The sequence below is a fragment of the Acipenser ruthenus genome, chromosome 35 (genome assembly GCF_902713425.1).
Source record: "Acipenser ruthenus chromosome 35, fAciRut3.2 maternal haplotype, whole genome shotgun sequence".
Lineage (NCBI taxonomy): Eukaryota > Metazoa > Chordata > Actinopteri > Acipenseriformes > Acipenseridae > Acipenser > Acipenser ruthenus.
The window spans coordinates 5,014,472-5,158,650 of NC_081223.1; the positions used below are offsets into that span (position 1 = coordinate 5,014,472).

At 41.3% G+C, this 144,179-nt stretch overlaps 6 protein-coding genes, 2 long non-coding RNA genes, 9 other non-coding genes and 1 gene segment (V, D, J or C); 13 read left to right on the forward strand and 5 right to left on the reverse strand.

Moving 5' to 3' along the window:
* The first annotated feature begins 8,887 nt into the window (after window positions 1–8,887).
* On the forward strand, window positions 8,888–11,308 carry LOC131705311 (apolipoprotein L5-like). The gene has a single exon (XM_059007735.1). It carries the CDS (start codon window positions 9,297–9,299, stop codon window positions 10,218–10,220), a length of 924 nt encoding a protein of 307 aa, XP_058863718.1. The 5' UTR covers window positions 8,888–9,296; the 3' UTR covers window positions 10,221–11,308.
* A 20,962-nt stretch (window positions 11,309–32,270) lies between these two features.
* LOC131705586 (small nucleolar RNA U3) lies at window positions 32,271–32,483 on the reverse strand. Its single transcript, XR_009310533.1, has one exon. It is a non-coding gene; the product is annotated as a small nucleolar RNA U3 (small nucleolar RNA).
* A 3,460-nt stretch (window positions 32,484–35,943) lies between these two features.
* On the forward strand, window positions 35,944–38,454 carry LOC131705149 (Ig kappa chain V region K29-213-like). The segment is given in 3 exon segments: window positions 35,944–36,019; window positions 36,172–36,520; window positions 38,400–38,454. Coding segments are annotated over 3 exon segments (477 nt in total).
* Window positions 38,455–40,771: 2,317 nt separating this feature from the next.
* trnal-caa (transfer RNA leucine (anticodon CAA)) lies at window positions 40,772–40,882 on the forward strand. The gene is made up of 2 exons: window positions 40,772–40,809; window positions 40,837–40,882. It is a non-coding gene; the product is annotated as a tRNA-Leu (tRNA).
* Window positions 40,883–42,916: 2,034 nt separating this feature from the next.
* trnaf-gaa (transfer RNA phenylalanine (anticodon GAA)) lies at window positions 42,917–42,989 on the forward strand. Its single transcript has one exon. It is a non-coding gene; the product is annotated as a tRNA-Phe (tRNA).
* Window positions 42,990–43,613: 624 nt separating this feature from the next.
* Window positions 43,614–43,686, forward strand: trnak-cuu (transfer RNA lysine (anticodon CUU)). Its single transcript has one exon. It is a non-coding gene; the product is annotated as a tRNA-Lys (tRNA).
* A 344-nt stretch (window positions 43,687–44,030) lies between these two features.
* Window positions 44,031–44,141, forward strand: trnal-caa (transfer RNA leucine (anticodon CAA)). The gene is made up of 2 exons: window positions 44,031–44,068; window positions 44,096–44,141. It is a non-coding gene; the product is annotated as a tRNA-Leu (tRNA).
* A 7,224-nt stretch (window positions 44,142–51,365) lies between these two features.
* LOC131705337 (uncharacterized) lies at window positions 51,366–51,735 on the forward strand. Its single transcript, XR_009310309.1, has 3 exons — window positions 51,366–51,456; window positions 51,539–51,597; window positions 51,689–51,735. It is a non-coding gene; the product is annotated as an uncharacterized LOC131705337 (long non-coding RNA).
* On the forward strand, window positions 51,731–55,148 carry LOC117395198 (uncharacterized). Its single transcript, XR_009310305.1, has 11 exons — window positions 51,731–51,791; window positions 52,221–52,348; window positions 52,426–52,572; window positions 52,688–52,768; window positions 53,435–53,605; window positions 53,710–53,806; window positions 53,900–54,121; window positions 54,194–54,342; window positions 54,437–54,645; window positions 54,763–54,880; window positions 54,962–55,148. It is a non-coding gene; the product is annotated as an uncharacterized LOC117395198 (long non-coding RNA).
* Window positions 55,149–56,329: 1,181 nt separating this feature from the next.
* LOC117395355 (zona pellucida sperm-binding protein 2-like) lies at window positions 56,330–57,802 on the forward strand. Its single transcript, XM_059007397.1, has 6 exons — window positions 56,330–56,354; window positions 56,646–56,826; window positions 56,915–57,056; window positions 57,301–57,387; window positions 57,474–57,578; window positions 57,669–57,802. The coding sequence occupies exons 1-5, from the start codon at window positions 56,330–56,332 to the stop codon at window positions 57,507–57,509; spliced, it is 471 nt and encodes a 156-aa protein (XP_058863380.1). The 3' UTR covers window positions 57,510–57,578; window positions 57,669–57,802.
* Window positions 57,803–71,624: 13,822 nt separating this feature from the next.
* Window positions 71,625–79,310, reverse strand: LOC131705314 (histone H2B 3-like). 3 transcript variants are annotated; one of them, XR_009310302.1, is made up of 3 exons: window positions 75,641–76,388; window positions 73,068–73,987; window positions 71,625–72,579 (listed from the first exon to the last, which is right to left on the reverse strand). XR_009310302.1 is itself a non-coding variant. In XM_059007742.1 (3 exons), exon 1 carries the CDS (start codon window positions 79,271–79,273, stop codon window positions 78,896–78,898), a length of 378 nt encoding a protein of 125 aa, XP_058863725.1. In that variant the 5' UTR covers window positions 79,274–79,310; the 3' UTR covers window positions 71,625–72,579; window positions 73,667–73,987; window positions 78,773–78,895. The 3 variants fall into 3 exon arrangements, 2 of the variants coding, with proteins under 2 accessions (XP_058863725.1, XP_058863724.1); XM_059007742.1 differs by lacking the exon at window positions 75,641–76,388 and adding an exon at window positions 78,773–79,310 and having other exon boundaries at window positions 73,667–73,987; XM_059007741.1 differs by lacking the exon at window positions 75,641–76,388 and adding an exon at window positions 78,773–78,903 and having other exon boundaries at window positions 73,667–73,987.
* On the forward strand, window positions 77,565–77,636 carry trnam-cau (transfer RNA methionine (anticodon CAU)). The gene has a single exon. It is a non-coding gene; the product is annotated as a tRNA-Met (tRNA).
* A 2,366-nt stretch (window positions 79,311–81,676) lies between the features above and the next one.
* Window positions 81,677–82,384, forward strand: LOC131705323 (histone H1-like). The gene has a single exon (XM_059007754.1). The coding sequence runs from the start codon at window positions 81,740–81,742 to the stop codon at window positions 82,355–82,357; it is 618 nt and encodes a 205-aa protein (XP_058863737.1). The 5' UTR covers window positions 81,677–81,739; the 3' UTR covers window positions 82,358–82,384.
* Window positions 82,385–83,421: 1,037 nt separating this feature from the next.
* LOC131705325 (histone H3-like) lies at window positions 83,422–83,913 on the reverse strand. Its single transcript, XM_059007756.1, has one exon. The coding sequence runs from the start codon at window positions 83,883–83,885 to the stop codon at window positions 83,475–83,477; it is 411 nt and encodes a 136-aa protein (XP_058863739.1). The 5' UTR covers window positions 83,886–83,913; the 3' UTR covers window positions 83,422–83,474.
* A 10,419-nt stretch (window positions 83,914–94,332) lies between these two features.
* On the reverse strand, window positions 94,333–94,451 carry LOC117395681 (5S ribosomal RNA). Its single transcript, XR_004543613.2, has one exon. It is a non-coding gene; the product is annotated as a 5S ribosomal RNA (ribosomal RNA).
* A 992-nt stretch (window positions 94,452–95,443) lies between these two features.
* LOC131705304 (zinc finger protein ZFP2-like) lies at window positions 95,444–111,070 on the forward strand. 4 transcript variants are annotated; one of them, XM_059007718.1, is made up of 4 exons: window positions 95,444–95,541; window positions 96,354–96,617; window positions 98,112–98,613; window positions 108,560–111,070. In XM_059007718.1, the coding sequence occupies exons 2-4, from the start codon at window positions 96,396–96,398 to the stop codon at window positions 109,759–109,761; spliced, it is 1,926 nt and encodes a 641-aa protein (XP_058863701.1). In that variant the 5' UTR covers window positions 95,444–95,541; window positions 96,354–96,395; the 3' UTR covers window positions 109,762–111,070. The 4 variants fall into 4 exon arrangements, with proteins under 4 accessions (XP_058863701.1, XP_058863699.1, XP_058863700.1 ...); XM_059007716.1 differs by lacking the exon at window positions 95,444–95,541 and adding an exon at window positions 95,642–95,830; XM_059007717.1 differs by lacking the exon at window positions 95,444–95,541 and adding an exon at window positions 95,642–95,802.
* Window positions 111,071–119,241: 8,171 nt separating this feature from the next.
* trnae-uuc (transfer RNA glutamic acid (anticodon UUC)) lies at window positions 119,242–119,313 on the forward strand. Its single transcript has one exon. It is a non-coding gene; the product is annotated as a tRNA-Glu (tRNA).
* A 13,020-nt stretch (window positions 119,314–132,333) lies between these two features.
* Window positions 132,334–132,405, reverse strand: trnae-uuc (transfer RNA glutamic acid (anticodon UUC)). Its single transcript has one exon. It is a non-coding gene; the product is annotated as a tRNA-Glu (tRNA).
* Between the last annotated feature and the right edge of the window lie 11,774 nt (window positions 132,406–144,179).

Here is a 144,179-nt window from a genome sequence, read left to right on the forward strand (position 1 = left end):
AGATAAGTTCTTCACTGTGCGACGCAACTCTTGGCCACTGAATCCGACGTCTCTGAGAAACCGGGTTGTAGAATGTGCCACAAATCCTCGACAACCCACTTCCACTGGGTAAACCCGAACTCTCCATCCTCGCTGTTCCGCTTCAGTGGCTAGTTGAGCATACCGCAGTTTCTTCCTCTCATACGCCTCATCTACAGCGTCCTCCCATGGCACTGTTAACTCTACCAGGTGAACAAGGCGTGCTGATCCAGACCACAAGACAATATCTGGTCGAAGGTTAGTGGTGGCAATCTCAGGTGGAAAAATAAGCCGTTGACCAACATCTGCCAGCATATTCCAGTCTCTAGCAGCTTCCAGTTGTCCTGGGCGAGGATTGGTTTTAACACCTTTTCTTGGTGGTTGCTCTCCTGGGCGGAGGAATGTTGTCTTTTGTGTGTAATGTTTTGATGGAACAGGTGGCAACTTATTGGTCATGTTACGCTTGTCTTCCAATGCTAAGGCCAAACATCGCAGCACCTGGTCATGGCGCCAAGTAAACCGTCCTTGGCTAAGAGCCACCTTACATCCTGTCAAAATGTGCCTTAATGTTGCAGGTGATGAACACAAAGGACATGAGGGATCCTCTCCTACCCATAGTTTTAGGTTCTGTGGTGATGGGAGAACATCATATGTTGACCTGATGAGGAAACTGATCCTGCTCTGTTCCATTGACCATAGGTCTTGCCAGCCAATCTTGCGTTGTTCCACATTCTCCCATCTCATCCATTCTCCCTGTTTGGCCTGGGAAATGGCCTTTATACACCTCATCCTCTCCTCCTGCTTTTGCACCTCGTTGACTACCAGCTTCCTTCTTTGAGCTGGGGCCGCCTTGTGCCATGTAGGAGGAGTTGAACTGAAACCAAGACCCCCTCTTCCATGCTGAACTTGCCCCATGATATCACCAATTCGAAGGGCAGCCTTTGCATCTTCCACAGCTTTCTTTGCCGCCCACTTTCTTCCAGTTTTCAACACAGGTGCTGCCTCCCTTACGCATTTATCGCGTGACTCTACTAATGTCATTTCCAGTCTGACCTTGGCGCACTTAAACTCCTCGGTTAGAGCAGAGACTGGTAGCTGCAGTATTCCTTTACCATAAAGTCCCACTCTGCTGAGGCAGCGTGGAACTCCCAACCATTTCCTGATGTATGAACTGATTAAAGCTTCCAGCTTCTCTACTGTTGTCAAAGAAACCTCGTACACAGTCAGTGGCCACAGCAACCTCGGCAGTAGACCAAACTGAAAGCACCAGAGTTTAAGTTTTAGGTAAACTTAGCATTGTGTAACTTTGTAACAGTCCCATCTGGTTTGATTTCCCAAAGCATAAGTTGGACTGCAAGTATTGTTCTTGCTGATTGAATAAATTGATGTTTCATGATTGGAGAAGTGTTGCATTGATTACATTTGCTACCAGGAATGGTTGCCCATTTAACATTTCTATATGACATGGGTCTTTCTCATCATTGGGAATGGATGATAGAACAGTGCTATTATATGTGGCTTCCCAAAAGTAGGCCTCAGTGTGAGGTGTGTGTTGACTTGGGCCAGATATCATCTCTGCTTGTTGGGAGACATTGTCCTGTGTGAGAATTTGTTTAAGAAAGACACATGTGCTGCTATGTAGTGCAGTAAACAGACATTGTAGGTTGTTCTGCATTTTCAGAGACCTTGATGGAAAGGTCAACAAGATATGTTGCTGTCATGAGGTTTGAAGCATGACTCCCTCCTTTTAAGTTTTTCACTTAAAACAAGTCTTGTGATATTGTTTTTGGTGTTGGTGTCTTAAAATGTTTTTCTTTTTGTATGTGTTTACTAATTGTTTCACTTTGTAGCAAATGTTGTAGTTGCGTCTTCTTTGAGCTCTTACAAGGATATATTTGTCAGAATAATATGGTTTGTACACAGTGTTTTTTTTTATTTGGGTTCTGATGGTATTGTCTTTTCTTTGCAGTTGTTTGTAAAGCAGGATTTGCAGCATGCTTTGTCTTTTCACTGTTTCTTTTTGGTTCTGCGTGGTGTTTGTAGGTTTCACGATCCAGAAGTCGCTTTGCCGCTGCGTTTTGTTGGTAACGTTCACGCTGTTGAAGTCTCTTTGCCTCTAAGTTTTTATGGTATTTTTCGCGCTCCCAAAGTCTCTTTGACTCTGGGTTTTTAAGGTAGCTTTCACACTCCTGAAGTCTCTTTGCCTCTGATAGAAGCTGTTCTTGTTGCCTTTGTGTTTGGATATGTTGGTCCTGATGGTTGGGATGTAATTGTTTTCGTTGTTTTGGTACTTATCCAGAGTGACTTACAATTGTTACAAGATATCACAATATTTTTACATACAATTACCCATTTATACGGTAGGATTTTTACTGAAGCAATCTAGGTAAATTACTTTGCTCAAGGGTACAGCAGCAGCGTCCCCCCACCTGGGATTGAACCCACAAACCTCCAGTCAAAGGTCGAGAGCCCTAACCACTACTCCACACTGCTACAAATACAAATATGTCACAAATGCTAAATGCATTTCAAATACTTTGGCATACAACATTTGTTAATTGAGCAATTTATTATCATGAATTTGGCACAGGCCTTTACCAAGGTGACATAGAATGAGTAGTTTTATATAATGGCAACATAAACACAGTAGTCACATACTTAATAATAATTTCCAGGTATGTACCAATATCAGAAGCATGTTACATAAAACAGTGTTTCTCAATCTTGGTCCTGGGATCCCACTGTCTGCTTGTTTTTGATTACTTCATTGAAGCCTCAATTGAACTAATTGTCTAATCAGAGCTTTTAAATGATTTTTAGCTTTTATATAGCTAATTACACAAGCCCCAATTAACACTAATCTTGAACTACCTAATGTTAACTCAGGTAAGGTAGTACAAGTAACTAATGAAGTAACTAATCATTAGTTCAATTGGGGGATGAATGTAATAATTGAGATCTCAGTTTGAACACAGTGGCTTCACACGACCAGGTTTGTGGAAAAGTGACATAAGTAAATATAATGTGTGTGTGTGCATTACACAGTATTATTTTTACTTATTTTGATTGTAATGTTTAATAATAAACATGAAGTTGTGTAAAGTGGAGTCCTTTAGTTTGGATTGTTTTTCTCATTTTTATGCACAATATTATAGAAAAGTATTTAAATGCATTTGAAATTGAAATTGTTTGAAGCTTTTCCATGATTTTAAATACAAATGAAAATACTTGTATTTCAGAATATACAAATACCAAGTCAAATGCAAGTACTGCACATTATAAAGAAAAAACGACTTGAAAGAATCCAAGAAAACAGAAATATTGTTGAAACACAGAAAGTACAGTAGATAAGAGTGTTAGGAAGCAATCAGTAAAAGCAGGTGTGTGGCCTTCCTGCATTTGGGTAAAATGTTGTGTACGTGAAATAATAGAACCGAAAATAGGGGGAAAAAACAACATTAAACTATAAACTATAGCAAATATGTCACGCTACTTACTTAGGACACTCAGAACCCCCAAAATATATAGTCGCCGACTACGCCACTTGGTGGTAAGCGCCAGGACTAACTAAAAATAAGTTTAAACCTATAATTAACAAAATCAATAACCCACAATAAAACACAAGTTCGTTAGTGATAGGATATGGACCAGTAGCAACATCACAGAGAGACAGACAAGACTTAACTCAGTTAAAACAATATTTATTAAATATTTAAATAAATATTACATAAAAAATTCAATTAAACAAGAAAAAGCAAACACCCACTGGATGGCTAGGGTGTGAAAGTATCAACACAATAGGCACCCACTAATTAGCTAGGGTGTAAAGTATAAAAAAAAACAGAAAAGGAAAGAAAAAAAAAGATTCCCCCCCACAATGTTGCCAGCACCAACAACCTCTTCAAAAGGAGGGAAGGAAGAGCGGAGGAGAAGCACACGATGGTCAGTAGCAGCACCCCAATCACCAAGCAGGTAGGTCGGGAATTCTAAATAAATATAAAAACAAAAAGAGAGACAGCAGCAAAACCCCAAAACATAAAAACCTTGCCTTCTTCACGGTAACTAATATACAATAATTAAAACAGAGTAAAATACTGGGTTATTTGCTCTAGAATAACTTATGACACGCCTACAGAAACACCAAAGAACTCCAACCACAATCCAGCAGCAATAATCAACAAATAGCTATATTGCTATAGTACAGTACCAAACTAAAACATTCAGTGGTTCACTTTAAAATAACATATTCCACACCCACAGAACGCCAGAGGACTCCAACCACAATCCAGCAGCAATAATAAAATAAAGCAAACAGCAGCTATATCGCTACGGTACAATATTTCCTTTTCTCTTTCTTCCCCACCAGTCACTGTTTCACAAGTTTCAGGCAGGCTCCGATAATACCACAATGCGTTTATAGCACAGCCTACTAATAAAACAAGAAAAACTTCTTGCCACTATACCCGAAACCAATTGAAGAGAAAGAACAATAGCGGCTGAAAGCGAAACCAACTCCAGCAAACACCGTCAGCTTCGCAACAAAATATCTCCGATCACGGTAACACGTCCAACTCTGCGTCTACCAAACGTCCCTGCTTCATCTATCCCAAGCAAAACTGAGCTACGCTCCAGATCTCTGGATACGCTTGCCTTTTATAGTATGTGGTCCTTAACCCAATAAACCACCACTTAAAGAGGTTAATGGCCCTACGCTAAACTACAACACATTGAAATTATTAGTCGCAGGTTGACAACGTCACTGCACCTTCAGCATCACAGCTACAACAGCAATGTGAGAAAATAAACAAACAAATATTAAATTCTCAATAACAAAACAATCCATCGTGAAAATATAAATCAAATAAATCAAATAAATCCTACAATGTGACTGTGTATACTACAACTCAAATATAAAAATGAACAAAAAAGATTCTAAAAAAACGTGCACATTTACTTTATGATCCCGTAGCCGAATCAGCTGTTGGCTCGCAGCACGTAAAGAAGATAAAACACAGGTATGTCCATTTCTTTCGTTACCAAATTACGATATAATAGTGGGGTTAATAGATAAATATAAACTACAAAGACAGTGTTGAAACATTCTTTTCTTTAAAACTAATATATGGCAGCTGACAGGGTACTTATTCCTTTGTATTCCTGCCTCGTGCAACAAATAAACTAACAAATATGGCACAGATTAAACCCATAACGTTTAAAAATTCTGTAGAATTCCAAATGCCTAAACACCAGTGTTCTGCCTAATGACGTATCAACACTGCTGTTTAGGAATAGAACACTTTTATTTTACTATATACACGTACCTAGATATTAAACGTGTCACAAATGATTTTGTTTTACAGACTAAATGTATGAAAAGAAGACAGATAAAAGTGAGCGATATGTGCGGCATTTTGCCACTCCCTGCTAGTGGTGCCGTTACGCTCATGTGTGTCCGAGGCTTTAACCAGGACCAAGTGATGCTAGGTTAATGGAGAGGCAGACTTGAACTAAAGGGACTACAGTTGTTTTTCTACAGAAGACAGAGTTCCTGGACAAAACTAAAAACCTGAAGATAGCCTAAGTTTTACCAGCACAGTGAGTTATTGTCAGAAAGAAGCTTTGTGATAAAAAGTGAAAGTAAAGAAAAAACGCATTTGAACGCAATAATATTTATTTTTGTAGCACACTAAATCTCATTAATTTTGAACTGAAACTGCAGCTTTTGAAATAAATAGTTGTTAATGCACTGTATTTGAATTTAAATCCAGAATCGGAACTGAGTTTTGTTAGCAGAAATAAAGCTTATATTCTGGATAAAAGAAATGCTTTTGGCCTGAACTAGCAGTATACACTGTGAGTCAAATACAGCTAGCAAATATTTCTATGAGAGAGAGTGTGATTCTGTGCCTGTCAAGAGTGGAGGTGGACTGAAGTGATCAGCCTTCGCCTGGCAAGTGTTGTGCTCCACTTTCAAACATTCAGGACAGCCACCCGGGTTTTCAATGTGAGGGAGAAGAGCATTATTAGAGGAGCTGCAGTAAATCACCTTGATTCGCCTTTTACCATGCCAACTCAGTGACATCACCTCAGACGTTCCTGGATTCTCAACACTTGATGTGAAGTCTGCAAAAGCATAACCATACTGAACTTTTATTGATATATGTGGATTTAGCAATGTAAAAGATTCACTTTGTGTTTTAAGTGAATTGAAACAGTATTAAGACTGGTGTGTAGTCATAAGTAATTGTTTTGTCTTCTTGGAAATACAAAATAATTATTTGATTATTATTTTCTTTCTGGAAACTGAAGTGGTGAATTTAATTAATACTGGGGACGTATTCACAAAGAGAACTGATGTTTAAGACTGGTCATAAGTCATCAATTTGGACTTAAAACAGAAGCAATGCAATTCCAGCTTTGTTGCATGTGATTATTATTATTATTATTATTATTATTACAGTATTGAATATGTTATTGCAATGTAGATCATACCATTAACTTTATAAAAGTGCTTGCATCCACTCATTAAAATCCAAGAAGGTCATTATATACAGTATATATATATATATATATATATATATATATATATATATATATATATATATATATATATATATATATATATATATATATATTGTAACACAGCAGGGAGGGGGTTAATCCTCCCTGCATGGAAAAAAAAAACATGTGTGAATGCACATTTGTTTAGTTTAATTGTTTTGCTTTATTGTTTAATTTAGTTTGTTAATTGTTTTATTATTAATTATCCCCTGCACCTGGTAGCTACTGTTAAATTAAAACCAGGTGCAGGGTATTAAAGGAGGGCAGTCATTTTGCTAGAAGCTGCTGAGGAGAAGGAGACAGAAGAGGTGCTCTGTCTCCGAGTAGCCAAAGTGAATAAAAAGTAAGTGTGGTATTAAACCTGTGTTTTGTGTAAGGACGGGGAAACAGCTTAGCTGTCCCGTGTTAGACAGGGTGTTCCTGGAAGTTTTAGTTAGCGCTCCAAAAGAGCTAGGTGTTTATTTTGTGTTGTTTTGTTTTGTGTTTATTAAAAATTAGGGCAACCGTGCTGTAAAAATCCATTTCTGTGTGCCGGGTCTGTTTTTAAAGGGGCAACGGACGACAATAAGTGACGGCCCGTTTACATATGGTGTCAGAAAGTGTGGGCGCCCCTACGACCCAGAAAATGGATTTTAAAGAATTGATCGCAATGATCAATCGTAACACCGCTGCTCAGAAAGAGCAGACAAAGAAGTGGAGACAGGAGTGGGGGATACCGGATCCGGAGCCGACAGAGCTAGACCTGCTGCTCCAAAAGTGGGAGCAAGCAAGAGGTGCCCTGCTGACTCCAGCTCCAGAGCCCAGAGGGGAAGAGCTGCCACTGCCAGAGCCCAGCGGGGAGGAGCCGCCACTTCCAGAGCCCAGAGGGGAGGAGCCGCCGCTTATGGAGCCCAGAGGGGAGGAGCCGCTGCTGCAGGAGCTGCAGCTGTCTGAGGAAGAGGAGCTAAAGTGCCCAGCTCCACCACTGCCCCGACCTCCACCCCTGCAAAGCAGTCCGGCGCTGATGGGTACGGTCCCTTGCCTCGTGCTCGTTGACACAGTTGCTCACCTGGTCCCTTGCTCCGCTCCCCCTGAAACCTCAGACGTCACGACACGGTCGTGTGACGTCACTGGTGTTCCCCCTTCCTCCCGCTGTGTTCCCCCTGGAGGCTCAGGTGTCGCTGCACCGGTCCCGTGGCTCACACCTCTGCCTGTTGTTGCACCGTCCAGGTTACTGGCCTATGTGTCGGTCGCCCCTGGCAAGCCGTTTGGGTCCCTCCTCGCCGGATCGCGGTCCCTTCCTCTGGGCACCGGACTTCAAAGGGGGGGAAGTGTAACACAGCAGGGAGGGGGTTAATCCTCCCTGCATGGGAAAAAAACATGTGCGAATGCACATTTGTTTAGTTTAATTGTTTTGCTTTATTGTTTAATTTAGTTTGTTAATTGTTTTATTATTGATTATCCCCTGCACCTGGTAGCTATTGTTAAATTAAAACCAGGTGCAGGGTATTAAAGGGGGCAGTCAATTTGCTAGAAGCTGCTGAGGAGAAGAAGGCAGAAGAGGTGCTCTGTCTCCGAGTAGCCAAAGTGAATAAAAAGTAAGTGTGGTATTAAACCTGTGTTTTGTTTAAGGATGGGGAAACAGCTTAGCTGTCTCAATGTACTCTGAAATTAAAGCATAGAACAAATAAACAATTGGAGATAAAAAAGAAATCATGGAATCGTTTTGTTTAACAAAATTTAACCTAAATTTTTTACTTAAATTAGCCACCTTTTGCAGATATAACAGCCGAGCACACTTGTGGCATTCTTTCTACAATGGAAATCAAATATTGTTCAGAAAGATCTTCCCAACACTGTTGCAGAAGTTCCCACAAATGTGTTGCACTTGTAGGTTGCTTTGCTTTCACCCTTCTGTCCAGTTCATCCCGAACCAGCTTGATGGGGTTTAAGTCTGGAGACTGTGCTGGCCATTCCATGATTTGAAGCCTACCGTCTTGTTCTTTTCTTCTAAGGTAGTTCTGACATAGCCTGGAGGTATGTTTTGGGTCATTATCTTGCTGTAGGATGAACCCCTGACCAACTAGGCGTATACCAGAGGGTATTGCATGGTGCTGCAAAATGCTGTGGTAGCAGTTTTGGTTCAGGGTGCCACTACTCGTGCAAGTCGCCGACTCTGGATCCAGCAAAAGAGCCCCAGACCATCACGCTTCCTCCTCCATGTTTGACAGTTGGTGTCACACACCGAGGAACCATCCTTTCGCCTAATTTAAGACTCGGTCATAACAAACTCAGCAAAAGTGACTTAAGCCCATCTTTTGGTCTTAGACTAAAGTCAGTTTTGTGAATATGGACCCTGGTATATATTAAATCTATTAGTGCTCTCACAGAGACCTCTAGTGGCCGGGATAGTAACTGCAGCTTCTATCACCACCAGTGAAGTCATCAATGACATCATCATCACAGATACAGTAAAAGCACAGCTGTTCCTTGAGCTCTTGTAGATACATATTCATCTCTGATACACACTATCTATGTAGAGCTCTAACAGAGACCTCTAGTGGCCAGGATAGAAACTGCAGCTCCTATCACCACTGAGTTTTTAAAATGAGTCATTTCTGGCAAATACCAACATTTGATTTCTGTGTACAGATACATCAATTGTTTGAATAATAACTGGATGTTTGTCTCAGCAGCACTACAGTAAAGTAACATGATTCTGAACCTGTCTTTGCAGTATGGACCCTGAAGAGGCCTGCGTAAGAATTGAGTTACTGAAGGGCTTTGTACAGATGTATGAAAAGGAGAAGCAGGAAATTGAAGAACTCCTCAGAGAACTCAATGGGATTGCTGATGGGCTGGACAAGGTGGACAGGGACTGTACCATCGCTAAGACTGCAGGGAGCTCTGCTGGTGTAGTTGGGGGGGTCCTGACCATTGTGGGGATAGGCCTGGCTCCTGTTACTTTTGGAGCCTCCCTTGGACTGTCCATTGCAGGGGCTGTGACTGCTGTAGCTGGTGGAGCCACCAATGTTGGCACACAAATAGTAAAGTGTGTAAGTGATGGCAAAGATAACAATAGAGTAAATGAAATAGTGAAAATAATTCAAACTTATCTCAGAGTACTTGGTGAATTGTGCAACATTGCACTCCCAGAATGTAATTGGAATAAAGAGGACGCTGCTTTAACAGGCATTGTTAAAACACGTCTTTCTGCTGTTGCTGCTGCTGCAGGCCTGGTTGATGCTGCTGTTGTTGCTGCTGCAGGTGCTGTTATTGATGTTGCTGTAAGTCCTGATGCTGTTGCTGATGTTATTGCTGGTGTTGCTGATGGTGTAAACCTGAGTGGTGTTCCTGCTGCTGGTGCTTCTGCTGCTGGTGCTTCTGCTGTTGGTGCTTCTGCTGGCCGTGTTGCTGCAGGCCTGGTTGATGATGTTGCTCCTGCGGTACTCAAAGGTGCAGGCAGAGTAGTCGGAGGTGTTGCTGCTGGAGTCTTTGTCGTTGTGGATGCCGTGCAGATTGGTTTAAATGCCAAAAAACTTTATGATGGGAGTCCAACTGAAAGAGCACAAGAGATTCGCAAGCTGGTGGAAACTGTAGAATTACAACTAGCAAAACTGGAGGAGGTCAGTTCTGACATAAACAACATTTTGAACCCATGAGTCAGCACAGGGCTATGGAGGAAGGTGCAGCAGGAGGGATTTTCCTGTCAGATCTGCTACTGCTGCTGTATCAACAGTGCAAAGAGCTAAGCCAATAAAAATAAATACAAGTAATGAAATAATACATCTCTTCTGAAATCACGAACCTCCATGTCTTTTTTCTCCAGTTCTGGGTATAAACTGAATGTATACTTTATATTTGACTCATAGTAAATATAATATAGCTGTGATTTAAAAGAAATCATTATAATGGAATGTATCAAACATGGGGCTCATGTAATTGGGGACACCCTTGTCTGTCTGTCTCTGTCTGTCTAGCTCAGTGTTTCTCACTCTAAATGTTGTTTAATTAACATAAATTATTAATTACATTTAATTCCACTAGTTCCGAGAATTACAGAAAAATAATTCATAAAACAAAAATAATTAAACCCCAGTCACTGGTATAATCACCATGTAGATACATACATAAAATGCTTACTATTATGGAATATTGCCGACATATCTTCTTTGCTTGGATAGCAATAGAGACATGCGAAGTGGTTCCTTTGAAATCGGTACCCAGTTCCTGCTTTGGAACCGACAAACTGGATACAAATATCAGCGATCTGGTTGTAGTGAGTACTATTATGTTTTTAGTAAAACTATTTATTAAAACATTCATTTCTGTCAAATACATTTGATAACTACAATTATCAATAGAAAAAAGGTCTGCAAAAATATTTATTACAGCAAACAGGGGTTTTAATGTTGTTGTTTTTTTTTTTTAATTATATGTATTTCCCTGGAGAATAATTCAGTCTCACTTTTACATGAAGTGATGAGAACGCTTTGGGTAAAGTGAATCTTCTGCACCTCGATGGAATCATTCGCAAGACAACCCGAAGCCGAACATGACACAATTTCGGCAATCTAAAAAATTAATTTAACCCCAAGCTGATGGGGTCGTATTTTGGCTTGGGATCCTAACATACACTCACCTGTTTGCATAAACCATGTAGTTACATTTTATTAAATTGTAAGCTGTGTGAAATTTGCAATTAACAATGTTCATAAACAAGCACACAATGGCTTTCACTGTTGTAATAAAACTCTTTCTTTGCAAATTGGAGATTATTGATAATTTTGTTAACTTTAATTATACACTGCAATTTCATAGGTTGCACAATATTGTCTGAACTTCTGCTCACACATTGACAAGTTGGCCAAAATCCTTATGGGCATCTGGCTCCTAGCTTTTAAAATTTATTCACCTTAAAAAAAAAAATATATATATATATATATATATATATATATATAGGCCATGTAAAATACTATATAGTGACATCACTGTTTGACACCCCCCTTGGTCAATATGCGTGCCTTAATCCACTGTAAAGCCAGCCCGAATATATTCTTGTTTAATCACTGTTACAAATCAAACTGCCTGAAGAAACATAGTATGAATTTGCTTGTGTACTTTATCTTTTTCTGCTATGTGAAAGTAAATCTCTGTTCTTGTACACATCCTATAAACGCTGTCAATGTGGTATATGAAAAAAAAAACAATCTAAGTGTTTGCAATCAGTGGCAATAGCAGCTACTCTATCCCTGCTACTAAGCTGATCCCTGGAGCCAGCATTACACTTCAGCCATCAACACCAGGTAGAAGGATATCTACATCATCAGATGGAAGGAAACGCAAATGTATGGAGACACGGATCACATTACTTTACTGTAAAGCTACGTCTTAGTTGGTGCTTATCTTGGCAAGAGCCGAGTTCAAATCAGCATGAAGTTTTAACATCTACTCTCATGTAATGGAAATCATGAAGATCTGAATACATCCATTGATTGCTGTGAATAGTGCAGCTGGCAACAAGGGAAAGACCTTGTGACAGCCTGGAGAGACAGGAGGAAAGAGACCCCATTGGGGCTGGCAAGGATTAGCTACCCTTGTAGGCAGTATCCAGCTCTGTGTTTACAGGATGCTGGAGACACCCGCCCAAGGCTTCTAAGAAATTAGAGAAAAATACCTCTAGAGTCTGCGAGATCGGGGCAGAAGATGACTCAACATTGGACAACATTTGTTAACGACTTAGGAACGGAAACGGATATGAGTATGGAGAGTACTTCACAAAAGAATAGTTCAAGATCTGCAGTTAACAAAGACATGGAACTCCAGGTTTGTGTCTGCAGCTGGAGCAAGGCGACAACAGTCAGGGGGTTGAAGATTCATCAAGAGAGAATGAAGTGCTTGAGGGAAAAGGGACAAGGGCCTCGCATTGAACAGTACTTCTTACCAAGTCAGTCAAGCCAGTCAAATGAAATCCAGCAACAGGATGCAAACCACAGTTTGCAGGATAGCAGCACCCCTGTCATAGATGTGAGGAGGACTTGCATGGATACAGTTAGTGATGAACCTAATGATCCTTGTGAACCCAGTCAGACAAACCAGCATAAGAGAGAAAAGAACCTCAACGGGCACAAGCCTGGTGTTAAATGGCCAAGAGTTTGTGGAAAACTGCGTGGGACACAGTAAACACTGATCTCTGCTTTGTGTTGGAAAGATTAAGTGGAAGAGTTGAAAAGAAGCTGGAAAAATTTGGGGACATCATCTACGCATATGGAAGTGAGAGGTTTGGAGTTGAAAAAATGAAGGAAAAAGTACAAACTATTCTTGGAAAGTCTAGACGACAGAAGGAGATAATATGCTTAGAGAAAGGAGATGGAGATCTCCTTTCTCTAGGAGATCTGTTACAAAGGGTCATAAAAGACAAGCTTGCAACATTGCGCAGAACTGAGCGCCTACGGAAACGCTACAAAAAGAAGGAGCGTGCGAGAACTAACTTTTATAAAGATCCATTCAATTTGTAAAGAAGTTATTCACCAGTGAGAAGAATAGCACTTTAAAAGCATCTGAGTTTGAGCTGGAGAGATATTTGGTGGAAACACATACAGATTCAAAAAGGCAGGAGCCTATGTCAATTTCTTCAGACATCCCACCTATCAATCCACAAGAATACCAAATGGAGGACTGTGCACCTAAGTGGAAAGAAGTATAGCAAGCTGAGAAAAAAGCAAGGGCTTCATCATCTCCAGGGCCTAATGGAGTTCCGTACAGAGTTTTCAAGAGTGCTTCAGGAGTTCTACGAATCCTCTGGAAATTGATGAAAGTGGCATTGGAAAAACAGTTTGTACCAAGAGCATGGTGCCGAGTAGGTGGAGTCTTTATACCTAAAGAAAAAGATTCTACAAGCATCAGTCAGTTTTGCACTATTTCCCTATTAAACGTAGAAGGCAAGATTTTCTTCAGCATTATTGCTCAGAGATTGTCAGCTTACCTATTAAAGAACTGTTTCATTGACATTTCAGCACAAAATGTGGGAATTCCAGGTTTCTCAGGATGCTTAGAACACATCAATGTCATCTGGCAACAAATTCAATCAGCTAAAATTGAGAGAAAGGAGCTCCATGTGGCATTCCTGGATTTGGCTAATGCATGTGGTTCAGTGCCACATTAACCTCTTTGGGCAGTATTTGATTTTTTCAGTGTACCGATGACAATAACAAATTTAGTGAAAGCCTACTTTGGAGATTTGCAATTTAGTTTTTCGACTTCAGAAATCAGCACTACAAGAATTTGGAATAATGGCAGGATGCACCATTTCTCCACTGGCTTTTATCTTGGCAATAATCATTAGGGCATCAAAATGGGTAGTGGGAGGAGTGCGCTTCTGGAACGAGATAACCAATAACATTGAATGGGCATGAATGAAATTCAAGCCCACTAAATCAAGGAGCATCTCTATAATTAAAGGTAAAGTTTTAGACAAAATGTTCTACATTAATGGTGAGGCAATACCATCAGTGTCTGAGATGCCAGTGAAAAGTCTTGGGCGATGGTATGACAGGGATCTAAAGGACACAGTTTGTGTGGGAGAAGTTAGACAACAAGCAGTGGAAGGGTTGAAGAGCATAGACAGCAGCGCTCTACCAGGCAAACTAAAACTCTGGTGCTTTCAGTTTGGTCTACTGCCGAGGCTGCTGTGGCCACTGACTGTGTACGAGGTTTCTTTGACAACAGTAGAGAAGCTGGAAGCTTTAATCAGTTCATGCATCAGGAAATGGTTGGGAGTTCCATGCTGCCTCAGCAGAGCGGGACTTTATGGTAAAGAAATACTACAGCTACCAGTCTCTGCTCTAACCGAGGAGTTTAAGTGCACCAAGGTCAGACTGGAAATTACCTTAGTAGAGTCATGCGACAAATGTGTAAGGGAGGCAGCACCTGTGTTCAAAACTGGAAGAAAGTGGGTGGCAAAGAAAGCTGTGGAGGATGCAAAGGCTGCTCTTCGAATCGGTGAAATCATGGGGCAAGTTCACCATGAAAGAGGGGGTCTCAGTTCAGCTCATCCTACATGCAACAAGGTAGCTCCAGCTCAGCAGAGGAAGCTGGCAGTCAGTGAGGTGCAAAAGCAGGAGGAGAGGATGAGGTGCATAAAGGCCGTTTCCCAGACCATGCAGGGAGAATGGATGAGATGGGAGAGAGTGGAACAACGCAAGATCAGTTGGCAAGACCTATGGACAATGGAACAGAGCAGGATCAGTTTCCTCATCAGGTCAATATTTGATGTTCTCCCATCACCACAGAACCTAAACCTCTGGGTAGGAGAGGATCCCTCATGTCCTTTGTGTTCATCACCTGCAACATTAAGGCACATTTTGTCAGGATGTAAGGTGGGTCTTAATCAAGGATGGTTTACTTAGCGCCATGACCAGGTGCTGTGATGTTTGGCCTTAGCATTGGAAGATAAGCTTAACATGACCAATAAGTTTCCATCAAAACATTACACACAAAAGACAACATTCCTCCGCCCAGGAGAGCAACCGCCAAGAAAAGGTGTTAAAACCAAGCCTCGCCTAGGACAACTAGAAGCTGCTAGAGACTGGAAAATACTGGCAGATGTTAGTCAACAGCTTATTTTTCTACCTGAGATTGCCACAACTAACCTTCAACCAGATATTGTTTTCTGGTTTGGAGCAGTACGCCTTGTTCACCTGGTAGAGTTAACAATGCAATGGGAGGATGCTGTAGATGAGGCGTATGAGAGGAAGTAACTGTATTCTCAACTAGCCGCTGAAGCGGAACAATGAGGATGGAGAGTCTGGGTTTACCCAGTGGAAGTGGTTTGTCGAGGATTTGTGGCACACTCTACAACCCGGTTTCTCAGAGACGTCAGATTCAGTGGCTAAGAGTTGCGCCACACAGTGAAGAACTTATCTGAAGCAGCAGAGAGGAGCAGCAACTAGCTGTGGTTGAGACAGAAAGATTGTGGTTGGGCATCTCAAGTACAATAGAAATAAAGTAACGCTGAAGTACGGGTAAGTAAGCTGGGCTGAGTTGAGTGGGGGACGGAGGGAGGTGATGCTGGGACGCCAGAATCACAGTCGAGCCCTCTTGAGGTGTTGTGAAGATCACAGAGCTGTACCCTACTTAGCTCAATCCAGACGGTTGTCATGCTGATGCGCTGAGGAGACCGCACTGTGGTTGATCCCCGGAGCCAGCACCGCAGGCGTTGTGTGTGCTGATGCACCAGGGAGGCAATATAAGCTGATCCCTGGAGCCAGCATTACACTTCAGCCATCAACACCAGACAGAAGAATATGGAAGGAAACACAAATGGATGGAGACACAGATGGATCACATTAGTTTACTATAAAGCTATGTCTTAGTTGGTGCTTATCTTGGCAAGAGCAAAGTTCAAATCAGCATAAAGTTTTAACATCTACTCTCATGTAATGGAAACCACAAGATGTGAGGGTGAGATACAAGGGGCCCAAGTCAAGGGGAGGGCATTAATGAGGGCCAAGGTCAGTTATCTAGTGTAAGAGCACACTGCACATGATAGGAATGCTGTTCATAAATACAATAATTATGTCAGTAAACATGAGAACATAAGAAAAGTTGAGAAGGAGAAAAGGCCATTGGGCCCATCAAGGCTGGTCCCTTGTTCGCACAGCAATCTCCTCTACTGGGGGCTCCAATCTAAAAGCACAGCATCTCGTCTTGTTTGAAATGTTCACAGTGTTTTGAATCCTTCTACTTCATCTGGTAGCCTATTTCACATGTTTACAACTCTCTGTGTAAAAAAGTTCTTCCTAGTTTCTGTTCTAAATATGCTTTTCCTCAGCTTCCATTCATGCCCAATTGTTCTGCTCTTTGTGTTCAATTTGAAGCATTGTCTTGGGTTCACTTTGTCCAGACCAGGTAGGATTTTATAGACTTCAATCCAGTCCCCTTGTTCTCTTCTTTTTTCAAGTCTGAAGAGATTTCATTGTTTTAACCTGTCCTCATAGCGCATTCCTCTGCACCTTCTCCAGTGCAATAATATCTGTTCTGTAGTGAGGTGACCAAAGCTGCACACAGTATTCTAGATGTGAACTAACTGGGGCATTGTACAATCACAGCAAATAACACATTATATTTAGGATTTTACCCTTGTTTTTTTTTTTCTTCAATTCCTTAATGATTAAAATATGGCTTATGCTCTTTATAACTGATGTATTCTCAGAGGAAAAGTAGCCCAATGATCTTGATGATAAAAGCAGCATTTTATTGACAAAGTGTAATTTGGAAACAGGAGCTGGTCTGTGTTCCGTGAATAATGTGCAGAGAGACACAGTGCAGTTATTAACACTGACCACACGAGGGAGCCAGAGCACCACTGCTGCCCCGTAATGTAATAACACAGTAATAAGACTACATTTTAATAAGACATTGTGATTTGGGGAGGGGGTGTGACAGTAAATATCCAGAGTGCTCTGAGGTTTAAACACAAAACACACATCTGATAGGAAAGAGGAAACACTCTCTGAGCCTCCAGCTCAATACAGCAAATCATGGAATAAAGAGATTCAGTGACAGCTAACACAGGAGCTGCTCTGTGTTCAAGTGAATAAAGTGCACTCATTAATGTGACCTCTGAGAACACAGTGCCGATATTAATACTGACCACAAGAGGGAGCCAGAGTACCACTGCTGTCCATACTGTAGTAATTATACAGTAATAAGACAATTGAAATAGGCAGCAGTTCCCTCCCCAGTCAGCCCAGTTCTCCCATTGTTAACACAAGGCTCCTCACACCCAGTCATCTAATCACTACAGTGTGGTCTGTGTATGTCACAGTGATGTATGCTGGGAAACACTGACTCTAATATCTCCACACTTGGGATTAATTTCCCCTTGATTCCACCCCTGGCAGTGAGTGATAGAAACAGATCCTCAACTTAACATAAAACTAAGTAAATCAAATCAAACCATCAGACACCATCCTGCTTGACACACAACACAGACTGTAAATATTTACACTGACCAAAAGAGAAAGCCAGAACAGCCCTCCTTTTTATAATGTAATAACACAGTAATAAGACAGGTTATTACAGCAGAACTGCGTAGGCCTACTGAAGGCCTTTCTTAAGTTAAAGTGAGTACCAATCATGGGATTATGAAATAGAGCTGTTGTTAAACAAAGCAAGGACCACACCAACTAGTGTTGAATAGTTATCCACAACATAGAAATGTTTGGAAATAAGTACACTCGTAAATGCAGCATGGTGGAAAATAAAGCTACCTCTTTTTGGCTAGCTCATTTCAAACAAGAAAACATGACATTGTTATCAGCTCATTCGTATGCACACACATTTACACAGACACAGCACAAGCACAAACATGAGGCTTCCAAATTAAAACACACACATAACGAAACACCAACAGTGCTCTGCTTTGACAACAAACCTGCACTCATCAAATGTTTGTACCATCATACAGAATTAATAAGGTATGACATTTTACAGCTCTGAGATTCTGACAAACTTCCAACATGTGATGTTTTTTGGTACCAAAAGTGGAAATGTTGACGGTTGTGTGCAATGAGACATGGTTAAGGCTGGGCGCTCGAAGGGTCATCAGGAGAGACATTTGATACCTTGGAGTAGGGGAAGTGACACACCCTTCACCATCGGTTCCATGGTGTACAGGTTAGCACTCTGAATCCAGTGATCCGAGTACAAATCTTGGTGGGACCTGAGGTTTAAAAAAATCAAGCGAATTTGCCATTAATGTTTGTGGAACTGAAGCGTGCGATCGAACAAGTGAAATGAATGCAGATTTCCATGTCTGAGGTGGGAAATGCATGTTTTGTTTCATTTGCAGAAATGTCCCTTAGTTCATTTTGGAGTGGTGCATGGTATGGGAAATACATTACCATGCTGAAAGCCTCTGCCGCAGGTTTGAAGTGACGCGGGGCACCGTGGCTTAGATGGGCAAAGTGTAACTGCTGTTACTTAGAGAAGAAAATGTATGTTTCTTGATCTCAAACAGTACTACCTAAAGTGAGATTGGCCAAACTACTGTAGTTTTATCCATGGATAATCCTAGCATGCATATACTCAAGTAAATATGAAATTAGAAATAATCAGTAAATCATTTTATTAAAACACAGACATTTTATTTGGTAACTGACGTATCATAAAATTGACATTAAGAAAATAAGACTTCTGAAATAAAGAGACAATTATACATGTTGAACTGCACAAACTAATGAACAGTGTCTGGTCCTCAAATGTAAGGAAACAATTGACACCACTCCTGTTCTACCCTCTACTACACATATTTGAAACTCAATGCCCGGACGCATCTGAATCCGGCCCGCGAGAATATTTCTATCAGTCCATTCATTTTGGTCCGCGGCCAGTCCGCTATAGAGAGCCGAAGTGCAGGTTCCACAAGAGAATGTTCCCCATGTATTTCTCCATAGAGGTTCGCAATATCAGCGATTACTGATCATTGAAACCTTGAACCGGTGTAACGTTTACCTTTCATTTTTAGATACATCATATACTATGTAATAGGCTGAAACATCTCGCAAATTATCGCAATTACTGAAGAAATCGATAAAGGTACAACTCTGTGTACGTTATATTCCACAAACAAACTTCATTATCCATGCAGAAAACCGCTAACTCAGTGCTCAGAGTGTTCCAACATTTTGAGTGGGGTATTAGCTTGCCAGCTTTCGCATCATAGTTAAATAACTAGTTAGTTAGGAATACGTTTACCTTGGATCAACCATGCTAGTGGGCTAGGTCGTTTTTATTACAGTTTTAATTCACCAACACTTCATAAATTTAGTCTCACACGCAAACTCAGCTCAACACAAATCACCCCCTCTGCGTGTAAACTGGCCTCGTCCTCACGGAGCTCCGTCACTCCTCAGGAACTTCATCTTGTTTTAGGATGGGAAATGCAGTTCTTTAAGCGAAGACAACGTATTTGGCATGAAATTAATCCAGTTTCCACTACAATTTCTGAATGATTGTGACACATAACTGTATTATATATATATATATATATATATATATATATATATATATATATATATATATATATATATATATATAGTGCCTTGCAAAAGTATTCAGACCCCTGACCAATTCTCTCATATTACTGAATTACAAATGGTACATTGAAATTTCGTTCTGTTTGAAATTTTATTTTAAAACACTGAAACTCAAAATCAATTATTGTAAGGTGACATTAGTTTTATGTTGGGAAATATTTTTAAGAAAAATAAAAAACTGAAATATCTTGCTTGCATAAGTATTCAACCCCTGTGCTGTGGAAGCTCCCACTTTACACCGATGAAAGAAATTGCCCTAATGAGGACACAATTACCTTACCTTTGGCCTCCATCTGTGAACCATTAAAGTTGCTGTCACATTTTCTGGATAAAAACCCCACTGTTGAAGGATCATTGGTCAGGCTGTGAATCTGAAGGAAAATGAAGACCAAAGAGCATTCTACAGAAGTTAGAGATAAAGTAATACAAATGCATAGATTAGGGAAAGGGTACAAAATAATATCCAAGTGTTTGGATATCCCAGTGAGCACAGTTGGATCAATAATCAGGAAGTGGAAGCTGAATCACACCACACAGGTACTGCCAAGAAAAGGCCGTCCCTCAAACCTCAGCGTTCAAACAAGAAGGAAACTTGTGAGAGAAGCCACAGAGAGGCCAACAATCACTTTGAAGGAGCTACAGAGTTCAGTGTCTGGGAGTGGAGTAATGGTGCACCAGTCAACCATATCAAGAGCTCTGCATAACACTGGCCTGCATGGGAGGTTGGCAATAAAAAATCTGTTACTCAAAAAGTACCATCTGAAAGCACGTCTGGAGTTTGCCAGAAAGCATGAGAGTGACCCAGCTGTGATGTGGGAAAAGGTTTTGTGGTCAGATGAGACCAAGATAGAGCTTTTAGGCCAAAACTCAAAGCGCTATGTGTGGCGCAAACCTAACACTGCCCATGCCTCAAGACACACCATCCCTACAGTGAAGTATGGTGGTGGCAGCATCATGCTGTGGGGATGCTTCTCATCAGCAGGGACTGGGTATCTTGTTAAAATTGAAGGAAGAATGGATGGAGCAAAATACAGGGAAATACTGCAAGAGAACCTGCTTCAGTCTGCTAAAAAACTGAAGTTTGGGAGGAAATTCACCTTTCAGCAGGACAATGATCCCAAGCACAAGGTCAAAGCAACATTGGAGTGGCTCAAGAACAAAATGGTGACTGTCCTACAGTGGTCCAGTCAAAGTCCTGATCTCAATCCCATTGAGAATCTGTAGCACTATTTGAAAATTGCTGTCCACAAGCGTCGTCCAACCAACCTGAACAACCTGGAGCAAATCTGCCAAGAAGAATGGGCCAAAATCACTCTGTGCAAAGCTAGTACATACTTACCCCAAAAGACTTAAAGCTGTTATTGCAGCGAAAGGTGGCTCTACCAAATATTAATGTGTGGGGGTTGATCTTGCTTATGCAAGCAAGATATTTCAGTTTTTGTATTTTTCTTAATATTATTTCCCAACATAAAACCAATGTCACCTTACAATAATTGATTTTGAGTTTCATTGTTTTAATAAAATATCAAACAGAACGAAATTTCAATGTACCATTTGTAATTCAGTAATATGAGAGAATTGGTCAGGGGTCTGAATACTTTTGCAAGGCACTGTATATATATATATATATATCTGGCAGTGTGGCGTAGTGGTTAGGGCTCTGGACTCTTGACCGGAGGGTTGTGGGTTCAATCCCTGGTATGGGACACTGCTGCTGTACCCTTGAGCAAGGTACTTTACCTAAATTGCTCCAGTAAATACCCAACTGTATAAATGGGTAATTGTATGTAAAAATAATGTGATATCTTGTAACAATTGTAAGTCACCCTGGATAAGGGCGTCTGCTAAGAAATATATATATATATATATATATATATATATATATTAATAATCGTAGGTTTTTAAAAAAAAAACCTATGGAGAAATCAATAGGACAATTTCACTTCTGGAACCCGTGGGACAGGAAGTGACATAATACTTCAGCTTTCTATTCACTACAAGTCCGAACATGCACTGCACGCTCTGGCACGAACCACGGCATGTATGCACAGTTCACAGGACTACATTGAGCATTCCGTTACAGTACGCTGTGTCACGCATACACTTGACTTAAAACCTGTCACAACACAATCACTCACTCAACAATAGCAAGCAAGCTAGCCAGCTATCAAAAATGGCTAAAAGGAAAGTGGACAGAGAGGGCAGAACGTTCCAGGACAGCACAGGGAAAAACCTGTTTGTCTAATTTGCAAAGAGAATGTATCAGTATTGAAAGAATTTAACTTACAACGCCACTACGAGACCAAACACAAAAACAAATATGGAGACTTGGATAGAGAGCAAAGGCTACAGAAGGCGGCAGAGTTAAAGAAAAGTCTTGAGCTCCAACAGAATATGTTCACCATGGCAAAATCACAGAGTGATGTGGCTGTAAAGGCAAGTTTCATCGTAGCAGAGGAAATAGCTAAATCAGACAAGCCCTTCTCCGAGGGTGATTTCATAAAGCGGTGCATGTTTAAAGTTAGCGAGGTAGTGTGTCCAGACAAAAGGCAAGCATTTGCAAGCGTTAGTCTCTCGAGAAATACCATAGCCGAGAGAGTGGATGAGTTAGCTACCAATCTGCAAGATCAGCTCAGTGAATATCTCTGCTGCCTTTGACACTGTTGATCACTCTATTCTACTATCATCTCTTGCTGACCTGGGGATCTCTGGCACTGCTCTGGCCTGGTTCTCCTCCTACCTCTCCAACCGCACTTACCAGGTAACCTGGCGTGGAGCAACCTCCACACCTTACCCACTCTTAACTGGAGTCCCCCAAGGGTCAGTCTTGGGTCCTCTCCTGTTCTCTCTCTACACCCGCTCCCTGGGCCCCCTCATCACATCCTATGGTTTCTCATACCATTTCTATGCTGATGATGCTCAGATTTTCCTCTCCTTCCCCACCTCTGACTCCACCATCTCCTCCCGTATCTCTACCTGTCTGTCTGCTATTTCCTCCTGGATGCACTCGCATCACCTCAAACTCAACCTCTCTAAATCTGACCTCCTTTTCTTTCCCTCCTCCTCCCCCTCCTCTGATCTCTCTATCTCTGTTCCTCTGGAGTCTACCACACTCTCTCCCTCTTCCTCTGCTATGAACCTTGGAGTCACCGTGGACCCCTGCCTCTCTTATTCCCAGCACATCTCCACTCTGGCACGCACTTGCCGATTCTTCCTGAGCAACATCCGAAGAATCCGACCCTTCCTCACCAACTATGCTACCCAGCTCCTGGTCCAGGCGCTGGTACTCTCCCGCCTAGACTACTGCAACTCCCTCCTGGCTGGCCTCCCTGCGTCCGCCACCCGTCCGCTCTAGCTCATCCAGAACTCTGCTGCCCGCCTGGTGTTCTCTCTGCCTCGCTTCGCCCACGCTACTCCACTGGCTCCCGATCACCGCTCGCATCCAGTTCAAGACTCTTGTACTAGCCTACAGATGCCTTGACCAGACTGGACCCAGCTACCTCCAGACCCTCATCTCTCCCTACACCCCCACTCGACCTCTCCGCTCCGCCTGCACTAGAAGACTGGCTCTACCTCCGCTATGCTCCCCTGCCTCCCGAGCCCGCTCCTTCTCCACCCTTGCTCCGCAGTGGTGGAACGACCTTCCTACAGATGTCAGGACTGCCCAGTCCCTGACCACATTCCGGCACCTCCTAAGACTCACCTCTTCAAACAGCACCTGTAGAACTCCTCTGTTTGTATCCTGGGACACTATCACCCTTCATTCAAATGTGCTTTATTTTGCTCTTATCTGCCCCCTATTGTACTGCATTTAATCCTGTACTTCAGAATACTGTAATCTGCCAAGTGTTTAACCTGTAGTACTTTGTATTTAATCCTATCCTGATGTAACTATCACTATTTAATCATATCCTGATGTAACTATCACTATTATCTGCTGTATTATTGAATTGTGGTTTGTCACACTTGAACAAAAATTATTGTATGTCTTGCTCTTATTGTATTACTTGTATTGTAACACTTGAATGTATTTGTATTTGCTTGCGATTGTAAGTCGCCCTGGATAAGGGCGTCTGCTAAGAAATAAATAATAATAATAATGTTTAAATCTCAAATCCTATCTGAAGTTAGTTTGGTCTGAGTGATACTGTCACAGCTGTAGATGTATGTTACTAGCTGACTTTCTTGTAGCTTGGTTACGCTACCGTGTCTTGCGCCTGTGTTGTAAAAGGCTTGTTATTATGTTTTTTTTAATGCATTGCCGTTTGTGAATATGTGATTGTGTGCAAGTGAGATTAAAATCGTGAGACAAACATCGAAACACTAGTCTACTTCATCTTACTGAAACACAACAGATACATCATACTAACAATAATAAATGGTTCATAAATGGTCACAGCATTCATATGCACTTTTTTCGGGGGTGGGAGGGCAAGATATTTACATCCGGCCCTCCACTTCAATTTGATTTCTCAAAGTGGCCCGCGGTGGAATTGAGTTTCACACCCCTGCTCTACTAGAACCCCAAACATGACATGCCTGACATAACCAGGTCCGGTAACTGACGTAACCACTGTGAAAAATGCATGGATGTGAACACAGCACAAGCTGAAGCGCTCACACAGTGAAGTGTCTGCAGAGTTTGTAATGTTTTCTTGAAAGGCATATACTCCCAGGATATTCACAGGTACTGGAGCATCAATCCTTTTGAGAACAGATGAAGCAAGGTACCACGTTACATCCTTTTGTGTCGGCCACTTCCAGCCCCCTTTGCATGGATGCAAAACACTGAGGAGCTCCTCTGGCAGGGCCGGTATGGTTTCTTCAGCTATGCCAGGGGAACACTTGCCTTCATACATAACAATGCAGTACTCATTTACTGACAATTCAATGATTTTGAATGGATACTTTGCCATAGCTGTTGCTTGATTCACAATGCCAAACACACTGACCACTTTCCAGTCAGGCTGAATTTCTTCCACAAATGGACCTACTGTGCTGAGCTCAAGTTCAGTGTTGCTAAGCATTCTAGCATAGTGAATGCTGTGCGTGTTTGGGGTTTTCTTTGGACAGTTCTGTTCCCACCTGTTTGCCCATTCATCTTGTGCCTTCTATACCACATGCTTTGTAATATAAATGATGCTCACATTTGGACATGCTTCTTTTGCCACCTTAGCAAATTCTTCTGCTGTGTTGACAACAGCATGCTTTTGCAGAATGCGCCTCCAAACTGCACGCTTTACTTTACATGCAACTCCAGCAACTGGCCCTTTGCCATGTGCTGTGGCAAAAAAGCTCCAATCAGCTTGATGCAGACTACAGTGTACATTGCTCGGCATGGTAAGGGTGGACAAGATGAATCTGTTTTTAAATTGGCTCGCAAGACCATCAGAAAATATGTGCAAGTTAGAGATGTTGGTTGAAGTTGAGGCTTCATCAAGAATAGCCCAATTGTAGCAAACAACTGCAAATGTGTCATGTTGCTGTTCATCACTGAGCACAACATAAGAAGTACTAACAGACTGAGCTGTGAGGACTGCTGGAAACAGAGGCACTCCTTCTGTGATCCAGGGAGCTCATATTATTTCAGCTTGCTTCTTTATAGGGAAATGTTCTGAGAAATCTTCCTGAAGTATAGCTTCACATTCATTTCAATTCATCTTCAGTGTCTTGATTTGGTGAAGTTGCACCTTGGCAATAAAACTGTGGCTCCGCAGAATGGTCCGCTGGGTTTGAGCTCCTCCTTGGCATCGTGTAATGTTGACTCAAGCAGTTCCTTTTTATTGTTAGCCATCTATTGGTAGTAGTGTACAATTGTATCTTCATTATCATTGCCTTGTATTACCTGATAGAACTAGCAAGGTCTTGGTATGTGTCGCACTGGCTAAGGCAGCATTTCATCTGCCAGTTGCAAAGTGACCCAATGACCAGGAGATTTCCATTGGGGATATTTTGGCAAACCTATTTCAAACCATCTAGTAGCATCTCTGTGTTCTCATGGTAACGACAGACAGGCAGGTTGAACCTGCACAGGGCGCAATGCTGCAGACTTTTTTTGATGTTCAGATTTTTACATCAGGATATTCATTCTTGAAGAGGCGGTGAGCTTCAAGATCCGTCATCAGGAGCACTTTTTTATGCATTTTTTTTGTGCATCCTCTCTTCTGATAGTGATGCAGTCTTTTCATCCAGGCAGCTGACGGGACACACAATCAATCTCATAGAATGCACAAACCTGACATTCTGTTTCACTACCTTCAGCTCATTGTGTGGAAGCGTGCTTATCTACCAGAGCCAAACCAAATTGAGTTGCCAGTTTCTTTACCACAACACTTTTCTTCCTGGGGCTCTTTGGAAGTGCCCGGTTTACTCCACTTACTGCCTTCCCTAGTGACTGAGCTGAAAAGAGAACTTTTGACGGTGAGTTTGTCAAATGATTCTCATTAAGTTGTGGTTCTGGTTCATGTCATTTTGAAAGATTTCTCCTATACTTTCTCATTGTTTCTTTGCTCTTTTGTGCTTCCCTTTTCTTCCTACCTATACTCCACTTGCATGCTTTCTGCTGCTCTCTGTTCCTTTATTTCATCCCTACTCTTTTCTATTCTCACATCCTTGCATGATATGCACGCATTCTTTCTGCTGCAGGTATTGGAAGCATTTTCTAACTTTAATCTAGATAAAAGAAAAACAGGGCTGATTCAGCCAATTAAAACACTGAATTCAATACATCTTTTAGAGGAATTTTCATGTTCTTTACTTTTTTTAAATATTCACAGTAAGTTGAGACAGCTTCTGAATGGCTTCTGAACGGCAAAGAAACTGCATCAGCTGAAAATGAGTTCAAACTTAAGAGCACTGCTTGGCAAGAAGTGGCTGCTGTGCCAGGGAAGACAATTTGCATAGAAAAGACACTTTGCATTGGCAGCACATGCTTCAGTGCTCCGGGAGTGTTTATAGCCCTGTGAGTTTAACACTTCATGATTGAGAGCTGCCCTTCATGGCAACAGAATCCAACAACAATGACTTTTATCAGCATCTTCATCTGGGCACTTGTCATCTGCACTCAGGGTAAGAATCATTTAGAAAAAAAAAATATGAAAAAATCTATTTGTTGTACAATATGTGTTAAAAATTAAAATGGGCAAAATGAAAACAAAAATTATTTAAATCCAATGTCTTTTCATAATTTAATTAAATAATTTACTATAATTGTCTATATTATTGTCTATTATTTTCAGAATCCAGTGGACAGTATACTGTGACTCAGACTCCAGCAGTGAAATCTGTTCTCCCAGGAGACACAGTCGCTCTGAGCTGTAAAGTCAGCAGCACAGTGTTCAATAACAACTACCTAGCCTGGTACCAACAGAAACCTGGAGAAGCTCCCAAACTTCTGATCTATACTACAAGTACCCTTCAGTCTGGGATCCCAACTCGCTTCAGTGGCAGTGGCACTTATATTTTAAAACAATTGAACTGTATGCATATTGAGATTGATTTATTTATGATCCACTGGACAACATATTAAAAAAGATGTCCAGCAAACAGTCCTTCATTCCTTATGTGTGCAGCAGCTCCCTGGCACACATGTCTCAACACTTATGGGCCAGTTCATTCTGAACAGGCAGATTTCTAATGCCCCTCCTAGAGAGCAGGAAAGCACTGAGAGGCTAAACATAAAACCACAGGAAGGATAATCTAACTGTACTGTGAGTCACCCAACCTTATCAAGTCCCACCTGTGTTCACAGCTCAGATCTCATAGAACTGTCTGTGACACTTATTGAAACAGAAGTGCAGCACTTAGAACACATATACAAATAGGACTAATCCACTCTTCTATTAAACTGTGAACTTAGTGTTTGATTGAATCCATCTCTGTGTATAGCCTGGAAACAGGCATCAGTGTCCTGCCAAGCTGCACACACTGCCATCATTCACACTGACCACAAGAGGGAGCCAGAGCACCACTGCTGTCCAGAATGTAAAACACAGTAATAAGACAATTGAAATAGGCAGCAGTTACCTCCCAGTCAGCCCAGTTCTCCCATTGTTAACACAAGGCTCCTCACACCAGTCATCAAACACTACAGTGTGACTAGACCCCTAAATAAATATATAGTGACATAAAGAAATACATTCACAGGCACGTAGTTATTCATTCATTTATTTTTATTTTGATGTAGAATGTCCTCCATACAAAGGGAGTAGCCATACAATATTAAGTTCTCAATGTACCACTGTGACAGGATGGGCGTAGTGTGGTGTAAAATAATAGACCCCAGTCCTCTATTCAATTAAGCTCCTTGGTTTTTTTTCTTTTCAATTAGAATACCAAAACGGACTCAAAACCATAGGGAAAATAAACAATAAGGAAGCCGGGGTACACAACAATGTGTAACCCGACAAAATAAAGAGAGACAGGGTTGCAGTCCCAAAATAAACAAACAACAAAAACAATCCGTCTTCCCTTTTGTAATCCGGGAATGGGAAAAACAAAGGGGTGGTCCCGGAGTGTCCCGTTAGTGCTCTAAAAAATACAAGAAGTAGAAGGGTTAGCAAGTAAATCCACAATCGCAAAAACGACCCGTCTTCCAATTCCCGTCTCTCTCTCTCTCTCTCTCTCTCTCTCTCTCTCTCTCTCTCTCTCTCTCTCTCTCTCTCTCTCTCTCTCTCTCTCTCTCTCTCTCTCTCTCTCTCTCTCTCTCTCTCTCTCTCTCTCTCTCTCTCTCTCTCTCTCTCTCTCTCTCTCTCTCTCTCTCTCTCTCTCTCTCTCTCTCTCTCTCTCTCTCTCTCTCTCTCTCACGGTACCTTGCCAGAAGGAACAGAACCCCGGGCCACGCCCCCTTTTGTACGCCCCGTCCCGTCCCCATTGGTCAACGAGGGCAACCGTGGTCAGCCAATGCGTGATTGCCACCACGCTTCCCGACCGGGTCTGTGACGTTGCGCACCGCGGCTCCGCCTGCTCCTCCTCCCCAGCGTCCTCACCGGTCGGGAGGGAAACCTAAAACAAGAATTCACTCTCTCTTTGTCAAGACCACATACACCGCTGTTATTCCACAGGTCGAGACAGAATGCACCACTGCATTTAAAAACAAAGTACAATTAAATCAAATATACTATATATTAAAAAGAAATAACACACAACAGGAAATGTACCACACTGTGCAGACTGCGCCTTTACCGCCCCCTGCTGGCCTTGTTAACGATGACTGCTGATGATGAGGGTGACGCTGCCATTGTTTTACCTCACGCTGTACAGAGGACGTGTCGTCCATTACCGTGGCAGCTGATTGAACTGCTTTTGACTCCAAGAGAAAGTCTCACAGCAAGGAGCTCTAGAATCTCACATGGAGTGTCTTCCTTATGTGGAGACAGTGGACACATGGTGTAAGCACAGCTGGGCGACTTTCAAATGAGAAATACAATTGCAGCGATCCGTCACACCAGAACCGTGTATATAATAACTAATTTATGAATGTATTAATTACAAAATGTATTCATTAATGTATGTATGTATTTATTTATAATTTTCACATGGAACATCCTTGCTCATAATTGTCTAACACCCCCTGTTCTGTGTGTGTTAAGCTGGGTCCACACCTGAACCATCAGTTGCACAACGTATTTTCATTCAGCTGAGTGGCTTATGCCTCGTTTCCACTGTCGGCCGCATGTTTCCACTGCAGGCCACAGAGGCCCTGGCTGGCCGTGGCCTGCCTTCCTGCCTCCCTTTGCTTTGTTGTACCTGACTTGGCCAGACAGCAGACACAGGAAGTTCGTCATCACAGAGCTGGGAGCGTGCGTTTGTAGCCATGGAAACAGAACCATTTAACCCTTTCCAATGGCTGCCGTTTGCAGTGTGTGGGAAAACAAAGAAACTACATTTTTGTTTTCAGAGTGGGCTGACTCAGAAATTCAAAAACAGTTAATGGGTGCTGTTCGAAATATTCAAGTTTTTATAAAAAAAATAACGGGTTCTCATGAACTCCACAACAATGCCGGGACAAAATTAAATAAATAAAAAACTGCATGCTGTGTACAGGAACATTAAAGACAGCAATAATCGGAGCGGGAACAGTCCTCAAACATTTCCGTTCTGTGAAGAAATGGACAGTGTTTTGTGGTGCCGGCCAGTGAATGAGCTGAATGGTGTTGTCAATAGCATAGTAGCTTTCTGGAGATGGCACGATGCAGCAGCATTGCAGTACAATGTGTACAGGTATATATTACTCGAGCTACATTCCTTTCGCTTGTCCTGCGAAACAATTGTAACTATTCCCCCACAGTCTGATAATGCGTTTTTCAAATGTTGATACAGTAGCGCTTGTTAAGCACCTACACCAGGGCTCAGCAACCTTTTAGTGCAAAAGAGCCAAACGGAATGAAATCTTTGAGCAAACGGTCCGCAAAGAGCCAATCGTACAATTAAAAAAAAAACACATAAACGTAAATTCTGTTGACTGGGCCGGCCAGCAGTGTAAACGAGGTATTACATGTGGATGTCCGTGCAGACAGCTGCTTGAAGTTGAGCCGGGCTCTGCTTTCCAAGCAACCTACTGAGCGACTTCTGTAGACATACAGATCACGTGGCAATTCAAGAACTCTGATTGGTTCTTATAATGCTGACTGCATGGCTTGCATAACCAATCATAAAGAAGCGCTCATTTAAAACATAGCGGTAATATTAAAAGATTTCATTCAGCTTTAGGGAATATATGGAATTTAAAATAACAACAGTTTAGCAAGGCGAGGGTTGTGTGCGTCTTTCCATGTATATATAGACTATTGCTTATTCTGTTATTCTCACAGATCGGTATACCGATATCAGTTACTATGAAAGACACTAAACCTTGAGCACGCCTGATCTCAGAAGGGCAGACCTGTTTAATACTTGGATAGAAGACTGCCTGGGAACACAAGGTGCTGTAAGTTTTTCTTTCGGCAGGGGGCGCTATTTCTCCACATATTTCTAATACTGAAATATCCTGGTAGCTCCTGGTAGCTCATCAATTTTGCTTTTATTTTAAACTCGGATCACTGGATTCAGAGTCCAGAGTGCTAACCATTACACCATGGAACCACCCATACAGGTCCCCCATTGCTGGGACTCTCGTCAATTTTGCTTTTATTTGAAACGGTTTCAATGTATTATGTCTGCAGCTATCCTATGGAACAGGTGCTGAAACCACATCCATTCATCTTCCAGGGACAGGTTTCCTGTGAAACTGCAAGCAAATGTGCATAATCAGGCTCTTAAGAACAGGTTAGAGGCTTCTATACCTGTCCTGTTCTGTGAAAAACAAGGAGTGTTCCACACTCTGGAGTCTACTGGAAAAGGAGTGCATGTATTAAAACAATCTGGAAGCAAATGGTTTAACCTGTTGGGGTGACTAAACTTTTATTAGGTCATTGAATCACACAAAGTGGCTCAAAGGACACTATAAATCAATAAGAGTCTCTAAACCAATTAAAACGCTGAATTCATAAAGATGCCAATACATCTTTTAGGGGAATTTTTCTGATCTTTACTCTTTGAAAATATTCACGGTAAGTTGAGTCAGTCAAGCCTGTCTCTCATGGCATGAGAATATCTCTCTACAACCTTAAAATGAGAAAAAAACAAGTAAATACAAAGTATTTACATAAATCTTGCAACCAAAATTCCCCAGATATTTCCTTTATGATATCTTGGAGAGGGCTATAAAAAGAGAAAGGATCAAAACTCACCCTCTTTTCATGCACATCTCTGGTCCCCGGAGAGATCTTAATAAATTCCAGTTGCTCAATATACCAAGATCACTGGATAAAAGTAAGTTTTTAGTCGATTTATGATATATATATATATATATATATATATATATATATATATATATATATATATATATATAATCCATGTGATTTCCACAATGTGATGGTTTATCTTATTTTGCCTAGAATAATGTTAAATATAAAATATTATAAAGATAAAGTGGTATACAGTTTGAACACATTAGAAGATGTTCAAGGACGCACATTTTAATGACTAGTCAACCAGCTAAAAACATTATTTGATTTTCCTGTCTTTATTTTTAACAAAGACAATAACGTTTGCAGACAGCATGTTAGTGTTCTGTTCAGCGAGAAGTACTGAATAACTGTTTGCACTGTTCCATGTTTGTTTTCAGCTCATTGAAAGATGATATTCTACAATGACATTTATCCATTTTACCCTCAACAAAGGTGGCTGAGGCTGCTTCTTCAGCCTCAGCCAGCTCATAATCATGCTGGTGTTTTTAATCCTTGCTTGCAGTTTCCTTGTTATACTAACAGTCATTTCTAATATGAAAATACTGTTTCCAGCTAAACCGCCACATGCACCAAAATGTGAGTGTAACAGATTATTGTGTTCCAGTTTCGGACTGCAAATGTATGTAATGAACTTCTCTTCCACTAGGCGTCGCTTAAAACACAAGAATACACTGTTATTTAATATTAATAACCCTCTTTCCAAACACTACACTAAATAATATATCCTTATCTTTATGAAACTTTCTTTTGTAATACATATCACAATGCTAACAAATACAAAACGCTTTCTTTTCTTTTAGTTGTCATTTATAAAACGTCACGAACCACTCAGACTGTGTTTTCTTCCTCCACACTCAAAAGAGAGCGGAACGGTCATCAATGAACAAGAACAACTACAGTGAAGTAGTATTCAAGACCCGCTTCGCGCTCAGAAGAAAACACTGTAACTCCTCATCATGGTTAGCGAGACCAGACACTTTAGAAACACATTTCACTAGAAACAAACTATAGAAATGATCCCTGAAAGTATAGTCTTAATAAATATGTGGGTAAAACAACTTCCCTACTCCCGGCATGTATCACTGCAGTGACGGTGTATGATTCAGTTTCCTTTCTAGTATAACACTTGTTCATAGTAATGTTAATACTTGCCAATGCGTTTCAAACACAAAATTCACATAATGAAATAACCACTCAATTAAAGTATAATGTAAAAAAGAGAAGTTAAGTAATACCCAGGGTGCACCTATCTATGAATAATTTAAAGAAACAACCAATCACCAATCTCTCTAGCCGGGGGAGGATTCAGTCCCCGCCCACCTGCATAGTATTCAGGAGGAGGAAGGCTCTGGTCATTTCAAGGGTTTTGCTGCAAATGTGTTTCTTACCCTTTAAGTGTCATTGTCCTAATCTGAGGCTACTTTGTCATTTTTGGCGCATTTTTTTAACTGGCATCTTATTTAAATGTTATTTTAACTCTATTGTTATGATAACTTACTCTAATTGTGTTAACCATAACAGTTAAATCTAGATGTAACGTATCAGATTACATAAACACACCTTGTATTCAGTTTTTTTTTTCAAAAAATAAATCTATTGGTCCTCTATGGGTAGAGGCCGATAAGCTGCATACCTGCCGTTTCTACACATTAATATTTATGGAATACACACACTAAATTGAAATGTAATAACACAAAGACTTGCCTTCAGTTAATATTTTAGAAAAATCTACTTTGTTAACAGAAGTACAACAAGCTAGCAGAGAATGGTTTCGATCCATCGACTTCTGGGTTATGGGCCCAGCATACTTCCGCTGCGCCACTCTGCTACAGCTGCCTCAGAACTGAATTACCAAGCAACAGGAAAAAAAAAACTGAACATCGTTTTAACCAGTCACACGGCAGTGGCCGGGCCGAACCATGGAAACGTTACAAATCAAAGATGATCCATTTTCTTTTCTCCCAAATATGTTATGCAAAGTATGCAACTTTTATTTATGTTGCTTTTGTTGGTAAATTAATACAATACATTTTTGCATTCTGCCACGTCATTAGACGAGCAAAGCCCCTTTGTGCCAGAGCGCATTCAGAGGAGACTCGCTGAGAGAATCCGTCTTCTGTGTCAATCAGTACTGCCAGCTTTCCCACGTTGGCGGTATGTTGGTCATCATAGCTGCTTTCCAAGTAATTGATCCGAGACGATTCCCAACCAGTACACCTGTGTTTATGCCCACGTTTCAAATAATTAACATTATAAAAGCAAATCGCATTGTTTTATGTTTTCTAGATGAGAATCAAACACACTTCCGACAACTTCATAGCCCTGCTGGCTACGAACATGTATTGAGTCGGCTGTTTCCTATGACCCTGGTGATACCGAGTGTTTTCCTAGTATCGTCAGCATTAACATTTTTGGGATGCTTGCTGTGCACTCTAGCATTGCATAACAAGCATGTACTATGCTAGGACTTTGTGGCGCAACGGTAGCGCGTCTGACTTCAGATCAAACAGTAGCGAGTTCAAATCACGTCGTGGTCAATATCTGCTTTGTTTCTATTCCACACTACTTCATTTTTTAAAGTGTTTGGATTTGAATGTTTCCGGACATTTATTTATAAAATTTAGCCTACACAACATATTGATTGTATAGCGATCAAACCGAGATTTATTGTGTTGTGATTGTTATGTTTCATTTGATACTGCACAATAAATTAAAGTGACAGAATATCCTGACTCCCTAATTCCCTGGATTTTATGTTTCAAATCCCGGGATTTCTGTATTAGAAAAAGGTCCGGGAATCTGAGACTAGATTCCATAATTATTATGCATAGATGACCTTTGTTTATAGATAAAAACATGATACAGCTAGCTGTTTTTCTTTTAAATATTTTCTCTTACTCTGTTGTTGATCTTATTTATTTGTTGGTTAGTGTTAGATACACATGCTGAAGGGCTTCAATCTTCTCTTTTATCCTTCCTCTCCTCCCTGAGCCTCTCCCAGGGAGTGAGTCAGAGGGTGCTGTCCGGTGCTGAACCTCCAGCAGACCAACAGAAAATGGGCAGAAGCTCTGAGCTTCTCCCAGAGGCCAGGCTGGGAACGTCACTGATCTCCGCCTCACTCTAAACTCATTAAAGAACCAGAGGCACGAAGGGCTGGAGACAGTGCTGTGTATCAACTGAGACAGTGACTTTACTGAAGAATTACACAATTAGATGTAGTTTTCCAGAAAGCTTTTGACAAAGTCTGTCATAAAAGATTAATTCTCAAACTGAACGCAGTAGGGATTCAAGGAAATGCATGCACATGGATTAGGGAGTGGTTAACATATAGAAAACAGAAAGTACTGATTAGAGGATTATCCTCAAAATGGAGCGAGGTAATGTGGAGGTGGAATTTATATCTAACATTTAATGCTTAATCAGCAGGGAGCATTTGCCTTCATAATCTGCTTAGTTACAGTAATTTTGTATCTAAATGACTATGACCCATGATGTTTGTGTATAAATATATGTGTTTTTATTAATTAAGTATTTGCTTATAAGTTTTCATTTTATTATTGCTTCGGCTCAGAACTCGGGGCGCAGTTCCGCTTCAATGTGTCTGTAAGATGTGTTTATACTTCTGCAAAATCATGGCATGCTCCGGCAGCAAAAGGAAAGACAACAGAAACTAGAACAGAGAACAAGGCCTAAACAGCACGAATACGTGCAGGAATGAACATACACTGACAGTACTGGGTAACAACGACAAAAACTATGAAAAACAACTCCTTTTAAGGAAAGTCTCTGTTCATCCTATATGACGTCAATGTACGTATAAATCTCATGAGAATATCTCTCTACAACCTTAAAATGAGAAAACACCAAACAGCACAAACTCACTACACTCTGTGACCACAAGAGGGAGAGAGAGAGTAATAAAATGATGCTCTTTAATCCAGAGCAGTGGTTCTTAACCTGGGGTCCTCAGAGACAGTCTAGGGGGACCACAGGAAAAAACTGGGAACTTTTCACTCAACAGTAGCAATGTGCAAAATCAAAATGTTTGCTGCTTCAATGGATTTGCTTTCCCAAAGTTTATGATGGATCTGTTAACCTGCAGGTCTGATTTTAATATTGTACAATTAATAATTACTTATACTGTGTAAGAAAGCTATATAAATCACAGCTGTGGCTAAGATGAATTGTTTGCGAGAAGGGAGAAGAGAGAGAAAAAGCTTTGTTTGTACAAACTCAACACAAAGACAACTATAAGCTATTTGTTTTTCTTTTGGCCTGCAAGAGAAAACTTTTTTAGTTATTTTTTAGAATGGCAAAGAAACTGCATCAGCTGAAAATGAGTTCAAACTTAAGAGCACTGCTTGGCAAGAAGTGGCTGCTGTGCCAGGGAAGACAATTTGCATAGAAAAGACACTTTGCATTGGCAGCACATGCTTCAGTGCTCTGGGAGTGTTTATAGCCCTGTGAGTTTAACACTTCATGATTGAGAGCTGCCCTTCATGGCAACAGAATCCACAACAACAATGACTTTTATCAGCATCTTCATCTGGGCACTTGTCATCTGCACTCAGGGTAAGAATCATTTAGAAAAACACTTAAAAAAAATCTGTTTGTTGGATAATTTACAAAAGTGTCAAAAAGAAAAGAAAAAGTCTTGCCTTTTAATGTGTTTTCATAATTAATTCAATCATTAATTTAATTTTCTATATTATCTATATTTTCAGAATCCAGTGGACAGTATACTGTGACTCAGACTCTAGCAGTGAAATCTGTTCTCCCAGGAGAAACAGTCGCTCTGAGCTGTAAAGTCAGCAGCGCCGTGTACAGCAATAGTTATGGCAACTACCTAGCTTGGTACCAACAGAAACCTACAGAAGCTCCCAAACTCCTGATCTATGTGGCAAGTACCCTTCAGTCTGGGATCCCAACTCGTTTCAGTGGCAGTGGATCTGGGACTGACTTCACCTTGACCATCAGTGGAGTCCAGGCTGAAGATGCAGGAGATTACTACTGTCAGAGTTTCCACTACCCCAGCAGTAGCTGGGTGTTCACACAGTGCTACACACCCGTACAAAAACCTCCCTCAGCAGGACTGCAGGTGAAATTGTTCATTTTCTGATATTTATATACAAGCTGAAAATAAAGTATAAGTATAAGAAAAAAAAGTAAACCAAACATTTTACTTCTCTTTCAGTAAATGTATATATATATATATATATATATATATATATATATATATATATATATATATATATGAATAAATTGCATATTTAACTTCAAATTGTATTATTTCCTTTTTTTTTCATTTTACTCTTTTAATGATTCCACTTCATCAGCAACACATTCTATATACAAACAGAATGATGTTTATTTTTTTAAAGCAATTGAACTGTATGCATATTGAGATTGATTTATTTATGATCCACTGGACAACATATTAAAAAAGAAGTACAGCAAACAGCAAAGCCCATTATTGCAGTGATGTGTAGTTACACTTTCTGTCTCTGTGGAGTCCAGCTGGATATTTCTCATTGTGTCAATCTGATGTGTTTAAATGTATTTTCAAAACTAATATGAAATAAATGAATAACATTGAACTTTAACATATCTTTTATGAAAATCAAGACACAAATTACTGTTACTTACAATGAACAAACCATGTCTTCTTTTGAAATAGAATTTTACACGTTATTCTTAGTTACTGAAAAAGATATGAATACTCTATTGATATACCTCAGATTATAACTTATTACAATAAAAAAAAACAATGTATCTAAATTGAAATACAAATAAATAAATGAGGTATTAATAAATTCCTAAGTGAATTCTTATTTTTTATTAAGGAGCAGCACATCAGTGTTATTGAAGGCAGTTCATTCTTCATTGTCTTGCCTCCTGTGTCATCCTTGTTACCCACCTGGTCTCCTTCATTCCTTATGTGTGCAGCAGCTCCCTGGCACACATGTCTCAACACTTATGGGCCAGTTCATTCTGAACAGGCAGATTTCTAATGCCCCTCCTAGAGAGCAGGAAAGCACTGAGAGGCTAAACATAAAACTACAGGAAGGATAATCTAACTGTACTGTGAGTCACCCAACCCTATCAAGTCCCACCTGTGTTCACAGCTCAGATCTCATAGAACTGTCTGTGACACTTATTGAAACAGAAGTGCAGCGCTTAACACATATACAAATAGAACTAATCCACTCTTCTATTAAACTGTGAACTTAATGTTTGATTGAATCCCTCTCTGTGTTTGTATAGCCTGGAAACAGGCATCAGTGCCCTGCCAAGCTGCACACACTGCCATCATTCACACTGACCACAAGAGGGAGCCAGAGCACCACTGCTGTCCATAATGTAATAACAGTATAGTAATAAGACAATTGAAATAGGCAGCAGTTATCGTACCATGGTAAAATAAATAGTACCATATAGTACCGTGGTGTAGTGTTGCATTATACTGTAGATACCAGGATACTTCTTAGAAATAAAAAGTACAATCGTATTATCATGGTGGTACTGCATTATAGTACCATAATAGAGCATTGTACATTGATAGTATCGGATACATTGTGTTTTTCTATCATTTGTTTTTAATTATGTATCCATGAACGTTATAGTACTGTATTTAACTTCAGGTTTTTAAGTCTAATTTATTTTCATTGAAAAATGATCTTGTTTTGAAAGCAATACTTAAAAAACGTGAACATGGATACTCCATGCTTTTTAAAAAAAGAATCTCTTTTTTTTCAACAATAAGTCCCTTTTGCCATTGTATAGTAGTGTTTATTTGTTTTCACCCAGTGAACCCCTTTTTGATTTCTTGTTGTTTTGTGTAGAAACCTTTTATTTGGCCATTGTGACTATTTTGTGTTTAGGCTATTTGTTTAATTGAAGTCTTTTGTTTAACTGCAACCTTGCTATTCTGTCACAAATGCTCTTTTTTCAGGTTCAGATGGAACCCTTGTTTAGAAGAAAGGCTGATGGCAGCTCAATCTGACTGATACAAAGTAATCCATAAACTGGTATCGCCCCAGAAGGTTCAACCATGTAAGTTCGAATTTGAATCAATGCTTATAAAAATAATAATCTTCACATTATGACTACTTTATAGGTCTCCCTTTCAGTGCTAATTTCATTATCTATTACAATGCATTTTTATAACTGATGGTGTGATTTGAACTTGGGTGCTATATAATGAATGTTCTAGTATACACATATCAAATACTGGCATTATTATATTTGGAGGAAAACAGTCAGTTGATATAAATGATATGTGGTCCAGTTACCATACCAGGAACCTATTGCTGTTGTTTTTCAGCTCTGATGACTGGTGCTGAACTGAGCAACCAAGAACACCAGAAAAATCGTACCTTCTTACACTGGACCATGCAAATACACAGGTACAGTGAACTTGATAAAGGATTGTCAGTATTACCATTAAAAATGTAGGAATAAAGCTTCTAAATTATTAGCGCAATTTTCTCTGAAATTCCACACAAGGAGCTGGTAGCAGTGTTTGATTTTTATAATCTTTCATAAATAATTATAACGTAGAGGGATTTCTAAATTACAAATACACAATTTATTTATTTTTTTGCAGGGGAACTAATTGGTGTGGAGTATTTGTACAATCAGTTCTCCATGACGACGGTGCCATGATTGAGAGGTTGGAGGCTGGCTCTGATCTGTCTATTGAATGGGAGGAAGATGAGGGATTTCCTGACACCGAAGGGTTTCAGGATCTAACAGTTCCAACACTAGACAGAGAACCTTCCTGCAGCTGTTTCAGTCCAATTGCTCGTATCAAGCTGCAATGTAGCCTATGAGAATCGCGAGCACAATTCAAGGGGAATTAGCTCAAATGGTAGAGTGCTCACTTAACATGTGAGAAATAGCAGAATCGATTACTTAATTCTCCAAATAATTTTAATATATGTGCGTATTTAGTCCCAACGCATTATGGAGATACATACAGTGTGACAATTCTTTGTAACAGAGACAACCGCCCTACATGTGTATTTTAAAGCACAGTCTCCTAATTTGTAATATCCCGCAGACTGAAAAACTGCAGTGCGCCCTCCATCGTATGCCTTCCGAGAAGCACAAAGGGAGATTTTTTTTTTTTTTTTAACAATTGAAGAGTTTTTGTTAAATGAGAATATTTTGAAGAGTTTGTGTTAATTGAAAGTTTGAAGTTTGCTTTCATTTGTAATGTGTTTGTAATGAAATATCAATTTTTGTGTTTTTACCAATCATTGTACTGTATACTAGCTACTGTTGCATGTCCATGATTTTGCTACTTAGCTTCCCATATGGTCTAGCGGTTAGGATTCCTGGTTTTCACCCAGGCGGCCCGGTATGGGAACGTCTTTGTTATTGTTATTTTGTTACAGAACTGTGGTCATACACATATATACACACACACACACACACACACACACACACATATATATATATATATATATATATATATATATATATATATATATATATATATATATATATATATATATATATTATACAAAAATATATTTACAGAATGATGCAAATGTATTTGACTCTATTCACATCCCCTCACATTTTTAAAATCCTCCACAGGTTGGATTGGATACTGTATAAATGCAGAACCAATCGTTCCAGATGGAAGAGACCATTCATTTTTAAATATATGTAATTCGATTTTTCATTTGATATTATTTGTATTGAGGCAGGGAGGCTGCAGTTGTTTCTAAGCGACAATGAATCTTGAATAACATTCTTAGGGTTCGTGTCATATGACTTTGTCTCATCCAACCTGTTTCTGGTGACGTCCAGTGGATTATATTTGGAATCTTTTGTCGTTCAGTATTTTCTCAGACGACAAATTAATAGCTCAATTGGTTAGAGTGAAAGAAACTTCCTCCAGTCAGCCCTGCTAGTTCAGTTGGTCAAGCATGAGACTCTTAATCTCAAGGGCGTGGGTTCGAGCCTCACGTTGGGCGTCCATTTTAAATACAAATTGAAGATGTTTCTTTGAGACAACGGAGCAATGTCTGATTCACATTGTATACAATATTGCAACAAAATTACTTATTGGTCATTGTCAAATAGCAATTGCTATTGTAAAAAGCATGCATCGTTTATAGCTATAACGATATTGAAATAAAGAATCTTACTTTTCTGGGTTTGCTTCAATCCGTTTCTTTTTTACAATTGTCATTACATCATTCATGGAGCATCAGTTGGTATGTGCGTAATAAACCCAATCGGGCCTTGATACGACCCCCAAGAGTGTGCTGAAATAAATAATGTGGTTTTCTACATTCACAAACGCAGCTTGTCAGAATGGCCGAGTGGTCTAAGGCGCCAGACTCAAGGACTCTGTCTTTCTAAAGAATTGTGTGTTCTGGTCTCTGAATGGAGGCGTGGGTTCAAATCCTACTTCTGACAGTTGACTTTTACTTATTTTTAAAAATAATAAATTTCAGCACTCAATACCATTTTAATTTCCATTTTAAATCGGACTAAAATAGTGTTCCTAAAACAGATTGCATTTTTGTTGTAAAAAGACTACTTGTTAAAGTCACTGAAAAATATTTTGTGTCCAAACATGTTATTTAACTTGATTGTTTTAAAATTCCAAATAACATATTACTTTGAAAAACATCTCCGTCGACCACTGGATCGTGGTCTCAGGCTGGGATGTGGACCATTGAGAACAGTATAAACCATCTATTACTAGACGCAGCTTACAGGAGAAATGCCCTCTTTTAACATGCTAGGATGATCGACTTCGGCATTCTCCAACTGCTGTTTACATTTTCTAACACGTTATGAGGAAGAACAATATTTTGGTGTCCAAACATGTGTTATTTAATTTGATTGTTTTAATATTCCAAATAACATATTACTTTGAAAAACATAATATATGTTTAATACAGTCCTATTTGAGTATTTAAAATATGGTTATATTCAGATGCCAGCAACGGTGTGTTAATTTAACGAAGCGCCTAACGCCGCTCGGAACGTTCGCATTTTTAAATCCTAACGGTCTCTGCTCAGCTGAGTGGAATGTTCACGAGCCGGTTGCCTAGCAGCGTCTCCCCCTCCTTCTCTGCCCCGCCCTCTCGCCCTCTCTCGTTGTACCAGCTAGGAGTTCAAATTTAGCTTCGTTATATTAGCGCAATTCTTTACTAACTTTTACAAATTAGCTTATTAGGGGTTCGTGTTTTTAAGATGGTTCAGGTGCACTCCGGGCAGACTGACTGCAGCATCCTTACAGTATACCGCACTGCGCTCAGCTTTGTGTGGCCGCTGATACACAAAATAATGAACGACTGTTTAACTAAATCACATGTATTGCTTTTTAATGCTAAATATGTATCTGGTATTCTAAGTATTATCAACAATTAATAATTCAGCTCTATTCATATTCAGAATGTAATACAGTATTAAAACTATCAAACTGACTGGAAACATGGAACACATAAGTGCTGTTGTGTATAGACAATGTCATAAACGCCGAAATGAACATGGACAGTCTTTATTAAGGGCTGACTCGTTTAGATGTTAGAGAGATCTAGGTGTACTGGACAAATCTACTGGATTTTTTTCCAAATCGTAAGTGTACCGCCTGTGATAATACATTTATTTATACAATTTAGCCTATACAACATATTGATTGTATAGCGATCAAACAGATATTTATTGTATTGCGATTCATTTTTATGTTTCATTTGATACAGCACAATAAACTAAAGTGAATCTGAAATTACTGTTGACCAGTCTTCATTGACACAGTTGGGTAATAAAGTCATATTAACACTTCCTTGCATGAGATAGTGAAAATGTGCGTAACCTTTCAGTAAGTATTTTAAATTCATTTGGGAAGGTTTAAGATTGTGAAGAAGTTTAAATATGCTGCGTATTTGCGCATTGGGAACTTTGCATAATGACGTTTTTATTAATGCCACTTTCTTACGGACAGTAGTCGGGGTGATGATACAAGACCAGAACCAATAAACCTGTTATTTGCTTGTCCTTTCACTACCATATTCTATTGTGCTTGTTCAGAATACGCGTGAATCCTGAAAACATCTCGTTAATATTTAAACAAAGCCAGCATTCACTTTATTGATCACCCTGTGGATTAACCGCTATTGGAATACAGATGATTGTGTTAAAGATGTTAATAGACTTTCTATGTACACGTTTTAGAGCTAAGCGTTTCTTGAGGCAGTTCAAGCGCGGCACTTTCAGGCAACCAGTTCCAGTGTTTGCCTTTTGGACTTACTCTGGAAGGAATACAAAAAAAAAAAAAAACATTTGTTGAGAACCGCATTTGGGAGAAAACTTAACAGTTTCGAAAAGCATTTGTAAAGGCTTCGGATTCTATTATGGTGTTGCCGAGCTGTTGAACGTTTTTCATTACAGGTTTACTGGATTGCCAAAAAGAATGCTATCTCGAAACATCAGTCTAGTCACGCCAAAATAGCTCAGTTGGGAGAGCGTTAGACTGAAGATCTAAAGGTCCCTGGTTCGATCCCGGGTTTCGGCAAACAACAAGACGTTATTGGTTTTGTATTATTTTGAACTAAAAAAAACAGAGCACATTTATTCTTCAGCGTAATTGGATGAAATAACAGCGTATCAGAGTGCCATTTTCTAATGTGATTAAGAAATGCAAAAAACATTGTCCCTGGGTGGGCTTGAACCACCAACCTTTCGGTTAACAGGCGAACGCGCTTACCGATTGCGCCACAGAGAACAACCTGTTAAGCAGCCAAAGCATACGGGAGTGATGAGCAAGGCGAGATTCTGCAGAACGTGATCGAGGGAGCAGAACTCATCAGAACCTGAGATCACATCTAAGAAGAAAGCAACACGGGGCAGGAAATTCTATGTAATCAATTATGGCAGCACAGCATATGCCGTTTTGTTAGATAACACCCTGGGAGACAACAGAGCAGTGTGTGTAAATAGCTACAATGGAAACCATATACTTACGACTTAATTTTGATACAGAACTGTGGTCATGTGTAATCTGTTTTCATTATGATAAGAAAACTACAGTTCAGTGGATTATATTTGGAATCTTTGGTTCTGTCATTCACTATTTTCTCAAATAAGGTGACAAATTAATAGCTCAGTTGGTTACAGTGAAAGAAACCTCGAAAAGTCAGCCCGGCTAGCTCAGTCGGTAGAGCATGAGACTCTTAATCTCAGGGTCGTGGGTTCGAGCCCCACGTTGGGCGTCCTTTTTAAATACAAATTGAAGATGTTTCTTCGAGACAACGGAGCAAAGTCTGATTCAGTTCACATTGTATACAGTATTGCAACAAAATTACTTATTGGTCATTGTCAAATAGCAATTGCTATTGTAAAAAGCATGCATCGTTTATAGCTATAACGATATTGAAATAAATAATCTTACTTTTTTGGGTTGAATTCAATCCGTTTCTTTTTCTTAGAATTGTCTTAACATCATTCATGGAGCATCAGTTGGTATGTGCGTAATAAACCCAATCGGGCCTTGATACGACCCCCAAGAGTGTGCTGAAATAAATAATGCGGTTTTCTACATTCACAAACGCAGCTTGTCAGAATGGCCAAGTGGTCTAAGGCGCCAGTCTCAAGGACTCTGTCTTTCTAAAGAATTGTGTGTTCTGGTCTCTGAATGGAGGCGTGGGTTCAAACCCCACTTCTGACAGTCGACGTTTACTTATTTTTAAAAATAATAAATTTCAGCACTCAATACCATTTTAATTTCCATTTTAAATCGGACTAAAATAGTGTTCCTAACACAGATTGCATTTTTGTTGTAAACAGACAACTTGTTAACGTCACTGAAAAATATTTTGGGTCCAAACATGTTATTTAACTTGATTGTTTTAAAATTCCAAATAACATATTACTTTGAAAAACATCTCCGTCGACCACTGGATCGTGGTCTCAGGCTGGGATGCGAACCATTGAGAACAGTATAAACCATCTATTACTAGACGCAGCTTACAGGAGAAATGCCCTCGTTTAACATGCTAGGATGATCGACTTCGGCATTCTCCAACTGCTGTTTACATTTTCTAACACGTTATGAGGAAGAACAATATTTTGGTGTCCAAACATGTGTTATTTAATTTGATTGTTTTAATATTCCAAATAACATATTACTTTGAAAAACATATATTTTTTAATACAGTCCTATTTGAGAATTTAAAATATGGTTATATTCAAATGCCAGCAACGGTGTGTTCATTTAACGAAGCGCCTAACGCCGCTCGGAACGTTCGCATTTTTAAATCCTAACGGTCTCTCCTCAGCTGAGCGGAATGTTCACGAGCCGGTTGCCTAGCAGCGTCTCCCCCTCCTTCTCTGCCCCGCCCTCTCGTCCTCTCTCGTTGTACCAGCTAGGAGTTCAAATTTAACTTCGTTATATTAGCGCAACTCTTTACTAACTTTTACAAATTAGCTTATTAGTGGCTTCGTGTTTTTAAGATGGTTCAGGTGCAGTCCGGACAGACTGACTGGAGCATCATTACAGTATACCGCACTGCGCTCAGCTTTGTGTGGCCGCTGATACACAAAATAATGAACGACTGTTTAAATAAATCACATGTATTGCTTTTTAATGCTAAATATGTATCTGGTATTCTAAGTATTATCAACAATTAATAATTCAGCTCTATTCATATTCAGAATGTAATACAGTATTAAAACTATCAAACTGACTGGAAACATGGAACACATTAATTGCGATCGATTCGATACCTATAGGATTACATAAGAGCTGTTGTGTATAGACAATGTCATAAACGCCGAAATGAACACGGACGGTCTTTATTAAGGGCTGACTCGTTTAGATGTTCGAGAGATCTAGGTGTACTGGACAAATCTACTGGATTTTTTCCAAATCGTAAGTGTACCGCCTGTGATAATACATTTAAAACTAAGAAAATGTACAAGCCATACAACGAAAAAAAAAGAGTACAGTATCTTACAAGTGATTGTGCTTCAGCTCATGTCATTAATGTGATTTCTTGTCCTAGCCATTTGCAATATGATGGTAAAACTACTAGACAGTTACAATTGCGCATTAATGAGCGAGCATAAAAGTTCAATTAGGAGAAAATATATTCATCCACCACTAGCTAGACATTTTGTAGATGCCAAACATTCCGTTTCAGATCTTAAATTCTGTGGCATACAAACATTTTCAAGATCGCAGTGGTGGTAATGTCACGGGTGACGAATGTGTTGATTATTATTTTATTCAGTGTTATCACTTGTGATTTTTGAATTTTAATTGGATTGGTTTTCCTTTTTTGCACAGTTTGTTTATTTGAATGATTGTTTTATTTTTGAGCATTAGATGCATTTTAATGTGTATTTGTTCACTTAACCATACGTCATCCACTCTCTGGTCCAGACCTCCTCTTAGGGCTCCTGTCCAGACGCCTGTTTGGGCAGCCCTCTCCATAGGGTGCTGCGCTTCAGCTGAAGTCCTCAGGAGAGATCCTGATATCCTGACATAAACCACGAACGCAAAGGTTCTTGTCAGTACCTCTTTTCAAATGTCTTCAATCACCAAATTCCGCAGTCCTCCCAGAGTGAGTCTACGAGAAAAAATAACAAAACGAAACTGACACTGTCCGTGCACAAAAAAACCCCAACCACTCGCTGTCTAATCTCGTCCTCTTTATTTTCGTTTACTTCCCTCAGCTTCTCTCTCTTTCCTATTCCGGTATCTCCTAGTTCCATGCTCCCAGTCTATTAGTTCCTCACCCTTTTTATACCTCAAAGCCCTTCTAATTCCAGGTGTGTACAGGTACCTGCAATTGTTTGGGGCGGGACCTGAGGTCCGTGTGCACAGTGCTTGTGATAAACAAAACAAAAAATACTTTAATTACGAACTCCGTTTCACCCGTGCACCAAACAAAACAGAGAAATAATAATCAACACAGCAAAAACACAGTGCAAAGCAAACGGAAAATTATGAAAAGAAAAAAAAACGATCTAAATAAAATATTCACACAATACTAATTAATATGTGCAGAAAATAAATAAATAAACACAGGCATAGGGTCATTTGTATACACATGTATTTATGTTTCTTTTGGTGGCAAATTAACCCAATACATTATTGCATTCTGCGACGTCATTAGATGATCAAAGCCCCTTTGTGCCAGTGCGCATTCAGAGGAGACGCGCTGAGAGAATCCGTCTTCTGTGTCACTCAGTACTGCCAGCTTTCCCCCGTTGGTGATATATTGGTCAGTTATAGCTGCTTTCCAAGTAATTGACCCGAGACGATTCCCAGCCAGTACAGCTGTGTTTATGCCCACATTTCAAATAATGAACATTATAAAAGCAAATCGTATTGTTTTATGTTTTCTTTACTATTAAAGCTGAGAATCAAACACACTTCCGACAACTTCATAGCCCTGCTGGCTACGAACACGTATTGAGTCGGCTGTTTCCCATGACCCTGGTGATACCGAGTGTTTTCCGAGTATCCATGTTTGGCATGCTTGCTGTGCACTCTAGCATTGCATAACAAGCACTCACTACGCCAAGATTTCGTGGCGCAACGGTAGCGCGTCTGACTCCGGATCAAAAGGCTATGTGTTTAATTCACTCGAGGTCAAAGCCTCGCTGCTTCAATAAAAAAAAAAAAAAAAAAAAAATTATTTCCAAAATATCCTGACTCCCTGATTTTATGTTTCCAATCCAGGGATTTCTGTATCAGAAAAAGATCCAGGAATCCGGGATTGGATTCCCTAATTATTATCCGTAGATTTCCTTTGTTTACAGATGATGTAATTGGCATTGAAAAAGTGATTGTGAATCATAGAGGTGGAGACCTACATACAAAATGAATTCAATGGGAGTCTTTTTGGACACACCCCCTGAATACACTGTCACCAATTGGGATGAGCGAGGAACTGGATTTGGTAGCTTTATCATTTAGAATTTGGCCTCCTTTATAATTTGGTTGTTTTTTCATTAATGTATGTAATATTTTGTTCAGTTATTTATAATCTATTTAATTAACAGTGATGCATTTAGAATTAGTTATTGAAAACCAATGAAAGGTGAATGATGCTTTGTTTAATACAGTATTGATGGCTGTGTTGTTGTATATGTTATGATCCACTAGACAGCATATTAAACAAGAAGAACAGTAAAGCCTGAATCACAATATTGCAGAGATGTGTATTATATACACTTTCAGCCTGATTTTCGCTGTTTGTGTCTGTGTGGAGTCTGGCTTTATATTTTTGACTGTGCAAAGCCACAGGACTTTTGTGAGCGGGGCCTCTGTTTAGAGGAGCAGCGCACGCCGCCTTCACTGGAACTTTGATTTGGAGTTTCTGGATGTTTTGCTTTGCTTTTTGTACACTGGGCTGTATGTCCTCCATGAGTTCCCATAGCTGGTAGCGTCACGTGAGTGTGTGTGTGAATAAATCCTGAGTGCCTGTGTCTCTGTCCCTCCCTCTCTGCCTCTCACCTGCCTGCCTGCCTGTCTCAACCGCTGTGAAACACACACTTCTCACACACTGGATTGAGAGAACTGACTTTTTATCTGCTTGAAATAAAATGAAAGGAACGTACTTCTGATTGTGCAACCATTCTTTAAATTCAATTGTATATATTAACATGGTATGCACCTCAAACAGATGGAAGATTGAGTTTGTGAGGCTTCTTTATCTAACTCAGGTTTTAACTTATTATTATTATTTATTTCTTAGCAGACGCCCTTATCCAGGGCGACTTACAATCGCAAGCAAATACAAATACATTCAAGTGTTACAATATAAGTCATACAATAAGAACAAGAAATACAATAATTCTCAAGTGTGACAAACCACAATTCAATAATACAGCAGATAATAGTGAAAGTTACATCAGGATATGATTAAATAGTGATAGTTACATCAGGATATGATTAAGTACAAAATACTACAGATTAATCACTTGGCAGATTACAATATTCTGAGGTACAGGATTAAATGCAGTAAAATAGGGGGCAGATAAGAGCAAAATAAAGCATATTTAAATGAAGGGTGATAGTGTCCCAGGATACAACAGAGGAGTTCTATAGGTGCTGTTTGAAGAGGTGAGTCTTAAGGAGGCGCCGGAACTTATAATAAATTATAATTAACTTATAATAAAGATAAAGTTATCTCAATTTAAGACACATTTTTTAAATAAGCAATTCATATATTTCTGAGTGAATTCTTATTTTTTATTAAGGAGCAGCACATCAGCGTTATTGAAGGCAATTTATTCTTCATTGTCTTGCCTCCTGTGTCATCCTTGTTACCCACCTGGTCTCCTTCATTCCTTATGTGTGCAGCAGCTCCCTGGCACACATGTCTCAACACTTATGGGCCAGTTCATTGTGAACAGGCAGATTTCTAATGCCCCTCCTAGACAGCAGGAAAGCACTGAGAGGCTAAACATAAAACTACAGGAAGGATAATCTAACTGTACTGTGAGTCACCCAACCCTATCAAGTCCCACCTGTGTTCACAGCTCAGATCTCATAGAACTGTCTTATTGAAACAGATGTGCAGCGCTTAGAACACAGATACAAAGAGAACTTATCCACTCTTCTATTAAACTGTGAACTTAGTGTTTGATTGAATCCCTCTCTGTGTTTGTATAGCCTGGAAACAGGCACCAGTGCCCTGCCAAGCTCACACACTGCCATCATTCACACTGGCCACAAGAGGGAGCCAGAGCACCACTGCTGTCCATAATGTTTACTTGCTCTTATCTACACCCTATTTTACTGCAATTAATTCTGTACTTTTGAGTACTGTAAGATGTCACAAGTGTTATTTAATCTGTAGTATTTTGTATTTAATTATATCCTGATGTAACTATCACTGACACTGTTATCTGCTCCGTTATTGAATGGAATTTTGATATACTTGTACTTGCTAGAACCGAAGTCATTGTATTTTTATCTTGCTCTTATGTATTTACTTGTACTGTGATTCTTGAAATGTATTTTTGTTTACGACTGTAAGTCGCCCTGGATAAGGGCATCTGCTAAGAAATAAATAATAACAATAATACACACACACAGAGACACACACGAATACACACACACACATACACACACACACTGACACACACACATACACACATACACACACACTCACAAACACTCTGACACACACACACACACACGCACGCGTTGGCAGCACGAGAGGGAAGGTAGAGAGAGAGCGCGAGAGGACGAGCAGAGCGAGGGTGCAACACGAGCCGTCATACCGGTGCAGCGTTTGAATTTTTATTGTTGTCAAGTCATTTTCATCAAGTCCCAAATCAAGTCTCAAGTCAATTCTTTCACATCTCAAGTCTCAATTCAATTCGTTGAAGTCTCAATTCAATTCGTTCAAGTCTCAAGTCAATTCGTTCAAGTCTCAAGTCGAGTCCGAGTCCCAGACTCGAGTGCACAGCTCTGTCTAAAGGGACCTCGCAGTAGAATTGAGGTTGTTCAGCACAAGAAAGAATATCAAGGCGACGGAACAAGCCTGCTACAAAAGCGGCGCTATACTAAACATTACCGATGCGTTAGGAATAGACACCATTCATTTATTCATGCTTTTACATATCAGCTAATTGCATTCCGCATTTACAGAAAATACATGAATATCGTGAACATTTGATAAAATCAAAAAATCAAAAAATTCCACTGACTCACACTGCTTTCACTTTTTACCATTTACTTCTCGCCCTTAGCTTGCGTCTCAATGCGTGATGACGTTTGTTTTGTTGACTCGGTTGCCATAGGAACGTTTAAAACTCTGCGACAAACTTTACTCAAATGCACAGCTGCACAGAACACACACCCTCAGACATGTGCTGTCTATTCACGGGAGCAGACTACTGAACCAGTTAGTTCAGATGAGCGCTGGATACACAAGAAACAATCTGACAATTTCACAAATAAATCCGTTTGTGTTCAACCCTATGAGAGGTGGAATGTAACAAAAATGTGAACTGCAAAAGACAGAGCGTCAAACATCAACGACAAAGTTCAACATTTGAATTGAAATAACAGCTGTCAAATAGACAAAGCACAACACTCGAAGATAATGTGCCAAATTGAAAATGCTCAACACGTTAATTGAATTAATTATACATAAAATAATGAATGTAATTAAGCTCAAAAATTGAAATGGGAACTTCAAATCTTAAATAAATTGATTACAATTCAAATTTCCAGCACGCCATCCGATTTGTGTTTAGTCTGTTCTAAATCAATACTGCGCGTTGTATTTCAGGTTAAGCGCTGTGCTTTCCATTTGCCACTAGGTCATTCTATTCCCCGGGACTGCCCCTGTCATGGCAAATCTGACATAGAAGAGATGCTTTGCACTGTTTCTTAAATCGAGTGGCCTCAAATAAAGTGTCTACATTAATGTCTGCCTTGCCTACCTGTCATTCTGGTGAAATTGTAAAAATGTGTAATTGACTTGTGGATGTTAAATGTCAAACTGGCGCAGGCAACACATCTGCCTGGATTCCTGCATGATATAAATGTGTTTCTTCATTTGCGCGGCCTGCTTTTCATTATTCATTGGGGTTTGTTTACTACATGCCTCCATAACGGAGCCTTTAATCAGACAGTCCTTGTCGGTGACAGTCCAGTTTGTTCCGCACGTACTTCTGCCAAACTTAAATTCAAAGTACAATCTTCTAAATGGGTTATTATTATTATTATTATTATTATTATTATTATTATTATTATTATTATTATTATTATTATTTATTTTAATTAACGTACTGATTGAAAATTAGAGGACTAATATGAAAGAGGTGCGCGCATCAATTGCAGCTAATTAGCTCCCATTAGCACCTGAACCTCTTTATAAACCCATTGCGCTCTAAGGAACACTAAACTCAACTACTGACGGTTTTGTTTTTATTATTGTGTCTTTATAACGGTGAAAGAAGTTCACGGTCGGGGCTGCCTTGGATTTAATGATGCCGTGTTGTCTTAGATTTGGGTAATTGTTGATCTTTTCTCTACTTTAGAAACGTTCATTTTATTGTGTGTTTCTCACATGCGTGTTTTTGTTTCCAATGCAGAATAACATTGCTGTTAGCAGTGTTAGTCACTGAAGTTTGGACGCAGAACCCCCCTCTAGGTACGATAACGGTCGCTTCAGCAGAGCTGTTCTTTTAGCTTCCTGTTTATTTGCCGGTTGTGTGTTTTTCAAGTATCGTTGTCTTCTGCAGGCTCGGTGAGGACAGAATGTCAAGGGAGTGTGATGATGATGATGATGATGATGATGTTGGAGAAGTCTTTTGTTGGGAAAGTATTTTCGCATCAATGTGATTGGTGAGTGATCATTTTTCTTGAATGGAAAGCTTTTGATGTACAAAGCCTGTTGACTCGTAATGTAATGACGTGAATTAAGTACAGAGTACTTCTGCACTGTATGGCAGCAACGAGGCTTTGTTTTTGTAAGATGCAGAGTATGAAAGGCTCTTGCGTTAGCTTTAAAAGCATGTTGCTGTTCACACTAAATAGACCTGTGTTGCTACAACCTTAGTCAGATTTGTTGACTGCAAGCGCAGAAATAGGGATCATTTACTTTTAAGCTTACTGTTCTGAATGGGTGTATAATTCTACTTGTATGAATCGTTTTTACAAAATTGCAATAAGTAGATGGCACTGGACGGTGGGGGTGTTCACTTTGTTATATCTCTACCTTGCTTGATCATGTGTACAGTTTCTTGAAAGGCCAACTGGATTTCTTTTCCATAGACAATAAGGGGGTGCTTGTGTCCCTCTCTCCAAGACTGGCTGCACAGTGTGGATATAGCTTAACTGTTGACTTCTTGGGAAATGCCAAGGTCCTTGCTTCTGTGCTGAGCTGCTTTGCTCAGAACACAGTGAGTCATCATTTTATTTCTTGTAAACTTGTTTCTAATGGTGACATGCTGGCACTAACTTTATCCTTTGTTTCCAGAATGATGAGACCTACAAGCTGACAGTACAAATCAGTGTCTTCTCAAACAGTGCTATGACTTCAGCTTCCTCCTATGTTCAGAGCATGACATGCCCCTATTCTCCATGGGCAGAGAGGGAGATTATGTGTGAAAGAAACTACATGGAGGTAAAGGCTGTTGGGATGTGATAATGCTGTTCAGTATAACTTGTTGGGTTGTGTGGGTATTTTTAATTGTCACTACAGAAGTGCTTCACTCGTGATTAATGTGAATTCTCTTTAGGTTTCTGTGAGAAGAGGTATGCCACTTATTGAGCCAAACTTTGTTCAAGATGATCCTGATTGGTCCCTTGCATACCCTGAGGTAGAATCATGTGACTTTGCATTTGCTTCATTCACGTCCCCTTGGTCTTGCCTATTGAGGTCTACTCTACTGTCTCATCTAGAGGAAGCAAAAATCTAATGCCCCCCTAACTTTAACCTGTCTCCCAAGAGGGTGGCCATATTGGAATTGTGTGGCATTTAAGGCATTGGCTTTGCATGTATTCTGATTGCTTTGGTGAAATATGATTGTGGAGAAGTTAACCCTTTCTTGTCAGTGTGTAAGCCTTGTATTTCAACCACTGAGATAGTGGCTTCATATGTGCAGGGTTATAAACCCTTCATGCTAAATGTGTCCTGATTTACTTTTTGAAGTCTGCTGCATAGGTGCAATTTCAGGTATTGTCCTAAAGTTTGGTACACTGATGTATTAAGGTCCAGTACAAATGAATGGCTGTAAACTCTGCCTGTATCGGATACAGTCTACTTGCTTTCACGTAGGCTCTTTCGTACGCAGTTGCATTTGAGGATTTACTCTGTTCCATTAGATGCCCGCTGAACCTAGAACTTTCAGTGATGCGTTCTTAAACTTTCACCTTTTCAGTTTTAGTTCCTGTTTATTAAACAAGACATCTGTTATGACAAATCCTTTAGACTGGGGATGCTTTGTGTTCAAACTCCCTAATCTAATGAGATTTTCTTCTGCTAGGCAACTGCTGCTGACAACAGCATCTGGAAAATTGTGTTCCATCTCCCAGCAAATAGAAAGACAACCATGACTGTTGCTCAGGCCATGACAAATGGCTATGGCATAAACACTACACCAACTCGAATTCTGGTTAGAGCTGCATACAACTCCATAGAAAGCCAGCCTCAGGTGGTAAGTAGTCTAGGCTTCATTGTTGTCTAGTACAGTATATCCAGACTATGAAGGTAGATTTAGTCTTGCTTTTATTTTAGTAAGTTCCCCCTCCCCTCCAACAGATCCAAACTGTACCAATGGCTGTGCTAAGATCAACCACCTTTTATAAGCAAAGATGGATGGTCATGATGGTGGACACTGCAGTTGCATGTCCTACTGGTGAGTAAGCTTTTGGAGGGCAACGGTGATCAAGAACTGTTCTAGGTTTAAGTGAGTTTTCTATACCAAGTCTATGGTGTTCCTTTCTGTCAGATGGAACAGCCTTCACAGAACAGATGATTACATGGAATGTTCCCCGTGTTCTACCTCCCCTTGTTCCGACACCACAAATTACTACCCTTGATGTTCAAATGGGAGGTGATGGCCGCAAGCTTGACCCTGCAACGATTCATAATAGAGATTTATAAACTGGATGTTGGTCCCCAGCTAATCACTGTAAAAATTCCTGTGGGAGCTGATGGTGGATATTACAAGGTATGTAGAAGTTCAACATTTAAGTCATTCTCATTTAAAAGCTTGCTTCCTAAGATGCTTCTGTGCTTTCAGAGCCATGTATTGGACAACACCTATGTGATCTCTTACTCTATTGAACCAATGCTGGAGCATACCTGGCAAGATGGGCCTGAGAAGACCAAGTACACAGTACTTCATCCAATAACCACTCCTTTCATGCCTCGGCCACCAGTTGTCAAACAGTATGTAGAACTTGTCTACATGCAGTAAATCGAAGGGATTTGCTGCAGTGCTCCACTTCATATCCTTCATTTTAACTGCATGCTTTAATTTCAGACACTGTTCCTAAAGCCAGAGTGTTCAATGTGACCCTGGGGACATTCCTGCCTGATGTGGAGCTGGTCAAAATTATAGTTGGACCAGAGACGTTAACTGTGCCAGAAGCCAACCTAAAAGGTTATAATGTCCAGGAGCATGTCTTTCCCAATGGATCCAAGACCTACACTCTCCAGGTGCCATTTGAGGACCCCAATGTGAAGCAAAAGGTAACATCCCACCTGTTCAACCATTCAATTGCCCTTTGAAAACACTTGCTTCCTGTGGACGTGTTGCTTGCTGTCTGACTTTGGGTTTAATCCTACAAACCCTTGCTTTTCTTTCAGGTAACTCCTCCAGACACCAGAACCTACATTCTGCCCCTGACCTACTTGCTAAATATAGTGCCAGAGAATACACCCTTTACTCATCCTGCTGTAGTTGAAGCCATTCTCAAAGACATCAGTAAGTGCCTGACTCTTTGGTCTACAACTTCCCTTTTCTAACCAATCCAGTCAATTGCCACAACTGCTCTTCCTCTTGCAGTTCCACCTACAGTAACTGGCTACTGTGATGGTGCTGCATTCTATACCATGGTAACATATGGCAACATGGGTCGCAACTGGATTCCTTTTGTGGGCTCAAGAGAACTTGGTGGAAGTCTGCTTGCCCTGTACAAGTATAATGCCAACTCTACCAATTTCTGGATGACTGTGCCATACAATTCAGCTGATGCCACATACGAAGTAAGTGATGGAACTTTAAAATGTGGCTTAGCTGTTTTTGGGTTCACCACATTACTGACCTGATGTATTGTCTATGTAGGTGATCAGTTCTTCAGGCATCAGAAGCAGGCTTGACTTGACCTTGAAGGATATTGGGACCATGGTTGTGGTGGCTGACTTCTCTCTGTCCTGCAGTTTCCCTACAAAGATGATTGGTAACTCTCCTGCAGACCAAGCATTCTGTATAATAGCTGCATGAATTGGTATTTAAGCTATAATCTGTTTCCTTAACCTGGATCCAAATGCTGTGTTTCAGATTGCTTCACCAATGGAACTATGGCAGCTCTTGCTGTGAAAGTGGAATCTGTCCCCAGCTTGTCTCCAAGTCAACTAACTTTAAGGGATCCAAGTTGCCGGCCTCTTCAGTCTGATGCTATCAATGCGGTTTTCTACTGCAATGTCAACTCCTGTGGAACAACTAGAAGGGTTAGTATTGACACATCGAAAATCCTATTTGAGGAAGTTCATGTTGACAAGGAGTGGCCACAACACACCTGGATCATTCTGGGGACCCATGGTGACCTGTGTTTTGTATCCGCTGAATTGCTTGCATGAATCGGACACTTGTCATCTGAAGGATGCCACCATTGTATTGATCAAGGTGCTGTGATACAGGACATGATTCTTGGATATGGTATTGGATGTGCTGCCTCTAGACCTTTTGGGTCAGTTGCAGTGAACTGAAAGGAGCATACTAACTGGGGATGATCTTGTGGTTAATACCGAGGACGGGACTAAACTAGTAAATGAGTTAATACCAATTGCAGCTCAAGGGTCGCCAGCTGTGTATTTGCAACAAACCCAAAATAACTGCTGTTGCCCTCCTAGAGGTTACTAAAACAATATTTAGTCTAGCAGTTTCTATAGACAGCCTTGTGGTATTGTTCTAACATGGAACAAATATAGTAAGTCTCATGTTCAATTGTGAAACTGAACTATTTATAACCAAAGCTTTTTTTTATTTTTAAAATTGTGAAATTGGTTAGTACGTGGCTGGGGGTGATCCTGAGTACCATATTAGCTAGTCTGCAACTTGGTATGCAGCTCCATACTAAATCTACAAGTTAATTGCAACCTGAGCCTTTGTGATTTCTCTTCCCGTTTGACAACAACCTCCTGACTTACGAGAATGAAGTACTGTTCACATCTTACCGGTAAGGATTGCAATCAAATTGAGTATCCTTGTGGTTGAGGCTGAAACTCTGCTAACCCCATCTCCTCTTTCCAGGTTGAGAGTTGCCTGTCACTATCTAGTCAATGACACCAAGGTAGTGCAGTTCTTGTACGAGAATAATTCTGCACCTGTAGTCCAGCCTGGCATGGGGGACCTTGCAGTCATCATGCGGCTTGCATTGGGAATGACTTGGCAATTAAAATAATATAGATGCTCTAGTAGCGTGTTTCCACCTATAAAATTCTCCCTTGCATCTCTGCAGATTCAACCTACAATGACTTCTATGGAGCTCGGGATTACCCTGTTGTGAAGTACTTGCGAAGACCCTTGTATTTTGAGGTAGAGCTCCTGTACAGCAGGGATCCACAGGCTGAATTGTTTTTGGACAACTGCTGGGCAACCTATTCTGCTGACAGGAATAGCTCTCCAAAGTGGGATGTTGTTGTGGACAGGTAAGATCCTGGAATATGATATTGCTGCTACAAAACCTAGGAATTGGAGTTGTGGCTGATGTGCTCCTGACCTACTTTCTCTTTCTAGCTGTGAGAACTCTGCAGATGAATACTTGACCATCTTTCACCCAGTGTCCAGCAATGCAAGAGTGCTGTTCCCTTCCCATCTGAAGAGGTTTGAAGTGAAAATGTTTTCCTTCACAAGCGGCTGGGATGCACTGAAAGGACAGGTAAAGTGGAGTGTTGGTATGGGGATCTTGTACCTCAATGTGTGGTTTGGATTGCTTTGCAAGCAGCAAATGGTCACTGTGCTCAAATCTTTAGTGAGTTGGAATGAAATATAACTGCACACTTGCAAGAAACACTTGCTATGATGCAATATATTTGTTTTTCAATTCAGTAATCCTCATTGGATGATGGTCCTGCCTGATCTATTGATGCTTGTTTTGCTTGACAAGGTGTACTGTCTTTCAGATTTACTTCCACTGCAGTGTTGTGATTCAAACCGGCCATCAGACAGCCTCTGTAGCAGACGGTGCATTCCAGGGAAACAGAGGCTTGGTAAGAGCTCTGTCTGTTGGGGGGGGGGGGGGGGGGGAATTTTGCATGCATTTGTTTTGATGGACTCCTCCTAATTCCTCCTGTAGGTCGCAGTGCTGAAGGGATGGACGGTGGTGCAGTAAAGGCATTTGTGTCTTCTGGCCCAATTGAGCTGAAGAGAGATGGATCCCTTCACTTTATGCCTAGAAGCGGTAATATGCATGATGTGAACACAATTGCAGTTAAAGTAAAATATATAACTATCTCTTTATATTCCACTAACTTTCTTTCTTCTCTTGCAGCCCAATTCAATGTGTCGTCCCTTCTGGGAGCTGCAATGGGTGTGTTCAGTGGTTGTCTTCGTAGCTGGAGTTGTATATTTTTGGAAAATGCCCAAAAGTGTGTATTGATAAATAAAAATCTTGCTTGTAAAGACTGGTTTTTGGTGTGTGGGTTTTTTTTAATTTTTTTTTATATATATATATTTTTTATTTATTTGGTGGGTGCTTGACTAATTCTACATAGATTATATATTGGTGTGTGTCAGAATGGCCATGTTAATGGGATTCTCTCCTCTTACTGCATTGAATGCTTTGCTTGTTTCCTGATCAGGCCATTCTCAATATGGTGTGTTACTCAAGGACTCTTCATTAATTCACTGTGTGAACCCGGGTCAAAGACTTTCCTTCTCCATTAAGTTATAACCCTCTTTATGTTCCTTTTTGCTTTGACATGCTGCTTTCAGTATGCAAGTTTAGGGTGAAATTATCAACACTCCTATATATTATACCTTATTCTAGCGTCACAAAAAGTGTGTAGATTTATATGGGCTGATTGCTTGTTTTTTTTGTTATGAATGCAAGTTTGTATTCATTGTGTTCACTGCAGTTTATACGTCTTTTACTGGAAGTGGTCCCTGGTGAGATCTCCAAGTAAGGTATTAGTTTAACTTTTTCAGTTTTGACACTGTACAAATGAGTCTTACATTTTTTTTTTTTTTTGAGTTATTGGTTAAACAAACCACTACTTGGCAACATGTTCTCTTCATGTTTGTTTTGACTGTTTTATATAGTCTGTTACTGGATAAACTCCTTTTACAAAACACGTTCCATAACAAACCGGTACACCCGATGCGGGGAATCTTTAGATCTGCGCACCAGTCCGAACCAGAAGTTCCATTCTTTGAGCTGTTTGGTTAACAGGAGGACTAAAATATATATAAGAGAGAGCTGAGTTATTGGAACTGAGTTCACTACACCCGCTGGCAACCCCTTGTGTAATGTGTTTATACTATATAGAGGACGCTGAGTTTGATGCAAGACTCGAGCAGACACATTCATATTATTAAACCTGCTCGCAGACTCTCCGGCGCCGTCACTCTGAGTGCTCTTTGAAACAGACTGGGTTTGTATTTATATTCATGTTCGGTTAATCAGAGATTATCGGCGGCCCGTCTGTAATACTACCGGAGATTTTAATTGCCCAGTTTGTACCGCTCTGTGCAGCACCGTCCCGTTTGTAACACTGTACGTGAACTGCATTCTGCTAAACAAAACATCACAACAGCAGCAGCAGCGCCATCTACTGGACAAAACCCAGACATACACGTTGAAACTGATCCAGTTCAATATCTACAAAGCCTAAATAAGAAACTATTAGCGAAGCCCCGAAAAAGAAAATATTATTCAAAACGGTTTAAAATCAAATGTTTAATTGTTACTCTCACCATTTTTAGTTACTGTGGAACTACTTCTCTCAGTGGAACACAAATAAAAAATATTAATATTAAAGTCTTCTTTATTTACCAACAACACCACACTCCTAGACCCATTTAATAATAGCAATAATACACTCCAGGGTGTGTGTGTGTTATCATGAGATATATCACCACTTCCTGGGCGGTTGAAGAACTCGACTTCGTCTAGTGCCTCCCAACGCACCCAAGGCATGGTGATATTACCTCATGATAACACACACACACCCTGTCGAGTATTACTGCTTCATTAATGTAGTCATTAGGTTTATATGTCACATTCCTTTGTTGTCACTGTATTGATTTAGATATTCGGGTTGGATACCTCGGAAGCCAGCGGAACTCCAGCGTTTCTCCGACAACCACTGATAACCCCTCCCGTGATGATCGGCGCTGCCATGACAACCCATGACATCACCCGCACAAGTTACAACACGGCGAGTCATTTTTTGTAGCACAATATTAACGTGTTATTGTTTTCACAAAATAACATCAATAAGATTATCAAATCACCTGCTAGTGTGTACTAAACAAAACCTCAAATATCAGTGAATTGATACAGAGACAAGCCGTGACACCAGCAAGGGGTTAAAATTAAATTAATAAATACATTACGACATGAAACAAAAATACATGTGGGTGTATTTTAATCAAAAATCCATGCATCCATAATTCTGATTATAATCTCGCAGCTAATTATTATCAAATGATCAATTTCTATATTTCTCGGAGTGCTAATGTGGTGTTATAGTTTAATATATTAATGGATTTTAGAAATCATCTATGCTAGTCTGCCCCTCAACCAGTTTTAAATATAATTTAGATTTAAATGGCAGGTAGTATATAAATCCATTTCTAAAACAGGTCGCATTTTGTAATTTAAATAGGCCTACGTCTGAGATACCAAAACGTATTTTTGTTTCATGTCGTTATTAATGTATTTACTTATTAATTTGGTTAAACTTGAATCTAGCCTTACATTTTAACTTCTTGAAGTTACCACAGCGTGTCTATGTATGAATTACTGACGAGTAATATTTGTGATTTGATTACTCTAGCAGATGAACTGATAATGTATGGATGTTATTTTGTGAAAACAATACATTGTTAAAAAAAGAAATACTACAACATTTAATAAATAAATAAATTATACACCAAACTGAAGCACATTTGTTTAGTCTTAATATCATAACAAATATACTTATAAGTACGCACTTCCTTTTATTTGTTGGAAAACGGTCTGGAACTGAAGTAAAGTGTTTTTTTTAATACAGTGCTATTTGAGTATTTAAAATATGGTTATCTTCAAAATTAAAATGCCAGCAACGGTGTGTTAATTTAACGAAGCGCCTAACGCCGCTCGGAACGTTCGCATTTTTAAATCCTAACGGTCTCTGCTCAGCTGAGTGGAATGTTCACGAGCCGGTTGCCTAGCAGCGTCTCCCCCTCCTTCTCTGCCCCGCCCTCTCGCCCTCTCTCGTTGCTCCAGCTAGGAGTTCAAATTTAGCTTCGTTATATTAGCACAATTCTTTACTAACTTTTACAAATTAGCTTATTAGGGGCTTCGTGTTTTTAAGCTGATTCAGGTGCAGTCCGGCAGACTGACTGGAGCATCATTACAGTATACCGCACTACTGTCAGCTTCGTGTGGCGGCTCATACACAAAATAATGAACGACTGTTAAATAAATCACATGTATTGCTTTTTAATGCTAAATATGTATCTGGTATTCTAAGTATTATCTACAATTAATAATTCAGCTCTATTCATATTCCCAATGTAATACAGTATTAAGACAGGCTCCAGTATTATAAATAAATAAACACGCTTTAAGAGAAACAGCAGTGATGTTTATTGACCATTCACATACATTCTCTATATGTTTCTACATTGTGGTTGCACAGGGACAAGGGACTCAGTGATGTTAAAAAAAAATTAGAGCCTACAATTAACTAATATAGAAAGGAAGGGGGGAGAAATGTATTGCCTGTGTGCAGTACCTTACACTTTCCTCTATTAAATGTCATTTGCCATGTGTCTGCCCAGTTCTGAATGCTGTCTAGATCATTTTGAATGACCTTTGCTGCTGCTACAGTGTTTGCAACTCCTCCTATTTGGAACTGCAAACACAAGTCAAAAAGGAAGTTAGAAAGGCCAAGAGAGATAGATATGAATGAACATTGCTAAGGGGGCTCAAACCAATTCCAAAATGTTTTTCCAATATTATAACAGCAAGGGAACATTCAAAGAGAAGGTTAAATGTCTAAGAGATGCAAATGGCAAAATCATAGACAAAGAAAACAAAAATAGCAAATATATTAAATGATTACTTTTCACAAGTTTTTACAAAGGAGGATACGGACAACATGCCCCACATGTCGACCTGTTCCTATCCAGTTTTAAATAACTTTAGCATAACAGAGGCAGAAGTGTTAAAGGGACTAGGAGCTGTTTTTTATTTATTTATTTATTTATTTTTTTATAAATTTAGTCGTCGCCAATTATTTTTACCCCAGTTTTCACCCCAATTTAGCATGCCCAATTATTATCTGTATCCCTGGCTCACCGCTCGCAACCCCCCCGCCGACTCAGGAAACGGAGGCTGAAACACGCGTCCTCCGAAACGTGCTCCTTCCAAGCCGTCATTTTTCGCACTGCAGATCCACAGCAATGCTACCAGACCTATAGTGCCGGAGGACAACACAGATCTGGCGGCCCTATCGGCCACAGGGGTCGCTGATGCGCGGCGAGCCGTGGATTCCCCTGCCGACCTAAGCCCTCCCTACCCGGGCAGCGCTCAGCCAATTGTGCGCCGCCCCCTAGGAACTCTCGGTCACGGTCAGCTGTGACATAGCCTGGATTCGGACCTGCGATCTCCAGGCTATAGGGCACATCCTGCGATTTTAACATCCAGCCTTTACTGGATGTGCCACTCGGGAGCCCCAGGAGCTGTTAAAATAAACAAATCCCCTGGGCCAGATAAGATCCTCCCAATAGTACTCAAAGAAATGAAAGAAGTTATTTACAAACCGCTAACCAAGATCATGCAACAGTCTCTGGACACAGGGGTTGTAGCGACAGACTGGAGAATTGCAAATGTAATACCGATCCACAAAAAGGGAGACAAAACCGAACCAGGTAACTACAGACCAATAAGCCTGACTTCTCTTATATGTAAACTTATGGAAACTATAATAAGATCTAAAATGGAAAATGACCTATATGGTAACAATATCCTGGGAGACAGTCAGCATGGTTTTAGGAAAGGGAGATTGTGTCTAACTAACCTGGTTGATTTATTCTCAAACTGAACACAGTAGGGATTCAAGGAAATGCATGCACATGGATTAGGGAGTGGTTAACATGTAGAAAACAGAAAGTACTGATTAGACGAGAAACCTCAAAATGGAGCGAGGTAACCAGTGGTGTACCACAGGGATCAGTATTAGGTCCTCTGCTATTCCTAATCTATATTAATGTGAAATAAACCAGTCCAAAACGAGACATTGATGCTAATAGTTTTATTGCTGAAAAAGCTTTACAGAAAGAGAGAGGCTTTTACCCAGTTTCATGTAACAGCAGATCGTGTTGTTTTGGCAGGACAGCATTTATACTGGTCAACAGTTTGAGCATTTGTTGTCATGAATGCAAATAAAGAGATTTTAAAATAAGTGAGAGATGAAGAAAATCTCTATATAAACACAATGTTTTTGTCAGTCTGTGAACAAGGCCTGTCACGGGACACTTGTGACATCACAGGGTGGCTGTGAGGAGCTGGGAGAAGAAAGGAGTCTACTGGTCAAACCTGACCCGGTGCAGTGATTATGAGCTGGGGCAAATCAATCAAGCACGCTCTCCAAGTAACGCTTTGTATATGTGCCCATGTGCAGCTGTGTTTCTATCCAAACATGTGTGAGCATGTGATCTCACTGAGAATCTGAGACGACATGTTAAATAAGTACACCTTTCCATACAATGTAAAGACCTGCTTCATGAGAGGCAGGGAATCACCCAATAGAAAAACAATGTTTTCTCTATTATATATCCTTGAAGAGATTGACCAAATGCACAACAGGGAGCAGCTGTTTTAAACAAACTGGGAATGGCCTGATAGAAATAAGTATGGGTGCTGTAGCTGTGTGTGGGGAGAGGGACCACAACAGAAAGGTTACAGCCATGCTACAAAATAAGGTTGCTGGTGTGTTTAAGCTTTGCTTGCAGGTCTGCTGTCAGGTAAACTCCAGCACTGTGATCCCTGGGCGCTGCTGCTTCTCAGTAGTGCTGGCATCGCCTGCAGCGGTAGGTACGCCAGTCTGAAACCAATTGAAGACATTATCAGCAACCTGGGCAGAAAAGCTATTGTTCTGATTGATACCCTACAGAGCATTGCACAGCTAGGTAATGAGACTGTGGGGTGGTAATGGTCAGCATTGTCTAATAATATAGATAATCAGTGTCACACTGAGCTGCATAATTGAACTCCCTCCCATGTGTAGATAGCGTCCTCCACACTCTTTGTATTGCACTCATTTGAATTACAAATTTGAAAAAAAGCTTAGTGTAATTCAGCATGCAATTTCACAATCCCAAAGGGTATGGAATCAACTGCTAAACTGTGGAGCCACCACAACCTCTCAATACAATCCTATCAATAAAAGACATGGAAACCCTCTATACTAGTTCAAATGCCAAACACGTTTCTGAGGTTTTATTCAGAGCAATCCTGGATCAAAGCTCATCTGTTTTGACCCCTGATTTTATATTTTATTTCACTAAAATGACAAAAGTTCCACAGGAGATTGAGGTCAGTGGACCCTTCTTCTCAACTCAAAGCCAACCCTGACATAATGACCTCCCACAGAGAACTACTGTACACACACCATAAAACAGCAGCAATCCCATTCATCAGATCTCCTGGGATTATTTGTGGAGTTGGTTACTCCGGCATGAGATCACACACATGTAATAAGTTTAAGTATACATTTCATGACTGAAGGAGACAGGTTAGACTTTCCTCTTTCCAATAAGTTACGAATGAGATCAATCGATCAATAGTTTGAGACAATGCAGTTGAAAGATGAATCATAAACTCGTCTTGATATTTCCAGTTGAAGGATTATGATGGATGGCATCTGTTATAAAACTTATTCCAACAATTCTGTGTCTCTCTTGGAGTTCCATCCATATTTGACCTGGTCGACCTCATGTTCTAAACTGATATGGAATGACACTTGGTTTTCTATTTCAAATTGTTCTAATATATCCCTCAACCAATGTATACAGAAATAATAAGGCATACTCACAGCGAGCGCAGCGGTACCCATGACGGTAGTAGAAATAGTAGTGATAGTGATGAGCTACACAAAAAAGAAAAGATAATTAGGAACAGTCTATTTTTAACACAGAGCTGCTTAAACCCACTGCCTTCCACACTGTAACCCAGAACTCAACCCCCTGAGCTACTCAGGGACAGTGGCCCAGTGGTTAAAGAAAAGGGCTTGATACCAGGAGGTTCACATCACGGCTCAGCCACTCACTCACTGTGTGTGACCCTGAGCAAGTCAAAACGTAAAACTGGGGTCCTATTATAAGTGACTGAAGCAGCTGTTGTTGATGCATAGTACACCCCCTAGTCTCAAAATCACTTTGGAGAAAAGCGACTGCTAAAAGACTAATGAATAAAAAAGTAATACTCAGATCCACAAGCATGCATATTGCCTTCCACTCTGCAGGGCACCACTTTCTCAAACCACTGAGCTAGTCAAACCCACTACCTTCCACACTGCAGCTCTGCACTCTAGTCATTGAACTGCTCAAACCCACTATCTTCCACACTGCAGCTCTGCACTCTAGCCACTGTGTCACTGAAGCCTCTCAGCAAAGCTACACTGATAAACAATTCGTGCCCTGATTGAAAATAATACATAAAACCCACTGATTGCTGCATCAAATAAAGTAGAATCCATTTACTTACCATAGTAGCATCTGTACCTTACTGTGAAAGATAAAAGTGATATATTGAGTTCAGTCCATTTGAAGTCACTGCAGTGGCTGCTTCATACAAGAATGGGGCCTCAGTAGTGTATTAGAGAGCTATATACAGTGCATTGCGAAAGTATTCGGCCCCCTTGAACTTTGCGACCTTTTGCCACATTTCAGGCTTCAAACATAAAGATATGAAACTGTAATTTTTTGTGAAGAATCAACAACAAGTGGAACACAATCATGAAGTGGAACGAAATGTATTGGATATTTCAAACTTTTTTAACAAATAAAAAAACTGAAAAATTGGGCATGCAAAATTATTCAGCCCCTTTACTTTCAGTGCAGCAAACTCTCTCCAGAAGTTCAGTGAGGATCTCTGAATGATCCAATGTTGACCTAAATGACTAATGATGATAAATAGAATCCACCTGTGTGTAATCAAGTCTCCGTATAAATGCACCTGCACTGTGATAGTCTCAGAGGTCCGTTTAAAGCGCAGAGCATCATGAAGAACAAGGAACACACCAGGCAGGTCCGAGATACTGTTGTGGAGAAGTTTAAAGCCGGATTTGGATACAAAAAGATTTCCCAAGCTTTAAACATCCCAAGGAGCACTGTGCAAGCGATAATATTGAAATGGAAGGAGTATCAGACCACTGCAAATCTACCAAGACCTGGCCGTCCCTCTAAACTTTCAGCTCATACAAGGAGAAGACTGATCAGAGATGCAGCCAAGAGGCCCATGATCACTCTGGATGAACTGCAGAGATCTACAGCTGAGGTGGGAGACTCTGTCCATAGGACAACAATCAGTCGTATACTGCACAAATCTGGCCTTTATGGAAGAGTGGCAAGAAGAAAGCCATTTCTTAAAGATATCCATAAAAAGTGTCGTTTACAGTTTGCCACAAGCCACCTGGGAGACACACCAAACATGTGGAAGAAGGTGCTCTGGTCAGATGAAACCAAAATCGAACTTTTTGGCAACAATGCAAAACGTTATGTTTGGCGTAAAAGCAACACAGCTCATCACCCTGAACACACCATCCCCACTGTCAAACATGGTGGTGGCAGCATCATGGTTTGGGCCTGCTTTTCTTCAGCAGAGACAGGGAAGATGGTTAAAATTGATGGGAAGATGGATGGAGCCAAATACAGGACCATTCTGGAAGAAAACCTGATGGAGTCTGCAAAAGACCTGAGACTGGGACGGAGATTTGTCCTCCAACAAGACAATGATCCAAAACATAAAGCAAAATCTACAATGGAATGGTTCACAAATAAACATATCCAGGTGTTAGAATGGCCAAGTAAAAGTCCAGACCTGAATCCAATCGAGAATCTGTGGAAAGAACTGAAAACTGCTGTTCACAAATGCTCTCCATCCAACCTCACCGAGCTCGAGCTGTTTTGCAAGGAGGAATGGGCAAAAATTTCAGTCTCTCGATGTGCAAAACTGATAGAGACATACCCCAAGCGACTTACAGCTGTAATCGCAGCAAAAGGTGGCGCTACAAAGTATTAACTTAAGGGGGCTGAATAATTTTGCACGCCCAATTTTTCAGTTTTTTATTTGTTAAAAAAGTTTGAAATATCCAATAAATTTCATTCCACTTCATGATTGTGTCCCACTTGTTGTTGATTCTTCACAAAAAATCACAGTTTCATATCTTTATGTTTGAAGCCTGAAATGTGGCAAAAGGTCGCAAAGTTCAAGGGGGCCGAATACTTTCGCAAGGCACTGTATTTCAAAGGAGTGTCTCTCTATTTGTACATTTCTATTATTGGCAAAATCCAAAGCCAGGGCTCCTTCTTTATATCCCCTCCCACAGGATACAGAACACCTCACTATGTGAGTATGTATTAAATGAAGATGGCATTTCTTATTAAGAGCAGCTAATTCATACTATTATACAATAATACCCCATTCCATATTCTCAACATCAGCTGTAGGAGGCCCAATTGTTAACATGTATTCATTTCTTGTGAAGCGCACAGTACATGTGTATTGTATTGTAGTGTACAGTCACATTTTTATTAAAATATCAGATTCACACTTACCACGAGCACAGATGCTGTAATCTGGAAATGAAATAAACACACACCATTAAATACAATTTAAAACAATATATACAATTCATTTCTATATATTAATGTACCATAATGAAATAAAATACTTACAACAGTAAGCTGTTCCAAAGAAAAAGAAAAACAGAAACAGTGGTTATTGGATTTAATAGTTCACTTTATATTCATGTTTGAGTTCCATTTACTGGAATGTTTTCTGTTCCTCTGAGAATATCAGTTGATTCTGATAGCTGTTACAGGCTTAATGAAGACACCAAGGGGCTCATTTCAAAGTGTTTCCACCAGTCTGTCCACAACTATGAAACCACTGCATGGTAGAATATGCTGTAATACTGAAGTGTTTCTCAATGTCTTCAATCAATTGACTTGCAGTCTACAATCCATGCAGTTCACCCAAACCAGGAGCCAGCTCCAGAGAGACACACACTTACTTCTGTAGTGTCTTTTGGACAGAGCATCCTTCTTCACTACCATGGACTGTGTCAGGACCACTTCAGAATCCACTTCAGGAGACAGAAAGCACGTGAAGATCATTAAACAAACAGTAGGTTGCATCCCTTCTATTTAAACACAGACCATGTTGAGGAACTCTCCAAATCTGGATTAGGATTTCAATGTACATTAAAGAAGATTGCTGAACAGTAAGGAGCTTCAGATTTCATTTTGTTAGAGTGTGTGTTACAATGTTTTCACCTGAGTTCAGGAGCTGCTCTTCAGTTCTAGTTGCCTGTCTTAGATATATGTACAGAATGTAGGCTGGATCAGTCAAAGTGTCTTTATAGAAGAGCCAGTGACTGGATCACGCTTCCTTCTGCTTTCAATTCACTGCTATGCACTAGATGGTGATGGCACTTACTAACAGAAAGATATTTCAGTCTGCATTACATATGAAAAGAATCACACAGACTTATGCACAAAACAACTGTGGTCAACTATGAAAGGCGCTATATAAAATAAACATTGATTGATATAAAGGTAAGGGAACAGGACAACCTTTTAGTCAAGTTATTATATCTCAGTTGGGCAATCCTTCTTACTGACATGTAAGGAGATCAATTAATACAATAAGTCTTATTAAAGGTGCTGCATCAACACATTTAAATGCACATGTTAAATGCAAACAGATTAAATATTTTCAAAGTGTATATCCCTCAAGCTTTGTGTTTTCCTCTTCCGCATCAGTGTGACAGACAGACAGACAGACAGACAGACAGACAGACAGAAACACACTCAACAGAAGAAGCTATAGGCCGTCTGTACTCACTGTCAGCTCTTTTCTCCATCATATTGTCTCCTATCAGGTAAAACAGAAATAGGTTTATACAGTTAGAAGTACATTAGGAAACAGATCTGGGCACTTTGTGTTAGTGCCAGTAGAGAAACAGCAGCTAAATGTGCTCAGATTCACTGGGGTTTGGCCTTAAGTCTATCATCTGTAATTCACAATGTGTTCCTCTTGAAGGTTTAACGTTGTACCCACACACTACCCAGACTTGCTTTTCAAAGGACTCACCCAACTCCCCCTCTCCTTTGAGTCCATCACTGTCCAGTTCAGCATCAATGTCGCCTGAATCCTCTGCCTCTGGAACAGGGAATAGAGAGCTTCATGAAGCAATGAAGGATTCCCTCGACTGCAGTGCACAGCTTCATAGGACACTCAACACAGGGAGGCAGAGAGTTCCCCATTACATTGCAATGCAGAGCTGTGAGGTTTAACCAGGAGATTTCTGGATATACAGTAGCCCTTGATGTTATGCATGATTAGTGATGATTAGTCAGGTTGAGTTTCTAAACAAATTATGTGGTCTGTGCTTTTTTGTCATTGCTTAACTTAAATCCTGCAAATAAGAAACTTTCTTTCTTTCTTTCTTTCTTTCTTTCTTTCTTTCTTTCCTTACCCAGCGCTCTCCTGTTCTCCAGTGCTCCTTCCTGCTCCTCTGAGTCTTCCAAAGTGTTGCTGAGATCTGTAAACACAGGCTGTGGTTACATTTTTAATGAGAGCAGCCCTGTGTTGTATCCAGTGCTATGAAAGGAATGACAGCATGGAATGGAGAATGCAAACGGACTGATTAAGATTTTTAGGTCTATATGTTTCAAGGATATGTATATTTTGTGAAAAAGGTAAATCAAACTGAATGAACATTTTAAAATCTCAGTGTATTTTATACACACCCTGCAATGGTTAATTGAAGAGATGAGCAGGAGGCAAGAGCGACTCGAAGGGAAATTTCAAATGCAAACCTTGATTTGTGTTTTCCCCCCAATATATTTAAATATTTACAGTTGATGACTGTTTCATTTCTAATAAGTTCTTATAAATGATAAGAAACGACGAGTTGATTTGGCTATTCACGTGGATAAGCCACAGCTGCATTTTACAGTACCAGGGAATCCTTCTGGTCTGAAGCAGCCTCTTAATAAGGGGCCCCCATGGTGGGAGGTGGTTGATGCAACACATGGGAGTTTTCAAGCTCTCTAAATGCTGTGTCTTATTCTAGTGGAGTACAGGCTCATCAAATCAATCCCCAAGACAAGTAGACAAACCTCTGTGTTGAGAATATAGGATTGAGTTCTGGAAGAATGGATCTTACCCAGTTCTCTCTTGCTGGCCTGGTAATCATCATCTCCCAGCTCTTCAGAGTCCTCAAGGAGGCTCCTTGCATCTGCACACAGAGGAAATGGAGGGGGGAAATCATTCTTTTAAATGGCAATGTACAAATTAAGAACAAAGAAGGATATTCTTATGGTAAGTTGATTATTCAATAGTGCAGCATTGAGGAAAAGCCTGCCTTCTCCACTATGTTATCTCATGGAAGACTGTCTGCTATCTCCCTACCCTTCTGTTATTCTGATGAAAGTCAGTCAATGCCATCTCTTCCCCCATTTATTTTAGGTTGAAGGCATTCAATGCAATCCCTCCCTCCCTCCCCATGTTACTCAGGAGAAAGGCAGTCTTACCAGCCCCTGACAGAAGCAATGCTGTCAGGACAGAGAGGAGAATGGCTCTTGTAGTCCAGGCTTTCATCTTGACAAGGTGCTGATGCTGCTTTTCCACTCTTCAGCTGCTCTGGTCCCTCCACCCTGCTCTGTTTTATACCCTCTCCCAGGCAAATGCACTCCTTCACCACTAAACCCTCATCAAGGACCCTTTCTTTCTCTACACTGTGATACTGTGTGATGCCCTCCTCTTCCAAATTTCCATACTTCACTTGAAAACTATTTCCTCTATACCCTATGATCCAAATCTATTGACACAGTGTCAGTGATCTCCATTGTTCTCTTAACACAGTTGAGGATCAGTGCTGGGATCAGCAGGTGCAGACAGGTGGCCCCATATACAGTATTAAAGGCAATAGAATGATTAGTTATCAGTCATGCAAAATGAAGCATTCTCTGGAATTTCATTTCTACAGTACAGTACTGCAAACACTCAGCTCACAAACATGTTCATTATACCAGGTGTTGTGGTTGAGCTGCTTCTTTCATTAGCAAATCAGTCAGCTGCTGTACGGTGTGGAGTGCATGTTTCTTATTGAAACATTTCACAATTGTATTACTAAGTCTCTTTTTAGAAGGAAAAATGTAGGATTGAAATACCCAGTGGGTATGAGAGAAAGACCTTGGTGTTGTGATAGACTCATTTCTACCAGCAACGGGGAAGCAATCATAAAGGTGAAGACTAATCCCAGGGCTTAAAATTAACCCAAACTAATACCTCAAGCATAGCACTGACACCAGGGCCAGAGGACACTGCTGGAAATTAAGTGTGGATAGCCATAGGACAGAGGGTAGGAGACACCTTCTCACAGAGTGTGGTGAGGGGATGGAATGGATTACCAAGTCATGTTGCTAGGGCTGGGATCCTTTAAGACCCTACTTAACAGTTTTGAGATCAATCAGCTGCTGCACTGATGGGCCGGATGTCCTCCCTGGTTCTGTGTTCTGAATTCTGGATCTCCAGTGTGCTGGCATTGATTGGTAACTCCTCTCCAGAGTCAGTTGTTTTCCTTGTACACTCAACCAACCCTAAATATGCTGAGAGAACAGTTGAGGGAACTAAATCTATTCAGTCTGGAACAAAAAAAAAAGACTAGAGGAGACTAAAGGTTTTAAAAAGTTGAAGTTAACTGTAGTCACTCTTTCAAGCACAGCAGAGACAAGTACTAGAGAGAGAGGGGAGTATTCAACACATCGGGAGCAGAAATCACCTTGTTAAGAAGCAATGGTATGCAGCCCATTAAAGTGCTAAAAGCTCTCTGGTGCACCCTGCTGGAAACAGTATTGATTTTACACTTCAAGCTGCCCGCATGATAACTGTGGTATACTGTGCTGCGTCTTGAGGTACCGCAGATTCACCATGGTATCAGGGAAGATTCCACACAAAACACTGCAAGAGGCTGAGCAGTGCAGGAGGAAAAAGAGAAACTTGTACTCATAATAACAATCTATTTAATATATTACTAATGTGATGTAACACAATCAGAATGCTCAACAACATGATGAACACAGATTTTGGTGAGTTTTTGATCTGAACAAATTGTGATTAGGGGTGACCAGATTTATCAAGCCACTTCTGTTTTCAGTTAATATTTCTGTATTTAGTCAAATGCACTCCTGTTGTTTAGTTGTCCCCAAGTGTCTGCATTTCTGAGAATGTTCTCTAGTCCTGTAAGAGTCTGCAACTGACTTCACTTCTTCACACTAAGTGCAGGGATAGGATTACACACCTATGTGAATGTTATGGTGTCTTTTAAGGTGTCCTAACTGGTTGAATCTCTTCCCACAAACAGCACAGTGATAAGGTTTCTCTCCTGTGTGAATGCGCTGGTGGATTTTAAGGTTTCCTAAATTACTTAATCTCTTCCCACACTCAGTACAGTGATAAGGTTTCTCTCTTATGTGAATGTGCTGGTGTGAATGAAGATTTCCTAACTGTGTGAAACTCTTATCACTGGTCTGTATGTGGGAAGGTTTCTCTCCTGTGTGAATGCGCTGGTGTCTTTTAAGCAGTGATATATGATTGAAACTCTTCCCACAATCAGCCCAGGAAAACGTAGTCCCTCCTGTGGGATTTCCCTTGTGAGTTTCAGGAGCGTCTAATTGACAGGAACTCTTCCCACCTTCAATAGAATGAGGCAAGGTCTTCAAGTTGCCCTGGGTTTCAGAATTGTTAAAACACACAGAATGTGCCGTCTCTGTACTCTCCACAGTAAGTGGGTGACTGTCCTGTAAAGAAGGGATTTTAACTGAGTGAGTTCTCAATGTCTTCACATACTCTTCTTGGGGTGTCGTTTCTCTGTGTTTCTTGCACTGTGGTTTGCCTCTAGAAGAGTTTTTGCACTGGGGTGATAGAGTGGAGTCGTGTTCTCCTTCATCTACTTTAGAAGCTAAAGAAAGAAAGAGAAGAGAGACAAAGGTTATTGTACAGAATTCTTCCACATGCACTGTTCTGAACACAAGCGAATGAGCAGTTCAGTGATTGGTTGCTTGAGATGAGGCGGATTCATTTACCAGTTAGTGTCCCGCAAGTTTCAGTCACAGCAATTTATCTAATATATATTTATTTTTTTTGATAATAATTAATATAGAAATTCCATTTGCAATCCCACGCACTGCACCGTGTCTTTTTATTCTAGCTGTATTGAAGACACACGACATGCAGAACTATGTAGGGCTGGAGGGGTTTGGATTTTCCACAACTCATTTTTTTATAAATCAAACTTTCTTGTGTAAAATATCTGTAGAGCAAAGATCCGGTAAAACTACAATGCCCAGAATCCCCTCCCAGCTGAAACTGATTCACTGGTCTGCTGTACAGAACACCTCCACACACGTACTTACTGTACTGTGACAATAATAACACAGCAATGCTTACTGTGAGACACACAAAAGTGAAATGTGGTGTTGCGAGCAAACATTACAGTCCTCAGGATAGTTGCCATGAGATGAGCTTTTAAAAATGAAATAAAATAAGACTAATTTTGGCGATCCTGCTGCATACATTCTCCACAGGAACTCTCTACTGAAATGTTTCTTCTGGTGACGCTGAGGAACCCGACTGGATTTGGCATCACCCAGTGATGGGACACGTGATCCCTGCAGCTCTGTAAAGCTGTGGGAGCAGCACAACTGCAAACAGTCTACCAGGAATGAGGGAAGGCAAAGATCTAACACAGGGGTGTCCATCCAGACACAGGAGTATCACTTTATATAACTGAGTCTGTTCAATGTGGAGCGGAATGGCCTCCAGGACCGTGATTGGACACCGCTGATCTAACAGCATTCTAAAGAGGCGTGGCAGCGGCTGCACATCTAGCAGGTGCCTCAGAAGCAAGCACAGTGATGTCCTTGTTGACATAGTGGCTGGGCAGCTCCCCTTGGTTAAAATATGAATCTCAAGCACACTGCTGGTGTTCAGTACCAGGTTCTGCAGGATGAACAGGCAGCTCAATGCTGCTTGTTTTGTAGGATTACCTCTAAATCCCAGTTCACATTCAGATAGAGAGTCATCACACAGGTTGGATCCCAGCTTGTTGTTCTCCTCAAGTGTACAGACATGATTTTCATGGGGAAGTTCCTCTGCGATGGGGACACATTCCTGCTCTATGAATTCCTCTTTAATAGGAACACATTCCTGTTGAGGGACCTCTTCATCTTTAACACATGCCAGCTCTGTAACCTGCATTAGACTTGCACACCACTCCTGCTCAAAGGACTCCTCTTGTGTGTAAGCTGCTTCTATCTTTGGCCACTCCTGTGCTTCAGATTCAGGGATAGCGTGGCTCTCTTTGGGATCTGTGGGAAACAAAACTGTATACAATTAGATCTCTTACTTACTAGCTATGTTTGTTGGTTGCTTTGATCAGGGATTTAAAGTTACTGTTCCTCAGTTATTTCGTATAGGGGTGAGCCGGTATAATAGTTTGGTGGTTTAGGTACATGATGGTATTGATACCATTCCTGTTATTCTACATTGCAATTATCGGTTAACGCTGTGTTTGTGTTCCTATGAACAAAGTGAAGGAAAAGGCATTTTCATATGAACATTATTATTCTACGTCCTGTACAAAACAAGCCTCAGTGCTGCTGGGCTTTCTCACCTCCTGTAGCCTCACACTGGAGCATTGCATCCACTTCTACCTCCCTGTCAATCACCATCATGACTGCCGTTCTGCCTTTGCATTGTTCTAATGCAAACATCCATTTCTCTACTGCAAACATGCTTAGAAACCAAGCCAGGAGACTTGCAGTCTTAGCAAAGTGTCTGAGGAATGTCTTTTTGTTACCTGATCCTGTATTGTGAGAACGGTTTTGAAGGAAACGGTCAACGCAGAATACAAGTTTCAATGTGTCAAATACAATGAGCAGACAAGCGACTGCAGCAGGATAGCCTGCTTATTCTCAAAGCAGTTTCATTTAAACATGTGATTTACACAACTCAAACTTTTTAAAGTGCAGCCATATGTTTTTTGTACAAACTCCACCTGTGTAATAATCATTAGCAACAACACTGGAAGCTTACTTGTGCAATGCCACGTGACCTGTAGATATAAATCAAATAACATCCCTTGTAGTATTAAAATACATTTGTAATGGTGTGGCTCTCCCTATTGTATGTATCCTGTGCAAACTCATCTCTGCTCTTAAATAATAACCTGGATTAGTAAATGTTTATAAGCAATATGAGCGACCGTTTCCTAATTCTGCTTACCATCAGCTGAACAAAGTACTTTATTTAGAGACTTTATTTAGAGACCGTACTGTGTTGTATTTACTTCCTCCAACTTCAAACCTTAATTGAACTTGTGGAACCACTCGGGTCCAAAATCTTACAGTGGATTGGTGCAGGCAGGGTGCTGCTGCCGCCCCTTTATTGACACAGTGAGGTCTGGAAAGATCGTGTAAATGTGTGTGTGTGGAACAAGAAGGAAACAGCACTAAAGCAAAAGAACGAGCAGCGAATGAGCCGCGACTGTACCAAAGACAAACTCAACAGCACTGGAGCGGAATACAATGAAACCATTTATCTAACAATAGATTTGCAGTCAAACAGTTCAATCAAACACTGAAACCCCATGTGCTGCTGCCTGTATGTTGATATTAAATCACAAATCATTATTCTAACCCTCTGCAATATGGTCTGTGACTGTCTCAGTGGGACTCTATACAAGACATCACTTTACCAGAAGGATACCATTGAAGCCTTCTAAATTAGACTGGTTAAGATTTACCAATCTAGTACTTTCTAGAATACTTATTTAAATATATAAAATAATACAATGCCTCGATTTGACTCTTTATAACCAATATCAGGACAGAGCTGCGTTTATTATAATCAAACACTTTAAAACGTGTCTTAAGAGAAATTCTAACCAAGATCTTTCCAATAGAAGGTGGTTTAAGGTGTTTGATTGACCAAGCAATACCACACAATAACATCAATCTTACCTTGAAATATTAAAGGTTGTTTAATGTCTGCATCTGCAGCGTTTATACACCCTCGCACAGCTTTCAGCTCGTTCTCTGATATTTCCAATCTCAGCTTCAGACTTTCATTCTCTTTCTCCTTTTTGTTCCATTTCCACTCTGAATTCAGTGAATTTGCTGCCGGCAACTTTAGTAATCGCGCACAAGACGGTGTGTAGAGCCGCTTTCACTGCGTGCTCGATGGTAGAGGCGAGCTCGTCTTGAAAGAGCGACACGGACACACTGACGCGTCCATCTTCACTGGTTTGAGTTTCAGACTGGAGTAGCGGAATCCTCTTTTCATATTATTTACTAATATTTATTTTTAACTGTAGCCTTCCCATTCAAATATATTCATCACTGCTTCTGGTGTGATAAAGAAAGAACACAAACAACATGCTTTGCAAGGAGTAACTTTACTTTGGTCTTTCAGAATCGCGCAGAGCTCTGCTGGAGCTTCAACGCGTTTGTTTCTCAGTAAATCATCTCATTGAAAAGCTCGACTTGTCTGTAGCTGCGACTGACGCGCTCCGCTCTGTGTGTGAAATTCAACACAGAAAAGGGATGCTTTCCTTTTCACGGAACTCCGTGCAGGTAATAAACAAACACAAAAATCACTAATTATTAGAAAACATTTCATCCCAGCCTAAATATTTTAAACAGCAGGAGACAGCGTGTTGTAAAATCATCACTGACTGCAACCACCTCTCCACACATGAACAAAACAAACCTCTCTATTTCCTGCACTGAAATGAAAGCGTCACTAGCAGAAGGCGGGCCTGGTTGGACCCATCGCTTATTATTGGCTGTATAAACACTCTATCCCCAGCATGTGAGCCTGATTGGCTGTAGAAACACTCTATCCCCAGCATGTGAGCCTGATTGGCTGTAGAAACACTCTATCCCCAGCATGTGAGCCTGATTGGCTGGCCTCCCTGTCGGAGGCGGTTATGAAACTGGATGCCAGAGTTCGCCATGTTGGCTCTTTCAGCGCTGTGTTCAATGCGATGCATTCAGGCGCGTTAAGTAAGTGAGCCGCTCAGAAAGCACACGGAGCTGAATTTAAATGACTTAACGCTCTGCTACAGGAGAGCGCTGAGCGACTTTTAAAAATGGAGAATAATAATGATTTGCTTGTTAGTGTTTGTGAGGTGATGGTTGATGAAATGGCCCCGTGTGAAGTTACTGTCCCCTGCTGGACCTCGCTGAGTTCGGCGCTCTGTTTGGACTGAACCTCATATCTGGCTGTGTTTAATACCGACAATACCGACGTTAATAATGAACATTATGAATAATATTAATACTACAAGCCTAATAATAATACATTAATAACTATAAAACAGCTCCACATTTAAAAAGAAAAATGAAATTAAATGATACAAATTCTAAAACAACCATTTTTACATTATTGTCTACATGCATCATCTCAAATAATTACAATGTCATTTATCAGACCCTTCGGCGTTGTCTTTTGAAGAATTAAACCTGCCAGACCGAACGCAGGCTAACATTCAATCAATCTATCTATTAATCATATATATTTTATATAGCACCCCATATGCGCTTCACAAAATCTACTTAAAAACAACAAAATATCTAATTGTAAGGCTGGTCGAACAAAATAAGTCTTCAGTGTAATTTTAAACAAAGAGCGCTTTCCACGATTTAAGATACTTTAGAGACAGAATATTGGAATTGGCAGCTGAAACTGGGGGATAAAACTGCCTGTGATCAAAGTGGGCAGAAAAGTTGCATACTCTGCATACCGTATTTGGGAGAAAAGAAAACTGATCATCCCTGATTTGTAACGTTTCCATGGTTCGGCCCGGCCACTGCCGTGTGACTGGTTAAAACGATGAGTTCAGTTTTTTTCTGTTGCTTGGTAATTCAGTCATGAGGCAGCTGTAGCAGAGTGGCGCAGCGGAAGCGTGCTGGGCCCATAACCCAGAGGTCGATGGATCGAAACCATCCTCTGCTAGCTTGTGTTTCTTTTGTTAGCAAAGTAGTTTTTCTAAAATATTAACTGAAGGCAATTAATTAATATTACATTTCGCTATCAAGGATAATATAATGCACAAGGATACTTGTCTTTCATAAGAGCTGAAATAAATTATAGCGCTGAGATTATATATGTTACTAGCGCAAATTTCAAATTGATCAATGCTAATGTTAAAACAATTTAAGAACACTTTAAATAGGCCTTGACTAATATAAAAAATATAGTAATGTGATTTGCACTACGCAGGACTAGATGAACTTAAATAAAAACATTACATTTGAAAATAACTTGTGCTTATCCCCACTTACAAGGAAGAGTGGCATCCGTTTCTTTATTAATGAACCAAAGATAAAGACGTTACAAATGAGAGAAGAGTGCCATCTAGTGGAGAAAGAAAAAGCACAATGGCAATAGACAAGTTCTGCAGTATAGCCTATGGGAGTTCTGTTACAGGCGAATCTCTCCATCTCCATATTGATCCAGGTCCATTTCGTTGTTCGAGGTGATCTTGGTGCAAACAGAACGAAGATCACGTGTCGTGTCATTGAGATCTCTCTATCTCACTTAAACAGACGGCTGCGTTTCTCAAGATGCTCCAGCAAGCGCTGCTGCTTGCAAATGGAGAGCATGTAAACAAACTGGACAACTAACATTATCAAGCACGTTATTTTTTTTAATCAAGGTTTATATACACACAGAGTTGGGCAGTGTATTTCACTGGATTAATAAAAAACAAACATAATATATGAATGTTAACACTGAAATTCAAACTGGCCTCGGTTCTACTCTCGATTTAGAACAATGCACAACCAAACCTTTGAATTGCAAAGTACAACAGAATGCATGCCAGTGGAGGCAGCGATATACATGAAATAAATGAGATACCAACAAAAGCAGTGTTCAATAATTAAGAACGCTTATTATAACTCAAATGTAATGTTTCTTGTAATATTCGCAGTTTTGTCGAAACAATCCATATTTAATTTTTCCCGCCGAAATTAAACAGATTCGAATCGATTTTTACAAGAAAAATAAAATTCATAAAACCCGATAAACATTTAGTTTATGAAACTAAAACTACATGTATTCCCAAATAAATACGTAAGCCTCCTTACCTTAAACATTTCCATTTTAAAATGTGCAGAGAACTGAAATGAGAATTGTACTCTTTTTGCGGTATTTGGGTGGCTCTCAGAAGAGCCTTTGTGTTGTAAAGACGGAGCGGGGGCGGTCTCGGTTTACTTGGAGCTGGTGTACTTGGTGACGGCCTTGGTGCCCTCAGACACGGCGTGCTTGGCCAGCTCTCCGGGCAGCAGGAGGCGCACGGCTGTCTGGATCTCCCGGGAAGTGATGGTGGAGCGCTTGTTGTAGTGAGCCAGGCGGGACGACTCGCCGGCGATGCGCTCGAAAATGTCGTTGACGAACGAGTTCATGATGCCCATCGCCTTGGAAGAGATGCCGGTGTCGGGGTGGACCTGCTTCAGCACTTTGTACACGTAGATCGCGTAGCTCTCCTTCCTGGTCTTTCTGCACTTCTTCCCTCCCTTAGGCTGGGTCTTGGCAACAGCCTTCTTGGAGCCTTTCTTCGGCGCGGGTGCAGCTTTCGGTTCTGGCATTTTCCTTCTCTGATGCTTTTTGAAAGATGAATGAGTAACCAGCCCCCAGAGCCCCAGTATTTATACAGCCTGTATGCAAATTATTACTAAACAACCCTTTAGAGTGAGAAATTTGACCTGGTAACCTAGCAACGCTCCCGAGTGACGGAGTACTTCGATGTGATTGGTTGTTCACTGGAAACGCAACAGAGGGGGTGGTGACTTTGCCGCGAGCTGAGATCTTTTTTTTTCTTTCTCTCGAGTTCAGGTTTGAATTCGGCGCCTTTTTTCTTGATCGGTTAGTTTAGGTCTTTTGTTTTTCATTTATTAAATACATGAAGAACTCAGTATACAGCAATACTGAAATCCACACCCGATGCGTCTTAAATATAGAAATATAAATAATCAAATCCACGTCACTTTCTGTGCTCATTAAACACGTTAAATGTAGAAACACACGATCAATGCTGATGCTCTTTGATTTCTTCCTCATCCCAGAGTCCCGATTGTTTCACAGCAGCTTGAATGGCGAAACTTCAACTCAAATTCAGAAAAGACGACATCGTGGAGCTCAAAGCTGAATCAGGATCTGCTGCTTTTAATTTATTATACTGATTACAAAATGTACTGAAAATAAAATTAGATAAGACTTTTTTTTTTTTTTTTTTTTTTTTTAAGTGTTTTATTTCTTATCTGACTTTAATTCTGTACGGAATCGGATAAAACCGAGCTCGTATTTTCTCATTATTACTGAAAATGTTCACTTTTTAAAATACAATTCCATTCAATTAATTGATTTTTATTGATTTATTAACTGAAATGCTTATTTTAATTTAATTTTTTTCTGGATTTGTGTAAAGAGTTAAAAATCCAACACTTAAGTTTCAGCCTAAAATACTCTCGTTACACAGCGTGAAATAGCCATTTTAAAACAACAAAGAAAACACTGGGGAGATAACAGTATAAAACATTTTGAAAAATGTGATTTTATTCTTTTGAAGATTTTAGTGGTGTACTAAAATTTAGCTTGTTTCAGAATTGAAAACTCTTTAAATGAAAAGGTGGGCGGCTCTTAAAAGAGCCTTTGTGTTCGTGTCCTTGTGTCCAAATCTTTAACCCCCGAATCCGTACAGAGTGCGACCCTGGCGCTTCAGAGCGTACACCACATCCATAGCGGTGACGGTCTTTCTCTTGGCGTGCTCAGTGTAGGTGACGGCATCCCGGATCACATTCTCCAGGAACACCTTCAACACCCCGCGGGTCTCTTCATAGATCAGCCCGGAAATTCGTTTCACTCCTCCGCGGCGAGCCAGGCGGCGGATAGCAGGCTTGGTGATGCCCTGGATGTTATCACGAAGCACTTTGCGATGCCGCTTGGCGCCTCCTTTCCCGAGTCCTTTACCACCTTTACCTCTTCCAGACATGCTGTAGATCCGTATTATGAAAATAATACAATACTTGAAACGAGGGCTGAGGCTCTAATACATACACGCAGACCGGACCTGATTGAAAAAGAAGCCAGCAAAGAAGAGCGCGCACACATTAGACCCGCCCACCACTGAGCCGTGTCTGTGAGCGCGTGTTAACCACCAAACTGCTGACTCGCATTCCCTGCATAGTGTTGCTGATTAACAACGCGAATGTGAATGAATTTATGGAAATGTCCTTTAACCTGATTCCAAATAAGTTTTTACACATTGTTTTCCAACATAATGGTTATGTATTTCTGCAGGCAAACACACAGTGGAAAAATAACCTTTTTTCCTCACCAGGAGGCAGAGGTGGCATTGCCTATGAAATACACTACTAATGAAATATTTAAACTACTCAGAGAATGCTGTGCTGATGCCAGGGTAATTACATTGTTGCAACAAGTGTGGGTCAGGGGTGAAGAGAAATACAATTCAACAAAGTAATTCTCCCAATCGATTACAAGGGGATGATCCGGCAGAACGTGATGCAGTGTATTAACCGCACCGCACATAAAGGTGATTAAATGTCCAGTTTTACAAACTTCACGCTTCAAACTTAAGTTGTGTTTGCCTAGCTTTCTCGTTTGTGAAACCAATCATACAGTTACTTTAAATAATACAATTGTCATCTTATATTCAAAAAAATCTAGCGAAGTACAGAGCGAGCAGTTTGGTTTCGCTGGAGGATAGTGCAGTTTTGGTCACCTCAATTAAAGATGCAGTAAAGGTCCTGGTTAAAGAATACGTTATATTGTAAACACAAGCCTTCTGCTTTGATACCCCCGGTTGTTTGTGTACATTTGTTCCAATTTCATTATCAAATTGTATATTTTGTGCTGCGTGAAAACACAAGACAGGACGTTTTCATAATGAATCTGTTGCCTGCGGGTCAGTTGAGTCTACACGGTTCTCATCGTGTGGATAAGTTCCGCTCTCCGCCTTCCTGCTCACATTCTGTGACACACAGAACAGTTTAGTATTAAGTTTGAGTTTTCTCCGTGTTGAAATATTAGAAATGGCAGAAACTGCTCCAGCACCAGCCGCTCCTGCTCCGGCTAAAGCTCTCAAGAAAAAGACCGCGGCAAAGCCCAAGAAATCGGGTCCCAGCGTGTCGGAGCTCATCGTCAAGGCTGTGTCTGCCTCCAAGGAGCGCAGCGGGCTGTCTGTGGCGGCGCTCAAGAAGATCCTGCAGGCCGGCGGCTATGATGTGGAGAAGAACAACTCCCTCGTCAATAGAGCCCTCAAGAGCCTGGTGACCAAGGAGACCCTGCTACAGACCAAGGGCACCGGCGCCTCGGGCTCCTTCAAGCTCAACAAAAAAGCAGCTGAAGCCAAGGAGAAGGCGGCCAAGAAGAAGGCAGCTCCAAAGAAACCAGCGGCAAAGAAAGCGGTTGTCAAGAAAACAACGAAAAAGGTTTCGGCAAAGAAAGCAGCGACACCCAAGAAGACTCCTACGAAAGCGAAGAAACCGAAAGCTGTAAAGAAGGCGCCCAAGAGCCCGAAGAAAGCGGCTGCCAAGCCTAAAAAGGTCGTAAAGAAGAGCCCGAAGAAAGCGAAGACAGCGCCTAAACCTAAAAAGGCGACCAAGGCAGCTAAACCCGCAGCGAAGAAGGCGGCTCCTAAAAAGAAGTGATCAGTTAAAGCGACGATGCGACATTGAACCCAAAGGCTCTTTTCAGAGCCAAAACATCTTTCTAAAAGAGCAGGTTGTCCTTGTAAACACAGGGCGATGTGTGGAATGTGCTGCCGTGGAACGTGTTCCGCTTTCTCGGTGGAACAGCCCGCTCTCCTCGGCGAGCAGTCCAAGACGGTGAAACATGGCGCCGCCCCGCAGGTACAGCTGTGGACAAAGGTGTTGCATTATCTCGAATTCTATGATTGAAACACCTTTAAAATAATTAATAACCTCATTTACATCTTTTATTTGACATGTAATCAAATAAACTACGAAATGATGTCGTAAAAGTCTATCAAAAGCCATAATGCAGTTGTACAGTATTTCGTGTTAGATTTGGAAACGTCACATTGTTCAATTCTTTTATTTTTATTATTATTTCTTAGCAGACGCCCTTAACCAGGGCGACTTACAATTAAAATTATCACATTGTGCACATTTTACATTAGATCAATGACAACTGTATCTGCAATACTGGAAAACTACAATAAACAGACTCGATTTACGATGGTCTGTACTGTACAGCGAGATTGTTTTTATGTATTTGACTCAATTTTATTAATGTTGCTATTTTACATATTATATAAATACTGGTTTGAACTTGTCGACTGAAAAAAAACATCACCAAGCACAAACCCCATCATCCCCACATCGCTGTCAGCCAAGATGCTAGAACAGATACAGAACAAACTGATTCTGAGAAAAGACTCGAAGCTGTTCCTGTTACACACCGAACAAGCTGAGCGAGTCCGAGCCGGTTCACCTCCCGAAATTCCGCCGATAATAAACGAGGCATTTTTTTTATATCTGATATCAGATTTTTATTTTGGCCTAAAATGTAGCCTCTCTTTCCATCTATAGATTTGATGGTTTAAAAGAAACACAACGTTGGGAAGGAAAAGCGAAAAACGCTCTTAATATAATGTTAACATGTTCCAATTGCGAAACTTACACATATAACACTTACCGTGTAAACTACAGCTGTTTATTTAAAATTGGAATATAACACTTTCAGAGAAGTGGGTGGCTCTTAGAAGAGCCTTTGAGTTTCGCTGTATTTTAAGGGTTTTGCAGTTTAAGCGCGTTCTCCTCGGATTCGGCGGGCCAGCTGGATGTCTTTGGGCATGATGGTGACTCTCTTGGCGTGAATGGCACACAGGTTGGTGTCCTCAAAGAGCCCGACCAGGTAAGCCTCGCTAGCCTCCTGCAGCACCATTACAGCGGAGCTCTGGAAGCGCAGGTCGGTCTTGAAATCCTGAGCGATTTCTCGGACGAGCCGCTGGAAGGGCAGTTTGCGGATCAACAACTCGGTGGATTTCTGATAGCGGCGGATTTCCCTCAGAGCCACAGTGCCAGGTCTGTAACGGTGAGGTTTCTTCACGCCGCCGGTAGCGGGGGCGCTCTTTCGAGCAGCCTTGGTAGCAAGCTGTTTCCTGGGCGCCTTTCCACCGGTGGACTTACGCGCAGTCTGCTTAGTTCTTGCCATTTTCAAACTCTACTACACAGTATTTAAAAAAAAAAAAACCTGTAAATGGCACAAGCAGCCGATAACAGAGACTATATAGGAACTGAGCTACTCTGATAGGCTATGAGATCTGAAGGGCGGGTCTCTGTTCCTCATTGGCTATATTCCAGACTCTCAATGATTGATTGGAACATTTGAATTCTGCGCGCGCGCATTCTGTTAAGCAGTTATTGTTTCGGAGCTGTTGGCGCCTTTTTTTAAATAAATACAGTATAGTCACTCAGGACAACATTGCTTATCCCCAGTATAAGAAATGCATTCCATTCAGATTAAGCAGTCTGGGTTCAAAATTGTAACGGAGAAACGCTCAACAATAGGCAAGCAATACTTATTTATGGCGAGAGAAAATACATAAACCAAGCATGTACCATTAACACTAAAGAAAATAGACCAATTCAAAAACTATAATCAGACTGAAAACAAACAAACAAAAAACAAAACACGGAAAATACATATCCCCGCAATAAAACACAAACACGGGAGGAGGTGGATTTCCAACTGGAAGCATGTTTCAAGGTAGCTCGATCGAAAACAAAGTAAAGCAGTCAATTGATATTGTATCAGATTGTCTCTTTGTAAAGAACGTGGCATTAATGTGGGAACGTGAGCTACACGCGCTGAGGCGAGGCGTGTGTTTGATATCGCTCCAAACAGACATGGCAGCGCTGCACTGCCACACACAAATACAAACTAACTATTTATTGCTTCAATTCTCACCAGTCGGTATTTTTCAGACAATAAAAATAAACCGATTCGATGCGCTTTTATAGAAAAGTGGGTGGCTCTTAAAAGAGCCTTTGGGGGTTTATAAGATGTAAAAGCCCCGTCCGAGTGATTTATTTCTTGGCTGGCTTCTCGGTTTTCTTGGGCAGCAGCACGGCCTGGATGTTGGGCAGCACTCCGCCCTGAGCGATGGTGACGCCTCCCATCAGCTTGTTGAGCTCCTCGTCGTTGCGGACAGCGAGCTGCAGGTGACGCGGGATGATTCTGGTTTTCTTGTTGTCCCGGGCGGCGTTCCCGGCCAGCTCCAGGATTTCAGCAGTCAGGTACTCGAGCACAGCGGCCAGATAGACCGGGGCTCCAGCGCCCACACGCTGGGCATAGTTTCCCTTCCGCAGTAGCCTGTGAACACGACCGACTGGGAACTGCAGTCCTGCCCTGGAGGAGCGAGTCTTTGCTTTAGCACGGGCTTTACCGCCAGTCTTTCCTCTTCCAGACATCTTCACTGTAGTTCAGAATATCACAACAATAAATGCGCGGCCGCTCTCCTGCTATTATACACACCGGCTCATTCGTGATTGGACAGAACGGTGCAATACTAGTTAGAATGTTAAAAGACGTCATAGTGGATGAGGGCGTGCAGAATCTTATTGCATGCCTCTGATTGGTGGTATCATTCCCTGCCCGCTGTTTCTGGTTTTTCGCTGTTCTGCTGCGGTTTGTCTTGTTTCCTCTTGGCGCGCATTTTTAAATTGGAAGACAGCTGTAACAAAATGTAACCGTTTAGAAGTGTTTAAAACCACACTGCCCTACAGTCGTGTTCGAGTTGTTATAATTCCTAGGTTTTAGTTTACAGTTTAGAGTTCTGGGCACTTCAGTTAACTAGAAAGTCGATATTGTTGACTGTCCAGTTTGTTTACATTGTGTAAAGGCAGTTATATCTTCAATGATACCAATTTAAATTATATGTTCCAATAATTTATTTACATTATAAAACCGTTTGATTAAAACATTCCCCCCCCAAAGTACAAATAACCGAAATATCGCTGTAGATGTTTAGATCACCGTGCCTGTTTTAACTCGAGTATCCTCGGGATGAGGTTCAGTAACACAGGCTCAGATTTTTGCCCACATGAAAACATTCATAGACATCCTATCTATGGTTTCATTGAGATTATACAATGGCACGGAATAATACAAAATGAATATTTACACGTTGTCTGCAGGATTGGAACCTGCGCGGTGAGACTCCAATGGATTCCCAGTCCATCGTCTTACCCACTCGGCCTCGACCCCCGCTGTATAATCCCGCGCATCTGAGCAGCGCATTCCCCCGGTGACAGGCAGCCTCCTGTTAGGAGAGCTGGAAGGGGTTTCCAGTGAACACACCGCTAGTTCTGCGGGATCAGCAGTTTGTTAATATTAAAGTGAAGCAGCGGTGTTTTTGCTTAAGACTGTTCAAGTTTCGAACAATACCTTTCCCTAGTTTACATCAACATACTACCTTAATTAAATTAGCTCGTTAATACATTATCCGTACTTTATTAATGCAGACTTTATTTAAACAAAATAACTCCCAAAACGCATATTATACATACACACGTCATTGGAATTCAGAGTTTACGCAGATACATATATAAACAACATACATAAATATATAACTAACACCCTAACCCAAAGAGCATCTCCTGAGGTTGTAGAAAGTGAATGATTAGTAAACGGATTTAAACTCGTGCTTGATATTGTGGGTGGCTCTGAAAAGAGCCTTTGTGTTCAAATGCAGCCGATGAATATCCTTAACCTCCGAATCCGTACAGAGTGCGACCCTGGCGCTTCAGAGCGTACACCACATCCATAGCGGTGACGGTCTTTCTCTTGGCGTGCTCAGTGTAGGTGACGGCATCCCGGATCACATTCTCCAGGAAAACCTTCAACACCCCGCGGGTCTCTTCATAGATCAGCCCGGAGATTCGCTTCACTCCTCCGCGGCGAGCCAGGCGGCGGATAGCGGGCTTGGTGATGCCCTGGATGTTATCACGGAGCACTTTGCGATGCCGCTTGGCGCCTCCTTTCCCGAGTCCTTTACCACCTTTGCCTCTTCCAGACATATTGTAGATCCGTATTATAAAAATAACACAATACTTGAAACGAGGGCTGAGGTTCTATTACATACACGCAGACCGGACCTGATTGAAAAAGAAGCCAGCAAAGAAGAGCGCGCACACATTAGACCCGCCCACCACTGAGCCGTGTCTGTGAGCGCGTGTTAACCACCAAACTGCTGACTCGCATTCCCTGCACAGTGTTGCTGATTAAAGAACATTTCAATAAATGCATCTACATTCGCGTTGTTAACCTGATTCCAAATAAGTTGTTTCACATTGTTTTCTTAGATAATGGTTATGCATTTCCCTGCGTATTGCAGTTGTATTTCTGCATTTCTGCAGAGGCAAACACATGTTTACACACACACACACTCATGGGTTTCTTTTACACCGGTGTTGTTGGAGTCGATGCGCTGTAAGTATTATTATTATTATTATTATTATTATTATTATTATTATTATTATTATTATTTATTTATTTATTTATTTATTTATTTATTTATTTATTTATTTCTTAGCAGACGCCCTTATCCAGGGCGACTTACAGTCATAAACAAAATACAGTCACTCTAATAAGCACATGTACTGCCCTAAGTCACGAGTAAATCCTTTACCAGCTTTGGAAAAACGAAACTGTGCGTTCACATCTGTCCATGCAGAATGTTTATGCTGTTCTATGTTGTTAAAGTAAATAAATGCTGTTGTATACAAGAGTATACAAACAACACGAAACTACAATCACGTGACACACTTGCAGAAATTCAATGATAAGCAATGTGATGACGTGCAGTTGCGTATCATGACCACAAGGTGTCAGTAATAGATTTTATAGTAACCCCGCGAACACAGTGATGTTTCAGAACGTTATGAGAATGTTATTCGAAAGTCAGGATAACATTAAGTCATGTTTGGGCCATCTGCGGTCCAAATAATTCATGTTTTTATTTTAAGTGTGGGAGCCCTCACTCCCTAAGTTTTATTTTATTCTATTATGTATTGATGTATTCATGTATTTGTTTTATCTCATCTTATGTTAACCCCCTATGTACTGTACCACATTTTGCATGCATTATTGAGTGTATTTTGTTTGTTATCATTAAAACCTAATAAAAATGTGATAAAAAATAAATAACTATCTCTTTTTTTTACAGACGAAGAAGGCAGTATCTCAATTAAATATGTTAATATGCAACACGACGAAGGCATTGTGATCCACAATAAACCAGCTTCATTGAAATATAGTCCATTTGGGTTACACTTGGACAAACCATGAAGATTCCTAAAATCTGAGGTTTTATAGAAATGGAAGCTGAATCTACCAAGGTAGATTTCCATGAGATTCAATTAGAAGCCAAGGGCAGCAGTGCAGAAGCACGTGCTGAAGTCAGTGCTTTGGGAGCTTCTGCAATGGTCCGAGGCGAGCTGGCAAGTGCCTCTGCATCAGTAGGCCCTGTAGGTGTGAAGTTTGGGCTGGTAGTTGACACAGGGGCTTCTATGGGAGTGGAGGGAATTGAGGCAAAGGTCTTGGGAACTGGGTTCTCGATTGGTCCAAAAACGAGCATAAGTGTGCTTGGAAGTGAAGCGTCATGCTCAGCCATGTAACCAGTAGGAATGAAAAGCACCCTCATTATGACAGTGAACCCTTAGACAGGTGTCCTCCTTGCACTGACTGGGGTTAGTCAGTGTGTGATTGTTTGTTGCCAGAATGGATTATTAGTTTAGTTTAGTTATCTACAAGCTTCTGTTTGTTTTTCAATATATCTTTATGTTGGAGTGAAACATTGACAATGGCAGTGCTGAATAAATAAGCACTTCATACAAATTGTTATTTGACTCAATTTAAGCCTGGCTTCTATTATCTTGCTGTATACATTTGAAAGTATTTAACTACAAAATATAGAAAAAAGCATATACTGAATATATTTTATACTATTAACACTGATAATTTTTTTTTCTCTGAGTTTGTATGGTGTAGCACTTTTTTCTATATCATAGCAAACTGTATTACAAGTATATACTGTATACAGTATATATTGTATTTGAGTTTATTTTTATTGTATAATATACAGTATATATTGTACTTGAGTTTATTTTTATTGTATAATATACAGTATATATTGTACTTGAGTTTATTTTTATTGTATAGCATACAGTATATTGTATTTGAGTTTATTTTTATTGTATAGTATACAGTATATATTGTATTAGAGTTTGTTTTTAATTGTATAGTCTATTTTACTGTATATTTATGATGCAGGTATTCCCTCTCAGGGTAATTTATCCTGGAGTGTGGTCGCTTTAATACTGAAGTTCCTGACAGGTGGATTCTGTCCATTACCATTCCCAACAGAATACCCTGGACAGCCATGTTGAGGCCTTTTCCACACAAGTAATGTTTTGGTGCCCTCTGGTGAGCTTTCCTTGTACTTGTAAATGTGTGTATAGGATTACTATCAGCAAAAAACAAAACAACAACAAAAAACAACAACCTTAAATAATATTAGAAAATGAAAGATGGAATAAAGTGATAATCTTGCCCCATTACAGAAAAATAATGAAAGAATATAAACAAACAAACAAGGTTTATTCATCTTGTTGATTTTCAATTTCTTCTAACTGGGCTCCTTATTGCACTCATTCTGTGATCTTTTTACAGTATCTGTAAATACCTCTGGTTTGTGCTAAAGCTGAAAAAAATCCATCACAGTGCTGGATTTTCTGGTTTTCAGCCAGGTGGATAAGCTACTATAGTCATATTCTTACAGCCAAGGACAGGTGTCCTGGTAGGGTTAAAGCTAGCCTGCACACACAAGTAAAGTAGAGTTGATGAAATCGTACTTAATAATAACAAGAGCAAAGTCTTCTGTTGAGATTAGTTTGGAATCCAAAGCGTATAAAGGTTCACTTCATTACTGCACTGAGTGTGGAATTGCTTTGTCCAAATCAGATCTCATTATATTGATGAGTTTCTCGAAAGCACTTCATTATTTCACTGTATGCTCTGTTCTCTGCTAATTTTCCACAGTTAAATCCTGAATCCCTGCTTCCCTTCATGTGTCAAATAATTGCTGTGTCTTGTTGTTTTCTGTGTGTCTTCCTACAAATATTCAGCAATTGAATTCTCTTCCAAAGTAATAATAGAAATGCAGTTTATTGATTACAAGCCTATTATTATTATTATTATTATTATTATTATTATTATTATTATTATTATTATTATTATTATTATTATTATTATTATTATTATTATTGAATGATGTATATGTTGAATAATAATATTTTAAACTAATGTTATTTGTGTGTCATATTTATTGGTATTACTTTGAATGTATTGTTTGTGGTGTGTGTGCTCTTTAGGCAGCAAGGTGTTTGCAATGCTGTAAACAAACAGTGTACTATTTTTCACCGTGTTTATTGTCTGCTTATACTCGCCAACCGCGGCTTCGGCCCTGCGTCCCCCCCGGTACACGCTCTGCGCTGACCAGGTGTGTGTGTTGACCACGCGGTTAGGGTCGGCACATAGCGTAGCGGCCTCCCTGGTGCTGCGGTACCGCGGCGCACGCATAGCCCGTGATGTTATTATCTCGGGGCACAGGTGCTTAATATAAGCGACACATGGTGCCCAGCGCCTCAGTGGTAGTGCACAACAACGCTGCACGATACGCGGTGCACTTAGTGCCCTCAGTACTCGGAGTGTGCAGTGCTCGGATCACACAGAACACATGTGCACGCGTGCTGATACCTCTACCACTCTAGTGTGATTACACACGGTACACAGTTCACGTAGATACGGTGCCTGGGATGCACAGTGCAAGCAGTGCATGTGGTGCACGTTGCGCTAATTGTGTAGGCACAGGTCAACCTAGCATATAGCTCACAGTGCTGCGCAGTACCCAGTGTAAACAGGGTACTCGGCACAAGGTGTACAAGGTTAATATCCTTGCTGCAACAATAGTGGTTGTATACACTATGCTAACACTTGCCAGTGTTCGTCGCAGTGCAAGCAGTGCCTCAGTGCTAATGCACAAGGCCAGGCCTATGTCGGGGTCTCATCCCTGTATGGACATTATGGATCTCAAGGCCAAGATGACCCAGGTCCTGGAGCTCTTCCCCTGTCCAGGTCCCGCAGCCCCAGTCGCCATACCCCCCCCCCCTCTTCCTTTGGAGTGCAGGAGGGGTGGGCAGGGTCATCTCAGCTGGTACAGGAGGACACGCTGTCTATAGCGGCCTCAGGTGACGGGGCTTCTTTCTCCTCGGAGATGCAAGTGGGTGAGACCCTTGCCGAGGAAGAGCCTGGTTCTGAGAGTGTCTCAGAAGCCAGTACCACCCCGCTGTCCAGCTCCATTTTGGCACTCGTGGGACGTGCTGCAGCTTTCCTGCAGCTCCCCTGGACGCCAGCATCAGAACCACGCTGGTCCGTTTTCTGGACGCAGGTGCTGGCTTCCCGCCCCCAGAGGTTCCCGGCCTTCCCAGATTTTTTGGAGGAGGCACACTCCTCCTGGGACCACCCGGCCGCGGGACTCAGTGTGCTGAAGCAGGCCGCATCGCTCGCCTCCTGGTAGACTCCACCATTGCAGCCTTGGTTAAGGCCCCGCCAGTGGGTGGTCTTATTAAAGACCCGGCGTGCCCGAACCCCCAATGCAGGGTGACGGAGACACATTTGAAGCGAGCCTACGCAGCAGAAGCGCAGGCAACTCACTTGGCTAATACAGCTAGTGTGCTGACCACGTATTTAGATGGTGTATTGCGTGAAGCCCCACTCCCCGGGCCTGTGGCCACGGAGCTGCGCCTCCTGTCCAGCACACGGCTGCAAGTCTCCGGTCTCCAAGGGCAAGCCCTTGGCTGGAGCCTGGCTAGCTTAGTGGTGGCTCGTAGGCAGCTATGGCTGTCTCAAGCCAGGGTCCCTGATGTGGATAAGGCTGCGCTGCTTGATGCGCTGATATCCCCAGGTCATACGTTTGGGACAGCAGTGGAGGAGATTTTGCAAAGATCTCACCAGGAACGCGAGACATCCAGTCAGGTGGCCGCATTGCTCCCTCCCCTTGCCTCTGCATGGGGTAGGTCGAGCCGCTGGTGAGCTCCCCAGACTCGGACTGTCACACGAACAGTCCCAGTCCCCACAGCTCCACTGGGTGACCTAAGGCATCGCCCTCAGGGCACACCAGCAGGTAACCGAACGCAGGTCGTGGTCAGTCCACAAACCAGCGTCATAGAAGATTTAGGCCAGCACCCTAAATACTCACTCAAAATTGCCAAGCCGCCTGGGGCAAATTCTATTTCCTCTCGGCCACAAAGGTCCTTGTCCTTCCCAAACCCAAGGTGGCGTAGTCGACAAAATCTCTTGGTATCATACAGGTTACCGTGGACACCCTACCCGTGACACATACATGTAAACTACACCACAGTGAGCAGCTCCTTCCTCCAGACACAGACCACACTGGAGTGTTTAGATTACTGGGTGTGAGGAGCCTTGTGTTAACAACGGAAGAACTGGACTGACTTGGGAGCTCACTGCTGCTGCCTATTTCAATTGTTTTATTACTGTGTTACAGTATGGGGCAGCAGTAGTGCTCTGGCTCCCTCTTGTGGTCAGTGTGAGTGATGGCAGTGTGTGCAGCTTGGCAGGGCACTGATGCCTGTTTCCAGAGAGGGATTCAATCAAACACTAAATTCACAGTTTAATAGAAGAGTGGATTAGTTCTATTTGTATATGTGTTCTAAGCGCTGCACTTGTGTTTCAATAAGTGTCACAGACAGTTCTATGAGATCTGAGCTGTGAACACAGGTGGGACTTGATAGGGTTGGATGACTCACAGTACAGTTAGATTATCCTTCCAGTAGTTTTATGTTTAGCCTCTCAGTGCTTTCCTGCTCTCTAGGAGGGGCATTAGAAATCTGCCTGTTCAGAATGAACTGGCCCATAAGTGTTGAGACATGTGTGCCAGGGAGCTGCTGCACACATAAGGAATGAAGGAGACCAGGTGGGTAACAAGGATGACACAGGAGGCAAGACAATAAAGAATAAACTGACTTTAATAACGCTGATGTGCTGATCCTGAATAAAAAATAAAAATTCATTCAGGGACTTCTGAGTTCCTCATTTAAAAATGTGTCTGAAATTGAGATAACATCATTTTTATTATTATAAGTTATAATCCAAGTTAGAAAAAGAAGACTAAAACACCCAATCTTCCATCTATTTGAGGTGCACACCATGTTAATATATGGGGCATTCAATACCAACTCAACCAGTGCAGATTTTACTAGAATAAATTACCTGGGGTTTTTCTGACATGCTGAGTGCAGAAACTATGGTTGTTATTTTTTTTTTATTTCTCCTTCGACCTATGACCTTGCAAGGGTCAACAAAAAATGATAAATTATGTTGTAATCAAACTGCCATGTTTCTTCAATTTTGCATTGTCCGGAGTTAGATCTAGACAAACAAGTGACAGAGTTTGCTTCCAGTGGCACTAGCTTGGAGCTGAGGAGTTATCAACTTGCTTATGGGACTTGGAGTTTTTTGTTATCATGACATATTTGAGTGAATACTGCTCAGTTCTCCCGAGTAATCCAGGCTGATTCAAATTCAGGATGCTCTCTAATTAAGTATGACCCCATTTTTGGGGGGTTTTGCCTGTGGGCTTCTCACCCTGGATTGTAAATCAAGGTGTTTCTTCACCTCTTTAAATGCTGGTGATGCCCATCGCCTGGGCCTAACTACTGTTCTCAGCTGTTGACAGGACTTGGAGACGACATTGTAGTTTCTGGAAAAATTAGCAATAAACAAATTTCATTTTGACATTTTCTTTGACAAAGCATTTCAACTATTGAATGACACCTCTCCATGCATCTGACATTTTAATATTGCTTAATCCTGTCCAATAAAATGTGGAATATTTGAAGTAGTGTCCGATACATTCAGCAAAACTTTTAAGGTTCCAAGTCAGGTCTACATCAACAATTATACAATTCTTAAGACAATTTGTTAATTCGTAATATTTTACCTCATGGTTTGACTTTTATCTTTCAAAATTTGAGTTAAGAAAAAGTTAACAAAAACAAAGACCATTTCAATGTGTTAAAATATTTGTCCTTAATTGCAACCATATAGTAAAACCACTTATATTTCTTTTTGACTTTCTTCTTCTCTCCTCAAGCTGCCATCTGTTCCAAATGTTGGATTTGTTGCTTTTTCTTTTTAAGGAACACCAGTAAGTTTTCATGGCAGCTAGAAAATAGAAAAACATATTTACATATCCATGTACCATTTTACTGTACATATATAGGCTGATATACTGATAATACATTGAATCTCAATGTCTTTGAAATCACGTAATTCCACAGCAATGTCTATTTATCAAACTGAAAAATAATGTAATTTTTTATGTTTTAACAAACTCGAACACACACACACATGGGAAAAGGGCAGGATGGATTGAGTTCATATCATTTACTTATGTTAAAAGTTTCATGTTAAATGTTAAAATAAAATGTAATTTTTTTTCTAGTTGGAGCAAGTGTGAGAATATTATTCGAAATATGTGGGGAAATAGCGCCCCCTTTCAAGCTGTAGGTAGAAAAGCTTACAGCACCTGGTATTCCCAGGGGGTCTCCCATCCAAGTACTAACCAGGCCCAACCTTGCTTAGTTTTCGAGATCAGACGAGATCGGGCGTTCTCAAGGTGGTATGGCCGTAAGCGAAAAGCTGTGGTGGTTTAGTATGTTTCATAGTAACTAATACCGGAATAGTGCTACACGAGAAAAAAAAGCATTGCTTAAAATGAATGAATGAATGAATGAATAAATACATAAATATCGACATAAATGTATTTATTCCCATACGTATTTATTTATTCATTCCAATATTTACATATTACTTTATTTATTTCGATAATTGCGGGTGGTCGGACAAACTTACAAGATTATCGTCTGTATTGTTCTTTCAGTAGCCTAAATACCAAATTTAAACGACACCAAAACTAACCACGGGGTAAGAACAAATAAAAAATAAGAAACGCATATGCACGGCCATAAAACGACACACACACACACACACACACACACACACGCACACACACACACACGCACACGCACACCCTGAAAAGCAAACATTATACTGAAGGGAAAACAAACACGTAAAGAAGCAGAAATGAAATCCACACACCGTTATTAAAACAGCCGATCTCAGTTGTATTGTGTAATGAATGATAAAGGGCTAGATGTGTCATTGGACTCCGCTGACGAGGGGCAGCAGTAGGTTTAGTGGTTATTTGTTTATGCTCGACAGATGATTCGGTCAGGATGGACACAGACCTGCACTTGCTCAAGGCAGACATATTTTAAACTCAAGTCTCATTCTGTATCACCAACACTGCATTGCCATGAAAAACTTGAATAAACCATCTTTGGAAACACTGGTATTAAAATATGGTATATGTACGAATCTTGCAAAATTAAAAAATATATATATATATATATCGGTAGTTTGATACAGCCTCTGTTCTTCTATACAATATTTTATATAATTCTATGCATTTCAGTGGGTAGTTCTAACCGCAAAGTCAGACTCACCTAAATTTTTCCCAGTCTTTCCCCACCAGCTTTTTGTCACATAATCTGGCCAATCAAATGTTCCATTAAACATTTTAGACTCGCAAGTAACCAATCAGAAGCAAAGCATTCATTCTGCCCACAGAACAAGCTTCGTTTCCAAAAACTCAACTGAACCGGACGCATCATTTTAAAGCGCAAGATTTGCGGCGGGTTTGAGTTTTGAAGATTAGTAGCGGGTGAGTTGTTAACAATTTCATAAAATCCTGGATTTATATTGGTCAGTGATATAAGAACAAGCAATTAAAGTAATTGTGTGCTTTCGTAATAATACTAACCTGCAACTAAGCAAATGTAACAGTCTGGTGATTCAATGAATTGTAGCGCTTACTCGGTGGGAACCTTTGTTACAGGGAGATGGGGTCTGGTAGGAAGATGTTGGAGAGCGGGATTCTGGGAAGAGCTGAGTTCGTGGTACCGGATGTGTGATTTTCAATAAAGTGTGTTCATTTAGAAGTAATACACAGTGTGAGTCTAATCGTTTGTGGAAACCCCATAATTTATAACACTGCTTGTACGAGAGCAGCCTGTTTCCTGTTTGTGTGTGAATACATCATGTAGTCAAATGTTTGCGCATTTTCTGAAACGTTAGTATAAACTACACGTTGACAATGTAATCCATGTTTAATATGTGTGTGTGTGTGTGTGTGTGTTTGTGTGTGTATGTCAATGGTTAACACGATTTCTGCTTCAGGGTTAAACCGAAAAATCGCCGAATTTGCAGGAGTGTTTTTGAATAGACGCACGCGCAATCAGTAATTTAAATTAAACATCTTCATGTTTTGTGGCGATTTAAAAGTGAAATCCACCTTAAGAGTCAGATCAGAATAATTCTGGTATTTTTAAGTCCACCTTAAATTCTGGAGTCTGAAAGTGAAATACAAATCCACTGCACTCGGGCGAGCGCTTTTACTGGGTGTGCCTGTCAGGAGCCCCCACTTAAACCTCTTTGACAGGACTTATAATCTTTCTTTTTTTTTATTTTTGGCAGCTACCGAGCAGAACCCCATTTGATACTGTGGACAGTTTAAAGATGGAATCAGTCCCGATTAAAGAGGAGCTCCCTAAACTTGAACTGGTCCCCATTAGACTGGAGTTCTCTGGACTGTCTTCCCTCCCCATTAAACAGAAGCTCTGTGAGATGCCATCTGACAGCATCAAGTCGGAGGTGTCTGGGATTAAAGCTGAGCGCAATGAATTGGAGATCTCCCAGACAGAAGAACCCCTTCCTGTGAATGAAGAGGTGCTGGAAATGGTGTGTATTACTAAACTGGAACCCCTCCAGAGACATATATAGAACTATGTGTACTCTCTCGTGTTCTTATCATCACCCAAGATGATGGACCCAAATCTCACTTGAACTCTGCTGATTGTAGCTCTAGATCTATCTATAGATATATATCTGTAGTTTTGACCGTAAAATAACAGAGTTAAGTGATCTTTAACAAAGAACCCATGAACGTGACCACAACCAGAATGGTGAAAATGTAGTCACAGCAGTTATAAGATTTTCTTTTTTAAAGAATTATTTATGGGTTGGTTATGTATGTCAGACTGACTATAAGATATATCTGTCAGAAGTTCTCTACCAATAAATCTCTAGGCAAACGTATTCGACTGCATTGCTGTGTATACAAACTGTATAGGTATTTTGATCTAAGTGCTTTCAATGTATTTCACGCTAGTAATGTGAAACCATTTTTCTTTTCATTTGTGATCAGCAGGGATGCCCTGACATGTCTCAAAACACAGAGGGGGTTGAGCCCCCTTTTAAAATGCTGACTTTGCCTGAGGGGGGCTGAGGTCTCACATACTCGATGCTGGTGGGCAGTTGCTATTCGTTCATCACATGATTTTTTTTTTTTTATAATTCACCATAATCCTAACAATCCTAACCGAAACTTCAAAGCACAGGCAACCTCCAAAACCCTTATTTTATTTTATCCCCACGGGATGAATGAAGTGCATCCAGTACTTTCCCAGGCTTCTTGTAGAGTGTAGGTGTAGCGGTTGATCAAACACAACAGGGTGATGATGTGCACATTGCAGAAGTGTCACTGGTGCTTACATTAAAACATTTACAACTCATTCAGTTGGTGGGGTTCATAGATGTTCTTTGCATTCTTCACAAAATGTAAAAAATACAAATTCTCTGCCAAAATGCAAATTGCGCATTTTTCCACAGTATTCTGTTATAAACAGATTTCTAGGATCCCTGGGGATTAACACCTACTTTGAGCAATCGATCAAATCAATCCATTTTTTAAATAAGCTGATCTACACAAAGTCTGACATGATTAAAGCATCATTTAGTAATTTAAAAATGACTTCTTTTATTCTATCGACCCTCATTTTTGTACACTGCAGTTTGTTTGTTTTGAACTTCGGCTCCCTGCTGCAGATGGGTTGAACCCTATTTCAAAACACAAAAAAATGTTTTTTTAGGACTGTACCATTAATGTCCATTACAAATATAATAGGGTGTTACGTACTGTTCTGTGTAAAATGCAGTGTCTGTTGTGGCATTGCAGTTTACACTGAGAAACATCTGCTTCAGAACCGGTACTGTGCCGCCACTGAACCACCTCGAGAGACGGGTCAGTGACAGAATAAAGAGTCTCTGCATTTTACCAGCATGTCCCATTGACACTGAAAGTGATTCCGCATCAGTGCCGCCACAAACACGGTGATTAGTGCTAATCAGATATGAAACCAGCCCTTAATCTTTTTTTCTTTTGTTTTCTGACAGTTACCAAGCAGAACCACGTTTGATGCCTTGGACAATGTGAAGATGGAATCTGTCCCGATTAAAGAGGAGTTCCCTAAACTTGAACTGGTCCCAATTAGACTGGAGTTCACTGGACTGGCTTCCCTCCCCATTAAACAGGAGCTCTGTGAGACGCCCTGTGACAGCATCAAGCCAGTGTTGTCTGGAATTAAAGCTGAGCGCAACGAACTGGAGATCTCCCAGACAGAAGAACCAGTTCCTATGAAAGAAGAGGTGCTGGAAATGGTGCGTATTAAACTGGAGCCCCTGAAAGAGGAGGTACTCTTGAAACCAGGGAAGGAAGAATCCGAAGACTTGAAAGCAGCCCCCACTGAGCTGGGTCCGGTACACCTGCGGGAGTGTAGCGTGGTGCTGGTGAGAATCTATGTGAGAAAGCAAGGCTCTGGAGAGGAAGGCTCTCCCAACAGCACGCAAGGAGGTGGACAGGACGACGAGAGCTCACATTCAGAGTGCAGTCCAGCAGGTGAGTGACTGACTAGCTGTGACATTGTCATTCTACACTGAGTGATGGCCACAATGTGACTGAGAGGCTGAGAACAGATAGCAGGGCTCCACATTAGCATCCAGGTTCATTTCGCATACTTGTCTACACTGAAGCAAATCACCGTGTCTGTGGCGGCACTGATGCGGAATCACTTTCAGTGTCAATGGGAAATGCTGGTAAATGCAGCGACACTCTCAAGGTGGTTCAGTGGAGGCACAGTGCCGGTGTGAAGCAGATTTTTCTCAGTGTGAACAGACACCACATTTTATATAGGACAGTATGTAACACCCTATAATGTGTGTAATAGATGTTACTGGTACAGTCCTAAAACTCCCCTTATTTTTTCGTGTTCTGAAATCTGGTCCTGCCCACATCTGCAGCTGATGACACGGGGCTGAAGTTCGAAACCAACTGTCTGACCAGCGTAGGCTACAATATTGTATATTTTATGTCACAGGTTGGGTAATAAATTGCTTAAATATTTAATTTCACCTCAGAATATAAATGATAAAAACACAAATACTGTTAAAAATGCCATATGTTAACAGCATTTCTGCTTTATATTATAAAACAAAGTTTAATTTATTAGAATAAGTTAGAGTTCTGGCTAAAATGGTTTATTCTTTAATTAAAATACTGTAGCCTACTGTTTTATGTGTATGATTACTTGGCACAAAAAGTTTGAAACAAACTATCAGTTTAACTTGTCTAAGCAACATACTGAAATGTGAGTTACCGGTAGACTTTATGTTTTGTGCTCTTGCAGATTTGAAGAACAGAATGTTTTTGTTTTTTTAAAAAACGAATCCCTATTTAATGTGTGCAGCATACAGTATATTCTTTTGAAGTGTGACACACCGGCAGCATGTTTTAACACTGCATGATCTGCCTTCTATGTAAATGGAGGTATGCTGCCAGATTGCAGCTGAGCCTGTAATATCGCTGTGTGAATGCCGTACTGAAGGGTCCTTTTTGTAGGTTTACTTTTTTGCTTGAGTTTTTTTTTTTTTTTTTTTTAAAGTATTTTCTTTTACTAATTAATAAAAGCATGTCATGATCAGGACCCATCCTTCAATAAAAGGGCCGTTATGGCGTTATGGCAGAACAAGTACACACATGAGGAAATACATCCACTTTGTCAGTCTGTGCATACAGTAAATTGGTCAGCAGAAATCAATATATTTTGGAGGTGATTATTGTGAAGAGTCTGAATCGGGATTCATTTCAAGACGTCATATACACAATTTGGGGGTGGGGCCCTCCTAGGCGGTCACCTTGCTTGCCTTGCCCTAAGGCCGGCTCTGAGAGACAGTGCTAATCTCTGTAGCCGGACATGTACAAAAGTATTTAACAGCAGTTAAATGGACATTAACACATACCGTGAAACTTCTATTAAACGGCCAGGCATTTATTTACAAAACTCACGAGCAGACCAGCGCCTATTGGAGACTGCCAATTTATTTGAGACCTGGCGATTATATAGACGAGGAAACTTTGGAAAATGAACAAGCAGAGATACAAATTTGTATTGTTAATATACTGTAATATTGTAAGGGTTTAAAAAGATTAGCCAACCAGGCATGGGTTATATAAATGCAAACAGGCCACTTGAATCAAGCATGGAGGGTTTATTACAGTGAAAAGGGATACAAAACAACCGTGCCAAACTCAATCTTTCTCTTCTTAACTGGACTCTCCTGAACTGACGGTACAGTAAAAACAAGCTCTAGTTATACAAATAAGTAAATTAAAGATAGAAACTACTAGCACTTTTGTTTATAAAAATAGATCAATGTTGTCTATTAATAAAGATAAGTAATGCAATAATAGGCCTAATACTGGTAATAATAAGTTCAATCCATCCCAGATATAGAATGCAGGTAGGTTAGGCTTACAGCGCAATGATAATAATAGTTTTTTTTTTTTTTTTCTTATGGCTCCTGGTGATGATGTCTCCGTTCAGTATATCCAAGTAACCATTTCCATAACCGCTTAATCCTTTACAGGGTCACGGGGAGAAACCATTATGTATTGTGATAACAGCATCTTCCACATATTATTTCAATTTCCATTTAAATCATGATCTTATGTACACTTTGTATTACTAAACTTAGGACTTCTGCCCTCATACAATGCGTCTTTATTTTACGCATTGCAATTGAAGGTAACCTGGCTTCAAAACGATACAATTAAATACTGGTCTTTTTTTATTCTTAATAAAATTACCCTTTTTATTTGTTATAAATGCAATAAATTCAACACAAAGCATCGCGATATACTGTTCAAAGCAAGAATTATTAAACTTAAACCAGAATGTATATGTTTGATGCCCTCAACACACACACTTCAAGTGGTGCTCCGCAGCCCTTGTGTGTTCACAAAGTCTCCTCGCAATTACCCCAGACCACTCGTGAACCCACAATGCTATTCATGAGCTACTTGACTAACGACGGTGTTTGGGAAACACATCAGATTTGACACGTTGCTGTTACGATGGTCGAGTTACTTTTGGGAAACGGCACCCTGGATAACTTTCGAGTTAGCCCTAATGCCGTTTAAACAATACATTTCTAGCATATTTTTCCTATCAACATTAATAAGCACAGTCAGCATTGATTATTTGAACATTTTCAACAGTAGTCTTTTTGAAACGAGTAAACACAAGTCTGTTTGCGGATCCTGGAGTAGTCTGTGGACTATGTGGTATCAGTGGTTTTGGTCGTGGTCGTGGCAATAATAATGGGTTTTTGTTTCAGAAATGAAAGCTGAAACACATTGAGAGTGGTCCAAGTTTATTGTGTGGTATATTGCAACCAGTAAGTTCCAGTGTGTTTTGCATTGAAGGGATGAATTCGCAACTCCTTAAAGGGAATGTCCGATTTCCCCCCACACCCCCATTACAAATTTTTCCACAACAATGGATATTGAATGAAGTCATTAGCCAGCCTCCATATTCGTCTTTCTTTAGGGATTTGACATCTCCAATCTTTGAATGAAGTCATTACCCAGCCTCCATGTTCCTCTTTCTTTAGAGATTTGACATCTCCAATCTTTGGCAAAGCAGTAGGTTTTATGCGTTTTTGTTCATCAGTATTTTGTTCTGGAGGTACTGCCTGTATCAATTGCGGGTTCTCGCTTCCCCTCTGTTAACATCACTGTGGAGTTCTCCTTGTTTGTTAATCACTGCTTCCACCAGATCTTAGTTCATAGCAAAGCAGTAATCGGCTTGTTTATCTCTCATTGAGGGAACACAGGGATCTGGCCAAGGGTGCATTTCAGTGACTGCTAGCAGGCTCACCAATGCACACAGAACAGCAGCTTCTGAAATGAAAAATCAAGTGAAGGATTTATTCTTTGTTAATATTTGAAAACCTTAAATATATATTGCATGACTTTTGCCCCAACCTCCCCATTGAAATATAGGTCTAAGACTTTAATTTAGAATGTATTCTAGACAATATCAGCCTTTAAACAATTTGCACTAATCCACATGAAACCATTTATATGTCGGCTGTTTCCTTGTTTTTACAAACCATCATATTCCCCTCACCACATGTGTCTATAATTTCACGTGGTCCCGTCCAATTTGCTGCCCAAGGCCCCTTTTGTAAAAAGTTTTTAATCATTAGCTTTTCCATAATCTCAGTCTACAAGCCATTAATTAGTTAATGGCTAAAGTAAAACTTGTTTTCTTATTACAATGTCAATGTGTCTTACTTTTAAAATGTTCAGATTACTTTTAATTTTTGTAATATGAATTGCATTTATTCTCATGGATCTTTCTCAATGGAACTGGTAGATAAACATCGTAATGGATCTGCTCCTAAAGACCATCCACAGTAATTTATCAAATTTGGCTAATTGGGTAAAACTTCAATGTAATTTAATGAACATGTCCATAACTACCAGATTGAGTTAACAGCCAAGGTCTTTCAGTGTTTATCAAAAGTAAGAAATAAACAATTTAAATGATTCTTACAACAAAATGCTTTATGTGTTAATTAATTCTATGCAAAATCAATCACCAAATTCATGTTATTTTCTTCCTAATCACTTCTAAGTATTCAAAGTATATTATTTAAAAAGTGGGCATTGAAATGAGTGTGTGTGTGTGTGTCTGTGTGGTGAGAGCCTGTAGTCCCAGAATGCAGCTGGACATCTTTCTCTCCATTCTCACACAGTCCGTACAACACAGCTTGAGATCCCAAACACAGTTCAATTTATTGTAGGTTTGTTTGTCGAAACCAAATTGTACCCAATTATGTAGGTAAAAATCGATGAAACAGTTAAGAGATTTGATTAACATTCCCAGTCCTCTAATTCACTCTCCCTCTAGAAGCTATAGTGTGTGCAATATGAAACTTAATGTTATGTTCTTCTTTAAAAGAGACGGCTATCTCTTACAGCGACCTTTTTGAATAGTCAGAGTTTTCTGGTACTTTTTTTTTTTTTTTCAAAAACAATTCACATACATTTTGAACTTTTATATGTTTCCCATAACATCACTCAAGCATTTTGACACTTGACTTTGAAGACTATGACTTTGGCACTGACTGGCACTCGGTTCTCTTTTAAAAGCCCAATCATTTGACAACAGCCTGATCATATTCCTCCCACTTTCACAAAAGCCATTCCAACAGAAAAGGCTACCTTCCTTCCCTCCTAATAACGTTTAACCTCTGGGCGGGAGGGTGGGAAAGTTAGAGTCCAGCCAACCCTGACCCTGCTTCTGTTAGAAGGCGCACGTTTAACCACCACATTTTCCCTTAAGCCCCATGTCCCCATGTAGCAGCACTAACCCATCTGGCTGCAGTGCAGGGCATAGGGTCAGCAACGCCCGCTCTGGCGGTGGTGGTGGTGGCAGTGGCCACACTGCTGCTAGTGGTGACAACAGCCACTCCTCTCCTGCTGCTGGGGCAAACGGCCACTCAGGCACGGGTGCTGTCGGCTCCAGACGCTCGGACAGGCTCACTTTCTCTCCCCGTGGGAACCATAGCTCCGCCCCCTCTGGTTGACATGACTGCCATTCCCCCTTCCTGGGCTGGCGGTAGCTCCTCCCCCTGAGAATGCTGGGCTGAGAGCTCCGCCTCCTTCTCTGGTAACTTGGCTGGCGGTAGCTCCTCCCCTTTAGACTGCTACGCTGAGAGCTCCTTCTTTCCTGACCAACAGGATGGCAGCTGCCTTCTTCTGCCCCGCCTTCTTTTCCGCCTCTTCTCATTTTACTGGCTAATGGAACAGAAGCCCCTCCTTTATTCTCGTCTCCTTTCTTTTCAGTGGCGGACGCGACCCGGAAGCCCTTTCGTCTTACCCATCTCTTCACTCTGCTGTCTGCTTTGCACAAACTGTCAAGGCTGGTGTTGTTTCAAAGAATAATTTGTCCTGTTAGAATTAATAAAACCTGTAATTATACATTGTACTTGTTTTTTTTAGTTATGTTTATTTGAATCAAACTTAGGTGGAATCGCCACTGTTGGTCAAAATTCTCAGGAATCTACAGGAGGGTTCTGTATTTAATCTGGGGTCTACAGGGTTAATATGACATCTATTGGGGAATATGACTTTATTCCGAATCGGCAGGCTTACCCCCCCCGCCAATATACTAGACTTAATATTCAATCACTCTTATTCATTTATTTCTAATACACAGATTTAAAATGATCTTTATTGCTAATCGGCGGGTTTGTCCTCCGATATATTGGAGTTAATATTCAATCACTCTTATTCATTTATTCTATTTTTATACAGCAGATTTGTGAATCAACATATAATCAATGAGTTTATTTCCAATTACTCTCTCATTTACAATCAACAAACAAGGTTATCGTACACACAATTACTCCCAGAAAACTCCTGTAACCTTGACAAGCTTATTGTGCATTCAACTGCTCTCTGGTTTCTCCTGCAACCCAATCTAACAAATGACTCTCTGGGTTCTCTTGCAACCTAGGCTAGCCTTTCCCATTTGCATGTTCAATTACTCTCAACATAGGCAAGCTTTTTTTATTTTTTTTATAAACTTAGTCGTTGCCAGTAATTTATTATTTTCTCCCAATTTGGAATGGCCAATTATTTTATTATGCTTGGCTCACCGCTACCACCCCTGCGCTGACTCGGGAGGTTGAAGATGAACACACGCTGTCCTCCGAAGCATGTGCCGTCAAGCCGACCGCTTTTTTTCACACTGCAGACTCACCATGCAGCCACCCAAGAGCTACAGCGTCGGAGGACAACGCAGCTCTCGGTCAGCTTACAGGCAAGCCCGCAGGCGCCCGGCCAGAATACAGGGGTCACTGGTGCGCGGTGAGCCGAGACACCCTGTCCGACCTAAGCCCTCCCTCCCCCCGGGCGACGCTCGGCCAATTGTGCGCCGCCCCTTGGAAGCTCCTGTCCTCGATCGGCAAAGGAATAGCCTAGATTCAAACTCGCGACTTGCAGACTATAGAGCGCATCTTGCACTCACGTGGAGCGCCTTTACTGGATGTGCCACTCGGGAACCCCCCAGCATAGGCAAGCTTAACTGTATGTACAGTCCCTCTCAGGAAATTAGCAATAAACAACTTGACTCCCTGGTCTTCGCAACCAGAATGGGATCAGGACCATTATACTCTGTATAGTACAGGGTTGCCAGATTTCTACAGTGTTTATAGCCCAAAATCACTTCAAAACTAGCCTCATTTGTTTTTTTTTTACTGAAACCAAGCTTATTACCATTAACATGTAGCCCTATCCTTCAATGCTGCTACTGTTTCCCAAAGAAGAAAACAGTTCAATCTTTTAAAGTTATGCCACCAATCTAATTAGATGATCACATCATTTAAATCAATTAAACATCCACATCAATTAAATACACCTAACAAATTAAAAAAGGCAAGTTGTTGGCTCTTTTTTGCAAACACAAAAGTTAATTGAAAGTATGCCCCATGCATTGAAATAACACATAAAAAAAACATTTTTAACCTCTTACCTTCAAACTCCTCGTGTAAGGGCCAGCTGTTATCATCACGCAGGTGTATCTCAAGTCAATTTTAAATGTACAAAGAAAAAAGTATGTACCAAATAAAACATTTTTACTTTTATATATATATATATATATATATATATATTAGTTTCAAAAAAGCTCCTCTGAGTCTGCACCATCTTCTGCGTTATTTGCTTCATATATGTCGCCTGTAAACAGTGACAGCATTGCTTTGGATGGCTGAAATTGGTTGCAGCAACACTTATTACGCTGCATATATGCTCTGACCCTAAGAATGTTTTCCAACAATTTCTCTTGCATGCGGGTCCTTAGTTTGGTTTTGATTAGGGCCATTTGTGAAAAAGCACGTTCCACTGATGCATTGCTAAATGGTAGGGCTAAAAGAGATAAGGCAAAAAGACCAAGCTCAGTGAAATCTTTATCACCAGCTGCATCGGAGTGTTTAGCCACTTCAACCCAGAACTCTTTAATTTGGCTGTCTTCAGTGTGCTCCCAGTGTACATTGTTCAAAGCTCGCCATTGCTGTTCGAGTTTGCCAAGATCTCCATTGTAAAGTGGCAAAAATGATAAATTTGCGAGCTGTGGCTTTTTGGAACAGAGTACAACAGTTGGGCTGAGAACGGTAAGTGACTCAAGTTGCTGGATATTAGGAGGCAATCTTTGTTTGATCTCTTTCAGAAACTCGAACATGTAATCTCTGCATCTGCGTTTGATATCCTCTGCTTTCTGAGGTTCGATCTTTGATTCTGACAGTTCTAACTGGAACTTGATCCCGAAGTCCACTGCTGAAAGTGGCAAGCTGTTTCTGTCGGACGTTATGTCAAAATCCATTACAGATGACCATGTTGGAAAACCAGCTTGTTTATTCTGTTGACCTCAGTGACGAGGGGCTGAAAAAAAAACAGATACATTCTGTTTACGCGGTCTGAATGCATCTGGTACAGCAGTTCAGCATTGTAATTCCTTTCAGTGTCCTTTGTAAGCTGAAAGTGCAACTTTAGCTCTTCATACTGAGAAAGCACTCGATCAACACACTGGCTAATTGCAAGCCATCTTGTGTCAGAAAGCTGCAAAATCTTCAGCGGGGCTTCTCCAACATTAATGGTGGCATAGAGATCGCGGTACTTCTTTTGACGCTGAGTGCTGTGGGAAAACCACGAGTACGTCTGTGATACCATGTACTCGATGTTTCGAGGAAGTACGTCCATTGCTTTTGATGCACAGAGCTGCAGTGAATGACAAACACACTTGATGTACACAATTTTTGGATTCACCTCCCTTAACTTTGTTAGTACCGAATTATTTTTCCCACACATTGTATTGCAACCGTCTGTTGCCAGACCAATGCATCTTTCCACTTCGTTTGTTTTCCTTTAAGAATTTGAACAAGGCTGTTGCAATGCTGTGAGAATCACCGGCTGGCAAGCTAACAATCCCGGCAAATGATGTCACGATACGTTCAAGTTTTCTGCTGAAGTACCTGAACACCACACAGAGTTGCTTGTTTGCACTGATGTCTGTGCTTTCATCCACAATTAGAGAGTGTGGCTCTTTGGCGATGTCTTCAAGCATCTCCTGATGAACAATGGGCCCGATGACACATTTTATAAGTGCTGAGCATTTTGTTCTATGAAGACTAATATCCTTCTGTACAACTTCCCTGACTATGCATCCCAAATGATCTACGGTGTGGATGCTGGAAAGGCAAGCAATATGGGCTGCCAGATTCAACTCACATATTTTAATGGAATTGTCAACTTGTTTCTTAAATCCTGTGTCAAATAAGCTTCTTGTATTTGAATAGGGAGCTGCATTTCTAATATGTTTCTCTGTCTTACTGTGAGCTAACAGATCGCTGTGATGCGCTCGCACTTCACATTTACAGTACCTACACGCTGCTTTTGAGTCATCGCCAGGTACACGGCTAATCCATGCTTGTAACCCTTTTTCTTTCTCAGTCTTTGCAGTATTTTTTCAGTATTTAGATTACTTATTTATTTTTCCTGCTTTTTAGCGGTTTCGATGTTTCTACCCTGTTTCTTAAAATGGCTGCTTTTCACTGTCAATTAACACAATCATTCGTCTCTCACTCCTGTTCACTCGCATGGTCATGCGCAGTGGTGGTTGTGGTCATGCGCAATATGTTATTTTATTGGGAAACAAAGTTTTACATAGTTTGTGTGCACTGCGGCGGGTAGGCTGCAAAAGTTTATACATTTTTAATAAAGTTATTCTTTTTTATATGTATAAAGTAAACTAGCCCAAAAAACCACGAGACCTCTTGAAAGTAGCCCAAAAAGTAGCAACCAGCGACTCCTAAATATTTCCCGCGGCTGTCTTTTTAAAGGAAAACCGCGGACCTGGCAACTCTGGTATAGTATTTCAAATACCCAATCTCTGTCTACTTTACACCACCCCTTAAATCTGTTTTTCGAAAAAGACTAAAAGTTCTAGGCTGACTCTCCTGATCAAACCTTCCGAGATCGGCACAGGGCCCCAGAATCAGAGTGCACAGATTCCTCGTAGAAATGTACAGCTCTGTTACCTCCTACAATCTCCCTATCCTAATCTAGCTGATCGGGCTAGTATTAATAACAGATAGGTACCCATTGCAACCCTTTTTGACAAATAATAAACAATAATCAACAACACCAGAAAAAACAGTATAGTAGGTTACTATTCCTGTGATGAATAAATTAAACTTATACTCACTCATCCTTAGTATTCCTCTAAAGTTCAGTTAAAGAGAGGTTAGAAGGTTCCTTCATGCGTTCAGATGGATGAAATCAAATCAGTTTTGCAGCCTCCCTGGTGCGGACTACACTACAGTTACCTACACTACCTAACCCAGAAAAGGTCATGAAACGACATAATGAGGAAGGAACATTTGCTGCATTTCTTACTTAAAACCGTCTCTGATTTTTCTCTCCTGTTTGTTTTTTCCAGGTTCCAGTCCAGCAGTTAAAGCAAGGACCCAGTTAAGGAATTTAAAAATACTGAGGGGAGAGAAATTAAAAAATACCAGAGGAGAGAAACCGTATCACTGCTCTGACTGTGGAAAGAGTTTCAGGCACTCAGGAGACCTTGTGATACACCAGCGAATTCACACAGGAGAGAAACCCTATCGCTGCTCTGACTGTGGAAAGAGGTTCAAGTCATCAGGACACCGTACAGCACACCAGCGAATTCACACAGGAGAGAAACCGCATTGCTGCTCTGACTGTGGAAAGAGTTTCAGGAACTCAGGAGACCTTTCAAAACACCAACGAATTCACACAGGAGAGAAACCTTATCGCTGTTCTCACTGTGGGAAGAGTTTCAGTCGGTCTGGAAATTTTGAATTGCATAAGCGAACTCACAAAGGAGAGAAACCATATCACTGTTCTGACTGTGGGAAGAGTTTCAGTCGGTCAGAACACCTATTAATACATCAGCGAATACACACTGGAGAGAGACCGTATCACTGCACTGACTGTGGGAAGAGTTTCAGTCGATCAGGACAACTTGTAACACACCAGCGAATTCACACAGGAGAGAAACCATATTACTGCTCTGACTGTGGGAAGAGTTTCAGGGATTCAACAGACCTTGTAAAACACCAGAGAACTCACACAGGAGTAAAGCCATATCACTGCTCCGACTGTGGTAAAAGTTTCAGTCAGTCAGGACAACTTGGAAAACATCAGCGGATTCACACAGGAGAAAAAACGTTTAATTGCTCTGACTGTGGGAAGAGTTTCAGTTCGTTAGCAAACCTTGTTTCACACCAGCGAATTCACTCAGGAGAGAAACCGTATCACTGCTCTAACTGTGGGAAAAGTTTCCGTCACTCAGCATCCTTTGCTGTACACCGGCACATTCACACAGGAGAGAAACCGTATCACTGCTCTCACTGTGGGAAGAGTTTCGGTCACTTGGCATCCTTTGCTGCACACCAGCGTATTCACACAGGAGAGAAACCATACCGCTGCTCTGACTGTGGAAAGACTTTCAGACGGTCGGGACACCTTGTTTCACACCGGCGCGTTCACACAGGAGAGAAACCGTACTGCTGCTCTGATTGTGGGAAGAGTTTCAGTCAGTCAAGATCCCTGGTTACACACCAGCAAATTCACATAGGAGAGAAAAAAAAAAGAAAATGTAAATAATGTTCCTGCATAAAAATAACTTTTATCCATTTTGCTTCCTGGCATTTCAGCACAGCAGTGTGCTGCTGAATAGTGTGGCTGCCCAAGCCGAGGAGACAGTCAGAAAAAATCCTTAAATGGAATTTACTAGTGTAACGACCTCGCCCTTAGCACAAAGCCAACCACTATGGAGTGATTACCTCCCTATATTAAATATATCCCATGACAAAAACAAGTTCGACAAACAGCTGTTTAAAGGGGTGATCTCAAATGCAAAAATCCAAGTTAGGAGAAGCAATTAGGCCAATCTTGTCAAGCAAATAGGCACAATTGGAAAGGTGCTGGGGCCCAAGATTCACACAATTCTTGCTTCTAACTTGGCGCCTTTTCTTTGATCGCTTCGCTCCACTTTATCGCTCCTCTTGAAATGCTCTTTGTATGATTGAAGTGACTGAGACACACACTCACATTGTAATACGAAAGACATAATTTCGGATTGGATCAGAATCTGAGTGCTCATGTTCAACACTGTGTTGTTGTTGTTTTTTTTAGTTTTTTTTAGCTTTTTTTAAATAAATAGAGCTATTAAAAAATGATATGTCCAAACTACAAAGTAAAATGCGCAATGCAAATTTAGGACACAGTGTAAATGCTCTTATTGGAAGTCCAGGAATGCTGAATTCAGCTCCATCGATTGCTATGAGCTACAGCTGTATCACAGAGCAGCTCTCCTGGTAAACCCTTTGAAGGAGGAAACAAACTGCTACTGTTAATTATTTTGCATAGAATGGCACAAGGCAGCTGTAATAGAGTAAATGTAGATGCGCTTTTAGACTGTGTGTTGCTGCTAGCCCCACCCTGTGCAAATTCAAAGTGTAAAACCAGATAACACAACAAGCAGGGCACAAGCTAAGCGATGAGCTGTATTTGATTAGGGAAATAAAAGCTGTTTACTTTGACTATCTGCGTCAGTCTGGATTCTTATAGAAATCAAATGTAAGACAACTAATATACTAGAAGTGTCAGGGGTGGAAGTTGCAGGTTGAGATTTTATAGTCAGTGTTTCCCTGCATGCATCACTGTGAGCAGCTCCTTCCTCCAGACACAGACCCACACTGGAATGTTTAGATGACTGGGTGTGAGGAGCCTTGTGTTAACAATGGGAGAACTGGGCTGACTGGGGAGGTAACTGCTACTGCCTATTTCAATAGTCTTATTACTGTGTTGTTACATTATGGACAGCAGTGGTGCTCTGGCTCCCTCTTGTGGTCACTATTAATATCTGCTGTGTGTCTCTCGGAGGTCAAATTAATTGCTCTTTGTCATTAAAATGCTGTTTTTATTATTATTATTTATTTCTTAGCAGACGCCCTTATCCAGGGCGACTTACAATCGCAAGCAAATACAAATACATTCAAGTGTTACAATATAAGTCATACAATAAGAACAAGAAATACAGTAATTCTCAAGTGTGACAAACCACAATTCAATAATACAGCAGATAATAGTGAAAGTTACATCAGGATATGATTAAGTAGTGATAGTTACATCAGGATATGATTAAGTACAAAATACTACAGATTAAACACTTGGGAGATTACAATATTCTGAGGTACAGGATTAAATGCAGTAAAATAGGGGGCAGATAAGAGCAAAATAAAGCATATTTAAATGAAGGGTGATAGTGTCCCAGGATACAACAGAGGAGTTCTACAGGTGCTGTTTGAAGAGGTGAGTCTTAAGGAGGCGCCGGAATGTGGTCAGGGACTGGGCAGTCCTGACATCTGTAGGAAGGTCGTTCCACCACTGCGGAGCAAGGGTGGAGAAGGAGCGGGCTCGGGAGGCAGGGGAGCGTAGTGGAGGTAGAGCCAGTCTTCTAGTGCAGGCGGAGCGGAGAGGTCGAGTGGGGGTGTAGGGAGAGATGAGGGTCTGGAGGTAGCTGGGTGCAGTCTGATCAAGGCATCTGTAGGCTAGTACAAGAGTCTTGAACTGGATGCGAGCGGTGATCGGGAGCCAGTGGAGCGAGCGGAGTAGTGGAGTAGCGTGGGCAAAGCGAGGTAGAGAGAACACCAGGCGAGCAGCAGAGTTCTGGATGAGCTGGAGCGGACGGGTGGCGGACGCAGGGAGGCCAGCCAGGAGGGAGTTGCAGTAGTCTAGGCGGGAGAGTACCAGGGCCTGGACCAGGAGCTGGGTAGCATAGTTGGTGAGGAAGGGTCGGATTCTTCGGATGTTGCTCAGGAAGAATCGGCAAGTGCGTGCCAGAGTGGAGATGTGCTGGGAATAAGAGAGGCAGGGGTCCAGGGTGACTCCAAGGTTTTTAGCTGAGGAAGAGGGAGAGAGTGTGGTAGATTCCAGAGGAACAGAGATAGAGGGGGAGGAGGAGGGAAAGAAAAGGAGGTCAGATTTAGAGAGGTTGAGTTTGAGGTGATGCGAGTGCATCCAGGAGGAAATAGCAGACAGACAGGTAGAGATACGGGAGGAGATGGTGGAGTCAGAGGTGGGGAAGGAGAGGAAAATCTGAGCATCATCAGCATAGAAATGGTATGAGAAACCATAGGATGCGATGAGGGGGCCCAGGGAGCAGGTGTAGAGAGAGAACAGGAGAGGACCCAGACTGACCCTTGGGGGACTCTAGTTAAGAGAGGGTGAGGTGTGGAGGTTGCTCCACGCCAGGTTACCTGGTAAGTGCGGTTGGAGAGGTAGGAGGAGAACCAGGCCAGAGCAGTGCCAGAGATCCCCAGGTCAGCAAGAGATGATAGTAGAATAGAGTGATCAACAGTGTCAAAGGCAGCAGAGAGGTCGAGGAGAATTAGGACAGAGGAGAGAGAGGCAGCTCGGGCACACTTAAGTGAGTTGGTGACAGAGAGAAGGGCGGTTTCAGTGGAGTGAGCAGAGCGGAAGCCAGATTGGAGAGGGTCAAGCAGAGAGTGGTTGGACAGGAAAGCAGAGAGCTGGCGGTGTACAGTCCGCTCGAGGGTTTTGGAGAGGAAGGGTAGGAGGGAGACAGGACGGTAGCTCTGGAGGGAGGTGGGGTCGAGGGTAGGTTTTTTGAGGAGGGGAGTGATAGAGGCTTTTTTGAAGGCAGAGGGGAAGATGCCAGAAAGTAGAGAGGTGTTGAGGAGGGAGGAGATGAAGGGGAGTAGAGCAGGAGCAGCAGCTTGAAAGAGGTGAGTGGGGAGGGGGTCCAAGGCACACGTGGTGGGTTTGTGACCCTGGAGCAGGGAGGAGAGGTCAGAGTCTGAGAGGGGCAAGAAGGTGGAGAGGGAGGGCGAGTTAGTAGGGGATGTAGTGGGTGTAGGGGTTGGAGCAGGAGGGGGTGCGGGGGAGGGAGAGGTGTTAAAGAGTTTGCGGATATCTGAGATTTTAGAAGAGAAGAAGGAGGCAAAGTCGTCAGGGGAGATAGAGGAGGGAGGAGGAGGGGGGGGGAGGGTTTAGGAGGGAGGAGAAGGTAGAGAATAGTTTACGTGGGTTGTTAGTGGAGGCTTGGATTACAGATTGGAAATAAGCACATTTAGCAGAGGAGAGAGTAGAGGAGAAGGAGGAGAGAAGAGTGCGGTAAAGGTCTAGGGCAGCAGGGAGTTTGGTTCTCTTCCATTTCTTTTCAGCAGATCGCAGTGTGATTCTTGCCGAGCGGAGCACAGAGGAGAGCCAGGGATGGGGAGGGGAGGGGCGAGCGGGTCGGGAGGTGAGGGGACAGAGGGAGTCGAGGGAGGAGGTGAGTGAGGAGAAGAGGGTGGAGGTAGCAGAGTCTACGGAGAGTTGTGAAAAGGAGTCGATAGGAGGGAGGTGAGAGAGAGCAGTGGAGGCAAGGACAGAGGGGGAGAGAGAGCGGAGGTTACGGCGAGAGGTGACAGTGGGGGTAGGAGGAGCAGGGAGAGGGGGGAGAGACAGAGAAAAAGATGATAATGAACCGAAGTCAAATGTCTTTGTTGAAACTGTCAGATTTGTACAAGTCAAGCACACGTGGGAAATGTAAATAAAATATAATTTTTGTTAACGTTCATAATAATGAATACATCTTTATTTCAAAATACGTAGCTATTTAACTGATCTTTTCAAGAAACACCCCCATCCACAAAAACAAAGTAGTTATTTAATTGAACTGAAAAATTGACTTGCTTCATGGCTGTTGCCAGAGCACTCGAGCACGTTCTGGCTAGCGTGAGCGGACTTAGCAGATAACAAGATCTACAAAGTATTTCATGCTAATAAAACATACCATAATTATGTTCGATTTTATTATACATGGCAACTTACAGAGACTAGGGTGTGTGAACTATGCATCAGCTGTAGAGTCTCTTACATTTACATCTCACCCGAAAAACGGAGCACAAGGAGGTTAAGTGACTTGCTCAGGGTCACACAATGAGTCAGTGGCTGAGGTGGGATTTGTACCGGGGGACCTCCTGGTTAAAAGCCCTTTATCTTTAACCACTGGACCACACAGCCTCCTATAACAAAATCACACCCCAGATGGGACTCGAAACCACAATCCATGGCTTAGAAAGCCAGTGCCTTATCCATTAGGCCACAAGGGCTGACACGAAAAGCACATTTGGTAGTAATAAAGAAAGTGGGAACAATAGTATCGTGGTTTAATACATATCCAAGCCATCGTTGGTGTTCAAACACAGCAGAGTGTTACATTGGGAAAGGGCCGTACTTGTCAGTACGTATTTGACATTCATGTGGGAAGATTTAATATGCTGCATATTTGCGCATTGGGAACCTTACATAATTAGGTTTTTGATTAATGCCTCTTTCTTACAGACAGTAATCAAGGTGACGATACAATACCAGAGCCAATAAAGCAGTTATTTTCCTGTCCTTTCATTACTATATTCTAGTGTGCTTTTTCAGAATATGTGTGAATCGTGAAAACGTCTTGCGAATATGTGAACAAAACCAGCATTCACTTTATTGATCACCATGTGGATTAACCGCTATTGGAACACAGATGATTGTGTTAAAGATGTTAATAGACTTTTAATGTACACGTTCCCTTTCAAGTCGAAAATAACCCATCAAGGTATGGGACATTGCCGTCAGGCAGTAGGGATTGGCTGAGCTTTATGTCAAAGCTGCCGATAGGCCTCCGCGCAAGCCTCTTTTGCCTTCAGCCTCAGTAGCGGTAGGACTTAGAGCTATTTAACTGATTGTACTTACTAAAGCTTAGGCTTGAGAAGCTGGTTTATCCCCTTCTCCGAGTTTATTTCAGTTATACTCTCCGGAGTTATTATTATTATTATTATTATTATTATTATTATTATTATTATTATTATTATTATTATTGTTATTGTATTATTATTTAGGATTATATATTGTTTTACTTTATATATTCCTTCTCGCTTTGCTTCGGCATCGCGTTTCTTCATGGTCTCCCCGTCTTTCCTCTGTTCTTATAATTTATTGTGTTGGGTTTTTGTATTTTATTGTGTATATATATATATATATTTGTTATATATATTGTATATATTTTGTCTTTCGGACGCGTGTTGCGTTGGCCTTGGCCCACGCGCATTTTGCTTCCCTTCACTATACAGAGGAAGACAACCACCAACGTGCAAAATCCCCAGCATCTTCAGGTAGGTATTGCACAGCATCAGACGCCGTACCAGCACTTAGCGTCTCCGCATGGCGGGTCAGCTGACGCTTAGGCGTCTGTGCTAGTGTTCCAAACTCGGTACTCGCGCTTTGGCGCTCGCGCTCCGGCGCTTTTGGTGTCAACGCTTGTGCGCTTGGTGCAGCGCTTCGGCGCTTTGTGCAGCGCTTCTGCGCTTGGTGCTTAGTGCTTCTGCACTTGGGGCTCAGTGCTCGACGCTTCGACGCCTCGACGCGCGCACCCTCGACGTTTGACGCACGCACCTCGGTGCTCGACGCTTCGGCGCTCGACGCACGCACCCTCAACGCTCAACGCACGCACCTCGGCGCTCGACGCGGCGGCGCTCGACGCACGCACTTCAGGTGCTTGACGCTGGTGTCCGACGCTTTGGCGTTCGACGCGCGCACCTTGGCGTTTAATGCGACAGTGCTCGACGCACACTCTTGGTGCTTGGCGTCAATACTAGACGCTTCAGCGTTCTACTATGTCTGGGTTCCACCGTTGCGTGACCTGTCAGGCCAAGTTGCCTGCTAGCGACCCTCATGAGGACTGCGTCGCATGCTTGGGGCCGGACCATGCCGCATCTGCCCTGGCAGATAGGGCATACTGCCAGCTATGTGCGGAGTTTCAGACACGCACCCTTCGCCAGAGAGCTAGGAAGGCAGTTGGAGGTCGTTCCCCATCCTCGGGCTCGTCCCACACCGTCTTGGCCCCACCATCATCTGTCGTGTCGCTGCCGGTGACGTCTCAGCTCCCTCTGAGCCCATCTTCCCAGCTTACAGCTGGTCAGAGGTCTCCAATTAGAACCGAGCTGGGTGCAGTTGCGCAGCTTTTGGTTAAGCTGGCTCAGCTGAATGCGCGAGCACAGGGCAGGAGCATTGCTTCCCTTGTGGTGGCAAGGAGGCAGCTCTGGCTCTCTCAGGCCAGGGTACAGGAGCCTGATAAGGCCCCTTTGCTAGATGCTCCTATATCCCCGGGGCACACGTTTGGCCCAGCGGTGGAGGAGATGCTGCAACGCTCCGTCAAGGCGCGTGAGGCGTCGCAGCAGTTGGCTAAGATGTGGCCAAGCAAGCCTTTCCAGCCAAGGCAGCCGCAGGAGCGCCAATGGCGCAGGGCGCCGCCACAGCAGCAAGCGCACTCACAGGGCAGTAAAACCGTCCCTTTGGGGGTTTCAGCACGCAGCCAACCCGCGTTTGCAAGACCGCAGCGAGGAGGGTGGCGCCCCAGAGGAGGTAGCAGACCACGCCCTCGTGGCTCTGGCCAGGCCCCTCGTGAGCGAGCGCAGCCTAAGCAGCCCTGAGAAACCCCGGCAGCCGTTAACCCACCCCTACACTGTTCCACAGCTCCTGTTCTGGCAACAATGCACCAACGACATCTGGGTGCGCAAAACTATACTCACCGGGTACACCCTTCAATTCCGGTTAAACCCCCCCCCCCCCCTTCAGGAGAGTGGTGGTAACTGCAGTGAAGGACTCGGTTCAGTCCTCAGCTCTAAATGCAGAAATACAGGCATTGCTCAAGAAGCGTGCCATTCAACTAGTAGACCCTGCTCTGACCGACCAGGGGTTCTACTCCAAGTACTTCCTAGTGCCAAAAAAGGACGGTGGGCTCCGCCCTATTTTAGATCTGTGAGTACTGAACAAATACCTATGGGTGTTGTCGTTCAAGATGCTTACGCACAGGCACATTGTCCAGTCTGTCCGGCAAGGCGACTGGTTTACCACCGTAGACCTCACAGATGCATACTTTCACGTTCCCATCTGTCCGGGTCACAGGAAGTACCTACGTTTCGCATTTCAGAGCAGGATCTACGAGTTTTGTGTCCTGCCATTCGGCCTGTCTCTAGCTCCTCGAACCTTTTTGAAGTGTATGGACGCCATTTTAGCCCCCTTGCGGGCTCAAGGCATCCGACTGCTGAACTATCTGGACGACTGGCTCGTCTGCGCGCAGTCAAAGGAGCAGTTGGCACAGCACACAGTGATGGTTACAGACCATCTTCAGCGGCTAGGTCTGAAGGTCAATTCAGAAAAGAGCCGCCTCGTGCCGAGCCAACAGACCGAATTCTTGGGTCTGCATCTGGACTCTGTGTCCATGGAAGCGACCCTGTCGACACAAAGAGTTGCCTCACTGGAGCGGTGTCTCTCCCTATTCAGGTTGAGAGAAACAGTCAGCATGGAGCTGTGTCAGTGCATGCTGGGGTTGATGGCTGCCGCCTCGCAAGCCCTTCCTTTGGGCTTACTACACCAGAGACCTCTGCAGGCCTGGTTCAATGCCTTCGCGTTGCATCCGCGGAGAGACAAACACCACAGGTTGAGGGTATCCCGAACCTGCTGGGAAGCACTGCGCTGGTGGAAAGTTCCGTCGAACATCCGCCAGGGTGTACGCTTGGGTCCCATCTTCCGAAGGGAGGTTATTACGACCGACGCTTCCAACCAAGGTTGGGGAGCAGTCTGGAACGGGTCGGGGACTCGCGGAGTGTGGTCAGGACCCTGGAGGTCGGCCCACATCAATGCTCTGGAACTCAGAGCGGTGGACCTCGCCCTTCGGCACTTCTTGCCAGTGCTTCTAGGCAAGCACGTGTTAGTGCGGTCAGACAACACCACGGTAGTGGCGTATATCAACCGCCAGGGCGGCTTGCGGTCCCCCGGTCTTCACCGGTTGGTAACACGGCTGTTGCTTTGGGCTCAACCGCGTTTAGCCTCTCTGCGGGCGGTTCACCTACCGGGCAGAGTCAATTACGCAGCGGATCTCCTGTCCAGAGCAGGTCCTCTTGCAGGCAAATGGCGTCTTCACCCTCGGGTGGTAGAGCGCATTTGGGACTGGTTCGGCACAGCGCAAGTCGATCTCTTCGCTTCGCGAGAGACCACGCACTGCCCCCTATGGTTCTCGGTGAAGGACCTCGACAGCCCCATAGGAGTCGATGCACTGGCTCACAAATGGCCGCCAGGGCTCCTGTACGCATTTCCACCGATTCCGATGCTCCCCGCCTTCTTGGAGAAGGTCAGGGTAGAGCAAGCGACAGTGATCCTGATCGGTCCTCGGTGGCCTCGGAGGATATGGTTCCTGAGGGAGCTCCTTCTGCGAGCGGACCTGTTGTCCCAAGCCCAAGGAGGGCTATGGCACCCGAACCCCAAGCTCATGCAGCTATGGGCTTGGCCCCTGAGCGGGAGCGCCTGTCAGCCTTAGGGCTTTTCGACGGCGGTTATATCCACCATTCAGAGTGCGAGAGCGCCCTCTACTCGGTCGCAATATGCGTATAAGTGGCAATTGTTTCAGAGTTGGTGTCTGGCTGAGGGCCATGACCCAGTCTCCTGCCCTATGGCAGTGATATTACAGTTTCTGCAGAAGCTGTTAGATGAGGGTAAGTCTCCCTCTACACTCAGTTTTTGCTCATATCAAGCTGCGATGTAGCCTATGAGAATCACTGGCATAATTCGAGGGGAATTAGCTCAAATGGTAGAGCGCTCGCTTTGCATGCGAGAAGTAGCGGGATCGATGCCCGCATTCTCCAAATAGTTTTAACGTATCTGCGTATTTAGTCCCAACGCATTATGGAGATAAATACAAAGTGTGACAATTCTTTGTAACAGAGACGCCCGCCCTACATGTGTATTTTAAAGCACAGTCTCCTAATATGTAATATGAAAAACTGCAGTGCGCCGTCCATCTTATGTCTTCCGAGAAGCACAAAGGGAGATTATTTATTTATTTATTTATTTATTTATTTATTTATTTATTAGCAATTAAAGAGTTTGTGTTAATTGAGAATAAAAATAAATGGCTTGAAGTTTGCTTTCATTTGTAACGTGTTTATAATGAAATATCGGTTCTTGTGTTTTTAACAATCATTGTACTGTATACTAGCTACTATTGCATATCCATGATTTTGTTCCTCAGCTTCCCATATGGTCTAGTGGTTAGGATTCCTGGTTTTCACCCAGGCGGCCCGTGTTCGACTCCCGGTATGGGAACGTTCTTGTTATTGTCGTTTTGTTACAGAACTGTGGTAATGTGTAATGTGTCTTCAATATGATAATAAAGCTACAGTTACTCGAATATATTTATATATATATATATATATATATATATATATATATATATATATATATATATATATATATATATATATATATACAGAATGATGCAAATGTATTTGACTCTATTCACATTCCCATCGCGTGGAACCATCGCAGTTTGTTTTTAAATTATATTAATCCCTGGTCAAGACAAAGTCTCTCTGGGGTGGGACGATCATTACAATGCGGATGTAAGGTCTCCGGTCCCATCATAGAAACAAGATAGTTTATTCACAAATAAATACCTACACATTTATTTATGTTTCTTTTTTTGGGTAAATTAACACATTATTGCATTCTGTCATGTCACGCTGTGCACTCTAGGATTGCATAACAAGCATGCAGTACGACAGGACTTCATGGCACAACGGTAGCGCGTCTGATTCCAGATCAGAAGGTTGCGTGTTCAAATCACGTCGAGGTCAAAGCCGTCTTTATTTCTATTCCACTGTATTTCATTTTTTAACGTGCCTGGATTTGAATGTTTCCGGACATTTATTTATACAATTTATTGATTATATAGCGACAAACAAATTTCAATCAAGTTCCAGTCTCTCTGCCATTATCTTGCGCTGCTGTGTTTGGTCAGGTAAAAAGGGCGTGACCAGAGCGGTATGGGCAATCCCGTTAGGTAGCTTGCATGTCAATCTCTCCTTCTTTTCTATTTATACACCCAGCACTGCTTCCGCCCTTCGTCTGTGTTTGTTTTTGGTCTGTGTTTGTTTTTTTGTTGTTCGCTCCTTTCACTGCAGGTCATTTCTCTGCTCAGCGCTGGTAGACAGTATCAGCTATTTTCCTACCTGCTCAGGTGATTCTTTTCATCATTCAGCTTTTGTATTTTTCAGCAGGAGCTCCATCGTTAGTCTTTTCTGCTCCCTCCAGTCTCCAGCGCAGCTACAGCGCCGTTCAAAGCGCAGCGTCATTCTCAGCTTGCTCTGCGTTTTCATCAGAAAGACTGTTCCGACGTCACCGCTGCACTGCAACTCTTTCACACCGGTGTCATGGCAAATTTTGCCCCCCTGCCAAATTTGTCCCCCCCTGAGTCATGTGACATGTCAGCGTTCTGTTGCTATGCGCGTCACTGCTTTTGCTCCACAGATCTTGACACTGACAGTTGGAGTTCGTTGGCGCCGTCATACAATTGTAAGCAAATCATTTTTCTTTTTACAGTACAAATTTGTAATACTGTGTTTTTTCCCCCTCAGAAAACTACATTTATCAATCGATATGGATCACTTGAGAGCGGTATATCGCTACCTCAGCACAGGTGAGTATCCTGAAAAAGCCACCAAAGAAGAGGAGAGGGGTATCAGAAAGAAAGCCAGTACATTCGTTTTGAAAGGTAAAAAAAATAAATAAATATCGAAAATTAATATTAATACATTATAAGTTATTGAAGCCGTCCTGTATTTTTGAAGATGTACATAGACATTTAAATAAATGATAAACGTGTGTGTGTTATTATTATGATTTCCATTACACGAGAGTAGATGTTAAAACTTCATGCTGATTTGAACTCGGCTCTCGCCAAGATAAGCACCAACTAAGACGTAGCTTTACAGTAAACTAATGTGATCCATATGCGTCTCCATCCATTTACGTTTCCATCCATATGATGATGTAGATATCCTTCTGTCTGGTGTTAATGGCTGAAGTGTAATGCTGGCTCCAGGGATCAGCTTATTTGCCTCCCTGGCGCATCAGCACACACAACGGCTGCGATGCTGGCTCCGGGGATCAACCAAAGTGCGGCCTCCCCAGCGCATCAGCATGACAACCGTCTGGATTGAGCTAAGTAGGGTACATCTCTGGGGTTTTCAAGTGGGCACCTTCCATCCTCAGTGTTTCGTCGACTAGCCCACGACACCTCAAGAGGGCTCGACGGTGATTCTGGCGTCCCAGCATCACCCCCCTCCGTCCCCCACTCAACTCAGCCCAGCTTACTTACCTGTCCCCAGCCAGAATCTTTCCGTCTCAACCACAGCCAGTTGCTGCTCCTCTCTGCTGCTTCAGATAAGTTCTTCACTGTGCGACGCAACTCTTGGCCACTGAATCCGACGTCTCTGAGAAACCGGGTTGTAGAGTGTGCCACAAATCCTCGACAACCCACTTCCACTGGGTAAACCCGAACTCTCCATCCTCGCTGTTCCGCTTCAGTGGCTAGTTGAGCATACCGCAGTTTCTTCCTCTCATACGCCTCATCTACAGCATCCTCCCATGGCACTGTTAACTCTACCAGGTGAACAAGGCGTGCTGATCCAGACCACAAGACAATATCTGGTCGAAGGTTAGTGGTGGCAATCTCAGGTGGAAAAATAAGCCGTTGACCAACATCTGCCAGCATATTCCAGTCTCTAGCAGCTTCCAGTTGTCCTGGGCGAGGATTGGTTTTAACACCTTTTCTTGGTGGTTGCTCTCCTGGGCGGAGGAATGTTGTCTTTTGTGTGTAATGTTTTGATGGAACAGGTGGCAACTTATTGGTCATGTTACGCTTGTCTTCCAATGCTAAGGCCAAACATTGCAGCACCTGGTCATGGCGCCAAGTAAACCGTCCTTGGCTAAGAGCCACCTTACATCCTGTCAAAATGTGCCTTAATGTTGCAGGTGTTGAACACAAAGGACATGAGGGATCCTCTCCTACCCAGAGGTTTAGGTTCTGTGGTGATGGGAGAACATCATATGTTGACCTGATGAGGAAACTGATCCTGCTCTGTTCCATTGACCATAGGTCTTGCCAGCCAATCTTGCGTTGTTCCACACTCTCCCATCTCATCCATTCTCCCTGTTTGGCCTGGGAAATGGCCTTTATACACCTCATCCTCTCCTCCTGCTTTTGCACCTCGTTGACTACCAGCTTCCTCCTTTGAGCTGGGGCCGCCTTGTGCCATGTAGGAGGAGTTGAACTGAAACCAAGACCCCCTCTTCCATGCTGAACTTGCCCCATGATATCACCAATTCGAAGGGCAGCCTTTGCATCTTCCACAGCTTTCTTTGCCGCCCACTTTCTTCCAGTTTTCAACACAGGTGCTGCCTCCCTTACGCATTTATCGCGTGACTCTACTAATGTCATTTCCAGTCTGACCTTGGCGCACTTAAACTCCTCGGTTAGAGCAGAGACTGGTAGCTGCAGTATTCCTTTACCATAAAGTCCCACTCTGCTGAGGCAGTGTGGAACTCCCAACCATTTCCTGATGTATGAACTGATTAAAGCTTCCAGCTTCTCTACTGTTGTCAAAGAAACCTCGTACACAGTCAGTGGCCACAGCAACCTCGGCAGTAGACCAAACTGAAAGCACCAGAGTTTTAGTTTACCTGGTAGAGCGCAGCTGTCTATGCTCTTCAACCCTTCCACTGCTTGTTGTCTAACTTCTCCCACACGAACTGTGTCCTTTAGATCCCCGTCGTACCATCTCCCAAGACTCTTCACTGGCTTCTCAGACACTGTTGGTATTGCCTCACCATTAATGAAGAATGTTTTAACTACTACTTTGCCTTTAATTATAGAGATGCTCCTTGATTTAGTGGGCTTGAATTGCATTCGTGCCCATTCAATGTTATTGGTTAATTTGCCCAATAATCGATTAGTGCAGGCTACTGTTGTAGTCATGGTTGTCATGTCATCCATGTATGCTCGAATTGGTGGTAGTCGCATTCCAGAAGCCAAGCGCTCTCCTCCTACTACCCATTTTGATGCCCTAATGATTACTTCCATTGCCATGGTAAAAGCCAGTGGAGAAATGGTGCATCCTGCCATTATTCCAACCTCTAGGCATTGCCATGTAGTGCTGAATTCTGAAGTCGAAAAACTGAATTGCAAATCTCCAAAATAGGCTTTCACTAAATTTGTTATTGTCATCGGTACACTGAAAAAATCAAATGCTGCCCAAAGTAGTTCATGTGGCACTGAACCATATGCATTAGCCAAATCCAGGAATGTCACATGGAGCTCCTTCCTCTCCTTTTTAGCTGATTGAATTTGTTGCCAGATCACATTGATGTGTTCTAAGCAACCTGGGAAACCTGGAATGCCTGCTTTTTGTATTGAAGTGTCAATGAAGCAGTTCTTTAATAGGTAAGCTGACAATCTCTGAGCAATAATGCTGAAGAAAATCTTGCCTTCTACGTTTAATAGGGAAATGGGACGAAACTGACTGATGCTTGTAGAATCTTTTTCTTTAGGTATAAAGACTCCACCTGCTCGGCGCCATGCTCTTGGTACAACCTGTTTTTCCCATGCCACTTTCATCAATTTCCACAGAATTCGTAGAACTCCTGAAGCACTCTTGTACACTCTGTACGGAACTCCATTAGGCCCTGGAGATGATGAAGCCCTTGCTTTTTTCACAGCTTGCTCTATTTCTTTCCACTTAGGTGCACAGTCCTCCATTTGGTATTCTGGTGGATTGATAGGTGGGATGTCTGACGGAATTGACATAGGCTCCTGCCTTTTTGAATCTGTATGTGTTTCCTCCAAATATCTCTCCAGCTCAACCTTAGATGCTTTTAGTGTGCCATTCTTCTCACTGGTGAATAACTTCTTTACAAATTTGAATGGGTCTTTATAAAAGTTACCTCTCGCACGCTCCTTCTTTTGTAGCGTTTCCGTAGGCGCTCAGCTCTGCGCAATGTTGCAAGCTTATCTTTTATGACCCTTTGTAAGAGATTGAGTCCCTCCTTCTGACTTTGTTCTGCTCTTCTCCATTGGTTCCTCAGCTGTCTCCTTTCTCTAACTAAGCGTTCAATCTCCTGCTGCCGTCTAGACTTTCCAGGAATAGTTTGTACTTTTTCCTTCCTTTTTTCAACTCCAAACCTCTCACTTCCATATGCGTAGATGATGTCCCCAAATTTATCCAGCTTCTTTTCAACTGTTCCACTTAATCTTTCCAATGCAACGCAGAGATCTGTGTTTACTGTGTCCCATGCAGTTTTCTCACAAGCTCTTGGCCATTTAACTCCAGGCTTGTGCCCGTTGAGGTTCTTTTCTCTCTTATGCTGGTTTGTCTGACCGGGTTCACAAGGATCATTAGGTTCATCACTAACTGTGTCCATGCAAGTCCTCCTCACATCTATGACAGGGGTGCTGATATCCTGCGAACTGTGGTTTGCTTCCTGTCGCTGGATTTCATTCGACTGACTTGACTGACTTCGTAAGAAGTATTGATCAATGCGAGGCCCTTGTCCCTTCTCCCTCAAGCATTTCATTCTCCCTTGATGAATCTTCAAACCCCTGACCATTGTCGCCTTGCTCCAGCCGCAGACACAAACCTGGAGTTCCATGTCTTTGTTAACTGCAGATCTTGAACTAGTCTTTTGTGAAGTACTCTCCATACTCATATCCGTTTCCGTTCCTAAGTCGTTAACCGTGTTGTCCAATGTTGAGTCATCTTCCGCCCCCGCTCTCGCAGACTCTAGGGGTATTTTTCTCTTTAATTTCTTAGAAGCCTTGGGCGGGTGTCTCCAGCATCCTGTAAACACAGAGCTGGATACTGCCGACAAGGGTAGCTAACCCTTACCAGCCCCAATGGGGTCTCTTTCCTCCTGTCAGCTGTCTCTCCAGGCTGTCACAAGGTCTTTCCCTTGTTGCCAGCTGCACTATTCACAGCAGTCACTGGACGTATCCAGATCTTCATGATTTCCATTACACGAGAGTAGATGTTAAAACTTCATGCTGATTTGAACTCGGCTCTCGCCAAGATAAGCACCAACTAAGACGTAGCTTTACAGTAAACTAATGTGATCCATATGCGTCTCCATCCATTTACGTTTCCATCCATATGATGATGTAGATATCCTTCTGTCTGGTGTTAATGGCTGAAGTGTAATGCTGGCTCCAGGGATCAGCTTATTTGCCTCCCTGGCGCATCAGCACACACAACGGCTGCGATGCTGGCTCCGGGGATCAACCAAAGTGCGGCCTCCCCAGCGCATCAGCATGACAACCATCTGGATTGAGCTAAGTAGGGTACATCTCTGGGGTTTTCAAGTGGGCACCTTCCATCCTCAGTGTTTCGTCGACTAGCCCACGACACCTCAAGAGGGCTCGACGGTGATTCTGGCGTCCCAGCATCACCCCCCTCCGTCCCCCACTCAACTCAGCCCAGCTTACTTACCTGTCCCCAGCCAGAATCTTTCCGTCTCAACCACAGCCAGTTGCTGCTCCTCTCTGCTGCTTCAGATAAGTTCTTCACTGTGCGACGCAACTCTTGGCCACTGAATCCGACGTCTCTGAGAAACCGGGTTGTAGAGTGTGCCACAAATCCTCGACAACCCACTTCCACTGGGTAAACCCGAACTCTCCATCCTCGCTGTTCCGCTTCAGTGGCTAGTTGAGCATACCGCAGTTTCTTCCTCTCATACGCCTCATCTACAGCATCCTCCCATGGCACTGTTAACTCTACCAGGTGAACAAGGCGTGCTGATCCAGACCACAAGACAATATCTGGTCGAAGGTTAGTGGTGGCAATCTCAGGTGGAAAAATAAGCCGTTGACCAACATCTGCCAGCATATTCCAGTCTCTAGCAGCTTCCAGTTGTCCTGGGCGAGGATTGGTTTTAACACCTTTTCTTGGTGGTTGCTCTCCTGGGCGGAGGAATGTTGTCTTTTGTGTGTAATGTTTTGATGGAACAGGTGGCAACTTATTGGTCATGTTACGCTTGTCTTCCAATGCTAAGGCCAAACATTGCAGCACCTGGTCATGGCGCCAAGTAAACCGTCCTTGGCTAAGAGCCACCTTACATCCTGTCAAAATGTGCCTTAATGTTGCAGGTGTTGAACACAAAGGACATGAGGGATCCTCTCCTACCCAGAGGTTTAGGTTCTGTGGTGATGGGAGAACATCATATGTTGACCTGATGAGGAAACTGATCCTGCTCTGTTCCATTGACCATAGGTCTTGCCAGCCAATCTTGCATATATATATATATATATATATATATATATATATATATATATATATATATATATATATATAATATGAAAGAAAAGGTTTAAAAGATTAAAATATCTCTATATATATAACTAGTAGCAGAAATGTGAGTACCAGAAAACAGAATTTGTATTAAAGAATACATATATATATATATATATATATATATATATATATATATATATATATATATATATATATATATATATATATATATATATATATAGAATGGAGAGTGTCTCTGTAGGGTTGTGACCAATGAAGAGGAGAAGACTGCCATTCTCAATGAAGTTCACGCAGGACACTTTGGGATCAAGAGAATGATGGGGAAAATCATTCAACGATTTTACTGGAAAGGGATTATAAAGGACGTGGAGCAATGGGTACTTTTTTATTTCTTAAAAACCTAATTTTTTTGCTTTTTGTCGCTTTTCCATTCATGATTTAAGTATTACTTGTTTCATCATTACTGTTTCCCTTAAGATCCTGAATTGTGAAGCATGCCAGAGATTTGAGAGGGTGAAGACTGTTGCCCCAGAACTGAAGCCATGGTACATGATCGGTGAGTATTACATAATTAAACTTTTATAGTGAGGTCAGACAAAGAATGGAAGAACATACATAATTTAAACACAGTCTGTAATATGTAGAAAACTAAGAGCTTAATCTGGTAACAAACTTTCTTGATAGCCAGTTAAACAGATTGTAAGCATGTGCTCACAAAACATCATTTGACAACAGGTTGCAGTTTACAGACTAATTAGAGCAAGTGTCACATTGTCACATGACATACATCTGTAATGTGATTAATGTGTCATCCACAGGGGGTGGAAATCTGCTATGTTTTGTACAGATAGGTGCATCAGGACAATTTCTAGTACAAAAAGATGCAACACCCATTGACAACAATGACTGACCAAAAAAAAAGGGTGCCCCATTTAAATGTGTTTGACTCTTTGGGAATTAATAATAACCATGATTTCCGTTCCCAGGTCGTATCACTGCTGCAGTACAGTGGAAAGTCAGTTTGGATCGTGTGGCCACATGTACAGCAGCAGCAGGGATGTAGTGACTGTGGACTGTTTACCATTGCAAACAGCCTCACACTCTGCATGGGTGAAGATCCAGGTAAGTTATGTTATGATCAAAAGCAAATGCGTGATCATCTTTTTTTTGTTTTGTAGCAGGATCTCTTACTCCTTTCCCAAGCTGTGAGAGAACTCCCCTCCCAGAGGTACATTTCTGTGATGTGGAGGTCTACTGCACATGCAGGAGACCATACAGTATTGGACTGGAGCTGATGGTGGAATGCGGGAGGTGTGGCAAATGGTTCCATGGCCAGTGTGAAGATCTACAGCCAGATGACCTCATAAGTATGGAGGAGTATATGTGCTCCATTTGCAGAGTTACACACATGGGTAAGCATGTAAGTAAAGGTGAAACAGATTTATTATTTTGTTTTTTACTATATGTTTTTTTGAACATTTTATACTAAGCATTCCAGCTTAGTATATTATACTAACACTAAAATTTGGTAATGCCTGTCAAACAACTTTACCATAATTTATAGCTATTTACATATGTACAGTAGGGCATTGTTAATAAGGCTAATTGTCTTCAGTGTTTATTTTTCATGAGCACACAACTACTTATTTTGAAGACTTTTTTTTTTCAGGAGACCTTGATTCTGTATTGAGACGTTTTTATTTGGAGAAATATTGCAGATGCTTTTGCACTTTCATTTTTAATTGGTATGGTAGTCTTAGTTTCTGAGCTACTGAATTATTGCCTGACTTGAGTATTTCCAGGGCAGAGATATCCAAAGTAAACTGGATGTCAGTTCTAACACCCACCTTGTTTAATGTAGTTATTGTGAACCAGCTGGGGGAGGGGTTGATTCACTGTATTGAAGTGAAATTGTGCCAAATAAGGTGGGTGTAACATGATATAAAAGTACAGTAAATGTAATTCTGAAGTAATAAACAACTTCACATTTTACATGTACATGTTTCAGACAGTACATGTAATGCTTAAATTTCAAATTCGATTTCCATTCCTATTAAATGATATTAGACAATTACATACTATACAAGTTAAGAGTATGAAATGTCATTTTTAGACAGGCAGCCTCTAAAGTCCTTCTTTTTTTGTGGGTTATGTGAGAAGGCATTTTAAAGTTCTGTTAAACCTGCTCCTAACACCCCACTCCATAGGTCAAGACCTTGACGTGGTGAGTGGGCTTTTTACCAAAGCTGACCTGCAGTATAGCTTTTTTTTTTTTTTTTTTTTTCACCACTGCTTACGCATTAAGTCCTGGATAGCACTTTACAATGGAAATATGCAATCTGATCATGTACTGATCATGTTTTATTGTGAAGAATACAGAAAATAAAGTTTGTTACATTTTTCAACATCTTGTGCCTTTTTTGTGAATGTCTTTCTGGTTCTGACTACTACAACTGATACACAACTCACTAAATGATTGAGTTCAGATTTCTGCTCGCCATGCAGTGCTCTCAGTGGACAACTTGGATCTAGATTGACTTCTACTCTAGCATTTACACAAATCTGACATCCTCTATGCTTCATTAGTTAAGAGCCTGAATTATAGACACTAAAGTCAGGGAAATATGTAGTGGTTAACAATCACATTGCTTCTAGTTCCAAATTTGTACTTTTGAGTGTTCGAAGTTATGGAAGAAACATTCTTATTTTATAGCATATGATATAATTTGGCTTCATACATATTTAACAAATGCATATACAGTATTACTGATAACAAAGGAACAACAACCAATCTGCAGACCTGCTTTGAGAAATGACAGGCTCCATTCTAGGATGATGCCAATGATCTGACAAACACTGTAGGAAGTGGCAATACATACAATGAGGGTGTATTACTTCATTTTTTTTATGACAAGTTATATGGTTAAACTAAGAGAAATTTGTTTGCAGATTTATTGCAAGACCATGCATGAATAATGCTAAATATTAAACCTTTTGACCTGTTAATTCCTTTAATTTTTAACATTCCCTAAATATTTCTCACAATATACACTGAAGCTACTGTATAACATATATTAATCATACTGCCTTATTGGAGTAAATAACAATATTTGTTGATCACAAACTTATTGGCACATTTTCAATTAAAGTCTGTAAGTTAAGGTTAGTCTTAATTGAGTTAGTCACTATTAATCAATTAGAAACCGCTACTTATCAATTTAGCAATATTATTAAAAAAAACAAAAAAAAAAAACATTAGCTGTAAAACATGCACAGAAACTGAAGCAAAATAGTTTGTCCACTTAGCACAGCATGGTCAAAACAAAGGAGTTGGATCTAGATGTGAGAAAAGCACTTGTTACAGAAACTACTACAGCAGCAGGGGAATCGATAAAGTGTTGTGGATAAAAAAAAATCGTAATACAAAAATCCACAATAATCAAGAAGTATTTGAAGACTAATTCAACTGAAACGATGGAAAGAAGTGGACGTCCCAAGAAAATTACGACTATAGCATAAAGAATTGTTCGAGCAGCTCGCAAAAATCCACCATTAACAGCCAAGGATTTAAAGAAATATCTGGTATAGCAGTGTATGAAATAACTATACAAAGTCATCTAAACACAAAAGGCTTATACGCTACCTTAATGGTAACCAGATTTGACAACAATTCAAAAAAAAAATAAAAAGAGTCTTGAATGATCTTTAGTTAAGGGTGTCAATAATTTTGTCTGCAACTGTATGTAATCATGACAACTCCCTGATTGTGATCCATAAGTATAGCAAGACTAAACATCAACATGACTACCCACAAATGTGTAGAAATTATTACCAGACTATACTTCTAACTTATTGTTTGTTATAAACATTTTGTTTATTTGAAAAGTTACAATTTTAATATAACGTTTGCGTTACAGTTGTGATCATTTAAGCTGTTCTACTTTATTATTATTATTTATTAGCATATATATGTAATTAAAAAATATTTAATGTATTTTATATTTACTGTAAAAGCTATTATGTAATCACGTGAAGAGCAATCAAATGCAATACAACCATTGATACAAAAAACATTGTTAAATATTAAAAATAAATCTAATAGTAATACGAATAAATGTAAAAAAACACGCAAACGTAATTTTGAGTAAGTAAAACAAAAGCAATCAAATTAAATACAACCATTTATGATAGAAAAAACATTGATAAATATAAAAAAAAATATATAATACGAATAAATGCCAATAAAAAAGCAAACGTAATATTCAGTAAGTAAAATGCCGAGATGTTTGACCCTATCCTCTCTTCGCATCGCGAAACTTAATCGTCACGTGACTCGTACGCTAATATGTCACATGACTCAGGGGGGGACAAATTTGGCAGGGGGGCGAAATTTGCCATGACACCGGTGCCTCACAGACCATGGTTACCACGGCAACGCCTCATCGAGTGACTACTGGGAGTGGTAAGTTGCCATGGCGACCAGGCAGCTTTAACAGGCAATGCGAGCCTGTGCCTCACTACTGCAATCTTCTGGCTCCTCCTGCTGCGCTTTTGCAACATGAGAGCTTCAACTCGCCGAATTATGACATCTAAATACTGCAGGCTCCTCTTCTAGACCTACGTTAACTTACTTATATCATCACTAACTGTTCTAAAGCAAACGTTTTATCCATAGACAAGGATTTGAATCGCAATAACCAAATATATGCTACCCTGCTTCACTGAAGCCAATAGTTTCAATTCCAATCGCAACCTCGAGATGGCAGCATAACACCACAAACTACATAATTTAAACTGATTTGCTATCGCTGCGAATCTCGCACACTCCAAACTTTCTATCAATTCCTGCAGTTCGTTGTCTTTCCGAGGGATTCTCAGTCCCGTCCTGCCTCAACCTCTTTTGCTTCATATATTAACTTGATTATTTCAAATCAAAACCACTCCCTTCGAGGATCTGGTCATGAAGCCATGCTTATCTGCTTTCTGAGATGTTAAGAATCCACTGTCACATTAATTTTCCAGCTTCCTTGCATCAGGCCATTCCTGCAACCTTCTTGCTCCCGGATTTGCACTTCCTCATTTGCCCCCAACTTCATCAAGGCACTTAATACTTTGAAAGTCCATTTCATTCAATTTGAGCTTCCAGGCACATACGGAAACTATGTCCTACGATTATCAACATTTCAGTCAAGAGTCCTCCAACACCGCAATAGACAATACACTCTTAGACTGCTCCTGATCAAATCAATAGGTTTTGCAGCAGCCTCCGAGCAACGCATTCTCATCCTCTCAGGTTCTGCAGAGGCCTCAGATCTACGCATTCTTCATCTCTGCCCAAAGGCAGACCCATCTCCGACATCATCTTAAACGCCTTAACTCTCAAATACCAATTTCCACTGCATTCAGCAGCTCTTTGCTCTCTACAGCAGGCCACTGCACACTACTGACAGCATTCCATCGTTTCTCTGTTTCCGTCTGTCCAAAACGGAGGGGGTTCTCTGTTTTTGTCTCTCCTAAACGGACCCGAGACACAATTCCTAAGCTCTCCACGCTGCCCAGCTGACAGCTTAGCTGCCTGAGGATGCCGCACTGAGTTGTGAAGGATCTGTCCATTTGTCCTGTTGGTCCCCTTCCTGTCTCTTGTTCCACTAAATGATCAGCAGCCAGAGGATGCTGCCTGACCCGTCGGGAGCGAGTGTCAGATTGTTGTACGTTATGTGTTTAAAATTTGCTCTTTCTCTCTCACTTTTACGTCACCCCTCTCAAGCCCTCGTAGGCAACCAGTTAAATGTGAGGTGATGTGATTAGAGTCAAATGCATTGCATCATTCTGTGTGTATATATATATATATATATATATATATATATATATATATATATATATATATATATATATAATTTCAAGTAACTGTAGGTTTATCACCATAATGAAAACACATTACACATGACCACAGTTCTCTAACAAAATGACAATAACAATGACGTTCCCATACCGGGAGTCAAACCCGGGCCACCTGGGTGAAAACCAGGAATCCTAACCGCTAGACCATATGGGAAGCTGTCTAACAAGCTCCTGGACATGCAACAGTAGCTAGTATACAGTACAATGAGTAAAACATTCATTACAAACACGTTACAAATTAAAGCAAACTTCAAGCCATTTATATTTATTCTCAATTAACACAAACTCTTCAATTGCTAAAAAATATAAAAAATCTCCCTTTGTGCTTCTCGGAAGGCATACGATGGAGGGCGCACTGCAGTTTTTCAGTCTGCGGGAATATTACAAATTAGCAGACTGCTTTAAAATACACATGTAGGGCGGGCGACTCTGTTACAAAGAAGCGTCACACTGTATGTATCTCCATAATGCGTTGGGACTAAATACGCAGATATATTAAAACTATTTGGAGAATGCGGGCATCGATCCCGCTACTTCTCGCATGCGAAGCGAGCGCTCTACCATTTGAGCTAATTCCCCTCGAATTATGCCAGTGATTCTCATAGGCTACATCGCAGCTTGATATGAGCAATTCAGATTGTCAGATTTTTGGCAATGTAGTCTGCCATTTGCAAATTCAAAAAATAAATGGATTAACTAAATAGCAAATATTTCGACTAGAGGTGTTTTCAATTTCTTTAAAAAGTAGTCTCAGCTCGTTGATTCAGTCGCTTTAAAATCCACTTCTGTCCCAATGCAGCAGCACTGTGTGCTGTGGCTCGAGCTTGTTTGACGAGGCAGAAATTAAAATGGTATTGAGTGCTGACAAGAGTTTGGTATCAGTTGTTGATTTCCTTGAAAATCTTTTATATAAAATGAACACATTTATTCATTTTAAAAATAAGTAAAAGTCAACTGTCAGAATTGAGATTTGAACCCACGCCTCCATTCGGAAACCAACACACATTATTCAGCCATTTGGATGCTGTCACAAAGACGGCCAGAGTGGGTGGCGTCAGACCGGAAGCAGGAAGGAATTCAAACACAGACAGACGGTGATGGTGATGAGCTGAGTGCAATGGCTGCACTCAGCGTTTATTAACAAATAAAAGGGTTGTAAACAGCACAAAAACACAGGACACGGCACTGGTAGCCAAAATAAACAGGTAGACAAAACGGACTAACACTAAACAAACGGTGCACGGAGAGACAAACAAACACGGTGAGTACAAACAAAACACTTTACGTTTACGATTTTACTTATTTTAACTCTCCTCTCTCTCTCACCCGTTCTCCTCTTCCGAACACCCAACCCCGACTGAGTGCTACGTGTCTCTATATATACTGTTGTGCTGGGATTCAATTACTAATTAATTATTCACTTGAATCCCAGCACGTGAATTAATTCTGTGCAACCCCGTGCTCACATATTACATTTTAAATGCACGTGCGTGATGTGCAATCCCGTGCCTAAATACAAATATACACTTTTTAAATACACGTGAAACACAGACCCGTTTATATCCCTTGTACCAATGACTATACACCAACATTTACACACGCAACATACAACACATAACACACAATTGCACACAGGGGCGGGGCACATTGCCACACTGTGTCATTGGATATGTAGCAGGGCGCTAGTCAGCCTTGCTGATTACAAGTGTATTTGTTTATTTTTAGAACGGGGTTCTTCCCTCTGCCCCTGTGCTGTGCTGTGTTATTTTGTATTTGTTTTGTATTATTATTATTATTATTATTATTATTATTATTATTATTATTATTATTATTATTATTGTTATTGTTGTTTTGTTATTTATTATACAACGGCGAACCGCCGTGTTATTTTATTTATTTGCCGTGTTTTGTTTTATATTTTGTTTAGCGTGGATGGGTAGTCTCGTGCAGAAGGTGAACCATCTCCCGAATTAATTACGGGATTAATGTTTATTGCTAATTGGGAGATGGTTCACCTTAATAAAAGCCTGCAGCTCTCGGCACTCGGGGTGTGTGTCAGAAGGAGAGAGTGAGCGAGAGGAGTGATGGAGAAACGAGATAAAGAAATTAAACATAGGAACAGTGAAGGCAATCTGCCCAGCCTGACCTGTGTTGCATTTATTTTGTGTTCGAGAATTGTTTTTTGTTTAAATATTTTCTTTTGCTCTGTGAGCAGTGTTTTTGTTAAAACCTTTTATTTATTTTTGTTATTTTGTTTAATAAAAACGGCGCGAGCGCCTTTACCTGCAGTACGTCCCTGGTGTCAGTTTGTTTTCGTGCCTGCTTCTGCCGTGACGTCACCACTCAGCCACCCTGTCACAGGATGATACACAAACCCAGGCTCTCTTAGATTCAGAGTGTAGTCAGTCCCTGATACAAGAGAGCTTAATCTCACCAGGGCATAAGCAAATAACGGGACAGGTGCATATAAAATGTATTCATGGGGATGTGCGCACTTATCTCAAAATGTATGTCAATCTGAAAATTGGCCAGCAGGTGACGCGAGTGCAATTGGGTTTGTGTCCTTGATTGCCGGTACTGGTAGTTCTGGGATGGGACTGCGAGCAGTTTAAAGATTGGTTTGCTGCTGTGACAGCCCCGTCCTCCTTATTGGCTAAGAAAGAGGAAGTAATTGGCAAGATCTTTCCCTTTCGTGACCCGGATTACTAGTGCCATAGATTTAGACCCCGCAAAACTAAATGGGAACATCGGGTCGCTAAGAATGAGGGCTGACAATGTAGGGAATCCGAGAGGTTTCAGGTGGGGGCGATTGGTGAAGAGACTAGGGGGAGGCCGAGGAGTCAGCGCAGGGGTCAGGCTCGGCTGCCTCCACTCAGGACCGACCTGATCCCGAGTTGGAAGCCATGGGAGCTGATTTTTTAGCTCATTCCCATGACTTCTGACTCGAGCAAGGGCGTGACGACATGCTGAGCTGACTCTTTGACCAGGCAGCTGTGGTTAATGGTCGGGTGGTCGAGCCCAGACATGCCGCCACGTACCCTCACTTTGAAATTGATCGAGACATTTTGTACCATGTTGGAAAATTACCCCAGACGGGGGAAGTGTGTCACCAGTTGCTCATTCCTCAGCCCTTTAAGGAGGACTTGTTGCAGCTGGCTCATGCTATTCCCCTGTCTGGTCATTTGCGAAGGGACAAGACTAAAGCGAGGCTCATGACATGGTTCTATTGGCTGGGGTTGGATGGTGACGTCAGGTGGTTTTGCGAACACTGTGTGGAATGTCAGAAAGCTAGCCCTAGAGCCGTCCCACGAGCTCCACTGGTGCCATTGCCCCTAGTGGAAGCTCTGTTTGAGCGTATTGGAGTAGATATAGTGGGACCGCTAGAAAGGACCCTCAAAAATATGTTGCGCAGATTTATAAACAGTGACATGCGCTACTGCGACCAACTGATTCCGCCCCTTCTCTTTGCGATCAGAGAGGTACCTCAGGCTTCTACTGGGTTTTCACCATTCGAGCTGCTGTATGGGCGGAGACCCCGGGGTGTGCTCGATCTGGTCAGATAGATGTGGGAGGAGCAGCAGGACAATTCAACCAATACTGTCCGGTATGTGTTGGACCTGCGCAAATGTCTTGAGACTGTGGGAAAATGGGCGCATGACAATTTGCAGCAGGCTCCGCACAGACAGGAGACCCAATATAACAGAGGGGCCCGGTTGTGCATGTTTCAGCCGGGGGATAAGGTGCTTCTATTGTTACCTAGCCCTGAGTCCAAACTTCTGGCATAGTGGCAAGAACCTTTTGAGATTACATGTCAGGTTGGGACCGTGGATTATGAGATCTGCCAGCCGGAGCGACAGAGAGAAAAGCATATTTACCATGTAACATGTTGAAGCCTTGGGGAGGCTTTGTTAGTGGCGCAAGCAGATGACGTCACCGACCTGGGACCTGATCGTTCTGTGTTGGTGAAAACAGGGTCGGTACAGATTGCAGATAATCTGACACCAGCACAGAAATGTCAGGCACGGGCGCTGGTGGCGGAATTTCCTGATGTGTTTTCTCCCGTCCCAGGGCAGACTCGAGTAGCCCACCATTACATTGAGACTGAGCCGGGGCCGCTAGTTCGCCAGAGGCCGTACAGCATACCTGAGCGCAAACGGCAGGTAATAAAGGCAGAGATTGATGAGATGCTTAGACTGGAAGTAATAGAGGAGTCCCAAAGTGACTGGAACAGTCCGATTGTTTAAGTGGATGAGCCGGAAAGGTCAACTCGATTTTGCATTGATTTCAGGCGAGTTAATGAAAAATCGAAGTTTGATGCTTATCCCATGCCCCGGGTACGTCTTGGCACGGCTCATTTTATGATGACACTGGATGGCCGAGTCATCTGTGTAAGGTAGCGGCAGTCCTGCAATCCTTGCGGGAGGCTGGGCTCACTGCTAACCCAAAGAAATGTGCCATTGGGAAGAGTGAGTCATAGTATTTGGGGTATCGAATAGGGAGCGGCCAGATCAGACCGCTGATTGCTAAGGTGAAAGCCTTGGCTGACTGGCCGGTCCCTACGAACAAAACCAGGTACGTTCTTTCTTGGACTAGCGGGCTATTACAGGAAGTGTGGGGGCACTGCGTAAGGAGCACTTGTTTGTAGTTTTATTACTGTGTTTTATTTTCACTTTCTTTCACCTTCTGTTTTCATTATTATTTTCGAGCACTTGTATATGCACAGAATGGTATACCTGTATTGGTAACCCCGTGGACCTGTTTTACTGTCGAGAGTAAACAGACCACGGACAACAGCGCCCTCTGTGGGCTCAAATAAATTAATAATAAAACCTTCTGTCTCCCGTGTCAGTGAATGCACCTAAGGCTCCACACAAGGAACAAGTCTCTGAACTTTGACAATCAGGAGTGCTGAGGAAGAAATGGAAGTTGAACTGTTCTGAAGAAAGTTTTTGAAGTCATGGGGGCATAATTTCTTGAATACACGGAAGGCAAGGAAGAACCAATGTTTTGAAGAATGACTAAAATAACCTTTTGAAGAGAGCCATAGCTTTGCCATACGAGAGACTGGAACAGTAAATGGGACACTGCCTTGATCTGAAAGCGGGTCTTGGTTTCCATGTCGCTCCACGAAACGGACAGAAGCATAGCCAGCAGCTGGGCCTAAGGTCATGTACTAGCCGTACAGAAGAACTACAATGAGAACACTTCTACGAACTTCATAACTTTTCAATTGCAACGTGTTATCTGAACTGAGTTACATCTGATCAACGGAACTACAGTATATATATATATATATATATATATATATATATATATATATATATATATATATATATATATATATCTCAGTGTCTATAGAAAGTCTACACCCCCTTGAACTTTTTTCATATCTTGTTGTGTCAGTGCCTCAGAGTTTCATGCATTTTAAATTATGATTTTTTTTCCACTCATCTACACACCATATTCCACATTGTTAAGGGGAAAAAAAATTTATTGAGAAAAAGATTATGTTTTAAATACAAAAACTGAAAGATCATAATTGGATAAGTCTCCACCCCACTGAGTTAATACTTGGTGGAAGCACCTTTGGCAGCAATTCCAGCTGTGAGTCTGTTGGGATAGGTCTCTACCAACTTTGCACACCTAGATTTGACAATATTTGACCATTCTTCTTACAAAACTGTTCAAGCTCTGTCAAGTTCCTTGGAGCGTTAATGGACAGCAATCTTCAAGTCGTGCCACAAATTTTTGATTGAATTTAGGACGGGGCTCTGACTGGGCCGCTCAAGGACATTTACCTTTTTGTTCTTTAGCCAGTCCAGTGTCGCTTTGGCTGTGTGCTTTGAGTCGTTGTCATGCTGAAAGGTGAACTTCCGTCCCAGTTTCAGCTTTCTTGCAGAGGGCAGCAGGTTTTCCTCAAGGACATCATGCTGCCACCACCATGCTTCACAGCAGGAATGGTGTTCTTTGGGTGATGCGCTGTGTTGGGTTTGCCCTAAATATAATGCTTTGCATTTAGGCCAAAAAGTTCCATTTCAGTTTCGTCAGACCACAAAACTTTTTGTCACATGACTACCGAATCTCCTGTGTGTATTTTTTTGCATACTTCAAATGGGTTAAGGTGGGATTTCTTGAATAATGGCTTCCTTCTTGCTACTCTACCATACAGGCCAGATTTGTGGAGTGCTTAGGATATTGTTGTCACATGCACATTTTGACCAGTCTTGGCCATAAAAGCTCTTGCAAAGTTGCCACTGGCCACTTGGTAGCCTCTCTGATCAGTCTCCTTGCTCAGTCATCCAGGTTGGAAGGACGGCCTGATCTAGGCAGAGTCCCGGTGATGCCATACACCTTCCACTTCTTAATAATCGTCTTGACCGTGCTCCAAGGGATATTCATTGCCTTTGATATTTTTTATACTTATCCCCTGATCTGTGCCTTTCAACAACTTTGTCCCGGAGTTCTTTTGAAAGCGCCTTGGTGCTCATGGTTGAGTCTTTGCTTTGAAATGCACTACCCAGCAGAGGGAACCTACAGGAACTGCTGAATTTATCCTGAAATCATGTGAATCACTACAATTTAACATAGGAGGAGGCCACTTAACTTGGTGTGTGATTTTGAAGGCGACTGGTTACACCTGAGCTAATTTAGGATTGCTATTACAAGGGGGGTGGACACTTATCCTACCAAGCTATTTCAGTTTTTATTTTTAATTAATTTTCTACAAATTTCTAGAATATTTTTTCCACTTGGAAGTTGTGGGGTAGGATGTGTAGATAAATGAAAAAAAAAACTATTTGAATGCATTTTAATTCCAGGTTATAAGGCAACAAAAGGTGAACATTTTGAAAGGGGGTGTAGACTTTCTATAGGCACTGTACATTATATATATATATATATATATATATATATATATATATATATATATATATATATATATATATATATATATATATATATATATATATATATATATATATATATATAATAAATTGACACAGGATTGGGAATAATTACACCAAAGTAGGTGTTACATATTAAACACATCCTTTTTTCTGTATTCTTCATATACTTGTACTGTATTCACATACATGCTGTGTTCAGGAACTCCCTGGTACCAAGAAAGTTAACCTTACATATTTTGGAGATGTAGGAGAGGTGGACTAGGGGATGATGGCTAATTAATTTTATGGAAGGAGCTTCTGGGTGTTTTGAAAATGTTATTAACTTAAAGGACAGGAGCTTTTAAGGCTGATTAATGTTTAAGACTTAATTGAGACTTCTGACGTAAGAAGCGAGGCAAAAAACTATAAAAAACGAGGTAAAATCTTAGTCAAGTGTCACTCCTCTTGCTAACTACAAGCTGATGTGATCCATGCTCTGAAAAGCTCTGATCGAGCTGATTGCTGTTGGTGTCATGTTCAGAAATATTTGCCTTTGAAGACAGTTCATTTCCTTGCAGTATATTCTACACTTCCATATATATATTTTTGGGAGGTAAGAACTATTTGGAATCTATATCTCTATATCTCTCTTTATTGATGCAGTGCTATAAGGTATATGGCTTATTATTAGTGTATGAGATTGATATATTGAATGTTTTAGGACTCAGCGGTGGGGTTTTTTAGTTTTATGCATTTTAAGTATTAATGCTAACACCTGTTAAGGCACTGGACTGTAGTATCTAGACACGTAGAGCATGTAGACACTGATTTCATCTTTCAGTGCAGCAGCTGCCTTAACAGCATCAGCAAGGGTGATCTTGCTATTGAAAACAAGGCTGGACTTAGACTGACCATATTGGTCTTGAATAATTATATCAGAACCATAATGATGTTCCAATCGCTTCTGCAATATTTTGTTGGACAGTATAAGTTTTCACCTTACACAGATTTTTGTCTTTTTTTATATGACTGCTTCAAACAAAAAATACAAACATTCCAGTCTGTTTTAGATCTTATTTCTCTGCTATGAACTTCACTTTCAGGGGTTCCTTTCATGGTGAGTTCTTGAACAGAAGTGTGAAGAAGATTTGACTTACTTGTATAGCTCTGATAGCATGATCTATGGTAGAGAATATTTATACTTCAATTCAGAGATGTCTGACATGTCATGTATAAGATGCATGTAGACACCATCCTTTCTTTGCTGAATGCTAGCTATGATTGTGTTGCTCTTGACCGTGCAATTTCTCACCTCTTTCTCCCTGACAGAACACACATTTTTCCCAGCTTGTAGTCAGTTTTTGTCTTTTTCTTAATAGCTTTAGTGGACTTGCTGGTCCTTTACCACAAGCCATTTTTAGGCAATCTACTTTAGTCTAGCTGCTCTAATGATGATACACAGGAAATTTCTGGGTTTTATGCTTCTTCTGCAAGTCAGCATGTGTGATGAAAGTGACTAGGCAACCTGGCTCTAAAGCTGAAAAATATCAACATGGCACTATATTCATAAATGATACTGTTCCTATGCTTCACAGTGTTTTGAACATTATCATCTCTTAAAACATGTTTCCTTCACAAAACCTTTACCACAATAACTCACACATACAGTAACAGTGAACAAAGTTTACTTGTATAGTGTTAAGCAAAATTTTGACACTTCAGAAATGTAAACGAATATTTTGGTTTGGACTAGATAAATAAAGCTTTCATAGATTTTTTTTAATGCAAATGTAACCCTTATTTATATATACCCCCTATGGCTTTAAGTTCTAGAATTATTAATAAAAAAATGAAGAATGCATTCCTGCTTTTTACTTCTGCTTTTGGATACCATTATAGTTTTAACAATTATTTAAAATTCTGACAATAATTTCATGAAAGTCAATAATGGCCAATATCTAATTTATGCAACACTTGACAACTCCATGACAGGGCTAAAATAATTCCAGTGGTAATACCTCTTCTGTGGGGTGGGGGCGTGAATTAAAACCTCTCAAACCCCCAGAAAATGACTCCCAACTGAGCCCAATGTGGAAAAATAACTTCCTGGTTTGTTCAGTTTAGACACAGAGCTCAAAACTGTGTTTTTGTCAATGGTAACAAATATCAATTCACCTGTTTTCATTCCATTTTTTTACATCCCTCAACCTGCCCCAACAGCCACCTTTTTCAACTACCCCATTTGAGTCAGGAAACTCATGCAATAGATTATTTATTAAAACAGAGACTAGACAACACTACAGCATTATACAAAACAGGAGGCTTGGTGGCCCAGTGGTTAAGAAAGGTGCTTGTTATGAGGAGGTTCCCAACTCAGCCACTGACTCACTGTGTGTGACCCCAAGCAAGTTACTTAACCTCCTTGTGCTCCTATTGTAAGTGACTCTGCAGCAGCTGTTGTGATGCATAGTTCGCCCCCAAGTCTCTGTAAGTTGCTATGGATAAAATTGTCTGCTAAATGACTAAATAATAAAAATAATAATAATAATAAAGCATGACGTGGCTTTTTCTTCATGTAGTCAGCCAAAAATAAGAATGTGCAGAAGCCTTTATTAATTAGTCATTTAGCAGACGCTTTTATCCAAAGCAACTTACAAAGACTAGGGGGTTAATTAGTGGCTGAGCTGGGTTTCAACCTGAAACCTCCTGGTAACAAGCCCCTTTCTTTAACCACTGGACCACCAAGCCTCCTTTATGTGCATTTCTCTTGTATCATGTGCCTCTCTGGTGCCCTGCCTGTTTTTCATGTACTTTTTGCAAGGTGATGACAGAGGGGTTATTTGCTTTCTTATGCAATCCCTCTGTTTTTTTTCCTTGAAGCGTGAACACCCAGCTCTCGTTAGCTGTACAGGAATGCTGAAGCTGCAAAACCAGTTTCTAGTGTCTAGATGCTCGGGTCAAAATATACACCATTAATCAAAATACAAGGTGTTTGTGATCTATGCAAATGTCTGAATTGTGTTGGTTGCCAGGCTGTGTGAAATACATGGGTTAAAGAGACTAATTTACTTTGCCTCATTGCAAGTTGAACCAGGTCAATTAAAGTAACCTGTTTAAATCTAAATTGACATAGATGAAGTAAACCAAAGACACCACTTCACATTTAGCTCAGAGAGAAGAACAAGAGGGCATGAATGGCAGCCGAGTAGAGTTTAGATCAGAAGTTAGGAAGCACTTTTTTACACAGAGTTAGAAATACATGAAATAGCCTAACAGATGTCGTAGTAGGATCTAAAACCCTGGAAACATAAAAACACTAGATTATTTGCTTTTAAATTAAAACCCAGCATCAAATACAAAAATAATAATAAAAAAAAAAACATTAACAAATCGAGCTTTGCAAAATGGACAGGAGATAAAAGGCAGGGCACACACACAGGTCCCAAGTTTCATAAACAAGGACCTACAGTTGTTCCCCAATATTCTTCGTATATAACAGCTGTGGGCACGATCACATTCAGAATTCTCATTTGAGAGTCACACAGAGAACCTTCCCAACCTCCTCCACCTCAGTGAGGTGTAAGAGAGTTTGCAGGGTCTGAAAATTCACTCCTCCTCCTCCTCGGCCTCCTTATTGTAATGCACTTTTCTTTATTGTAGGGCACTTTCCTCTAGTATCACAAAACGTGTGGTGACTCGCTTAGAGCTCATTTAGAATACTGCCGCTAGAATTGTGACTGAAACCAAATCCTGTGTTGGCCTCTTTACACTGACTCTGTGTGCCGTTTAGATCACAGATTGCAGGGCTGCTGGTTATTCACACAGGAGGTAGGGCCTTTTCTTGTGAAGCTCTTACATTATGGAATGCTCTGCCTTCTTTTGTCAGGGAAGCTGGGACTCTTACTGTTTATTAAATCATGACTGACCACTTATTTTTATCTTAGTATTCCTATTTTACAATCTAAACTGCATTTTCTTTTTTGACCTTTTTTTAATTATTTATTTATTGATTTATTTTTAATTATAATTTTAAATACATTAAAATTATTAGAATATACAATGATAAAAAGAGGGTCAGCCACAAGTTAAAATTCAGAGGAGGTCTCACGTACTTGGCAGGGGAATACTCGGTTTCAGTCCGTATCATTTCTCCATAACGATCCTGTTGTTTGTTACGCTCTGTGACACGGTGGCTGAGTTGTGACGTTAGGCCAGAAGCAGGAAGGGAAAAAACTCTGACACCAAGTACTGCAGATTCAAAACAAAAAGACGCGACACCGCTGTTTTTATTTAAATAATACAAAAAATAAATAAAAAGTTTAAACACAAAACACTTGCTCAAAGACTGAAAATAAAAGGTTTAAACATAAGAAGTCTCGAACATAAAACAAACAAAACACAGGTCAGGCTGGGCAATGGCTGTCACTGTTCCTGTATTACTAATTTTTTTAAGTTTCGTTTCTTTCTCACTCCTCTCTTTTTATACCGTGGCCGAGGGGTTTAACTAGCTAGCAATTATTCTATTACACCTCGGCCACAATCTGCATGAGTTGAATTATTATGTGTGACTGCCAGCTAATTCAATAATCACTAGCTGACAGTCACACATTCCCACAAGGTATTTTAAAACAAAAACAAAAGGCGCTTTGCAGTCTCACCATAATAATAATAATATAAAATAGACTGCACAGGGGCGGAGGGGGAGACCCTGTTCTAAAAATAAAATAAACAAGACAGTCTTAAAAGTCGGTGTGTGAAAGATGGTCGCATAGTTTTCGACTCGCACACTTAACAGCCCAATTTATTGAATATTTTACTATTCCTATTTACTGTGGGCATTTTTCAACGGATATTTCTGCTCATGAATACCGCAGATAAGAGAACATCTTTGGAAATGGAACACCATACACCCTCCCTTTTGATTAAAAACAAGGGTAAAAAAGCAAGAAAGCAGCTCACCTTGTCGTCGGATACATTGACTGACTCTAGCACGGGGCCACATGGAGAAGACTTGCCTTGGTTACCTGACTCTCAGGTGGAGCAA

Bases quoted from the DNA above. Each gene is read 5' to 3' on its own strand.
- LOC131705311 (XM_059007735.1), top strand. From the start codon at position 9,297: ATGGACCCTGAAGAGGCCTGCGTAAGAATTGAGTTACTGAAGGGCTTT.
- LOC117395355 (XM_059007397.1), top strand. From the start codon at position 56,330: ATGAAGTACTGTTCACATCTTACCG. The intron at 56,827-56,914 runs GTAAGATCCTGG...TTCTCTTTCTAG, and splicing joins TGGGATGTTGTTGTGGACAG to CTGTGAGAACTCTGCAGATG. The intron at 57,388-57,473 runs GTAAGAGCTCTG...TTCCTCCTGTAG, and splicing joins TCCAGGGAAACAGAGGCTTG to GTCGCAGTGCTGAAGGGATG.
- LOC131705314 (XM_059007741.1), bottom strand. From the start codon at position 73,877: ATGCAGGTTACAGAGCTGGCATGTGTTAAAGATGAAGAGGTCCCTCAA. The intron at 72,580-73,666 runs GTAATCCTACAA...TTCTTTCTTTAG, and splicing joins ATGTGAACTGGGATTTAGAG to CTTCTAAAGTAGATGAAGGA.
- LOC131705323 (XM_059007754.1), top strand. From the start codon at position 81,740: ATGGCAGAAACTGCTCCAGCACCAGCCGCTCCTGCTCCGGCTAAAGCT.
- LOC131705325 (XM_059007756.1), bottom strand. From the start codon at position 83,885: ATGGCAAGAACTAAGCAGACTGCGCGTAAGTCCACCGGTGGAAAGGCG.
- LOC131705304 (XM_059007718.1), top strand. From the start codon at position 96,396: ATGGAATCAGTCCCGATTAAAGAGGAGCTCCCTAAACTTGAACTGGTC. The intron at 96,618-98,111 runs GTGTGTATTACT...GTTTTCTGACAG, and splicing joins ATGAAGAGGTGCTGGAAATG to TTACCAAGCAGAACCACGTT. The intron at 98,614-108,559 runs GTGAGTGACTGA...TGTTTTTTCCAG, and splicing joins TTCAGAGTGCAGTCCAGCAG to GTTCCAGTCCAGCAGTTAAA.